The 144,179-nt window shown below is 41.4% G+C and overlaps 1 protein-coding gene across 1 annotated transcript; it reads left to right on the top strand.

The window, feature by feature from the left end:
* The first annotated feature begins 43,216 nt into the window (after nucleotides 1-43,216).
* LOC137347913 (zinc finger protein 652-like) lies at nucleotides 43,217-142,682 on the top strand. The gene is given in 8 exon segments (XM_068012962.1): nucleotides 43,217-43,353; nucleotides 80,936-81,139; nucleotides 87,308-87,395; nucleotides 87,398-88,536; nucleotides 121,805-121,952; nucleotides 128,760-128,875; nucleotides 131,236-131,380; nucleotides 141,562-142,682. Coding segments are annotated over 7 exon segments (2,274 nt in total). The 5' UTR covers nucleotides 43,217-43,353; nucleotides 80,936-80,983; the 3' UTR covers nucleotides 142,044-142,682.
* The last annotated feature ends 1,497 nt before the right edge of the window (nucleotides 142,683-144,179 follow it).

Below are 144,179 nucleotides of genomic sequence, written 5' to 3'. Positions count from 1 at the left end.
CCTTTGACCACCGGTCCATCAGGCAGTGGTCTGCACGGAATGTCCTCAAGGCCCTACGGGAAAAGGAGACGGTGGATCCTGTCGGATGGTTCCCCGAGCAGACCGTCAAAGTCATTTGGCGGAATGCCTCATCACCAGAACTTTCAAACAAGCACCAAGATGTAGCTTGGCTGGTGGTGAGAAGGGCCCTCCCCGTCAGATCCTTCATGCACACCCGAAGTCTCGCCCCCTCTGCACAATGCCCCCGCGGTGGCTGTGGTGGGGAAGAGACGGTCGCCCACCTCCTCCTGGAATGTGTCTTCGCAAAGCAGGTGTGGAAAGAGATGCAGTGGTTTTTGTCGAGGTTCATCCCAAGCAGCTCTGTAACACAGGAGTCTGTGCTCTACGGGCTGTTCCCAGGGACGCACACTGAGACAAACATCAACTGCTGCTGGAGGACTATCAATTTGGTGAAAGACGCCCTTTGGTCTGCCCGAAACCTGCTAATCTTCCAGCGCAAAGAGTTGTCCACGACCGAATGTTGCAGACTGGCACATTCCAAGATCCAGGACTACGTGCTGAGGGACGCACTAAAGCTTGGGGCAGCCGCAGCAAAGGCACAATGGGGAAATACCACAGCGTAAGGTCCCCCCACCAAGCTGAACTGAGGGGCTGGATCCATGGGAAACCCCTCGAACTGTATCGGGAAAATTTTGTGTGCTGTAAATGTAAAAATGTATATGGCATGACAATGAAATGGAAGAGTTGTGAGGCAACTCATGATTGTATCGAAGGAAACTGATCACCTTTGCACTGTTTGTATTTTTTGACTTGATGCTGTTTTAAACTGTTTGGGAATGTAATTTTTACAGATTTTTATGAATAAAGTATATTTTGGAAAAAAAAATAATAATTTCAGAACATGGGGAAAGACCACAGTGTAAGGTCCCCCCACCAAACTGAACTGAGGGGCTGGATCCATGGAAAACCCCTCGAACTGTATCGGGAAAATTTTCGTTTGCTGTAAAATGTATATGGCATGAAAAATGAAATGGAAGGGTTGTGAGGCAACTCACTCTGCATTGAAGGAAACTGACCTCCTTTGCACTGTTTGTAATTTTTGACTTGGTGCTGTTTTGTCATGTAATTTTTACAGATTTTTATGAATCAAGTATATTTTGGAAATTTAAAAAAAAATAATTTCAGAACATGGCTGGATTCAACCTAAATCAGAAATGCTACTTTGGATTTTACAACAGCAAAACACAATCTTCTTTAACTCCCCAAGTATATTTTTTAAAAAAGTTAAAACAAAGGAGCTAAATAACTGTCATTGAGGATGGGCTGAACAATAACACTGGGCTGAATTTTATGAGCCCTCTGGTGTGGGGGTCGTGGCAGGGGAACCCAGAAAAGTCTTCCAGGAGAGGCCTGCCACGACCCCCGATGCTGAGAAGGCCTCTCCGCATTTTACCAGTGGCGGCAAGGCCTTGGTGCGCCCCCACCAACAACCCCCCCCCACCCCCCCTCCCCCTCACCACCAGGTGGCGGGGCCTTCTTCTCCATACTGAAATCAATACAAATAAATTCAAATAAACTTACCTGGTCCTGACAGCCATCCCACACTGATATTCCAGACCCCGGCCGGAACTCCCGTGCCTTCAAATCTCCGTATGGACATCCGAGGCGTGACACAGGTGGGGAGGGAGGAGGAGTGAAATTCTCAGGGTGGGTGTGGGGTGGGAGAGTGGTTAAAACTGTTTCATTTGGCTGAGGGCATGGTGGGAAGGGGTTGAAGGGCAAAGATTACGAAGTCGGGACCAGCAAAAATCATGTTTTGTGGGGGAGGGGGATATAAATATATTGTTTGATCATTGGTGGGGTGGGAAGTGGTGGAGGAGGGCCTTTGATGTTTAATTAACTGTTTTTATTGAAATAAAAGGTGATGTTCCCTTTAAAATTTGAAATCATCTGTCAGGGCTTGAGCCCTTTAAAAATGGTGCCGCGCCTTTGTGGTGGCACCGGACACTGTTGACGGAGACGGAGCAGCCATCCCCCGATGACATCATCAAGAGTGGCCACTCCACCCCCTCCATTTGAATGAGCCCCTGCACAAAATATCACGGGGGCTCAATGACGGCTGCTCCGCGTGGGTAGGCCGACGAGATCAGAGCTCGCCGCCGCGATTTGTGGCTGGCTCATAAAATTCAGTCCACCATTACTACTATGTTAAAATCTCCTCCATGTTTTCAAATACCTCCAAGGCCGCCCCTCTCCCTATCTCCGTAACCTCTAGCCCTACAACTCTCCGAAATCTCTATGCTCTTCCAATTTTGGCCTCTTGAGCATCCCCAATTTTCAACACAACACCATTGGCGGCTGTGCTTTCAGCTGCCTAGGCCCTAAGCTTCTGGAAATCTCTCCCTAAACCTTGCAACCTTACTCTCTTCCTTTAAGATGCTCCTTAAAACTGGCTGCTTTGACCAAGCTCCCTGTCATAACGTCTGTTTATGTGGCTCGATGTCAAATTTTGTTTCTTAACACTCATGTGAAGTGCCTTGAGATGTCTTACTACATTAAAGGTGCTATATAAATGCAAGTTGTTGTTGTATTATAGTTAATTATTGACCTTAGGACCTGTTCAAATCTGTTGTCAAAAACTACAGATATTTCACATTAACTTATGAAATCTTGGGGAATTGCATCACCTTTTGTTTTTAGAGTTCCAGAAAGTCTCTTCAACTTCCTTTGGTGAACAAGAATTTCTGGTCTAAATATCCCTTTCTGAATTGGTTTTAAAACAGATGTATTAAAGCACAAACATGAAATCAAATCCTCATTTTTTTTATTTGGCTACTCTGAAAAATAACAGGAAGTGTTAAATGGGCCCAGAGCCGAAAAAGGATGGCAAAATGATCCTGGGAGCCTTGAAAATCCAAAGAAGATACCTTCAGATTTGAACAAACAGCTTTTCTCAGTTAGGTGCAACTCAAGCTTATTTTGAATTCTAAGTGCCAGTTAGATTATCTGCAATTATAGTTACCATTAAGTGTCTTTAACATCAATGACAGTTGTCATATTTTACATATGAGAATGAATACTCACCAGAAGACTAGATTTAACACACAGCTGCTGCATACAGCTAAGGCTACATCTATTACTGGCATGGTGTTACCTATTGCAGCTGCTACAGTTGGCAAGGAAAATGAGGTTTAACTGTCTAATCCATCTTATCTTAATGACTGCATTTGGAACACATGCAAATATGCAATGGTATAACAAACCTTGTTTCTAGCACAAACAGGTATTTTTCTTTTGCTTCTTGTGGTTTCATTTATTACTTCAGATTTGCAATTTAGAAAGTGGAGAGGTTGTGCTCCTATGACTGATCCATATTAGTTTGAGTAAGAGGCAAACGTATCTCAATAACGTACCATTTCAGTTTCAAACATTTCAGCCGATGGCATTATATAAAACATTGTTGCAGAATAAAATGCTGATTTCCTTGAAACTAGTTAGTAAAAAATGCTTTAAAAGGTTGCAACAACATTTGGTTTGTCGAATGGAAATACCTGCCATTTCACCTCCCACCTGAGTGTGTTATGATTGGTGATTACTGTTAAGTTCCAGAGTTCAGAATAGTTCTTTAATGGCACCAAACATGACTACCTGGATCATCCTATAATATTTACTACCAGTTGCAATAATTAGTGCTACTCCACATTTTCCATATAACATTCAATCAAGTTATAATGGAACACTGCACACCAATTCAGGTAATTGTTAAGTGGTGGAGGTGACTGAAAAAAGTAACAGCAGTGGATACATTCAAAAGCTACATACAGCATTTAGTCATAATTGAAGTTTGACTAAATAAGACTACTGAGACATTCAATGTTCTTGGTATGTCAGTGAGTTCAATAATGTCTCCTATGAATGTATGCTTTGGTCAGTGAAGCTTCACAGCAGTTGGGACGAGAAAGAATGGAAACTCTGTAAGAACATGATATCTTTTTCCTGAATATCTACAAACTACTGGCTTTTGACTTAGCAGCTGTATGTCTGTGTGATGTTTTATTTTACCAAAGATTTTAGCACTGATATTTGTTACATGCTTAATGACAAACTGGAATAACCCTCTCTGATTCTAATTGTACTAACTGTTCCTATGTACCCATCAATTTTATGTTATGGATTCATTTCAGAAGGAGTGGGTTACATCGGCATTGCCCATGCTGCAATATTCAGTTGGATCCAGCTCACAGATGCTGTCATCATATAGAGAGAAATGATTTGTATAATGCCTACAGGTCAAAGAGCAATAGTTGGATAGCTAGCCATATGTGCTCTGAACCAATTGTGGACTTTCCTTTGGTTCTGGGAGCAATGGACTATGCACATACAGGATTTGGAAGGATTTTCCAAATTCAAAGCCTGATGTCTGCTAGGGTAGCAGTGGGGACATTACACTGGCTCTCAGTGTCTTCAGGCAAAAAAAAAGGATAACCTAACTACGGGTCTACTTTTGATTGCTACCTCATGAACTCTGCTGTAAAATGTTCATGTGTTTACATCAGATAAAATCAGGATTGGGCTCAGCTGTTGTGCCCTCCACTATTTGCTCTCATAGCCTGAGCGAGTGCTGCACTGTCAGAGCTGCCATCTTTTGGATAAGGTGTTAAACAAAGGTCCCTCCTGCCCTTTCAGGTGGCCATAAAAGACCCCAGGGCACGATTCGAAGAACAGCAGGGGAGTTCTCCCTGGTTTCCGGTAAATATTTATCCTTCAACCACCATCACTAAAACAGATTAGCTAGTCATTATCACATTGCTGTGCGCAAATTGGCAGCCCCCTTTCCTACATTACAGCAGTGACACTTTAAAAAAGTATTTAATTGGCTGTAAAACACCTTGGGCCATCCTGAGGTGATGATAGGTGCCATATAAATACAAGTCCTTTCCTTTCCTTTTATGCTATTGCCTCACATGAAGAATGCCCACTATGTGCCAGAGGACTGCCAATAGCATAAGGTACTGTTATTTTACTGGACTAGTAATCCAGAAGCATGAGTTCAAATCCCACTATTGCAGATGGGACATTTAAATCCTGTTAATTACATAAATCTAGAATAAAAAACTAGTATGAGTAATGGTGACCATGAAACTACCAGATTGTCGTAAAAACCCTAAAGGATGGAAATCTTCTGTCCTTACCTGTTCTGGCCGACATGTAACTCCAGACCCACAGCAATGTGGTTGATTCTTAACTGCAGTCTGAAATGGCTTAGCAAACCATTAAGTTGTATTCAAGAAGGCAATTCACCAACCCCTTCTCAAAGCAATTGGGGATGGGCATTAAATGCAGGCCTTCCTGTGATGCCCACATCTTGTGAATAAATAAAAAATAATTCCCCAGTTTGAATCACTAAATTGAATTAAAGGGGAGAAAATTGGACAAGATTAAATTACTCATGCTGTGGAAGCATGCTTAATATACTACTGTATGAGCTTATGATTGACCACCTTACATTAAAACAGATATTTTTGATGCATTTATATCACAGATACCCATGAGTGAGTTACAAGCTGGAACCTAATCGAGGGATTTAAGTGGATTATATATAGAATCACAGAATCCCAGGAGTGAGTTACTCCAGTCTCCTCTCCTCCACTGTTTAAGTTCCACTGGCTCTAATAGTGGGTGCATTTTAGCCCTAGCTACAAGTTAATTGTTAGTTTAAATTACCACAGTCCATCTTTGGCACAGAGCTGATGAGCTGGCGTTTGAGGTTTGGACACTGCAATGCATCGGGAGGGAGAAAGTTACCTGGATACTTTGATTCAGGAGGCAGTCACACCCCTTAGGTTAAGTACTTCGGATCTGGTCCATGGTCAGAGACAGGTGGGCGTGAGTATGACTGAGGTAGGTATGGGGATCCAGAAGGTAGCATTGGAGGAACTTCAGCCCTTGCTTTTATCCACCAGGTATGGGTTCCTTGCAGCCTGTGTGGACAAGAGCAGGGACTGCAAAGAGGATGAGCAAACTGACCACATCACTGTGGTACAGAGGGCCATTCAAGTTGGGGGAGTGAAAAGGAACATAGCAGTGGTAAGGGACAGTATAATTAGGGGGATAGCTACTGTTCTCTGAGGCTGAAACATGAGTCTTGATGGTTATGTTGCCTGCCTGGTCTCAGGGTTAAGGACATTTCCTCGGGGCTGAAGAGTAGCTTGGGGTGGTAGGGGAAGGATTCAGTTGTTGTGGTCCATGCGGGTATCAACGACATAGATAGGACTAAGAAAGAAGTTCTGCTGAAGGAGTATGAGCAGCTAGGGTCTAAATTAAAAAGCAGAACCTCAAAGGTAATAATCTCTGGATTACTACCTGAACCACAAGAAATTTGGCATAGGGTAAATAAGATCAGAGAGTTGAATGTGTGGTTTTAAGATTGGTGTGAGAGAAATGATTTCAATTTCAATTTCCCCAGCACCAGTACTGGGGAAAGAGGGAGCTGTTCCATTGGGTCAGGCTTCGTTGAACTCTGCTGGGACCAGTGTCCTGGAGAATCGAATAACTAGGGCTGTAAATAGGGTTTCAAACTAAATAGTTGGGGAGAGGGTTCACGTGAGGGGAAATTCAGAAAGTTAAAGAGAAACAACAAGGCAATAGTACAGGGTAGCATTATGGGTAATGACAATCAGAGTGTACAAACATAAGAGTGCATCACCAAATAGGGTCACAGTAGGGAAAAATGGTAAAAAGACAAAATTAAAGGCTCTTTATCTGAATGCATGCAGCATTCGTAATAAGACAGATGATCTTATAGATTGGACAAATCAAATTGGCAAAGGTAGCCTTGAGGACGAGTTCATAGAGTATATTCAGGACAATTGTTTTAGAACAATACATTGTACAACCAACCAGAAAACAGGTTATTTTAGATTTGGTAATGTGTAAGAGACAGGATTAATTAATGATCTCATAGTAAAAGATCCTTTAGGAAAGAGTAATCATAGTATGATAGAATTTCACATTCAGTTTGAGGGTGAGAAACTTGGGTCTGAAACTAGTGCTTTAAACTAAAATAAAGGCAATTACAAAGGTATAAAGTGTTGGCTAAAATGGACTGGGAAAATAGATTGAACGGTAAGACGGTAGATAAGCAGCAGCAGACTTTTAAGGAGATAATTCATAATTCTCAACAAAGATATATTCCATTTGAGAAAAAGAGAATCTATGAGAAGGACGAACTGTGAATAACTAAGGAAATTAAGGATGGTATCAAATTGAACGAGAAGGGATATAACGTTGCAAAGATTAGTGGTAGGCCAGAAGATTGGGAAAATTTTAGAAATCAGCAAAGAATTACTAAAAAAAAAACAGAGACTTTGAACAAATATGCCTTCACTAAAAGACACTAAAAACATCCCAATATAGTAGAAAATCAAGCAGCAAACGGGAGGGAGGTACTTAAAATAATCACTATCACTAGAGAAAATGTACTAGGAAAACTAATGGGACTGAAGGCTGACAAGTCTTCTGGACCCAATAACCTGCATCCTAGAGTCTTAAAAGAAGTGGCTGCAGAGATAGTGGATGCTTTGGCTGTAATCTTCTAAAATTCCCTAGATTCTGGAAAGGTCCCACCAGATTGGAAAACTACAAATGTAATGACCCCATTCAAGAAAGGAGGGAGACAGAAAGCAGGAAACTATAGGCCAGTTATCCCAACATCTTCCATTGGGAAAATGCTGGAAACCATTATGAAGGAAGTATTATCAGGACATTTAGAAAATCATAAACAATCAGACAGAGTCAACACAGCTTTATGATAGGGAAATCATGTTTGACAAATTTATTAGAGTTCTTTGAGAATGTAATGAACAGGATGGATAAAGGGGAACCAGTAGATGTAGTGTATTTGGATTTCCAAAAGACATTCGATAAGGTGCCACATAAAACCTGGCTGAAGGGTGATGACACCTTCCCCCTAAATGAAACTCCCCACCTGGCTAGACCTTCTACCATTTGCCCTGCCCAGACCATCACAGTGGTGGTGTTATTCTTATCACAAATCACACCTTGGTCTGTCCCCCTACTCCTCTGGCACTTTCTCCTTCTTTGAGCATCTCACCTTGTTCCAACTTCTGCCTCTCATTTAAAATCCTCGCTCTCTACCGCCTACCCAAGTACCATGATTTCTCACTAAAATATCTTCACTGCTTTCCTCCCTCAGCCTTCATACCAAGCAACTTCTCAAACTCAATGATTTCAAGCTCCATTTCAATTCACCATGCTCTTCCTCCTGTGAGTTCACTACCCTTCTCTATTTCCTTAATCTCTCTCTCCACATAAAATCCTCAACCCACCCCCTTGATCTTGCCATCTCAAGTCACTTTGCTATTTTCATAGTGTTAATCACGGATAAGGCCACCTCTAATCACTTCCTTGTGTCATTCTCCACCCACATCCCCCTTCCCGATTCTAACCCTGCTTCCCTCCGTGACCGCCCTTGGAAGAAACTCTCCCAATTCACTTACAACTGCACTTTCAAAATCCCAATTGTCTAGACTTTTGCTCTCCATTTACCGCAGCATTTCTGTAGCCACCGATCTGCTCAACCATACCTGGTCCCCATTAAAACCACTAAAACAATCACACTCTCTCACCCAGGCTATTCCCCTGGGATGGCCCTCGTCTCTGGTTCCTTATGTCTAAAGGACACAGACTTGAACGGATATGGTGGACAATAGGTTTAGCCATTCACCACAGATCTGATTGAACCACATAAAGCACTATCTGGTCCTGCTTTATTTTTATTTGTTCATGGGATGTGTGCGTCACTGCCTAGGCCAGAATTTATTGTACATCCTGCTCTCATTTGCCAAAACAATTCAGTATTCCAGGAACATCCTGGAATGCAAAGATAACCCCCAGCTTCTTTTTTCCACTGCAAACAGTCTTCTTAAATCCCTCTCTCCAACTCCTACAGCCTCACCTCCAACAAGAAGTTCAAGGTTCTCCTGGACTTCGTTGTCAATAAGATTGAGACCATCCAATCAGCTGCCTCTGTCGCTTCTCTCCCTTCCCATAGTTCATCAAGCCAAATGTCCTCTAAAGTTCCTCCCTGCCCTAGCCCTGAATTCACACCTTTCTCTAGTTTTTCTCCGATCGCCCCTCATGCTCTCTCCAAGCTCATGTTGTCTTTGAGATTCACCTGGTGCTTCCTCACCCCTATTCCCACTAAACTGCTGACATCCCTCCCTGGCTTCCATGTTAGCTGATATTGTTAACAGGTCTCTCTCATGAGGTACTGCCCCCTCTCCATTAAATCTGTCCTCATCAGCTCTCTCCTCAAAAAAACCCTTGACACTTCCGTCCTTGCAAACGACCACCCCATCTCCAACCTCCCCTTCCTCTCCAAAGTTCTTGAACACTTTGTCACCTTACAAATAAATGCCCATCTTTCCCAGAACTCCATGTATGAATCTGTCCAATCAGGTTTCCACCCCTGCCAAAGTACCAAAACGGCTCTTATCAAAGCCACAAATGACGTCCTATGTGACTGTGAGAAAGGTAAACTATTGCTGCTCGTCCTTCTTGACCTGTCTTCAGCCTTTGACACAGTTGACCACACTATCCTCCTCCAGCACCTCTCCATTGTCATCTAGCTGGCTAGGACTGCACTCACCTGGTTCCAATATTATCTATTCAGTCATAGCCAGAGAATCACCTGTAATGACTTTTCTTCCCGCTCCCACTCCATTACCTCTGGTTGACCCCCAAGGATCTATCCTTGACCGCCTCCTATTTCTCATCTAGATGCTGCCCCTCAGCGACACTATCCAAAAACATAGTGTGAGTTTCCACATGTACAGTGACAACGCCCAACCCTACTTCACCACCGCCTCTCTTGACACCGCCTCTCTTGACCCCTCCATTATCTCTAAATTGTCAGACTGATTGTCCATACTCGAGGAGCAGAAATTTCCTCCAACTAAATAATAGGATGACAAAAGACATTGGCTTTGATCCCGGCCACAAACTCCGTTCCCTAGCCACTAACTCCATCCCTCTCCCTTGCAATGCTCTGAAGCTGAACCAAACTGTTCACAACCTCAGTCTCATATTTGACCCTGAGATGAACTTACGACCATATATCCTCACCATTACTAAGACTGCCTATTTCCACCTCCATAACAGCGTCCAACTTTGTTCATACCTTAGCTCATTTGCTGCTGAAATCCTCATTCATGCTTTTGTTATCTCTAGACATGACAATTCCAATGCCCTCCTGGCTGGCCTCCTACCTTCTACTCTCCATAAACTTGAAGTTATCAAAAACTCTGCTGTCCGTTGTTATGAACGCTGGAATTTGTAGTATGATTATGTTTTAAAAAACATGATCTTTAATGCAGTGAAAAAAGGATTCAGAGAAGACATGTGACCTCACACCAAGTCTGCCCAGAGACAAGCCAGGGGTCGTCATTACCAGAATACAAGGAACCCAGATCAAAAACCCTTTTGAAAGCAGAGTGCAAGATCGTAAAACCTGACAGACTCTCCCAGATCTCTCAGATCATAAACAGGGAGCCAGGGGATCTAAAAAATGTAAATTAGAGTTGCAATTGCTAACACCTGGAAACAAAGTGCTTTAGCTATGGCCAGAATTATGGACACCAAATATTGTAAAAGGAAAACAACTATTAACTTTTGATTCTAGATAAATTCAACAGGCGTTCCTAAGTCTGACAGGCTGTAAGGAAGAAAAGAAGGCACAAAGACTAGCAGCGGCAGCCTCAGAAGAGAGAGAGAGAAAACAACTGCTCTCACAACAATGATACAGTGAAAGGCTGCTAAGGTTTGAACCCAGTTCGAAGGCTTGAGATTTGCGGAGGAGAAAAGACCAATAGGGTCACCAGAGATTGCCTTATTAACAGAAGACCAGTCGAGTGTGCTTGGAAGAAGTGAGCGAAGAGGACATCGGCTTTGTTAAGGACTGGGAAATCCAACCCATTGCAACTGGGAGGAGTTTGGGACTTTTAACTGCAAGGATACCATTTTTCTGAGAATACTGTATAACATATAAATGTGGTGTGGGGTTTTCGAGTGTGTTAATAAGTTAATGGGAAATACCTTTCTCTGTAATTTAGTGCATTAGCTACCGACTAAGTACTGTTTAGTTAATGTTGATTTTTAGTTTAGTTGTCATAGTAAAAGTCTTAAAACGTGAAATCTTGTGTAATCCTTTAATTGGTTTGGAGAGTTCATATCTCTTGTTTTAAAGTTAATGGTCTCAACTGAGGTCGTAACACCCGTGTCCTAATTCGCACCAAGTCCTGATCATCCATCAACCCTGTGCTCGCTGACCTACATTGTCTCCAGGTTAAGCAACACCTTGATTTTAAAATTCTCATCCTCATTTTAAAATACCTCCATGGCTTCACGCCTCCCTATCTCTGTAATCTACTACAGCCCTACAGCCCTCTCAGTTTTCTGCGCTTCTCCAATTCTGGCCTCTTGAGCATCCCCGGTTTTAATCGCTCCACTATTGGTGGCCATGCCTTCAGTTGTCAAGACCCTAAGCTCTGGAATTCCCTCCCTAAAATCTCCGCCTCTCTATCTCTCTTTCCTCCTTTATACGCTCCTTAAACCTACCTCTTTGACTAAGCTTTATGTGGCTCTTTATGTAGCTCGATCTCAAATCTTATTTGATAACGTTCCTGTGAAGCACTTTGAGATGTCTTACTACATTAAAGGTGATACATTAATGCAAGTTGTTGTTGTTGGTACCAGTGTCAGCCCCAAATTCTGGCAGCAGAACTGTTATATAAACAAGGCATGTCCATTCTATTGAAGGTGCATCTCTGTAGGCAGCAAATGTAAGTGGCCACCACCAGTGATGGCTGTTGTTTTCTAAGATACTGGATGAGCTAACTCCTGGCCCATTTGGTACACGGGACATGGGAGAAGCTTCACACCCAGAAAATTAAGATTGCAATCATGAATTTTCACAGTCATGAACATGCACAGTGTGATCTTGTCTCTCCATTGCTTCATTGACAGTACTGGGCAGCAGTGTAAACTGCTCAGATTTTTCAGCACTAATAACCTCACAAAAAGCAATTCTGTAGACAAGAAATGACAGCATTCAGAAGAAAAGGTCTTCCAATTCTGCAGTAACAAAATCTAAGCTACATATAATACAGCATTTGAACCTAAAGACAAGTTCCTACAAGTCAATCAACAGCAAAAGGCATCTAAAACTTAGCTATGTTTAAGATAAACATATATGATCCAATTAGGGTATGCATAACCTATTGACCAGATCGGTCCACAGCACAATCTGCTCTATGAGTAATCAAGTGAGAGCTATGAGTGTTTTTGTGACTGGAGGCTGTTTCCAGTGGGGTTCTGAAGGGCTCAGCACAAGTCCATTAGTTTTTGTGGTATATATCAATGGTTTTGACTTGAATGTGGGGGTTATGATTAAGAAGTTTGCAGATGATACAAAAATTGGCCACCTGGTTGATAATGAAGAAGAAAGCTGTAGACTGCAGGAAAATATCAATAGACTAGTCGGGTGAGTGGATCAGTGGCAAATGGAGTTCAATCTGGAGAAGTGTGAGGTAATGCATTTGGTGAAGGCTACTAAGGCAAGGGAATACACAATAAATAGTTATATACTGAAAAGTGTAGAGCAACAGAGGGATCTTGCAGTGCATGTCCACAGATCTCTGAAGGTGGCTCCACAGGTAGATAAGGTGGTCAAGAAGGCATACGGGATACTTGCCTATATTAGCCGAGGCATAGAATAATGATCTGGGATGTTATGCTGGAACTGTATAAAACACTAGCTGGGCCACAGCTGGTGTACTGCGTGCAGTTCTGGTCACCATACTATAGGAAAGATGTGATTGCACTCGAGAGGGTAAAGAGGAGATTTACAAAGATGTTGCCTGACTGGAGAATTTTAGTTATGAAGAAAGATTGGATAGGATAGGGTTGTTTTCTTCGGAACAGAGCAGACTGAGGGGAGACCTAATTGAAGTGTGTAAAATTATGAAGGGTCTAGATAGAGTGGATAGGAAGGCCCTATTCCCCTTAGTTGAGGGGTCCATAAGCAGGGGGCATAGATTTAGAGTAAAAGGTAGGAGATTTAGAGGGGATTTGAGAAGAAATGTTTTCACGCAGAGGTTGATGGGGATCTAGAACTCTTTGCCTGAAAGGGTGGTAGAGGCAGAAACCCTCATAATATTTAAAAAGTACTTGGATGTGCACTGGAAGTGCTTAATCTACAAGGCTACAGAGAAAGAGCTGAAAAGTGGGATTAGGTTGGATGGCTACCCATCAGCTGGTGCGGACACAATGAGCCGAATTGCCTCCTGCCGTGTTGTAAATTTTAATGATTCTATGATCCTCTCATTTCATTTTGACAAGGTAGCACTGTATAATGTTCCATATGAATCAAAGACACACACTGTGATAGCATGGCTATTTAAAGATCCCATATTATTTTTCAAGGAACAGCAGGGAGTTCGTACCTCATTCAATACCTGTAAAAAGCAAATTAATTTTTCATCTCCTTGCTATTTGTTGTGTGCAAAATGGTTGTCCCATTTGCTTACATAACAGCAGTATTCAAAATTCTTTGGTACGTTTCTGAGATGTAATATATAATGGGCCATAATTTGCTGTAGCAGTGGCATTAGTATGACTTGCCCCTGCATGTTTAAGTTTTAAGTTTTTACGTAGTAGGTTGCTGAAAGTGTGAGCTGATAGCACTGCAGTGAGGGAAACCAGGCATCTGAGGCCTGAGTGAACGGGGCAACCAATCAGTTTCAAGACTGAGAAAGAAGAGTAAATTAGAGTGGGTGAGTTCCATGCTCAATCAGGCACAGAAAGAGAAAGAAAGGAAGATTGGATTAAGAGAAAGAGGGAAAAGGAGGAAAGAAAAAGGAAAAAATGTAAATTTAAAAATTTAAAATTTTACATTTTTAACTTCTCCAACAATTAAAACCTGAAAGAATGAGACTGCGCATTTGTAATAGTTAATTTTCAGTGCAAGAGAAGTTGACTGCCAGTAATTAACACTTACCACATTGTTAAAAGGATAATTAGGCTGAAACGGACGAGACTTATAACTCTCTGTCGTGAGTTTACTTTGAATCTACCACGCAACTAGAGCAAATTCACACCATCCAATGCATTTCAATTGTGAACCAAACAATAAGTTAACAGCAGAGTGGCCCATCTCAGACAGCAATAGCTGAATTTCAGTGTTTAAATGCGTATCCGTCCTCACCTGAAGCACTTATTTAACAATAATTGCCATTAGCCTCGCCATTATTTTGACAGCAAATTATGGGCCAATAATGCACTATAATTGTGCAAATTTTCCCTCTTTATTTTTGTTTCTCTTTCAATTTTGTAAATAAATAATACTGAATATCACCGAACACAAGTTACAAGCTCATTTCATCTGAGAACGTAACACATAATTAAATGAATGGTACAATGTTCATGCATGCAGAACTCTGTTGTCCTCAAATAACCTTGTTGAGGTTAACCCTGTTTTAAATATACTGTTTGAAAATGCAGGTACAAATATGTCAATACATTTATAAATCTGTAAGAATTACTACTTACAAAATACGTTTTACTCTTTTCAATTAACGTTTTACACTTTATTTCAGCCTCCTGTTAAATACATCAGCTCTAGTACTGCCTACTAGATGACCACAATACTGACATACACCCACATATAGTAACTCTATGTGGCGGTTACAGTCTCCAGATACTTTGCCTGAAAAATGTGGTCTCTTAATTTAGTTTCTTTTGTGGGTTTATCTTAAACAGATTGTAGTTACATCACTGCTGCGAATGCTGTGCTTTTACAAAATGGTTCCACAATTATCTTGTTTGCGTTTCCTCTAATACTTAGATGAAAGTAAAACTTAAACCGTGGAAAGAGTTGCACCAACTTGTTTATCACACTTCAATGATAAATGTGTTCTATAAGCTTTAAATGTCTCAGACATCAATTTACAGGAGGTGCTTTTTCTACTTTAAAAGGCATAGCTGTTCTAAAACTAACTCTGAAATTATTTATTCCTCACCTATACTAGGAAAGGTCTATTATCCAGGGGGAGAAAATCACTAGAGCTCTACCCCACTGAGCAGCTTGATTTAAAATGATTTCCCTTACATACTTTTTTTCCTCAGAATTTTTTCCTCCTCTTCTGAAGGCAGTGCCTTTTCTGGAACACAATCCCACATTGCCTTTCACAATTCTTTGCGTGTGAACCTATTGGCACTGTGACAACTTAATTGTTGGGGGCATTACAGCCCAGCCCAATCTAAATCTCTCCCAATATCCAAGCATTTGCATTTTCTATTAGAGCTCCCTGGATAGCAAGTAAGATAAGTGTAAATGAAGGATTGGCTGATTTTCTTTATCTTCCTTCGATTGGGGACTCTGAGCCAAATTGTAATGCCTCGCTGCTGCTCTAACTCACTGTATAAAAGGCTAGTTAGGCCACAGCTGGAGTACCGTGTACAGTTCTGGTCACCACACTATAGGAAGGATGATTGCACTGGAGAGGGTGCAGAGGAGATTCACCAGAATGTTGCCCGGGCTAGAGCATTTCAGCTATGAAGACAGACTGGATAGACTAGCGTTGTTTTCCTTAGAGCAGAGAAGGCTGAGGGGAGACCTGATTGAGATATACAAAATTATGAGGGGTATAGATAGGGTAAATGGGAAGAAACTTTTTCCTTTAGCGGAAGGGTCAATAACCAAGGGGCATAGATTTAAGGTAAGGGGCAAAAGGTTTAGAGGGGATTTGAGAAAAAAAAATTTCATCCAGAGGGTGGTTGGAATCTGGAACACACTGCCTGAAGGGGTGGTAGAGGCAGGAACCCTCACAACATTTAAGTATCTAGATGAGCACTTGAAACACCTTAGCATACAAGGCTATGGGCCAAGTGCTGGAAAATGGGATTAGAATAGATAGGTGCTTGATGGCCGGCACAGACACAATGGGCCAAAGGGTTTGTTTCTGTGCTGTGTTACTCTATGACTCTATGACTAGCACAGACCAAGACTTGAAATTCGGACCCAGTGCTGATTTGTATGACTCAATACCACATTACATTGCATGTTGATAAGGAGCTGGACAAACACCTGGTTAAGTATTGATGGACATTATAGGGACAAGTTTGGCATCCGTTATGCCCCATTAGTGCCCAACAGGATTGCAAAATTAGGTGATAGTTAGTTCCACCTCATCTTTCCCCCACACAAATTTCTGGCTGGACCTAGGGTGAAAAGCAAGTGGCAGCTACGTTTCAGTATTAGACAGGAGTGTCCATGACACCCAATCCATTTTCTGGCCAGTGGACAAATTGGACATAAAGTCCAAAGCATATCCAGGAAACCTGGCATAATGTTGGGAGAGTCAGACCTTCAGGCAGGCAGTCATTTAAAGGGCCATAAATTTAACAGGTACACGTTTTTTGACATTCATGGTCCTTCCTTTTATTTTATTTTCATTTCTTGCTGGCTCTTATATTTTCAATGACCTTTGTGCCCGCTATTCAAATTTATTTATTGCTGTTACAACCAGGTGAGGAGGGAATCTCAGGCTCCCTTCTTGCCCCTTCCTCTTATTTGACTGCAACAGGGATTATTCCTTTTAAACAGTGGTTACGCTTACCACCTTTGTGAGTGTTTTACCTTTTTCCTTTACTGTGATTGCAAAAGAACCAATCAGACAGGTTTTCTTGAGTTGAAACAAGAAAGAGGTAAGTTTATTATACTTAACACTCTCACCCCATTTAAAAATACAAAAATTACGTTACACATTCACGCATACATTCACATGAGAATCACTCACACACAAGGAGGGAAAATAGATTTGGTGGTTAGATTAAAGTACGGAATAAATGAAACTTAAATACAGTCTGTAAAGTGGGTGATCCAGTAGTCCTCGGCTGAAGCTGTATTCTTGAAGTTCTTGGTTGGTCCAATATATTTTGGCTGGCTTGCTTTGCTCAGGGTTTTTCTAAAGTCAGAATCTATAGTTGACTCTCTTCCCCTAGTTGCTGGCTGTAGCAGCCTGTAGGCTTGGAGGATCCCCCAGTCGTAAATGGTTTTCACTTGCTGTTTACTGGGGAGAGAGAGAAGTGAAGAGAGAGAGAGAGAGAGAGGAGCAGCAGCCTTCATTGCTGCTGTCCACTCGGTTACTGCCTGTCTACTTGGCTGTGTAACAAAACTTGTTTCTTCAGAGATGAACAGGCAGTCACATGGTTCTTCTCAATCCCCTTTGTTTCTAATGAGGTTTTTCTGGAATCTTCAGATGAAATTCAAGGTTCTACATGCACCAGGGTGTTCATTCATACTTGGAGGGAGTTGTCTCTTTCAAAGTCAATGGGTGGGGATGGCCTTGACTGTCATGCTAATGAAACCATTCGAGGTAATTCAATCACTTAGAATAAGCCATTGCCCCTTTTTGTGTCCAGTCCAATCTCCTGGTATTTCAGATGTAAATGGCAGTGGCCATCTTGGCTGCTAGTTTTTAAAAGTTACTTGCAGGGTTTTTTTCCATTAAAAGTCAAAGATAAGTTTCCAACTGATCAAATTATTATTTCCCATTTGGCATATAGGGTTTTTCCTGACATTGCCCTTGGCTCCCTTTATTGGCATGAATGTCTTTGACAGTTGGAATCCTTTGAACTAACATATTCAAAAGAGGATAAGGACCTATGGAGGGAGGCCAAAAAGCTCTGGTTTCCCAAGAGGAGCTCCATGCCCTCCTTTCAATACCTGCATGCCCATTTCTATAAAGGTGAAATTACCTCACCTTGTCAGAAGTAGCACTGATGGAGGCTTCTCTTCCCAAAGGAAGCTGCACCAGCACACCTTCAATGCCGTCACTATGATATGTGAATATCCAATGAACAATTCTACTGGTTCTTCAGTATCATTCCAATCACAAAATCCCATGCTTTACATGAAATAACGCATTGCAGGTTGATCAAGAGACAGCTTTGTCTGGCTGCAGTCACCAAGATGCCACTGGAATCTGGAGGCTATGGTGCACCTACATGGCAAATAATCAGGGGAATCTGTCTTCTCAGGGCCTAGATCAGAAGGGAGGCAGATACAGTGATATGCCATCTGCTGCAAGGATACGTGCAGCTCCCACGCAACGTGGGGCTGGCACTTGCAGGGACAGTACCTAAAATGTGACAACACTTCCTTGCAACTATTTTGCAATGCTGATCTATGGTGATAGCGATCTAATCCTCCTTGCAAGCACTTGCAGCAATACCTCGAATTCAGCAGTCATCAAACAAAGTCAAGAGAAGAATTACTCAATTACTTGTCACAGATGCATACCTGTCCCTATGATTCCTTTTCTTGTTATTTTTGCCTGATGCTTCTCAATGCCCAGCCTCTTCAGCTGCTGCTGGATTGAATTGCCTTTTAAGGCTTTGTGGATTTTGTTTTCCCATTGTCGTGCCACTCCCCTTTAACTGTCTCCAACCCTTTAATATTGACGAGCATGCAATCTTCCTATTTCACCATTAGTGTCCCTCTAGACCTGTTTGAATGTGCATCTGGTGTTGTGAATAATTATGCAAATGAATTCACACCAGGGAATTGAATGCTGTTTTCATTTCACCTTACAGGTGGTATTTACTTCAGTTCTTAACCATTTTAAACTGACTTAGACCTGGAAATGAAACTGAGCTCCTTTGGCCTGGATATTAACATGGGCAGGTTCCGTAAACTGGAATTTCAGTTGGATAAACCCGGATGTTTGGGTTTCACCCAACAGGGTGCATCTTTTCGGCCTGACAGTTTCTCTGCACAGATGCCAGCCTGATTGACAGGCTTGGGCTTTCAGTCAGACCGGGAGCACTCCAGAACAGGCTGCAGGAGCAGGTAGGTTCGATCCACCACCCCGGTGGGAGGGTCCGCTCTTGAAGAGGCGGGGGGGAGAATGAGGTGGGGTTGTCCAATCCTAGGGTGAGGGGTTCGATCCCAGGGAAGGGGTGGGGCTTCTGATTCTGGGGAGGGGTGGAGTCTGATCCCTGACCCTGCGGACCTTTGTATGGGAGGGGACCTGATGAAAGGGAGGTCGGGAGGCCTGGGGGAAGTATTCTTGCTTCTCCTGACTCATTAGCAGAAGCTGTGAAGGCACAACGTCTCCTCGAAGCTGTCCTCACCTCACTTCTTCAGTTGTCGGGTTTCCAAAGGCCTGGGAAAGCCGATCACCCAGTGCAAAACCTGCAAAGTAGATGAAATTAGAGGCTTCCAGTCTCATTAAAATATTTAAATTGCCAACCCACCTCCTGGGAGCAGGTTGGCTGCCCACCCCTTGTCCTGTCTTCATTAAATCCAGAAGTGGTCAGATTGCAGGTCAGAGTCGGGGTTCAGATTTTAAAAATTTTAACGTGACTGAGCCCAACCCACACTTTTTTGTGCTAAAATTCCTCCCTTTATCTCCAGACTTGCTAGAATCATGACTAGGTTGACATTCAGTTCAGTACTGAGGATTGCTTCATTCTCAGAGGTACTGTCCTTCAGATATTAAGGCCCCATCTGCCTGTTCAGGTGGTTGTTAAAGATCCCACGGATCTGTTTGAAGATGAGCAAGGAGATTTCCTAGTGTCCTGAACAACATTTCTTCCTCAACCAATGCTATCAAAAAAAATTAACTGATTGTTGATGTTTTTGCATATTCTCTGGAGAATAGCATTAACTCGTAGGATTCAGAGGCTGATTAACTGTCTATTACTGATAGTCTGACAGGCTATGATGTGAACACTCCTTCCGTGGCCATAAGCATCTTCATATCAGCCAATCAGGTGGTTTGTCCTGTATAGTGGGAGGGCTTTCTGAGCTCCCAAAACCCATAGAATGTGCAAAGTGGTGGGGCACTGGATATGAGTATCCTACTCGATGTCAAGCCAGAGTTCAGAGTCGGAACTCAGCTCTCCAGTCACCGGGCCTGTCTGCAGCAGGGTTTGAACCCTGAACCTTCTTACCCAGAGGCAGGAATACTACCACTAAGCCAAAAGCTCACTCCAATTAACTGGTAATTCGTCTCATTATGAGATCTTGCGGTGCAAAATTGGCTGCTGCTTTTGCCTACATAAGAACAAGGAGGAGAGAGATGTGGAGAGGCAGAGAGTTTTAGGGGAAATTCCAGAGCTTAGGGCCAAGACAGCTGAAGGCATGGCTGCTAAATGTGGAGCAGTTAACATTGGGGATGTGCAAGAGGCCAGAATTAGAGGAGCACAGATATCTCAGAAGGTTATAGGGATGGAAGGGGAACAAAAATAAGGAGGGGCAAGGTGATATAGGGATTTGAAAACAATGATGAGAATTTTTAAAATCAAAGTGTTGTCAGACCAGGAGCCAATGTACATCAGCGAACACAGGAGTGATGGGTGAAAACCATGGTGCGAGTAACAGCAGAGTTTGGATGAGCACAAGTTTACAAAGGGTGGAAGTTGGCAGGTCAATCAGGAGAGAATTGGAATAGTCAAGTCTAGAGGTAACAAAGGCATGGTTGAGGGATTCAGCAGCAGATGAACTGAGGCAGGGCAGGGTCAGGTGATAAAAGAGGAGCAGGTAATGCACAGTGACAGAGATCTATCATTCTTTCTCTCTCACTAAATGTTGTACCTTTTTGAAGCCCTCCATCTAATATTGTGGATTTGATTTAACAAATCTCATCATTTGTAGCAGGTGAATCAATGTTCCACTTATACTATGAGAGAAAATTGAATGGAATCAGTTCCATAACATCATGGTACAACTGATGTAGAATCAGTCCCATATATGCTGTTGCAGAAACGGAAGATTTTACATGAATGCAGTACTACAAAGTGTAACTTTATCATTCTAGCCGCAAGCCTTCCTAAAGTCTAGAGAAGGTCCATAGAGATCAGCAATGGTAAAGATGAAGAGGCTGAATCAGAATGGCTGGCAATGCAAGTGCCTGCATCAGCAGCCATTTATTTTTGTCATCAGTCCACAAAGAAACACTATATCCCAAGAGTTTTCAAGCTTCTGACAACACTGGCGCTGAGTCATTAATGCTACACAGTTGCCTATGACAGCAACCCTGGGCCATTAGATGGCATTAGACAATAAGCCTAATGCACTGGATACCAGCCAATGTTATCTTCCAGCTCCATGCACAGCTTAATATTCACTACATTTTCAATGAATTATTTTGTTTAGCAGTTTTGCAACTTTATTCTCTGTGTTCACAGTAACATTTCACTTTTCATATAACTATGGTTATGTTTTAAAAATCTAATCTGGTGAAAGGAAGATCTGGTGATGTTTGGTTTAAGCTGATCAGCACTTTCTGAATTGTGACAACTTTTTGGACATTTTACATTAACCCATTTGTGGGCTACATTTTTAAGAGCACTTTTTGGCACACAGAGCAAAAACTAAGAGCTGGCAATTGATTACAAGTGGGGACATGTATTTTTAAATCTAGTCAAAAAAGGGAAGATAGGAGCTGCAGTTTTGCAAATACAGCCTTCAGGAAAGATTCTGTCAATCAAATTAAACATACTTTTGAGTTATTAACAAACAGTTAATATAGCTCATGCCAATCTGTATTACACAATTAAACAGAAGTTCCATGCATTATAGAGGGATTTGGTGTAACTCAGTGAGGGATGTTAGTGTTGGAAAATGGAACCTGTCCCATTTCAGGTACCCAGAGCTGAATTTTCAATCACCTGTGGGAGTGAGTTCGGGTGCAGGTGGGCCCAGAAAATTGGATATTCAGAAGGCCTCACTGGTTCCCAACACCTCAGTAACACAATGAGCTGAGACACTCACTGCAGAATTCTCATTCTCTGACCTGCTCTTGTAGTCACTGTATTTATGTGGCTGATCCAGTTAAGTTTCTGGTAATTGGTGGACCCCAGGATATTGATGGTGGGCATTCAGCAATGGTAATGCCATTGAATGCCAAAGGGAGGTGGCTAGACTCTCTCTTGTTGGAGATGTTCATTGCCTGGCACTTGTGTGATGTGAATGTTACTTGCTACTTATCATCGCAGGCCTGAATGTTGTTCAAATCTTGCTGCGTGCAGGCACAGACTGTGCCATTATCTGATGAATTACAAATGGAACTGAATACAGTTCAATTACCAGCAAATGTCCTTATGTTGGAGAGAAAGTCATTGATGAAGCAATTGAAGATGGTTGGGCCTAGGACACTGTGCTGATGAAGTGCAGCAATGTCCGGGTCACTAATTTAGTGACTATCTTTTATTCATGGTCCCTAATTTCCCTTTATATATGCCAACTGTCAAATGGTTTGGGAGCCTAGTCAATATATTAGTTTTTGCTGACATGAATCAGAATCACTGAGTCTTTTTTTCCTCGATGCTACTCCTAGTGTCAGCTTGGCTCTGTTGGTAGGACTCGCATCTGTGAGTCAAATGGTTCTGAGGTCAAATTACACAACAGACTTGAAGGCATAATCTAAGCTGACAATTCACTGTAGTACTGAGGGAGAGCTGCACTGTAGGAGGTACTGTCTTTTGGACAAGATGTCAAATTAAAGGTCCTGCTCAAATGGTCGCAGAAGATCCCGTGGCAGTATCCGTGGAACAGGAATTTCTTTTAGTGCACTGGTCAACAGTCTTTCAAACCCCAGCATCAAAAGCACATTCATTTGCTTTTTATGGGACTTTATTGTGTGCAAATTGGTTGCCATATTTGCCTATGTAACAACTGCATTGCAAAATGGGCTGATTGGCCTCCTTCTGTGCTGTAACTATTCAAAATTCAAAAAAGAGTAATCTATTGGTTGCAAAATGCTTTGAGTTGTCCTGAGAATGTGAAAGCTACTATATAAATGCAAGTGCCTGCTTTATTTTCCTGTACTAATGGAACTGATTCCCACCGCTGTAAATAGTTGGACATAAAATTCTCATAGGAACGGGAGTTCATGCCTACAGTATGCAGCAGCTAGAAATATGCCCAATAGCAGCAGCACTCAGGAAGGAGTGGTGCTGGGATAGAGCAAAGAGGGTAATGGATGACAATAAAGAGGGAAGGGAAGGAGAAAAGGAAGATTAGAGGGAAGGATGAAAGTAGATGACAAGGAAGGGGAGAGAAAGGGGAATGAACAGAAGAGTAAGGTGAGGAATGAAGGAAAAAAGTCGGGGACAGAAGCTGAGAGAAGTACGTTAGGGTGGGGGAGAAAATAAAATGTTAGCATTAACTGAGAGGGAGGTAAGAATGCTATCTTGAACTGGAAAGGGAAGACAAGTGCCAACTTGAACAGAAGAATAAAGGGGCAGAAGAAGATTGCTAGCTTGGCGGTGGTGGGGTGGGGCAGGGGGTGAGGTGGGTATGGAATACATCGTACTACATGAATGGAGGTGGAAGAAGAGTACAGGTTGAAATGAGGGGAAGACAGGGAAGAGTGTCAGCAAGATCTGACAGGGTTGGAGGAGCGTTTGTCTTTATAAAAGGATGGGGTACAGTGTCTCTGTAAACTGGGTTCAGAGTTTGGTGTGGGATAGTGATTCCTGAGCTAACTTTTGCAAAAGTGATGATTGGGTTGGTCTGTTGAAAAATCAAGTGTCACTTTATTTTTTTTTCTGATTATAAATCTATCAATTTTAAGTATAAAAGTGCCTAGAATTAACCAGATTCTTTAATACAAAATTCAAAATGTTCCAGGGAAGCAGGACTCCAGACCCCTCCCACCTCTCCTCATAGAAATGTACCAAGAATTCTCTGCCTTCAACAATTATATTTACCCTTAAGGCTTTTATGTTAAGGTTTTTCCCTATATAAAAGATGAAGGAATGTTTTATATATCAACAGTTTATGTTACAAAGCCTACATAACTACTTGTTTCACATTAAAATCAGGGCTATTCGAGTTGCCACAGTTTGTTACCTTTTTCATATTTTGCTCTAAGTCCATCTGACATATCAGCACCCCATTCTCAATGATTTACAACGGCTTTCTGTCCCTCAACATATTAAATTCAATATTCTTATCCTGATCTATAAATCCCTCCTGGTTTTTCTCCACTCTATCTCTGCAATTTCCTTCAGCCCCACCTCTCCTCTCAAATGCTCTGTGCCCCTGCCTCTGGGCTTTTGTGCATTCCTGAACCCTACTATCACTGATGGTGGAGTCTTCAATGATCAGAGTCCCACTATGAGGAACTTCACCCCTGGATGTCTCCACCTTCAAAAGCCTCTTGCAAATCTATTTATTTCACCAAGCTTTCAGTCACCGCTTCTAGTCTCTTCCGCCTGAGCTTGATGTCCATTTTCCTTATGCCTATTTGTGAAGCACCATAGGAAAACATATTTGTGTTGAAGGTGCTGTTTAAATGCAAGTTGTTGATACCATTAACCAGAATCTGAACTGGAGCAGCCACATAAATACTGTAGCTACAAGAGCAGGTCAGAGACTGGGAATTCTGCAGTGAGTAACTCACCTCCTGACTCCCCAAAGCCTGTCCACCATCTACAAGGCGCAGGTCAGGACTGTGATGGAATACTCTCCACTTGCCTGGATGAGTGCAACTCCAACAACACTCAGGAGGCTCAACACCATTCAGGACAAAGCAGCCCGCTTGATCGGCAGCCCATCCATCACTTTAAACATCCACTCCCTCCATCACCGATGCACAGTGGCATATACCATATACAAGATGCACTGCAGCAACGCACCATGCCTTCTTCGACAGCACCTTCCAAACCCACAACCTCTTCCACCTAGAAGGACAAGGACAGCAGACGCATTGGAACAGAACCATCTGCAAGTTCCCTCCAAGTCACACACCATCCTGACTTGGAACTATATCGCCATTCCTTCACTGTTGCTGGATCAAAATCCTGGAACTCCCTTCCTAACAGCACTGTGGGTGTACCCGCACCAGATGGACTGCAGCGGTTCAAGAAAGCAGCTCACCCCAACCTTCTTAAGGGTAATGAGGAATGGGCAACAATTGCTGGCCTTGCCAGTGATGCCCACATCCCATGAAAGAATAAAAAAACAGTTTTGGGGGTGGGAGGGGGGGGGTGCTACATTAACTTTTTGGAAGCTGTTGTTCAGCTTTGTCACCTTTCTAGGTTGGCATGTATGACTCTGCCCCAACAATGTGCCTTAGCCCCAACTTCAGAAGAGCAACCCCTACTGCATAAGTGTAATTTTTTTCCATCTCCCACATCAGCCATCCTATGTCATTCTAAACGAGATTACCAATTTGCATGAAATTATGGACAGTTTTGTGCTGTAGGCCCATGCTTATTGGGAACTGTATAGCGTTTGCCCAAACTCATTTCACATAGGACTCTTAGAGTCAGCAGATCACCCGATCAGGATGGGCTTCAGTGAACCCAGATCCCAGAGGTGAAAGGCCAGTATTTCATCCACTGCACGACCCAATTCCCCTTAGTACTGTAAAATTGAATGTTATAAAGTAAATCCTTAGCCATGCCACTTCAGTATAGGTATTTTATAGACGAAGCGCCTTGGTATGTTTTGCTACATTAAAGGTACTATATAATGTAATGAAACATGATGGTGTACTTGGAGTTTCAGCGTAGTTCACGTGACAGCACGTTCACCATTAATCCAAAGGACTGTTGGTTCAAGCTTCAATTTTAGGACTTGAGAACATAAACTAGAGACTGCAATGCAATACTGACTGTTGCATTGTCAGACGTACTGGTACCAAGGCCTTGTTTGCCTAGCCAGATGAATGTTTAAAAAAAAGGGACAATTTGGAGTAGAGAATTCTCCTGGAATCCTGACCAATTTTCATCCTGTTAAAACAAATTAACTGCTCATTCATCTTATTGCCAGCTTGTAGGACATTGTTATGTGCAAAATGGCCACTGCACAAACTGGCTGCTGCCTGTATATCAATATTGGCTGTACTTCAAAAGTGATGTGTTGGATGCAAAATGCTTTGGGACATACTGATGATGCAATAAGGTTGGATAAAAATGAGTCTTTATTTCTTTCTTTAAATATAAATGAATATAAAGCCACTATAAGATCTAGAGCAATGTTTGATCTGCTGCACTTGTTTTACAAATATATATGCTGTTACCACACTTATGTTTGCTTTCTTAATATAATGAATCTGTTGTTTATTATTAATAATAATGCTTACAAATACATTTAGTGATTTAAAGTTGTATTGAAATATCTCAATCTTCTTTGATAATGTGAGTCACCTTGGTTTAACATCTCATCCAAAGGAATACGTGGAGGAATAGTAATTGTTTTGCTAATGTTTTGTTGTTCACAGTGGGAATGGGGCAGGCATGCAGTAAAAGTCGGCTCCATTCTGCCTACTGTCACCTTAACTGGCCTCTTCTTTTAGGCAGCAAAGTGCCTTCCTGACTCAGGCGGACACCTTGTTGCCTAATTAATATGGGCAAATTGAAGTCCAATTATGTCATTAGGGCCTCAATGGCATTCTAACTGCTGACTGAGTGAGGGATCCACCACAGCAATACTCTCAGTAGCACAGCTTGTCAGGGAACAAGGGGAGACCTTAAAAGATAAGTTTAAATCTTTGTGGGCCCAGGATGCTCCTTCCCAACGTAGATTTAATGGTCGTCCATAGAAGATGTGAGTCTTTTGACTTTGTCAGAGCAAAAAACTTTTACTCCAGCTCCCAGCCAATTTAAAATACTCATCTTTGGGTTTAAACACTTTCTTGACCTTACCCCTCCCTATCACTATAATCTACCACTCCCGCCACCCCGCAAGCCCAGCACACTCAATTCCTCTAACTCTGGTTTCTTATGCATATCCTTCGCCCCACCATTGGCAGTCATGCCTTCAGCCATCTAGGTCCCACGCTCTGGAATTCCCTCCCTAAATCCCTCTACCTCTCCACATCCATCTCCTTCTTTATGAGCCTCATTAAAAACTAGCTTTTTCACCAAACATTTGGTCACCTCTCGTAATATCTGCTTCTTTGGCATGACATTCATTTTTGTCTGAATAAACCTCTGTGAATAGCTTTGAGGTGTTTTTCCACATTAAAGATGCTGTATAAATGCAAGTTATTGATATTGTATAGAAAAGGAATATGTGCCTCATGAGAATCCAAGAAGGGGAACACAAATGTGTCTAGATTAAATGGATGTAGTTCCGTGGCACCTTACAATCAAGAGTGACTACCTGCCAGGTGCATGAAAATTTTTTCACTGAGTGGCACAGATCCACAGTGTCACCAAGTTGATCTAGCCCCTGGTGAAGGACAACACAAGGTGTGTAGACTGAAAAATTGTTTTAGCCTTCCACTGTTAATACTCTCAAGTAGGAATGCAGTCTATTGCCTGGGAATCCGGTTTCACAGACCTATTTGACGATGTAACTTGACTCTCTCTGATGACCCCCATATGAAAATATTAGATTATTGGGCTTTCAGATAGGGGATTGAATTTAAATCTGAGTCTGTACTGGTGTTCATATTTGTCAACCCCCAGTGGATAATTTGCAACTCACGGTCAGGTTGATGAAGGGAGGAAAAACAAGTTCACAGCACAGAAATTGGCTGTTTGTGTCTGTGCTGGTTCTTTGCTAGACAGGATTTGCTGTTGTGAGGAATATATATGGTGAGTCATGGCTTCATATATGATTGCAAGGTTAGGCTCAGGCAAATCCAACTACAATGATTTTTATAAGGCTAACAACCTTGTGATCCATAAGACATTCAAGACGCTGGTAGCTATAGTAGCGTGTCAGCAAATCTTGGATTTTATCCAAGATCTAACTCTAGATCCAAGATTTTAAGGGTAGTTGGGAGACACACTGAAGCCATTTCTCTCAAAACATGAGTGCGGCTGGCCTCCCATCTTCCATTCTCCATAAACTTGAGTTCATCCAAAACTCTACTGCCCATATCTTAGCTCTAACCAAGTCCAATTCATCCATCATCCCTGTGCTCGCTGAATACATTGGCTTCTAATATGGCAATGCCTCAATTATAAAGTTATCATCTTCATTTTCAAATCATTCCATGGCTTCATCCCGCCCTATCTCTGCAACCTACTCCAGTTCTACAACATGTCAAAATCTCTGCACCCCTCCAATTCTGGTCTCTCACACATCCCCAACTTTATTCTCTTCGCCATTGGTGGCCGTGCATTCAGCTGCCTAGGCCCTAAGCTCTACAATTCCCTCCATAAAGCTCTCCACCTCTCCACTTACATCCTAATTTAAAATGACGCTTTTTAAAACTTACCTTTTGACCAAGCATTTGGTATTCTGTCCTAATATCTCCTTCTGTGGTTCAGTGTCAAATTTTGTTTGATAACATTCCTGTGAAGTGCCTTGAGAAATTTTACTATGTTAAAAGTGCTATATAAATTCAAGTTGTTGTTGTCCAGACTCACATTCTATTCAATGTCTTAATCAATATGTTGAAGCAACAGTCTCAAAGTGTTATGTTTTTGATGAGCTCACCTTGGAACCTAGTGTGCTTTACTCAACATCTTGGAACAATGGCTAGCAATGGGAAATGGTAGTGGGTTCCCCCTGGTGTAGTAATTGTACAGCACAAAAGGGAAATTTTAAAGTTATCAATTGAAAGATACAAGTCATCCAGCCTGCAGAAACACCAGTGAGTTCACAAGTAACTACATTGTTTGCATTCTCCTGTTAATGACACCCAGGACTGAACCATGTTCATTGGGCTCTGTTTCTGCTGATGTAAGGAAAAATAATTGCATGGGGCTACAGGGAAAGAGCGGGGAAGTGGAACTAGCTGAATTGCTCTTGTGACGAGCCGGCACAGACATGATGCGCTGAACAGCTTCCTTCTGTGCTGTAACCATTATATGATTTATATATGATTGTAAGTGGCATAAATCCTAATTGTTGTTCTTCATCAGTAGCTGTGAGTGATGGTGGATGTAGTCTAAGTGGGTCCACAGTAGCCAGAGTTCTGTTAATAATTGACCAAACAGCCTATGTTATTAGTGCGATCTGGAAGAGCAAACCTGCCAATGGGGAGTTGGGATTCTTCTCTCTCATACCTGATATCTCTGCAAGCCCTTACCCTAACAGCTAGGTGGCGCCAATTTGAAAGGCATCAAGAAACTTATCAGTGCTCTGTGATGGTAATTTAACTTGTTAAATTTATTTTTATTTAGAGATACAGCACTGAAACAGGCCCTTCAGCCCACTGAGTCTGTGCCAACCAACAACCACCCATTTATACTAATCCTATATTAACGCCATATTCTCTACCACATCCCCACCATTCTCCTACCACCTACCTATACTAGGGGCAATTTATAATGGCCAATTTACCTATCAACCTGCAAGTCTTTGGCTATAGGAGGAAACCAGAGCACCTGGCAGAAACCCACACAGACACAGGGAGAACTTGCAAACTCTACACAGGCAGTACCCAGAACTGAACCCGGGTCACTAGAGCAATGAGGCTGTGGTGCTAACCACTGCGCCACTCTAGCAGTATCTTCTTTTTTCAACAATATACTTTATTTATAACATTTGTAAAAATACAGTTCAAATTTGACATTACATAAAGAGCAATACAGATCAGTTTCTTTCAATACAGTACATGAGGTGCCTCAGTACCCTTGCCATGACAGGTTATATTTATCATGTACATTTACATTTTGTGTCCAACATTCTCTGGTGCATACAGCACAAGGGGTTTTTCATGGGCTCCAGCCCCGCAATATACTATGGTGGGAGGGCCTTAGACAGTGGCCTTCCCTATTGAGCCTTTGCAGCGGCTGCTCCAAGCTTTAGTGTGTCCCTCAGCATATAGTTCTGACCTTGGAATGTGTCAGTTTGTAAACTTCGGTCGTCGACCAGCACGTTTCAGGCCAAGCAAAGAGCATCTTTCACCGAGTTGATGTCCCTCCTGCAGCTGTTGATGTTTATCTCAGTGTCCGTCCCTGGGAACAGCCCATAGAGCACTGAGTCCTGTGTTAAAGAGCTGCTCACGATGAACCTCAACAAAAACCATTACATCAGTATCTCTGCATGCACTTGAGTGTCTCAAAGTCATGGCTCTGACCAACCTGTGCCTTTGCTCTCTGGATTTATGTTAAGTCGTATCGCCTTAACAGGAGAGAGTGTACACTCTGCATCAAAGATATGTACAGATAAAGGAGGCCACTCAGCCCATTTATTTGAGGAAACATCCAATGCCCCTTATTATAGCATCTAGCTGCCTTTTGAATGACTTCAGGGGAGACAGTGGCATGTGGTATTGTCACTGAACTAGTAACCCAGTGATCCAGGATGCTTCTCTATGAACATGGGTTTGAATCCCACTACAACATAAAGTGAAGTTTGAATTCAATTAAGAAAATCTGGAATTAAAAGCTAGTTTAAAGATGGAACCATTGTTGTAAAAACCCATCTGGTTCACTAATCTTCCTTTAGGGAAGAAAATCTGCTGTCCTTAGCTGGTCTGGTCTACATGTAAGTCCAGACCCACAGCAATGTGGTTGACTCTTAAATGCCCTCTGAAATGGCCTAGCAAGCCACTCAGTTGTATTTAATAGCTACGAAGTCAATGAAGCCGGACAGACCACCCGGCATCGACTTCAGCACTGGAAATGACAATATCAAACCCAGCCCTGTGGACCCTGCAAAGTCCCCCTTACTTACATTTGGGGGCTTGTGCCAAAGTTGGGAGAGCTGTCCCACAGACAAGCAACAGCCTGACAATAGTCATACTCAGAATCAAACCTGACAATGTCCCAGATGCTGCCACCACCATGTCCTGACCCAGCAGAGGTGGCGGCACACTAGTAGACAGTCGGGAGGGAATTACCCTAGGAGTCCTCAACATCGATTCTGAACCCCACGAAGTGTCATGGCATCAGGTCAAACATGGGCAAGGAAACCTCCCGCTGATTACCACCTACTGCCCTCCCTCAGCTGATGAATCAGTAATCATTTGGAGGAAGCACTGAGAGTGACAAGGGTACAGAATATACTCTGGGTGGGGGATTTCAATGTCCATCACCGAGAATGGCTCGGTAGCACCACTGCTGGCCGAGGCCTAAAGGACATAGCTGCTAGACTGGGTATGTGGCAGGTGGTGAGGGAAAAACATACTTGTCCTCATCCCCACCAATCTGCTTGCCACATATGCATCTGTTCACGACAGTATTGGTAGGAGTGACCACCGCACAGTCCTTGTGGCGACCAAGTCCCACCTTCACATTGTGGATGTCCTCCACTGTGGTGTGTGGCACTACCACCATGCTAAATGGTATAGATTTCGAACAGATATAGCAATGCAAAACTGGGCATCCATAAGGTGTTTGGACCATCAGCAGCAGCAGAATTGTACTCAACCACAATCTGTAAGCTCATGGCCCAGCATATTCCCCACTCTACCGTTACCATCAAGCCAGGAGACCAATCCTGGTTCAATGAAGAATGCCGGAGGGCATTCCAGGAACTGTACCAGGCATACCTCAAAATGTCAACCTGGTGAAGCTACAACACAGGACTATTTGTGTGCCAAACTGCGTAATCAGCATGCGAAAGACAGAGCTAAGCGATCCCATAACCAACAGATCAGATCTAAGCTCTGCAGTCCTGCCACATCCAGCTGTGAATGGTAGTGGACAATTAAACAACTAACTGGAGAAGGTGGCTCCACAAATATCCCCATCCTCAATGATGGGGGAGCCCAGCACATCAGTGCAAAAGATAAGGTTGAAGCATTTGCAACAATCTTCAGCCAGAAGTGCCGCGTGGATGATCCATCCCGGCCTCCTCCTGAAGTCCCCAGCATCACAGATGCCAGATCTCAGCCAACTCAATTCACTCCGCATGATATCAAGAAACAACTAAAGGCACTGGATACTGCAAAAGCTATGGGCCCTGACAATATTCCAGCAATAGTACTTAAGACCTGTGCTCCTGAACTTGCTACGCCCCTAGCCAAACTGTTCCAATACAGCTACAACACTGACATCTACCCAGCAATGTGGAAAATTGCCCAGGTACGTCCTGTACACAAAAAGCAGGACAAGACCAACCCGGCCAATTAACGCCCCATCAGTCTACACCCAATCATCAGTAAAGTGATGGAAGGTGTCATCAACAGTGCTATCAAGCAGCACTTGCTTAGCAATAACCTGCCTCAGTTTGGGTTCTGCCAGGGCCACTCAGCTCCTGACCTCATTACAGCCTTGGTTCAAACATGGACAAAACAGCTGATCTCAAGAGGTGAGGTGAGAGTAACTGCCCTTGACATCAAGGCAGCATTTGACCGAGTATGGCATCAAGGAGCCCTAACAAAACTGAAGTCAATGGGAATCAGGGGGAAACTCTCTGCTGTTTGGAATCAAACCGAGCACAAAAGAAGATGGTTGTGGTTGTTGGAGGTCAATCATCTGAGCTCCAGGACATCACTGCAGGAGTTCCTCAGGGTAGTGTCCTAGGCCCAACCATCAGGGCCCAAACAGCTGCTTCATCAATGACCTTCCTTCAAACATAAGGTCAGAAGTGGGGATATTCGCTGATGATTGCACAATGTTCAGCACCATTCGCGACTCCTCAGATACTGAAGCAGTCCATGTAGAAGTGCAGCAAGAGCTGGACAATATCCAGGCTTGGGCTGATATGTGGCAAGTAACATTCGTGCCACACAAGTGCCAGGCAATGACCATCTCCAACAAGAGAGAATCTAATCATCTCCCCTTGACATTCAATGACATTACGATCGCTCAATCTCCCACTATCAACATCCTAGAGGTTACCATTGAACAGAAACTGAACTGCAGTAGCCATATAAATACTGTGGCTACAAAAGCAGGTCAGAGGCTAGGAATCCTGCGGCGAGTAACTCACCTCCTAATTCCTCAAAGCCTGTCCACCATCTACAAGGCACAAGTCAGGAGTGTGATGGAATACTGAAACAAAAACAAGAAATGCTGGAATCACTCAGCAGGTCTGGCAGCATCTGTGGAAAGAGAAGCAGAGTTAACGTTTCGGGTCAGTGACCCTTCTTCGGAACTCTAGTGTGATGGAATACTCCCCACTTGCCTGGATGGGTGCAGCTTCAACAACACTCAAAAAGCTCAACACCATCCAGGACAAAGCAGCCCGTTTGATCGGCACCCCATCCACAAACATTCACACACAGTGGCAGCAGTGTGTACCATCTACATGAAGCACTGCAGCAACGCACCAAGGCTCCTTAGACAGCACCTTCCAAACCTGCGACCTCTACCAACTAGAAGGACAAGGGCAGCAAATGCATGGGAACACCACCACCTGCAAGTTCCCCTTCAAGTCACACACAATCCTGACTTGGAACTATATTGCCGTTCCTTCACTGTCGCTGGGTCAAAATCCTGGAACTCCCTTCCGAACAGCACTTTGGGTGTACCTACCTCACATGGACTGCAGCGGTTCAAGAAGGCTGCTCATCACCACCTTCTCAAGGGCAATTAGGGATGGGCATTCAGTGCTGGCCTAGCCAGCGATGTCCACATCCCATGAATTAATAAAAAAAAAGATTTGTCTCCACTATCCTACCCAGAATATCATTCCAGGTATTCATCACTCTTTGCTAAAAGAAAGATTTCCTGACATCAGTCCTGAACTTGCCTTCTATCAGTTTGTACCTATGATTCCCATATCCTGCAGTCATGGATTGGTTTGGAATAATTAGATTTAACCTTCTCTATTCCACATAATTTCTTATGAACTTTTAAGTCAGAGAGATAAAGGACTGAAATTAAGTAGCGAGACTGGAGATGCTGGTGTTGTTCTCCTTACAGCAGAGAAGGTTAATTTTTTTTTTAGTTTTTAGAGATACAGCACTGAAACAGGCCCTTCGGCCCACTGAGTCTGTGCCGACCATCAACCACCCATTTATACTAATCCTACACTAATTCCATATTCCTACCACATCCCCACCTGTCCCTATATTTCCCTACCACCTACCTATACTAGGGGCAATTTATAATGGCCAATTTACCTATCAACCTGCAAGTCTTTGGCATGTAGGAGGAAACTGGAGCACCCAGAGGAAGCCCACACAGACACAGGGAGAACTTGCAAACTCCACACAGGCAGTACCAAGAATTGAACCCAGGTCGCTGGAGCTGTGAGGCTGTGGTGCTAACCACTGCGCCACTGTGCTGCCCTTACGCCAGAGGAGATTTGACAGAGATGTTCAAAGTCATGAATGGTTTTGATAGAATAAATAAAGAGAAACTGTTTGCAGTGGTGGAAGGATGAGTGACCAGAGGACACAGATTTAAGATGATTGGCAAAATCCAGACATGACATGAGAAAACATTTTTTTTTACACAGCAAGTTTTTGTGATCTGGTATGCACAGGTTAAAAGGGTGGTGGAAGCAGATTCAGTAGTAACGTTCAAAAGAGAGTTGGATAAATTCGTGAAAGGGAAAAAAAATTACAGGGCTATGGGAAACAACAAGAGAATGGGATTAATTGGATAGCTCTACCAAAGAGCTGACACAGGCATGAGGGCCCAAATGACCTTCTTCTGTGCTGTATCGTTGTATGATTTTATGATTCTAAGATAACCCCTCATTCCTCCCTTTCAAAATTGGAGTGCAAGTTTTTCTATTCTTCTTTCATAATGCAATCATTTCACACTAGAAAGCAGCCATTTCAGCATCATGTCCAGGCCTGGTGGCTCTCTTGTGTCTCAGCGATCAGAACCGAATGCAGTATTCAAGGTGCAGCCTGATCAGAGCACAATATAATGACAGGCTGACTGCCTCACACTTTCGCTCTACTGATTTGCCAATACAGCTCAGTTTGCTGTGTGCTTTATTGATTTATGTGTTCCAATGACTGATTGAGTCGAGTATGGCTCCTAGGTCTTTTACAGTCTTTCCCCTACCTAAATGGATGACATTCATCGAGCATTTCCATCACTTATTCTTCCATCAGAATTTGATACTCTACCTATATGAAATTCTTAATAGCTTAGTTTACAGAATCTTAAGCCTGATGATGTATTTCCACAGCACCCAACTGATCAAAATAAAATTGTTATACAAGAAGGTTTATACTCGCTACCAGAGCAGCTATTAGGTATAAGCACTACCGCACTGCTTGTTGCTATTTGATTGATGAAGTTTGTGCACTGGCTATTGTACACCTTTGATAGAGAGGTCTGTTTGGTTTGATTTTGTTCAGGTGGTGTTTGTATATGTTTGTTTTGAAGATTAGGTTGTTTTTGTAAGTTGTCTTTGCAGTTTTTTCCCCCCGGTTTTGTTGACATTCCAGAATGCTTAAGGGCAATCAGGGCAAGAAAGTTGCCACGGTTACAGCTATGAGCTTGCTAATGGTGAGAGTGAGCACAGAGCTGTTTTCTTTTTTTCTTTAATTTGTTGGTGGCTTCCAAGAAAATAGTTTTGGTTGAGTTTTTAGATCTGTTGAATAAATTCCATGTTCCACAGTGGCACGCTCAGACATGCTTTGTAAACTGAGCTGCAGTAGACTGGCTATCACACAATTGTGAGTCAAATCATTGACATCAGGCTCTCTTGACAACTTCTATATTTGCTTACACTATACATATATTTCACATCATATGTATTGCATTTGGAATTTAATTTGGAATGTAATTTTTACAGATTTTTATGAATAAAGTATATTTTAGAAATAAAAAAAGCATAAGGAATACTTTCCTTTATTAGCCAAAGTACAGAATATAAAAGCAAGACTGGTTATGCTGGAGCTGTATAAATCATTGGTTCGGCCACAACTTGAGTACTGTGTGCAGTTCTTGTCACCTCATTACAGAAAGGATGTAATTGCACTAGAGATGGGACAGAGGAGATTTACGAATGTAGCTATGAGGAATGATTGGATAGGCTGGGGTTGTTCTCCTTGGAACAGAGAAGGCTCAGGGGAAATCTGATTGAAATGTATAAAATTTTGAGGGGCCTGGATAGAGTGGAGGTGAAGGGCCTAATTACCTTAGCAGAGAGTTCAGTGACTAGGGGGCATAGATTTAAAGATTAGAGGGGAGATGAGGAATAGTTTTTTCACCCAGAGGATGGTGGGGGTCTGGAACTTACTGCCTGAAAGAAGTTGAGGCAGAAACCCTCAACTCATTCAAAAGAAGTCTGGATATGCACCTCAAGTGTCGTAATCTGCAGGGCTACTGACCAAATGCTGGAAGGTAGGATTAGAATGGGTGGAATGTTTTTTGGCTGGCACAGACATGATGGGCTAAGTGGCCTCTTTCTGTGCTGTAAACTTTCTATGATTCTATATTAGCATCATATAATATTTACTCATAATCAGGGGTTATCATTAGACAAACCTGCAGTGGGACATCATTATATCAATTACATAGTCAGCTTTTCATTGGCTGTTAGAAACCACTATCAACAATAAGTAACATCTGGCTCAATAATGAATAAAGCTTCCACAAACTTACACTATGTATTATTATATAATAAAAGGCTATCATCTGAAGTGAAGTTACATAGTTACTTACAGCACCAAAACAGGCTATTCGGCCCAATAGCCTATGCAGAGTTTATGCTCCACACAAGGCTCCTCCCATCTTACTTCATCTCACCCTAGCAACATACCCTTCTGTCCCTTTTTCTCTCATGTACTTACTTATCTAGCTTCCCCTTAAAAGCATCAATACTATTTGCCTCAACTACTCCATGAGGTAGCGAACACTATTTTTTAACTGTTCTCTCAGTAAAGAGGTTAATCCTGAATTCCTTACTGGATTTATTATCATAGAGTCATTACAGCATAGAAGTAGGCCATTCAGCCCATTGAGTCCATGCCGGTTTCTGTAGAGCAATCCAATCAGTCCCATTCTCCCGCTCTATCCCCGAAGCCCAGCAAGTTTATTTCCCTCAAGTGCCCATCTAATTTCCTTTTGAAATCATTCATCGTCTCAACTTACACCACCCTCATAGGCAGCAGGTTCCAGGTTATTACCACTAGTTGTGTAAAACAAAGTTCTTCCTCACATCCTCTCCGCATCTCTTGCCCAAAACCTTCAATCTGTGTCTCCTAATCCTTGTACCATCAGCTAATAGAAACAGCTTTTCTTTGTTTACCGTATGTAAACCTGTCATAATCTTGTATGCCTCTATCAAATACCCACAATCTCCATTGCTCCAAAAAGAACAACTTCTCCAACCTAACCTTGTTCCAGGGATGAGGGATTTTAGCTACATTTTGGTAAATCTCCACTGGATGCTTTCAAGAACCCTCACATCTTCCTAAAGAGTGGTGACCAGAACAGAATACAATACTCTAGAGATGGCCTAACCAGGATTTTATAAAAGTTCAACATAATTTCCCTGCTTTTGTATTCCTCTATTTATGAAGCCCAAGATCCCTTTTTGCTTTCCTAACTCAATATGTCATGCCACCTAGAAAGATCAATGCACATGAAACGTCAGTTCCCTGTATCCCTGCACACTCTTTAGAATTGTACCATTAAGTTTATATTGCCTCTCCATATCCCTTCTGCCAAAATGTATCACCTCACACTTCTCTTCCATCTGCCATTTGTCTGCCCATTTTGCCAGCCTGTTTGGTTTATTTGGTATCATTGGCAAATTTTTAAATTTTACTCTGTATTCCATTATCCAAATAATTTATATATATCAAAAAAGCATTGGACCCAGTGCTGAACCTTGGGGAACACCACTGTCTACCATCCTCTAATCTGAAAAACAACCATTTACCATGACATGCTGATTTCTGTCCATAAGCCAATTTTTTTATCCAAGCTGACACTGACCCTCCTATTCCATGAGCCTCAATTTTGTTAACCAGACTTTTATCGGGCACTTTGTCAATGCTTTCTTAAAATCCATATAGACAACATCCACTGCTTTGCCTTCTTCAACCTTCTCTGTTACTTCATCAAAAAATTCAATTAGATTAGTCAAGCATAATCTGTCTTTTACAAATCCATTCTGGCTCTCCTTAATTAACTCAAACCTCTCCAAGAGCCTGTTGATTTCCCCCTGATTATTGTTTCTAAAACCTTACCCATCACTTTTCTATTTGTAGTATATATAAATGATTTGGAGGAAAATGTAGTTGGTCTGATTAGTAAGTTTGCGGACGACACAAAGGTTGGTGGAGTTGCGGATAGTGATGAGGATTGTCAGAGGATACAGCAGGATATAGATCGGTTGGAGACTTGGGTGGAGAAATAGCAGATGGAGTTTAATCCGGACAAATGTGAGGTAATGCAGTTTGGAAGATCTAATACAGGTGGGAAGTATACAGTAAATGGCAGAACCCTTAGGAGTATTGGCAGGCAGAGAGATCTGGGCATACAGGTCCACAGGTCACTGAAAGTGGCAACGCAGGTGGATAAGGTAGTCGAGAAGGCATACGGCATGCTTGCCTTCATCGGTCGGGGCATAGAGTATAAAAATTGGCAAGTCATGCTGCAGCTGTACAGAACTTTAGTTAGGCCACACTTAGAATATTGCGTGCAATTCTGGTCGCCACACTACCAGAAGGACGTGGAGGCTTTGGAGAGGGTACAGAAGAGGTTTACCAGGATGTTGCCTGGTCTGGAGGGCATTAGCTATGAGGAGAGGTTGGATAAACTCGGATTGTTTTCACTGGAACGACAGAGGCGGAGGGGCGACATGATAGAGATTTACAAAGTTATCAGTGGCATGGATAGAGTGGATAGTCAGAAGCTTATTCCCAGGGTGGAATAGTCAGTTACTAGGGGATATAGGTTTAAGGTGCGAGGGGCAAAGTTTAGAGGGGATGTGCGAGGGGAGGCAAGTTCTTTACACAAAGGGTGGTGAGTGCCTGGAACTTGCTGCCGGGGGAGGTGGTGGAAGCAGGTACGATAGCCACGTTTAAGAGGCATCTTGACAAATACATGAATAGGATGTGAATAGAGGGATACGGACCCCAAGAGTGCAGAATGTTTTAGTTTAGACAGGCATCAAGATCGGCGTTGGCTTGGAGGGCCGAATGGCCTGTTCCTGTGCTGTACTGTTCTTTGTTCTTAATGTTAAACTGACCGGCCTGCAGTTACTAAAAATGCCCTTACGCCCTTTCTTCAATCCCCCGGCACCTCCCCCATATCTAGGGAAGATTGGAAGATAACGGCAAGCCCTTCCACTATCTCCACCCCCACTTCCTTTAGCATCCTGGGATGCAAGCCATCCAGTCCAGGAGACTTATCCACTCTAAGCATAGCCCGCCTTTCCAGTACATCCTGCCTATCAATGTTCACCCCATCCATTATCTCTACTATCTCTGCTTCTATCAATATTTTGTTAGCATCCTCTTACTTAGTAAACACCAATACAAAGCACTCATTAAGTATTCTAGCCTTGTCCTGCACCTGTAAGTATATATCACCCTCTTTGTCCCTAATAGGACCAACCCTGCCTCTTACTACCCGCTGAAGAAGGGTCATTGAACTGAAACGTTAACTCTGCTTCTCTCTCCACAGATGCTGCCAGACCTGCTGAGTATTTCCAGCATTTCTTGTTTTTATTTCAGATTTCCAGCATCCACAGTATTTTGCTTTTATCTTACTACCCGCTAAGTATTTATATGATAGTTATCAACTATCTTACATATATGGCCCCTAGGTTTGAACTCCCAGCACAAGTAAAAATATCTTCTCTACGTCTAACCTATTGAGTCCCTTCATAATTTTAAAGGGAGGGGGAAGACCCTATCACCGACCTTCCCTTTTGTTCTTCTTTCCCCCTCCCCCCTTTCACTTATTCAAAACCTGTTATATTTCTATCTTTTTAACAGTTCTGATGAAAGATCATAGACCTGAAATGTTAACTCTTTTTCTCTCCATAAATGCTGTCGGACCTGCTGAGTATTTCCAGCATTTTTGGTTTTTGTTTCAGATTTACAGCATCCACAGTATTTTGCTTTGTATTACTTTGATAGCAACACTGTCCCCTGTGACCTTTACCAGCGAGAAAAACAAGAGTACCAATATTACAGGAATGGCATCGGGTCTGAGTCACACTTGTTTCAACTTGAGCAAATACTGCTTCACCATCACTGGGTCAGTATCCTAGAATTCCATGCCTAGTACCATTAAGGGAGCATCATGACCACAAGGACTGCAGCAGTTCTGATGGCTCACTACCTAATAAGGGCAAGGAGTAATGGATAATTAATGCAGCCTTGCCTGCAGCGCTACAGTCCTCCAAGAACTCTGCATTCCTCGAACTCCGGCCTCTTGTACATTCCCCACTTCCTTCACCCCACCATTGGTGGCTGTGCCTTCAGTTGTTTGGCCTTAAGCTCTGCAATTCCTTCTCTAAATCTCTCCACCTCTCTGCCCTTGTTTAACACGTTCCTTAAAACCTACCTCTTTGACCAAATCTTTGTTTCCTTCTTTGGATCGGTGCCAATTTTTGTCTGATTGATGCTCCTGTGAACTGCCTTGGGACACTTACAATGTTAAAGGTGCTATGTCAACATAACTTGTTGTTGCAGCATCCCCATCCCCTGAACAAATAAATAAAAAGTTGCTGAACTGAACTTCAAATGACTTCAGTAAATTAAATGTACCTTTCAAATAATTACACTGAGAATACCTTAGTTTTATTCTTAAGGCTCCATATACTGTATGGTTTATTATAGTTCAATATGAAAAAATATTGACATTCAATTTATGGTATGCAAGAGAACTGTAAGAATTCTGTAACCCTGACTCAGATCAAATGCCCTCAGAGTATCTCTCCTACCTGTTAACAAAAATCCTGATAAATAACAGGACCACCAACTGCACCTTAGTAATATATAACTCACTAGAATCTTTCAGCATCTAGCTGGAATCACTGACTTTAATAGAAATACCTCATGCCACTATCAACAAGTAGCACAGTTTATTGATCCATTAAGATCTGACATATTGAGTTGCATCAAAGATAATGCACAGAAACAGGCCATTCACCCCAACTGGTCTTCTCCCATGCTATTTAATCTAACCCAATCAGTGTATAATTCTATAATAAAAACAGAAAATGCTGGAAATACTCAGAAGGTCTAGTAGCATTTATGGAGAGAGAAACAGAGTTAATGTTTCGGGTCGATGCCCTTTCATCAGTTCTGGTCCAGAGGTTGTCAACCTGAAATGTTAATGCTATTTAATGTACTGGTGAGGCCGCACCTGGAGTACTGTGTGCAGTTTTGGTCTCCTTACTTGAGAAAGGATATACTGGCACTGGAGAGGGTGCAGAGGAGGTTCACTAGGTTGATTCTGGAGTTGAGGGGGTTGGCTTATGAGGAGAGACTGAGTAGATTGGGATTATATTCATTGGAGTTCAGAAGAATGAGGGGGGATCTTATAGAAACATATAAAATCATGAAGGGAATAGATAAGATACAAGTAGAGAGGATGTTTCCACTGGCAGGTGAAGCTAGGACAAGAGGGCATAGTCTCCAGATTAGAGGGAGCAGATTTAGGACTGAATTAAGAAGGAACTTCTTCACCCAGAGGGTTGTTAGTCTATGGAATTCCTTGCCCAGTGAAGTAGTTGACGCTTCTTCAGTAAACGTCTTTAAAGCTAATTTAGATATCTTTTTGAACAATAAAGGAATTAAGGGATACGGTGGGAGCACGGGTAAGTGGATCTGAGTCCACGAAAAGATCTTATTGAATGCCGGACAGCCTACTCCTGCTCCTAGTTCTTATGATCTTATGATCTTATTTCTCTCTCCACAGAGGCTGCCCGACCTGCTGAGTATTACCAACATTTTCTGTATTTATTTCCGGATTCCAGCATCTGCAGTATTTTGCTTTTTTAAAATCAGTATATCCTTCTATTCCTTTCTCCCTCATGTGCTTGTCTAGATTCCCCTTAAAGACATCTACGCTATTTGCCTCAACTATTCCTTGCAGTTGTGTGTTCCACATTCATACTGCTCTTTGGGTAAAGAAGCTTCACCTGAATTCCCTATTGTATTCATTAGTGACTATCTTATATTTATGTCCTTTAGTTTTGGACTGCCCCAGAAGAGGAAACCTTATCTTTACTTCTATCCTATCAAACCCTTTCATTATCTGAAGGACCTCTATCAGGTCACCATTAAGCCTACTCTTATCAAAAGGAAAGAGCCCCAACCTGTTCACTTTTCTTGCTAAGTGTATCCTCTCAGTTCTGGTATCATCCTTGTGAATCTTTTTGCACCTTCACCAATGTTTGTATATCCTTTTTATAATATGGAGACCAGAACTGTGCACAGTACTCCAAATTTGGAGATATCTATATCTAGATTTTTTTGTGTGTACTGTGTAATAAGCAAAGATAAATTTAGTTAAAGCGAAGTCTGTATATAAAGCACAGCAATCCATAATCCTTTTTTTTTGCAGTCATTGCTAACTAAAGACAACTATTTTCATATTCCCAGTTTTTCCAAATTTTATCACTATTAAGTCAGGCAATTCAAAAAATCAACAGTAGCTAGAAAAATATTATTTTCCTAATGCAGTTAATGCACAACTTGGGCCAGCATGAAGCAAGTTAACAATAATGTTTTTAAGATGCTTTTGTGCTGGGTATCATTAGGACAAGAAAATGGAGTTCAGTGCTTTCATCAATATTAGGGTTCATACAACATTCTTATACTATTAGATCTCTCATAACATTGCTTATAGTGTCAGACGTAGGGGGGTATGAATTTCTCTCTAGGAAAGTACCTGATCTCAGGAAAGGCGTTGATGGGGTTCATAGGTGCAGCAGGGGGTTTGAGGGAGAAGAGAGAAAAAAAAGCAGATCAGGGAAGGCAATCTGAGAGAAAAGACACCCTATGCTGTTTTATATCTCCTCAGGGTAGGTTTTAGGACAATATTGACAGATATTTGGGAATAGTCTCAACGATAGACCTAAAAGGGGGAGAAAATAATTTAAAGTGAGAAAATAGCATTACAAAATCATAAAATGTTCCAGCCTATATTTTACTGCAAAATCCTGTTAAATAGATACAATTTTCTACAGAAAAAGTAATTCAACAAGAATAGGTGGTAGCTGTTGAAATGTTGCTTTTGCCATGCATCAGTTTGGTAGATGGTGATAATATCTACACGTATAGGTGTCTGAGGCCACAGAACCCATGGAAACCCCGTTTCACTACCGCCCATCCTCATGAGTAGTATAAATATAGCTTACTCATAATTCAGGGTAACCATGATTACGAGGTTAGCGCACATATGAGGAATCAATATATGAAAACCATTATCACATACCCTGTTGCAGCTTTGTTTCCTACTGTTAAACAGAATCTTTAAATGAGGATCCGCTCACTGAGTTTTTCAGCGGTGTGATCTTCAGAAGAGGTAAAATTTTGATTTTGTAACTTATCATAGTTTTTATTTGGGGGGTGGGGGGTGGGGGGGGGGGGGGGGGGGGGTGGAATACGTAAAGTTCTGTATAATGCAGTAGACCCAAGAGTGAACGTTGCCAACAGAATGATATCCAGATTTATTGGTGAGGCTTGCAAAAAATGATGTACAGAAAATAGAAACAAATCTAATGCCATTAATTGTGAAGCGAGGTTTCCTGGAATGCATTTTTTTTAAACTTCCGCCGCTTTGTTCAAATGCATATGTTCTGCTAATGTTTCTTAGATTTTTAAATGTCAAATTTGTTTTTAACCCAAAATTTTAAATTCAAGGTGTATATGCTGCAGTGCAACTTACCAACTTCTCCTGTGGGATATTTATTTCCACCCACTTCAGCTTGTAACAAACGTGCAAGAAACGGTTCCTAAATGACAAAGTAGACAGATTTAAAAAAAAACCTACCGTTATCACGGCAGTGCTTTGTTTACAGTTATTACTGTTCGAAGTTCTGAACCAGTATTTTGCTAAAAATGGTTTTACATTGTTGGTTTGAACAAACACATTTTTAGCTCAGATTTTAGATGAATCTCGGTTCACCCTTTTGCAAGTATGTGATGCAGTAAAATTGCAAGTTGTACTGTTTGATGGTGAACAGTGTTATTTTTAAAGTAAAGCAAGCAACTTTCGAAATGGATAAGAGCTTCAGTTAGTGCCGAAGTGCTTGGCTTTAAAGGGAAACTGCACACGGATAGAACTGGTAAATGTAAAGAGCTAACTGTCTCTTTAGGTAAAGCGAAACGTTCAAATTGAACAAAACTGGGATAGTTGCCAGATAACTGTGGGAAAGGTTTGGTTTAAAAGTATATTACGTTACTAAGAGTTCAAATCGAGACCAGTAATCTCAGTGATTGTACGTTTCTTTTGTCGACTGTGACAAATTACTGTTAAGTACTTGCAGTGCTGAGCCGAGTTTAAAAATACAGTATGAGCACACTTGGACTGCAGTTTCTGTAAAAATCGGAGGGCGTGTTTGCGTGAATTTTGAATCTAACTGGACTTGGTGCAAATACGTAACAAGAGTACAGCTCGGACAGCAGAGCCACTGTCAAATTGTGGCTGCCACGGAAAACTGCACACAAGGTGTTCGGAGGAAGCGAGAATACGCGCTGACTGCAGCCATTTAAAACATACATGTATAACTTTGCAATGGGGTATATCGCTTCCAGTTTTGAGTTGATAATATGGTCTGTTATATTGAATGGACTGGGAAGCTATGGAACTGAGAACTTAGCTGCCAATGAAACACATTTATTTTGCATTGCAGAAGAGGAGGTGTGAGTGTAAGTGTTGAGCAGAGGTGAGGAGTGTGAGTCTAAGTGTTGAGCAGAGATGGTGTATGAGTCCAAGTGTTGAGCAGAGATGAGAAGAGTGAGTCTAAGTGTTGAGCAGAGATGAAGTTTGTGAGTCTAAGTGTTGAGCAGAGATGAGGAGTGTGAGTCCAAGTGTTGAGCAGAGATGAGAAGTGTGAGTCTAAGTGTTGAGCAGAGATGGTGTGTGAGTCTAAGTGTTGAGCAGAGATGAAGTGTGTGTCTAAGCGTTGAGCAAAGATGAGAAGTGTGAGTCTAAGTGTTGAGCAGAGATGAAGTGTGTGAGTCTAAGTGTTGAGCAGAGATGAAGTACATGAGTCTAAGTGTTGAGCAGAGATGAGAAGTGTGAGTCCAAGTGTTGAGCAGAGATGAAGTGTGTGAGTCTAAGTGTTGAGCAGAGATGAGGAGTGTTAGTCCAAGTGTTGAGCAGTGATGAGAAGTGTGAGTCTAAGTGTTGAGCAGAGATGAAGTGTGTGAGTCTAAGTGTTGAGCAGAGATGAGGAGCGTGAGTCTAAGTGTTGAGCAGAGATGAGAAGTGTTAGTCCAAGTGTTGAGCAGTGATGAGAAGTGTTAGTCCAAGTGTTGAGCAGTGATGAGAAGTGTGAGTCTAAGTGTTGAGCAGAGATGGTGTGTGAGTCTAAGTGTTGAGCAGAGATGAAGTGTGTGAGTCTAAGTGTTGAGCAGAGATGAGGAGTGTGAGTCCAAGTGTTGAGCAGTGATGAGAAGTGTGAGTCTAAGTGTTGAGCAGTGATGGTGTGTGAGTCTAAGTGTTGAGCAGAGATGAGAAGTGTGAGTCTAAGTGTTGAGCAGAGATGAAGTGCATGGGTCTAAGTGTTGAGCAGAGATGAGAAGTGTGAGTCTAAGTGTTGAGCAGAGATGAAGTGTGTGAGTCTAAGTGTTGAGCAGAGATGAGGAGCGTGAGTCTAAGTGTTGAGCAGAGATGAGAAGTGTTAGTCCAAGTGTTGAGCAGTGATGAGAAGTGTTAGTCCAAGTGTTGAGCAGTGATGAGAAGTGTGAGTCTAAGTGTTGAGCAGAGATGGTGTGTGAGTCTAAGTGTTGAGCAGAGATGAAGTGTGTGAGTCTAAGTGTTGAGCAGAGATGAGAAGTGTGAGTCTAAGTGTTGAGCAGAGATGGTGTGTGAGTCTAAGTGTTGAGCAGAGATGAAGTGTGTGAGTCTAAGTGTTGAGCAGAGATGAGAAGTGTGAGTCTAAGTGTTGAGCAGAGATGAAATGTGTGAGTCTAAGTGTTGAACAGAGATGAGATGTGTGAGTCTAAGTGCTGAGCAGTAATGAGGTGTGTGAGTCTAAGTGTTGAGCAGAGATGAGATGTGTGAGTCTAAGTGTTGAGCAGAGATGAGAAGTGTGAGTCTAAGTGTTGAGCAGAGATGAGAAGTGTGAGTCTAAGTGTTGAGCAGAGATGAGATGTGTGAGTCTAAGTATTGAGCAGTGATGAGAAGTGTGAGTCTAAGTGTTGAGCAGAGATGAAATGTGTGAGTCTAAGTGTTGAGCAGAGATGAGATGTGTGAGTCTAAGTGTTGAGCAGAGATGAGATGTGTGAGTCTAAGTGTTGAGCAGTGATGAGAAGTGTGAGTCTAAGTGTTGAGCAGAGATGAGAAGTGTGAGTCTAAGTGTTGAGCAGAGATGAGATGTGTGAGTCTAAGTGTTGAGCAGAGATGAGATGTGTGAGTCTAAGTGTTGAGCAGTGATGAGGTGTGTGAGTCTAAGTGTTGAGCAGAGATGAGAAGTGTGAGTCTAAGTGTTGAGCAGTGATGAGAAGTGTGAGTCTAAGTGTTGAGCAGAGATGAGGAGTGTGAGTCTAAGTGTTGAGCAGTGATGAGAAGTGTGAGTCTGTGTTGAGCAGTGATGAGGAGTGTGAGTCTGAGTGTTGAGCAGTGATGAGGAGCGTGAGTCTAAGTGTTGAGCAGAGATGAGGAGTGTGAGTCTAAGTGTTGAGCAGAGATGAGGAGTGTGAGTCTGTGTTGAGCAGTGCTGAGGAGTGTGAGTCTGTGTTGAGCAGTGATGAGGAGTGTGAGTCTGTGTTGAGCAGTGATGAGAAGTGTGAGTCTAAGTGTTGAGCAGTGATGAGGAGTGTGAGTCTAAGTGTTGAGCAGAGATGAGGAGTGTGAGTCTAAGTGTTGAGCAGAGATGAGGAGTGTGAGTCTAAGTGTTGAGCAGAGATGAGGAGTGTGAGTCAAAGTGTTGAGCAGAGATGAGGAGTGTGAGTCTAAGTGTTGAGCAGAGATGAGGAGTGTGAGTCTGTGTTGAGCAGTGATGAGGAGTGTGAGTCTGTGTTGAGCAGTGATGAGGAGTGTGACTCTGTGTTGAGTAGTGATGAGGAGTGTGAGTCTGTGTTGAGCAGTGATGAGAAGTGTGAGTCTAAGTGTTGAGCAGAGATGAGGAGTGTGAGTCTGTGTTGAGCAGTGATGAGGAGTGTGAGTCTTTGTTGAGCAGTGATGAGAAGTGTGAGTCTCAGTGTTGAGCAGAGATGAGGAGTGTGAGTCTCAGTGTTGAGCAGTGATGAGGAGTGTGAGTCTGTGTTGAGCAGTGATGAGAAGTGTGAGTCTAAGTGTTCAGCGCTGTGCTGCCAGACCTGCAGCCGAATGAGTGACAACTTGACAGCTCTGAGGCGCACAACGGCGCATGGGCAAAGCGGCGATCTCTTTAAATCGGAGAAATGCGAGTCCTTTGGTTATGGCGCGTTGTAATTCACAGAGCCGAATATCTCTAAGCTCAACGGTACGCGTGTCGCAACACATTTCAAACATAAGGAGGTGCGTGAGGGGGTTGGGGGAGGCGGGAGGATTTAAAAACAAACCGATTCGGAGAGGAGGCAACAGCCAGCCGGAGGCCGACGCGAGTTGCGCGTGCGTACTGTGGTCACAGTATTGTGCAAAGGTGTGCGGGGAGAGGCTGTGCGCATGCGCACGGCGGCCTCCGCCGCAGTGTCCTAAAGTGGAGCTCATTATTTGGCAGCGGTCCCAGTATTCCCCCTCCCCTCCCCCACACTCCACCGGCACCGACACAGAGAGAGAGAGAGAGAGACTGGGACTGGCCACGTCGGCCCGGCCTCAGCCAGTCAGCAGGGACAGGAGGGAGTGGAGGAGGGGAGGGAAAGGATTGGATTATTCTGGAAGGAAAGTGTTAAAATTGTGGGCCTCTTGCTTACGTTCACTCCTCCCCCTTTTGATAGTGTACATTCAGTTTATTATGATTAACAACAGCAAATTTATTATTATTATTGCGGTGAGAGAAACAAAGTGACGCGAGTGGCTGAGGAAGTCTGCGGCTGCTGCCGGCGGGTGAGTAGCGAGTGACCGACCTCCTTTCCCCCGCTGACAGTTTGTCGCTGAGCTTGGCGGTTCGGAGCGGCCGCCGGGCGGCGCCATGACAGCTCCCCTCAGCCGCAGGCAGACACCCCCAGAGCGGGGCAGGGGGGGGGGAACACCCCCGGGGGTGTGGGGGAAACACCCCCAGAGCGGGGCAGGGGGTGTGTGGGGGAAACACGCTCAGAGCGGTGCGGTGTGGGGGGGGGGGCATGAGGGAGATGCCACCAGAGCATAGCCAGGGGGGTGCGGGGGGAGGCACCCGCAGGGCAGGGGGTGACACCCCCCCCCCCAGAGCGGGCAGGGTGGTGGGGGGACACCCCTTAGAGCTGGGCAGAGGGGAGGGGGGGGGGGAAGTAGAGACACCCCCAGAGCTGGAGGTGGGGAGGGAGGAGACACCTCCAGGGTTAGGTGGGTGGGGGTGCGGCAGAAGACACCTCCAGAACTAGAGGTGGGGTGGGGGTGGAAGACACTCCCAGAACTGGTGGGGTGGGGGTGGGAGGGAAGATACTGCCGACACAGGACTGGTAAGGGGCGGCTGGTGGGGGGGTAGGTAGATACCCCGAGAGTGGGTCAGGGAGAGGGGGCGACACCCCCCCCAAGAGCGGCCCAGAGCGACCGCCAGAGTTGGTGAGGAGTGTGACCCCCAGGGCGGGGGCCAGAGTGATACCCCCAGAGGGGCCAGGGAGAGAGGGGTACAGACAACCCCAGGCCGGGGGAGGGGTGGGGTGGGGAAGACACCCCGGCGGGTTGGGGGGGGGGGGTGCGGTGGGAAAGATATCAAACGCTGGCACCGATCGGCAGTCTCATTCTCCTACATTCCTCAACTCCAAACCATTTTTTCCATCTACAGCAGATTCGACACTTCCTTTGGCACCCGCTGACATTTGATAATTGGGCATCAAAATACCTCGTCATAATCACAGCTGCCACCTATGGAGGGATTAAATTCTTCAGGGACTTAATAATAAATATGAGCGCCATAAATAAATCTTTCATCTGTCCTGCCTCCATAGTGATTCAGCTCCACTTCAGTTGTGGCAGTTGTTTCATGAGGGGAATCGAGGCTTGGTGAATTATTTCTTGTCTTTTTAACAAATATTTTATTTTGAACGGATGTCAAAAGCCTTGTGGGCTTTCCAAGTCTGGATTTGCAATGTGTGCTGGGCAATGGCATTTTAGTTTCATTCATAGTTAACGCCCCTGTACGCAAGCCGAATGTCTGTTAACCCTCTGAGTATTGCAGTACTGTTTTTTGCAGCCTCTTTCCCCTCGCCCCCCAAGTTTGTAAAATGCATCTCCTATTCTACCTTCTTAATTTTTTTTCTGTAAGTCTGTTTAGATGGCGAATTAAGTTTGAGAGCTAGATTACGTGTGTGCCAATTCTGAAAGCTGCATGCACGAAGCAGGTTAAAGGAATGCAAGTGGGTGGATTCTTGTGGTCCTGCTACAGCTGTCAATTTACATTTCTCATTACATGTGCTGTGGTTGAAATGTTGTTTTATTTGAATGATAATGCAGAATAAATTGGGAGAATGCATGTCTGAATTCTAAAATATATTTGAACTCATGGTTTGACATGTTAAACAAATCCATTGTTTCATAATTATGGGACTAATGTAGGATTAGTAGAAATGGGTCGTTGATGGTCAGCACAGACTCGGTGGGCCGAAGGGCCTGTTTCAGTGCTGTATGGCCCTATGACTCTATAATGGAAGGACTTCAAGATTGATACTGACAGATTGTTGTGGTCATTTGTCGCTTCAGATCATGGTAAACACAATCGTGGAAATATACTGTTCCCGATCTGATCATTCGTCTTAAATTGATTGGCACTACAACTCGGGCGGGTGTTTCTAAATATTATTCCCTCTTGTTATTGCTTTTGCTATTGCAGTTGCTTATAAAACAGACCTATATTGACTATGTGCTGTAGTTGTGGAAGGAAGTAATGCACTTGTACACGAGGTTCAGAAACAGCATAATGTCCATCCTACTTATGATTAGCTAAGTGCATTACAAGAGCGGCCGTCGCTAGAGTTGACCATGCATCATTAACATCAGGCCTTCCTACAAGACTGTTCTTAGTGCATTCCTGTACCTTTTGAATTAAACAACAAGCAGGAATAATGTTTCCGTACGGTGTTGGATACTGTACAAGTTTTAGTAATCTAGTCAATTTCATCTTCATGCTTGGAAAGTAGTTTGTGTTGACTGGATAAGGAAGAAAGAATGCACTTGTTATTAACCAAACTATTGATGTTGGTACATTTAACCAGAAATGTTAATTGGTGAAAAGGCAGGTGAAAGGTTTGAGCCACTTGTTAAGAAAAAGTTTAATCTTTTGAATCTGCTTTGCATTTAGTAGGTTATTTTAGTTTGCAATAGTCAAGCAAATAACGTGATCACTGGAAATTATGCCTCCTGTGTAATTCTGACTAAATCCATGGCAGCCACAAAAATATTTGAACAGTAATCCAAGTGAAAATGTTAGCAATCTTTATTGTTGGTATATGTTTAAAACAAAACGCTATAAATTGTTCTTGATTTTACTAGCAATAGCTTAGCAGCCAATATTTCTAGCTTTACTTATTTTAATGAAAGTGTTAATGTATTAATGCACTACATTTAGCACTACTGAGTTTTTATTCTAAAAATGGATTAACACACCAGCTAAAAGTCAGTTTAAAAACTATATTTGTAAAACAAAGTAATAAACTTACTGCAAGCTTCTTAGAATTAAAAAAAAAATTCAATTTTATTACTGGCATTGAGACTTGAATCAGAGATCAGTTCTCTAGTTAAAAGAAAAGGCCGCAACCTTAAAACCTATCTCAGAACTGCTTTGGTGCTGTGGGTTTCTGCAAAATTTGTATTCCTAGCAAGTAGCCTAGTTTCCCGTGGCTCTGCGTTAGCGCTCTGGTCGGTTTGAATTTGACTGCTCTACTGTTTACTATGGAGACACTCTTTGTTTGTAATTGATGTTACTGGAGCCACTGAGCAGAGGGAGACCTGCTCATAATAAAATTGACTTCTCAAAATAAAAAAAATCCCTTTTTGTTTAAATTGGGAGGGGAAGAGGTGGTAGAGGGAAAAGAACATTTCTCCCCTGAACCCCGTCCCTAACTACTTTTCTTTCCGCTTCGATAATGAACTGGCGAAGCATTCTGCAGCTGCGAAGCACAATCAAAAAGTGAGTAGTTGACTTTTTAAATCAGCCCTGGGGTTAATGAGCTTTTCAAATGAAAAGGTTTGGAAATATCAGCATAGAAGTGAATAGTGCAGACAAGCTGGTTTTGCCTGGTGATTCAAGCAAACATCCAAAATTGGCAATGATTTTAGTTTGAAAAGCCAGCAGTTTCTTGTACTAGCTTATTTGTCGTGCATTAGGCTAATCTACCGCATCCTATTGTGACACCATCACCGCATTACTGCTTGATTTATTATTAAAATGTTAATAGAAATTAATATATAATTTTTCAAACTCATTGTTCTGTGAAATGAGACTCCAAATAGTAACAAATCTACAGCTTAAGATTGTACATTGGTCATGAAATATGCAAAGTTAGAGTCTTTGCAGGAGTCATAATCATGCATTCTTCGTAATTATCAATTAAATTTCATTATGAAACGACGTATTACACAAACTGAAGTTTGGAAAAAAGTGACAGTGCAGAGCTGAGTTGGACCAAATAGACTGGGAGAAAAGGTCCTGCACTCTCATCACTCCTGTTCTTGCTAGCTGTTGGTCCTCCAATAACTCAATTTAAAATGTTCATATATTTAAATCATGTTTCAATACCTAATGTACTTTCCCTTGCTTATCACTGTAACCTTCTCCAATTCTAGAACTATTCCGAACTCTCCATTCCTTAGATTTATGGCCTCTCTTGCATCCCCTTCTCCCTTTGTCAGCTGCTTTCAGCCATCTAGCTCTCATGCTTTGGAATTTCCTTTCCAAACCCCTCTGCCTCACCACCCCTCCTCATTAAAGCCCTACATGAAACCCACCTCTTTGTCCAAGTTTTTATTAGCAGGGTTATCAACTCTTCCTTTGATTTGGTCGCCATTTTTGTCTGCGGACACCTGAAGCACCCCAGGATGTTCTTCTAAGTTTAAAAGTGCTTTATAAGTACAAGTTGTTATCAATAAAGTATGTAGAGCATATAGTGTTATATAGATTATCCTCAACACTAAACTCGTTTGATGTACCTGCTGCTTAGGAGTATTAATGTTTAAATAAGGAATTTACTCAGCGAATTTGCTACTATTTCTGCTGTAAGTGATAGATTTAAATATAACCTGACTGGAACCTTTTCATTTTTCTTCAACATGTTTTTTTTAGCCTATTTTATCAGTTAAATTGCTACAGTTCAACTGACTTGCAGTAACACAGAGTCACAGTAACTGATAAAAATTGAGTTCTGCAATGACTGCTCTATGAAAATAACGCCAGTGCAAATTCTGTTGACGTGATTGAAAATTATCACTCAAGTAGAAAAGGTGATCTTAGTTCACTGATTACATTCATTTTCCTTTGGGGTTACAATAGCTTCAGCAACATCTATGTTGTTTCTTCGTTATGTCATAAAGCTTAACACCAGTAAAATACTTTTTTTGACGGTTTTATGTGTGATGAGATTTTTTTGCAATACAAACAGTACTTAAATTAATACTCTTTGTACTTGACCTACCCGAACCCCTTTAGAACTAAAAGTAAGAGGATGGTCTTATCTGTGGAACATAACATCTACTGGTTTTCGCTCTTCGCTGATGGGCCCAGCAGCAATATTATACCTTTCTGTACCTGATGCTGTTTGTGTTGTTGCAGTAGCAACAGCAGACCAGTATAGTTCTTGACCCCTCTATTCCAGCACTCGGGTATTTAAATGGCATTTGTTCCTCTCAACCAATTCTGCCTCCTGCTGTTAATTTTTAAGTTTGTAAGAGTCATGACCTGGTTGTTGCTGATTTTAAAATCAGACAGCAGGCCTTGTATAAGGAGATAAGATTTAAAGTCAGCAGTGAGAGGCCTGGGGTGAGGGTGGAAGGAGAGTCACTATTTAAATATCACAGCGTTGGAGAGACATTGCGTTACAGTCAATTGTTAATCTGTTTGTCCAGTAATAAGATACTTAAATGGCAACTGTTTCTGATGGCTGACTTGAATCCAGGCTTCCATTGCTGATTTTTAAAATTGGGCATAGCCCAGTAGGATAGATAAACCAACAACTTGCTTTATCTGGCACCTTTTAATGCAAAATGTCTTAGCATTTCTCACAGGTGTAAGAAACAAAATGGATGACAACTCAAAGAAGGTGGGAAGACTAATAGTTTGGTCAAAACTACACTCCTCACCACTTACACTGACCCCACTTATCCCATACAGCCACCTGTATCAGGAGAGGATATGGAGAGGTAGATGGTTCAAGGAAAGAATTTCAGAGCGTGAAGCCTCGATGGTAGGCGTGATGGCTGCTGATGTTGGAGTGAAGGAAATGTGTATGCATAAAAGGCTGGGGTCAGAAGCATGGGGAGCTCGGGTGGAGTTGCAGCACCAAAAAGGTTATGGATTAAAAAAAGAGGATGAGACTATGGAGGGATTTAAACAAGAATGAGAATTTTAAATTAGAGGCGTAAGAGGACCCAGGAGCCAATTTGTTCAGCAAATACAGGGATAATGGGTGAGCAAAGGCTGGTCTGGGATAGGATGGGCAGTAGAACTTTGGATGAACTAAAATTTATAAAGGATGGAGGAAGGGAAGCTGGTCAGAAGAAAATCGGAATCATCAAACCTGGGTGTAACTAAAGCATGGATGTGTGTTTCACCAGCAATGGGCTGAAGTAAGGGCAGAGGCAGCGATATTACAAAGGCGAAAGTAGGCTTATCTTCAAGATTTGGAAGATATGAGGCTGGAAGCTCAGCTTGGGTTTGAATATGATGGTGAGGTTGCAAACAGTCTGGCTCAGAGTGGGACAGGGACTGAAGAAGGGAATCTGGCTAATGCAAGGGTACCGAGCTAAAGTTGAAGTTGATGGCTTTGGCTTACCTCGTACTACTCCAGAGGAAATTACTACTCATCTGAGACTGAATGTTGGACAAGCCGTGTGACACTACTGAGGGAGGTGGTGGAGAGGTGCAGTTGGGCGTCATCTGTGTACATGTGGAAGCTGACTCTATGTTTGTGGGTGATGCTGACAAGGGGAAGCAAGTAGATGAGGAAGAGGAGGGGACCAAGCATGGACTTTAGGGTATTCCATAACACTGTGCAGAGGTGGGAAGAGACATCACTGGGCTAAATTCAGATAGGCAAGAGAGACCCCAAGCAAGAGCAATCCCACTGCACTGGACAGTGGAAGTGAATGGCAAGGTTGACTGTCGAAGCCTGGAGAGATAATGAAGCTGGATAATACACCAGAATAACAGATAATGTAATTCATGCCTTTGTTTAGGGTAGGTTTTGAGACATGGAAACGTTCAAATAGATTTACGGGAGAATTGGGCATGAATTGTGGAGGTGGCATTATATTTAAGTGAACTTGACAGGAATCTGGACTGAAATTAAGAGGGAGAGTTGTAATTTTAAATATTGCAGCACTGGAAAAGCAATGCACTAGCCAATTGGAATATGCCCGTTGAAAAGAAAAGTATATAAATGGGTGCTGACCATCATGAAGATGAGAATTTTGATTCATCGAAGCTTTGTAATGTTGACCTATGTTTATACAAAAACCATGAGTCTATTTTTATACGTTATTTAATATGCAGATTACCTGAGATTTTACCTAATGAGGAATGCAACGTACAAGTTATGAAATCATACCAGAGAAATATTTATAGTATTCACACAATTAGATGTTTCGAATTAACATTTAGCTGCTAGTCAATTTCTGTTGCCAAAAAATTGCGATTAGAATTGCTCAAAGTTCCTGTTCGAACTTGTTTTCAAAAACAATTGAGTAGCTACAATGCACACATTTTGCCTGCTGAAATTAGCAATATGTTAAATGGGCAGTTGAAATCTGTTCAGGTTATGGATAGAGGTTACAGAAATTTTGTAAATTGTGATATCCTTGAAAGCAGAAGCATACATTATAACAATTTAGTTGAGAGAGTGTCTTGAACATAGATAAACATCTCAAGGTAATTCAGATGTGTAATCAGCCAAATTGGCACTGAATCAAAGAAGGAGCTATGAGGAGGAGTGACCAAATCAAATAGGCAGGTTTTAAGGAGAAGAGGTTTAAGGATGGAATTCTAGAGTTTGGACCGTTGAAGGCACGGCTATCGATGACAGGGTGAAAGAAATGGGGAATAAAAACAAAGTGCTGGAAATACTCAGCAGGTCTGGCAGCATCTGTGGAGAGAGAAGCAGAGTTAATGTTTTAGGTCTGGTTCTGATGAAAGGTTACAGACCTGAAACGTTAACTCTGTTTCTCTCTCCACAGATGCTGCCAGACCTGCTGAGTATTTCCAGCACTTTGTTTTTATTTCAAATTTCCAGCATCTGCAGTATTTTGTTTTTACGAAAGAAATGGTGAATGTACAAGAAATCAGAGTTGGAGGAATGCAGATTTCTTGGAGCGTTGTAGGGCTGGAGGAGGTTAGTGATCGGAAGAGGTGAGGTTAAGAAGTGATAATACAAATTTAATAAGAATTTTAGATTGGAGGCTTTGTGGACTGGCAGCCAATGTAGGTTAGTGTGCACAGTGGGTGATGGGTGAGTGGGTCTTGGTGTGTTTTAGCATATGAGCAACAGAGCTTTGGATGAACTGACATTTATGGAGATTGAAAGTTCAGAGGCTGGCCACGGAGCATTGAAATAGGCAAGTCTGGAGGTAACAGTGGTATGGATGAGGATTTCAGCAGCAAATGGGCTGAGGCAGGGAAAGACTGGCCAGATAGGAAGGCTTTGGTAAAAGGCAAGATGTTGCCATCCGTGAACCAAATTGATGTCCAAGCCATGATATCAATGCAGTTGTCCATTGCAAAGTCATGGAAGAGGATAACCTTGTTGGTGTGCGATTGGAAATTTTGGAGGGAAATGCGATTGTTGATCTGCAACAGAGCCCAGGGAGGGGGTGGCGGTTGGTGGGCAACGGTGTATGGGGTGAGCGGAACAGGAAGCATGGTGCTGAGATTAACCCCCAACAACGGAGGGGTCACCGAGAGTGAGATGGGATATTTGGAGAATGTTGAGGGGCACAGAGGGTAGTTGTGGGACTCAAGCCTAGGTTGGTGGCAGGTGAGTAGGAAAGCGGAGGAATTGTGAAGGGTTGAGGTAGGAATTGTGGGGGAGAAGTGCTTGAGAGAAAAAAAACTAACATAAATTTAGTCCACTGAATAAAGAGGCATTGCTGGATCTGGTTCTCGGGAATGAGGTGGGATAAGTGGATCAAGTGTCAGTGGTCAAGCATTTAGGGGACAGTGATCAGAATATCATAAGGTTTAGGTTAGCTATGGAAAAGGGCAAAAAGCAATCCAGAGTAAAATTAATTAATTGGGGGAGGGCCAATTTTAGTGGGGTGGGAACAGATCTGACCCAAGTAAATTGGAATCAAAGATCGGCAGGCGAAACTATAATTGAACAGGGGAGGCGGTGGCGTAGTGGTAATGTCACTGGACTAGTAACCCAGAGACCCAGGCTAATGCTCTGGGGACATGGGTTCAAATCCCACCACTGCAGATGATGAAATGTGAATTCAATTAATAAATCTGGAATGAAAAAGCTGGTCTAATGATGACCATGAAACCTTTGTCGATTGTTGTAAAAACCCATCTGGTTTACTAATGTCCTTTTAGGGAAGGAAATCTGCCGTCCTTACCTGGTCTGGTCTACATGTAACTCCAGACCCACATCAATGTGGTTGACTCTTAAATGCCCACTGAAATGGCCTATCAAGCCACTCAGTTCAAGCGCAATTGGGGATGGACAATAAATCCTGGCCTAGCCAGTAACACCATACCCCCATGAATGAATTTTTAAAAAATGGTTGCCTTTAAAGACGAGATGGTTCAGATACAGTCAAGGTACATTGCCATAAGGGAGAATGGTATGACAATCAAAGCCAGAGCTCCCTGCATGATGAAAGAGATAGAGAGTAAGACGAAGCAGAAATAAATGTGTATGACAGCTATCAAGTTGATTCTATATTCCAGCCTGGTTCTCACTTGTATAAGGTTTGGAGGGGAAATGAAAAAGAAAATAAAAGCAAAGAGAGTATGAGAAGAGATTGGCAGCCAACATAAAAGGGAATATCAAGGTCTGTAGGCATATAAACAGTAAAATGGTGGTAAAAGGAGGGGTAGGGTCGATTAGGCACTTATTAGGATTTACGCATGGAGGCAGATGGCATGGCTGAGGTACTAAATAAGTACTTTGCATCTGCCTTTACCAAGGAAGAAGATGCTACCAAAGTCATAGTGAAAGATGAGGTAGTCGAGACACTGGATGGGCTAAAAATCGATAGAGGCGGTATTAGAAAGGCTGGCTGTACTTAAAGTTGATAAGTCACCAGGACTGGATGAGATGCATCTGAGGATATTGAAGGAAGTAAGTGTGAAAATGGCGGAGGCACTGGTATCTTACAATGCTCCTTAGGTACAAGGGTGGTACCAGAGGACTGGACAATTGCAAATGTACACCCTTGTTCAAAAAAGGATCGTAGTCATTTATGGCATAGAAAGAGGCTATTCATCCCACCAAGTCCATGCCAGCTCTCCACGGAGCAATCCAGTCAGTCCCACTTCCCCACTCGATCCCAGTAGCTCTGCAAGTTTCTTTCTTTCAAGTACACGTCCAATTTCCCTTTGAAATCATTGTCTCCGCTTCCATCACCCTTATGGGTTGCAAGTTCCAGGTCCTTACCACTCAGTGCGCAAAAAATGTTCTTCCTCATATTCCCCCTGCATCTCTTGCGCACAACCTTCGTTGTACGATCAGTTAATGGGAACAGTTTTTCCCTGTCTATCTTCTCTAAATAATCATGTCCACCTCTATAAAATCTCCCCTCAATCTCCTTTGCTCCATGGAGACCAACCCCAGCTAATCTTGTAACCAAAAACCCCCATCCCTGGAACCATTCTGGTAAATCTCCTCTGCACCCTGTCAAGGACCCTCACATCCTTCCTAAAGTGTGGTGACCAGAACTGGATACAGTACTCTAGTTACGGCCTAACCAGAGCTTTATAAAGGTTCAGCATAACTTGCCTGCTTTTATACTCTATGCTTCTATTTATGTAGCCCAAAATCCCATATGCTTTGCTAACCACTCTCTCAATATGTCCTGCCAAGATTGATGCACATGCATCCTCAGGTCCCTCTGTTCCTGCGCGCTCTTTAGAACTGTGCCATTAAGTCTATATTGCCTCACTGTATTCCTTCTGCCAAAATGCATCACCTCACACTTCTCTGTATTAAATTGCATCTGCCATTTGTTTGAACATTCTGCTCACCTATCTGTGTCCTGTTGTAGGTGGTTCATATCATCCTCACTTTGCCATTCCTCCAAGTTTGGTATCATCTGCAAATTTTGAAATTCGACTCTCTCTTCCAATATCCATCCTCCAGTCTGAAAAACAACCATTTATCAGGACTCACTTTTTTTGTTAAGCCAATTTTTTAATCGCTGACCCTCCTTTTCCATGAGCCTCACTTTTGTTAACCAGCCTTTTATGTGGTATTTTATCAAATGCTTTCTTAAAATCCATATAGACAACATCTACCACATTCCCTTTATCAACCTTCTCTGTTACTTCATTAAAAATTCAATTAGATTAGTCAGGCATGATCTGCTTTTTTCAAATCCGTACTGACTCACCTTAGTTAACTCAAACTTCTCCAAGTGCCTGTTTTTTTTTTTCCCCCTGATTTTTGTTTCTAAAACCTTACCCACCACTGATGTTAAACTAAGTGGTCTATAGTTGCTAGGACTGTCCTTACACCCTTTCTTGCCACTCTTGGCACACCCCCTGTATCTAGGGAAGATTGGAGGATTATAGCCAGCCCTTCCACTATGTCCACCCCACTTCCTTGTAACCTGGAATGCAAGCCATCCGGTCCAAATGAATTATCTACCCTAAGCATAGCTAGCCTTTCGAGTACCTCCTCCCTCTCAATTTTTAACCTATCCATTGCCTCTGTTCTCTCCGCTTCTTCTGATATTTTGTCAGATTCCTCTTCCTTAGTAAACACTGATACAAAGTACTCATTAAATATTCTAGTCATGCCCTGCACGTCTAAGCATATATCACCCTCTTTGTCCCTAATAGGACGCACCTTGCCTCTTACTATCCGCTTACTATTTACGTGTCGGTAGAAGATTTCCCTTTTATATTGCTGCCATTCTATTCTCATATTCTCTCTTTGCCAGTCTTATTTTACTCTTCACCTCCCCTCTCTGTATTTGGCTGGATTCTCACTTGAAGAATTCACCTGACATGAATCATACTTTTTTTTTAATGTTTCATCATCTCTATCTCCCTCGTCATCCAAGGGGCCCTGATTTTGGATCCCCTACCTTTCGTCCTTGTTTGGATGCACCCAGCCGGTGCCTGAAGCATCTCTTCCTTAAAGATAACCTCTTGGGTGTAAGGATAAACCCAGCAACCACAGACCAGTCAGTTTAACCTTGGTGGCAGGAAAGCTTCTAGCAACAATAATCCGGGACAAAATTAACAGTCATTTGGATAAATGTAGGTTAATTAAGGAAAGGCAGCATGGATTTGTTAGGGGCAAATTATGTCTTAACTAATTTGGTTGAGGTTTTTGATGAGGTAACAGAGTTGATGTGTACATGGACTTCCAAAAGGCATTTTATAAAAATGCCACATAACAGGCTAGTCAACAAACTTAAAGCCCACAGAATAAAATGGACGGTGGCAGCATGGATACGCAGTTGGCTGAGTGACAGGAAACAGTAGCGGTGAATGGTTGTTTTTCGAACCGGAGGAAGGTGGGGTTCCCCGGGGTCAGTATTATGACCACTGGTTTTCTTGATATATATTAATGAGCTAGACTTGAGAGTGCAGAACACAATTTCAAAATTTGCAGATGACGCAAAACTTGGAAGTATTGTGAACTGAGAGGATAGTGATAGACTTCAAGAGGACATAGGTTGGTGGAATGAAATTTAATGCAGAGAATTATGAATTGATACATTTTGGTAGGAGGAATGAGGAAAGGCAATATAAAATAAAGGATACAATTCTAAAAGTGGGTGCAAGAGCAGAGGGACCTCGGGTTTTTGTGTAAATATCGTTGAAGGTGGCAGGACAAGTTGAGAAAGTGTTAATAAGGCATATGGGATCCTGAGCTGAATGAAGAGACATAGAGTACAAAAGCAAGCAAGTTATGGTGAACTTTTATAAATCACTGGTTGGGCCTCAACTGGAGAATTGTGTCCAATTCTGGGCACCACAGTTTGGACAGGATGTGAAGGCATTGGAGAGGGTGCAGAAAAGATTTACAAGAATGGTTACGGGGTGAGAGACTTCAGTAACGAGGATAGAGTGCTGAAGCTGGGTCTGTTTTCTTTAGAGAAGAGAAGGTTGAGAGGAGATTTGATAGAGGTGTTCAAAATCATGAGGGTTCTGGACAGAATAGATTGTGTCAAACTGTTCCCATTGGCAGAAGGGTCAAGAACCAGAGGGCACTGATTTTAAGGTAATTGGCAAAAGAAGCAACGGTGACGGAAAATCTATTTTACGCAGTGAGTGGTTAGTATCTGGAATGTACTGCCTTAGGGTGGAGGCAGATTCAATCATAGCTTTCGAAAGGGAATTGGATAACTATCTGAAGAGAAATAGTTTGCAGGGCTTTGGGAAAAAGACAGGGAAGTGGGCCTAGCTGAGTTGCTCTTACAGAGAGCCGGCACAGACGTGATGGGCCAAATGGCTGCTTTCTGTTTTGTAAACATTCTATGATCCTATGAACTGAGTTACAGGAAGGAGAAGAGACAGGAGAGAAACATCCAAGAGGGGGAGAAAAAAGAGGTTAATTTAGTGGGCTTGGATCTGGAGCAGCAGACAAAATACACACACAAATGCATACACAGAATTCAAGTTACATAGGCAAGGCAAAGATTAGGAGAGCTATGTCCTCATTATAAGCAAAGGATAGGGAGGTGAGAATATGAAAGAGTTCAAAGTTAAAGTCAGAGGTCTAGTGGTGGGATGAAGTTGACTTAGAGACACAAGCTTGGAGCATAGATGAACCAGTGCCCAGGTTTGGAGACGGATGTTAAAGGCAAGGAGGCACGTGCATCAGTGGGCAGACTGCTGGAAATTGTCCAATGGGAAATGGAGAGGTGAGTGTGATCAGTGATTAGTAATGCACACAAAGTGATCCAGAAGTCCAGCAGACGAGGGAGAAGCAGCTGGAGTGAAACCCAAGGGCAGAGAGCAGTAAAGCCCAAGAAGTAGAGAACCATAATTAGTACATCCACAAGATCAGTGCAGATTAGGAAGCTGTAGGGAGGTGCAGAACACAAGATTTGGAGCAGCAATGGGAGCTTGAGAGAAGGGTGATTGAGGAGTTTTAAAATATGACTGGAGTCACCAGTTATTGGAAGCAAGTGGAAAGAGGAAAAGCAAAGGTCATTTGGAGCAGAATCCAGAGCAGGGTGGGAACCAGCAGAAGCAGGTCAGAGCTAGATCAGCATAGAGTGAAAATGTCCCACCAGAGGAGCAGAAAACTAAGGACACAGAGGCAGGCTGAGTACTTGAATAGAGCCAGTCCATAAGACTCTGTAGAAAGCAGCAACAATGTCGGAGGTCACTAAGATCCAGAGCAAGCAGAGAAATGGATTTCAGCCCAGGAGAAAGTGGATTTCTGTCAAGGACCCACAACGTACCAAAGTAAAGCAGAGAAACCAGCAGCACATTGAAGTACCAGTCAAGCTCAGATGTTATCAGTAGCAGGTGGAGAGATGTGCTGTAGGCTAGAAAAGGTTACCTTAAAAGTTGAAACTACTGAGAAGCAGAGCAGAATCATGGCATCTGAGCCTTGGTATAGTCCAGCAGAGTACACCAAGGAATCCAGAAGTCTGGGAAGTCAAATTTGAGCCAAGATTCAGTTGTTGAATTGTGGCCAAATGAGAACTTTGACTGCTTTTCAACATTTGATAAAGCAGTCACCTGTAGAATTATAGATCATTAGCATAAATTCCTTTCTCGCTCCATCCCACACCACAGTACAGTAACCAATAACTCACCAGTCTTTGTATTTCGCTTTTCCCACAATATTCTGAGCCTAGTAATGCACTACTGTAATTGTGGGATTGGACCTCCTAATTATGCATTTTCTGCTTATACATAGTTGAAGCAGGTCCAAAAAATAAACAAGTGCAATTTTACATGTATTACATAAACTGAAAATGTTTCTCTTGTTTAGTAGTTCCTGCAGTTAATTTGTATAAGCAGGTTACATACCATGAACCAACCCTTTAAGACATTTTATAACTGTTTAAGTTTTCGTAGGTTAAATGCATGTGAGATCAGACTAAATGAGAATACCACAAATATGTTCCTGGGAAGAAATGTTATTTGGTGTGTGTAATAAATAACTTTTACTATAAGGTACTCATTTTACTATTCATTCATGATTTTTACTTGGATTGTTATGTCAAAATGGGAGTGTTTTATGAGCTCATCTCCAGTTGAAAATGTAATTCTTTTGAGCAATTGTACAAGGGCAGTGGGGCTTCTTAAAAGCATGCTCACATCTTTTAGCTGCAACTGGGGTTTTCTGTATAGGTTCAGAAATGTATGCTTTCCTGTCAGGATGAGACACAAAATTTCACATATGTCAACCTAGCAGCTCTTTCTGTGTGATTGAGACTTAAATATTTCCAACTGTATAAACAGCATTAAAGCAAGATCTCACCTGTTCACACAACAGCTGAGCATTTGTATAGTATGTAATGTTTTCTGCCTTGCATTGAGATGGCTTTTCACCAGCATGTTAATTTTATTTGTTTTGTATTTTGTCCTGTATGCTGAGTACTATTTCTTAGTGAGAATAGTGCTATTTTGGGCTAGATGTATTTAAAGTAAAATGATTAATTAAGCTCTTTTATTGCAAGGCCATGTTACAAATAAAACCGTTATCTACCACAGACAAAACATTATACCTCATTATTCAGAAATATACTCTTCCTGTCACCTGACTTATAACTGTAATCTGGCATCAAAATTGTATACGGCCACCCTCTTCCTGTCATGTGATGCAGAGATATGGCAAAACTATGTAGCCACAATGCTATTAAGGGAAAATTGGAAGGTAGAAACTCCTACAGAGCAGGAAAGAATAGAACTAGTATAAAGAATAAGGCTGAATTTATATCTAAATGGTATTTGGGAAAAATTGATAACTTGGTCACTGTTTGCTATAGTGATAAATTACCTAAATCTATTGGACAGAGTGTAACTTTGTAACAAACTCTAAACATCTTTTCAGAGTAAATGATGTTGATGGACAAGAAGGTAGAGAACTACTGTATGTTTATGGCCATGTAACTGGCTTACCTGTCACATTGCCTAGTGTGAAGGATAACTTATCTCGTCCCTTTTTATTTTAAATGCACCAGTCAATGCTACTTTCATTAAGAAATGTCAGCACTGAGTGTACACTGTAAATGTGCAGACTGGATAGTGTTAGGACTAGGTGAGAGAGAGGTCTAGCGGTTCCCTCTCAGCCTTTGCCTGGTTTGACCATAACAGGGTTAAATTTTAAAACACCATGTTTTTAGCTCCCCCTCAGTAAATCCTCGTTCACTGCTCTCCAATAAGGTAAAGAAGGCAACCCGACAGGTTTTCTTAAACCTTTCTTGTTTAAATCTATTAACCTTAAAACTCTAATTTGGCTAAAACTACTATGAATATGCGACGCAGACGCAGATAGAGACAGAAAAAGTAGAAAGAATAAAGGGGAAAAGTTTGAAGCAATAGTTGGCGTTTATTTACTGTCCTTTGAGTTCAATGTAGAGTCTTCGATTTCAGATAAATCTTGCTGTTTTGTTGGGGCCCAGTGGATGCTTTCAAACTTATTTAGATGTAGGGGTCTTCTCTCTTGAGGTTTAAGTGTCTTCACTTTAAGTGGATCTGGAAATTCATGAGGGGGAGAGAGAGCCAGGCAGGAGAGAGGCTTTTTCTTCAAGTTCAGTTGCAGTCTGATCCAAACTTTTCTGTGAGCAGTTCAAAACCAAACCTGGGCCAGTAGGTTAGTCATGTGACTAATTGTTTTTTTTAAACAAACTCCACTGTGTTTTTGTGGATTCCTTTTTTCTTAGTAGATACCTGCAGTGAGAGGGGGGGCAGGGGAGAAATGGAATGCTGGCTTGTTCCACATTCAATGTCTGGTGATCAAAATCCATTTGGATTAATTGGATCAGGGAGCCGTTCTATTGTCTCTCCAGGCAACTGTCTTAGTATACAAATCTTTCCAGCCACTGCTGATCTCTCTAAACAATTCATCTCTTCAGTCCAGCAACAGTTTAAAATTAATGTTTCAAATGACATAATTAATATGCCTCAATCTTGGCAGGTCTGGTTTTCATGACGCCTCCACACCCAGCGGAATGAAATGCGATTTTAGAATAGCATTTAATTAAAGGCACTAGAGAGAAGAGTAGGTACAGGAAAACACACACACATCTCATTCATTCAGAAATCCTGAAAATTGTTACCGCCGGTCTTTTCTTGGTAGCAGTGTTGCTTTAAACTGTCCTTTTTGGCATCCCAATAAACGTGATTTTTGGGAAGTTTTTTTTTCAATTTGCACATTTCCATGACTGCCTAGGGTGTCTTTGCTCCTGCTGAGGTCTGCAGGGGGAGGGTTTGATTTAATTAGCCCTAGGTTGGAGTTCTGCTGATGGGTGTGGCAGTGGGTGGATCCACTCTGAACTCTCAATGCTTTGATGAGTCATGCAAGGCTTTTCACCGTTAAGGGATGGTTGGTTCCCTTTTCTCCTGACTGTGGGGCTGGATTTTTTACTTTTCTTCTCTTTGTCCTCTGGGACACTCCTGATTCCAGGTATTTGTCCAGGTTCCACTGCACTCACCTGTGGAACTTTGACTAGTTGAGGCATCACCCTCACGGTTTCTCTGCCCTCTTGTCTTTCTTTGTCTCTGCAGATTACTGTAAATGCTGTTAGAAACTCTGGTGGAGTGCTTCTGGTGTCTGCATTTACATAGGAGGATGTGGGGTCTACCTTTTCAAACATTTCAGAATTGTCTGACCAGACAGTAAGGGTTTCCATTTGGGAATCCTCTAGGATCTCCTTTAACCTGTCCTCTTTGTCCCTTTTTCCCCTTTCCTCTCTAACTTTTTGCCAGCCTTATGCCTGCCTTTCGCCTTTTATTCTCTGCAGGGGTCCCTTACAGTTCATCAGCCCTCTGCTGGAAGGTCCTCCAAACACTGATACAGGACTTAAGAGTGCAGATTTCACTGTAGGTTGGGGTTTCCCCTCAAACTGGCACATGTGGCAACTCCTATAGTACTCCAACACACATTTGTGGAGCTTTGGCCAGTCAACCTATTCGTATACCAACATGTACAGCCATTGTAATCTCATGAGCCATTCTTAATATTTCTCTTCGGTACCACTGTCCACTCCTTGCTCTCAGGTCTGCGAGGAGAACGTCATTTCCTCATCAGTACCTCATTCTTTAAATAGTAGCAGTCAGGGACTCCCTCTGCTTCACTTTCAGACTGGGCAGCCTGTGCTAACTCTCTCAGTACTGGGTCTGCTTGCTGAGCCTCCACTAGGGAAGATTCATTTAATTCATTTCCTGGGTCTTCTAACATTCCAAAGAAGGTCTCAGACAGACAGACTTCATGGTCACCTGCCTGCAGTGCCAATTCAGTCTCCTCTGGAGGAGCTGGTTTGATCATGGTCCCATTCACAACACATTCAGGGAAACTGCAGGGGACCGTCTCCTGCCACTGCCCTGTCTCTCTGAACTGTGTTATCTCTTTCTCTGCTGGGGAAGCGATCACCTTCGCCCCCGCCAGATCATTACTTAGGAGCAAGTCAACCCCGTCCATAGGCAAACTAGGGACAATCCCTATGGTCACCTGTCCCGAAACTAAGTCACACTCCAAGTGCACCCGACATAAAGGTACAGGTGTACACTGCCCTCCAAATACCATTCACCGCCGTTCTGGTATTTACTGCACTCTCTGGGGGAAAGGTCAGGCCTTTTCCCAAAAAAGGGATCTCGTGGTCCCGGTGTCCCTGAGGATTACTGTGGGTTTGCTTGCCTCACTCGAGGGGTATGGGGGTACTCTTCCTTCACACACAAAATCCTGATAACCTCAGGAGTCCTATTAAATTTTCCTGCACTTGCAGCAGTAGGCTTCCTGGGTCATACTATTACTGCAGTTAAAGCCACAGCTTGTTCAGCTGTGCTTTTCATCAGAGTCCTTTCTCCTTCACTGAGCAGGTGTACGCTGATTAACCCTACAGGTTTTCCATTTAGTTTCCTGCCGTCAGCTCTTAGATGCCCTGCTTTATTACAATGGAAGCACACAGGTCTCCGGGTCTCACTCCTACTTACAGCACTATCTTTTTTGGCTGTGTCTCCTTTTCAGGTTTGTAGGAGTGACTAGGAAAGGTTTTCGCCCTGGGGGACCGACTTATAAATGAGAGCAAACTCATCAGTCAGAACTGCAGCTTTCCGGGCTCTATGAACTTTCCATTCTTCTACGTGTGTCTTTGTGTAGAGTGGGAGAGAGTTTTTAAATTCCTCTAGCAAAATTACTTCCCTGAGATTTTCATACCAGGGCTGCATTTTAAGAGCCCTCGGCCACTTGTCAAAAGCCAGCTGCTTACTTCTCTGAAACTCCAAGTAAGTTTGATCAGCTTGCTTCTTAAGGGTTTTAAACATTTGGCGATAGGCTTCTGGTACTAACTCCAATGCCCCGAGGATGGCATTTTTTGTCAGTTCATAATTTGATGAACTCTCATCTGGCAACAGGGAATAAACCTCATGGGCTTTTCCTGTTAGCATGCTTTGTAGCAAGAGAGTCCAAGCCTCAGCTGGCCACTTTAGCTGCCTTGCAAGTTTTTCAAAAGATACAAAAAGTGCTTCCACGTCTCCCTCATTAAATTTTGGAATCAATTGGGAAAACTTTAACAAATTCTGTACCCAGCCCTGAATTACGATCCTCCATATTGGCCATGCTTTCGCTGGGGTTAATCTGTCGCTCCCTAGTTAACTCGAGCCACCTCAGCATTCTCTCTCCGCATTCCTTCTGGAAGGTGCTCTCTCTCCTCTTTTTCTTCACGTTCCTTCTGAAAGGTTCTTTCACACTCTCTCCACTCTCTTTCTTTCTCCTGTCTCTCTCTCTCTCTCTTCCCTATCTTCTAATTCAAGTTTTCTCTGATCCAGTTGTAGCTTTGCTAGCACTACCCTGTCGGAGTCCATTTCTAACCCTCTTTCTGCTTCTTCAGATCTGAGGGAAAAATGGTTGGCCACTAGTTTTAGGAGTTCAGACATCCTAGCCTTGGCATGGACAGTGATCCCACACTGCTCTTCCATTTTCTTCAACTCTTCCATAGACAGTGCTTTTAACTTATCCCAAGTTACTTCACCCTAGCTTGAGGAGCTACTGGCTTCAGTCGCAGACATGTTAGTATGCTAACACACACAACAAGAAGAAAACCTGTATTGAAACCTTTTCTCTTTGATTGGGATCAATTTGGCTTCCCACTTCCAATTTCTTGTTTGTCTGTGGGTCCAATCCAGACACGAGCCCCCAAATTTCTGTTAACAACCAGGTGAGAAAGGGGTCTAGGGGTTCCCTCTCAGCCTTTGCCTGGTTTAACCATGGCAAGGTTTAATTTTAGAAACACTGTTTTTAGCTCCCCCTTGGTGAATCCTTGTTCACTGCGCTCCAATTGTAAGTTAAAGAGATCAACCTGACAGGTTTTCTTAGATTTAGACAAGAAAAGTATAAGTTTATTAACCTTAAAACTCTAATTCGGTTAAAACTACTATGAATACACAACACGGCCACGCTAGCATGCATACGCTATAAACACACACGCAGATAGAGACAGAAAAGTGGAAAGAATAAAGGGGAAAAGTTTGAAGCACTAGCTGGAGTTTATTTACTGTCCTTTTGAGTTCAATGTAGAGTATTTGATTACAGGTAAATCTTGCCGTTTTGTTGGGGCCCAATGGACGCTTTCAAACTTGTTTAGATGTGGGAGTCTTCTCTCTTAAGGTTTAAGTGTCTTCAGTGGATCTGGAAATTCATGAGAGAGAGGGAGAGAGCGCCAGGCAGGAGAGAGGCTCTTTCTTCAAGTTCAATTGCAGTCTGACCCAAACTGTTCTATGAGCAGTTCAAAACCAAACCTGGGCCAGCAGGTTAGTGATATGACTAGTTGTTTTTTAAACAAACTCTCCTGTGTTTTTGTGGATTTCTTTCATCTTGGTTGAGGCCCGCAGTGGTTAGGGGGGGCAGGTGGGGGGAGAAATGGAATGCTGGTTTGTTCCACATTGTGTCTGGTGATCAAAATCCATTTGGGTTAATTGGATCAGCGAGCTGTTCTATTGTGTCTCCATGCAATTGTCTTAGAATGCAAATTTTTCCAGCCATTGCTGATCTCTTTAAACAATTCATCTCTTCAGTCTAGCAACAGTTTAAAATTAATGTTTCATATGACAAAATTAATATGCCTCAATCTTGGCAGGTGTGGTCTTCATGACAATATAGATGGACATAATTAGGCTTTCTAAATAAGTGGTGGAGAAACTTGGGTTGAAAATGATGGGTTAGTGGATAGTAGGGTTACTGGGTGAGGTGCAGGGTGAATAAGTGGGTGTTCGATTTAACAGCTGAATTTCAATGAGGTCAGCATTCTCTGGTAATGCTATTACTGTTCGCATTATGATAAAATTTCTGTGTATACTGCTATCTGTGGCCAGCAGAAATGTTGTTTCTTGTCTAGTTGAGCTTCTTAATAGTGAGGTATTAAAGTCTGTTTCAAATTTCCTATCCCCAAATATGTGAAATGGTGGTAACTCAATGAGAACTTAAAAGTTCAAAATAACAAGGAAATACAAAATTTAACTGCAGTATAATTGGCAGTAGAAATATATACGGAAATGTAAATGAAGGCTATTGAGGAGGAAGAAATAGCAAAGCACAATTTTAATATCAGATAGCACAAATGAATATTATGCAACTGACTACTTAGCAAGAAATTAACAATAGCTTCTATGGTTCTGTGTTCTCTCTAGTGGTAATGGAGAAATCTGGTAGGACATTTCTTTGAAAACAGTTACCCACCGATTATTAAAAAGTGATTACAGATTCATCAGTGCTCAGCTCATAGAACTATATAAATTTCTAATAAAGGTTTTCAGTATTTTTTGCCCCTACATTTCTGTCTGAATAGTACTGATGACACAACCCTCAGCGTGGGCAACGCGTAAGCTCCTTTTCATCCTCTGGTCATTTCAGTCATTTGATGGTTGTAAGTCTCAGAATGCTACTAGAGAGCAGTGGAGTCAAACTGATACCTCAAAGCCCTGACCAAGGTACCACAGACTTGCCTAGGCTTGTTTCTTTTTGTTTTTGGGTTCAGTATTTGTAGAAAAACTGCATTAGAAGCTACATTGATGAGGTTTTAAGATGTGCATTTTCTTGGTAGGCTTATTTAAAGCCAGTACTGAAACCCACTTGAATTCTGTGATTTTAAAACCATGAAATTTAATACCATCTGTCGTCAGAGGTAGCATTTGGCTTCCAAAAATGGGTCAACTTTTATTTGCCACCCATCCAAAATTGGATGAAGCCAAGGCACAGATGCAAGTTTCTATTTGAGATCTTAAAGATATGCATTTGAAATATTTTCATTTGCTTTCATAATATTTTTAATTAGGTTGCTGCTACAGTCAATGAAATCGTTACTCTTTACACGATGAGCGGTAAAGTACTGCCTATTTGTATCATTCAAGCATTCTTTAACCAATGAAATTATTACAGTTTCAGTCACATTGAATCTATCTTGGTTAACTATTAAAATTAATTTATGTGATGAATAATGTCACAGAAACATGCATACAGTATCACTAAAACAGTTTTGAAGAATGACTGCTAAATTGTGTAAAATTATCCTAGTAATTCCTGTTTGTATCTTGGTACGAACAGAGCAAATGTTTTTGATCACGCATTTACAATATTAGACATTCTTTAAAGCATATTACTAAAAAGACAATTGCTGTTAACTGTCATCCAAAATTTAATTGCGTGCAACTATACTGTGTGATAGTATTCTAGATAACACTCAAAGATATTTGCTAGCACAAAACAGTGCATTGCTGCAGAGACATGAGCCAAGGATAAATGAAAATTTACCCAGTGCCTTTCAAAACCAGTGTATTGCTGTAAACTTAATTTGCTACCTTCTAAAATGTTTTTGTTGGCTTTTATTTGGCAGCACTTATTTGAAGCCATGGTTAGTAGAATATTAATATTGGAATTTTTCCCTGACTCTCACTGAAGATGTATAAATGTTTCTGCTGTAACTTGTGGAATATACTCTGATATTTGAAGAATGTTATGTAATTTACAAAATCAGTTGTCCTTAACAATGTCAAAGTTCTAAGTAAAGTTGGCTGAATTCACTTCTACTTATCAGAAATTGCTTACTTGTTAGTGGTATAATAATTTTATATTAAAATCACATTTTAGAAATCCAATGCTTTTATATTTTTTAACTCATAAAAGAAACTTGTTACATTCAGCAAAGCATTGGTGAGAAAACAATGACTTTTATTCAGAAGTTCCTTTTCACACATTCCAGATTCACACATTTACAGCATTTTGCTTTTCTGCTGTATATTCTAATTTGGCATTTATTATCTTCACAGGTAGCAATAGAAGCTTATATGGAAAAACCCCTTTATGTGCAGAGAATAATTTGAAAATGGTTGGAGTACCTGTTGTAGCTACAACGTAATTTGATACTATACTTTATCTTCAATATGTAACTTCACATGGTTGGAATGCAGATCAGAGAATTGTGTGTGGGGTTATTTCTATATCTAAAATGTTTGGAACAATGCTGTCTATTGGAGGCTTGTACCTTTTATGCTGGAGACCTGTATCTGTGAAGTCTAAACTTGATGCTTGTGGAGGTTCCAGATCCATAATTCTTGGCTGAGAGGACTTAACAGGATTTCAAGTTACAGCTCACAGCATGCATCTATTTGGCCATTCATAGAGCATACCAAGTCATGCGGTTTGTAATCTCTGCCCCTTTTGATCAATGGAAAATTACCAGCAGCACACAATCTTAGGGAAGCCACTGTAGAAGCAATTAAGGTAGCTTGAATTTGTTTGGGGCTTTAGGGTAAGCTAAAGGATGATGCAAGTTCAAGACGAGGGTGGGGTGTGGAGGACCCTGGGTTACAACTTGGAATGCTTGCCTACTCAACCATCATGGCCAGTTCCAGTGAAGAATAGAGACATCTCATGGCCTGACTGACTACAAGAGTCATAATGAGCAAATTTAATAGAATGAAGCTTTAAGCAGCAAGGTATCACAACGTGCTCCTGAGGAACAGTGTAGCTGACTCGACCCCTTTTGCCAAAATGCTAGATTTTTGGCACATGTTCAGACAAACCACATTTACATCTTCTCAAATTCAATCAAATACAGAAAGGCAGAGACGATGAATGATTTCAAAAGGAAATTGGATGGGTACTTGAGGGAAATAAACTTACAGGGCTATGGGTATAGAACTGGGAAATGGGACTAATTGGATAGTTGTACAGGGAGTCACCATGGATTTGATGGGCCGAATGGCCTCTTTCTGTGCCATTATGACTGACCGTCCTAATATGCCATTCTTTGGCTCGGTGTTAAATTTTGTCTGATTATGCATTTGTACATTAAAGGCATTATATCTGGAAAGCTTACCTGAGAATCATTTCACAGTCAGATTTAGCTTCTGCGCCTTCATGTCCTTTAAGTGTTGGGCCAGCCATCACAATATAGCTGAGTTTGATTTCAAATGGTAGCCTATTCCACAGGATAGGAAGTGAGGCTGAATTTTAAGTCTGTGTTTATAAAGAAAGCAAGAGGAAGCTTTATTATTTTATGTGATATTTTACACAGTTTGTTGTTCATCTGTCTTAAAACCACCTGTTAATTCAAAGATGAGTCTGGGAAGAGTACACCTTGTCTGGTTTTGAAGAGAGGAAAATAAAGATGCCATATTACACATTCCAGTGGCCTGTGCACATTGTAAAAGATTTCTGTTACCATTTTTGCTATCGTTGACATAGATATTGGGCAAAGGGAATGAGAGACCAATTATAGAAATGGCGAGTGATACTGAACCCAAGGATGTATTGTGAATGAAAGATCTCAAGTACGATATTATTGAACTTAATATCAGACTAATTGTGTTTTCAAAACTGAACATTGTGGAGGTTGGAAACAAATATTAACACGTTATGTAGAAGGAAACTTGAATTTTGGAAAGGTGGTAATAAATGCTTAGTTATATATAGTTATAAAACTATGCTTAGTTTTGCGGGCAGCACAGTGGCGCAGTGGTTAGCACCGCAGTCTCACAGCTCCAGCGACCCAGGTTCAATTCTGGGTACTGCCTGTGTGGAGTTTGCAAGTTCTCCCTGTGTCTGTGTGGGTTTTCGCCGGGTACTCCGGTTTCCTCCCACCACCAAAAGACTTGCAGGTTGATAGGTCAATTGGCCATTGTAAATTGCCCCTAGTATAGGTAGGTGGTAGGAGAATATAGGGACAGGTGGGGATGTGGTCGGAATATAGGATTAGTATAAATGGGTGGTTGATGGTCAGCACAGACTCGGTGGGCCGAAGGGCCTGTTTCAGTGCTGTATCTCTAAATAAAAATAAATAAATATACAGGGAAGGAATGTTAAAGGGAATAAAACATTTGGAAATGTTTGCTCAGTGGTGAAAGGTGTATCTGTTTTAGTAAGAATGCAACAAATTAAAAGTTTATCTCTGGGAACACAAGTAGTATTTTTGCTCTCATACTGTCCCCTTTTTATGACCTCATGTTTCTTTTTATCTGCTCAGTTATGCATTGAATGGCATTTTTTTAGATTAGAAGAATTTGATCTCAAGCGGTATTGGCAAAGAGTGGGCACTTTTCCTTTGGATATTAGCTGAGCGTTACAATGCACTTCGTAAATCAATATCGATCAGATATTTTGTTGTGAATATAGCACAGCTCGTCAGGTTTAGGTTTGAGAACTGAGTCGTGACTCCTAATTGACATTCAGGAAGGAAAACTATGGCATTTTGGAATAAAGTAACCAGGGCCCACAATCTGCTTTCTAGTCTAGTGCTGGCTAAAATATCCTGAGTTTACAGTTAACCAATAATAGAAGTTAGATACATTTGATTTAGGAAGTGAACTGTGCTTTGAGATTGACAGTAGGAGTCTTATGTTGAACTTTGTTTTGCAGTGATCTTACGGCAGATATCAATTATCTGTCTGTGATCAGACACCACTCTAGATCTTAATTTTTAAATCACAGCTAATGTTAAGTTGTTCCTTTGCTATACCAAAATATTTGGCTAGTAGCCACAGGAGCTGAAAGTTTGATTTTGGCTGTGTGTCATGTAATACATGGATCAAAAATGGCGAGAAATGGCTTTCTAACATTGTCATATTTTATCTGGAAGCATTTGATTCTTTATACTTACATGGAATTATTTTACAAAAACAAAACATTTTTGTACGCAGTGTTGTGAGGAGGGGTCACAAAGTTCCCTTCTTGTCCTTCCTGTTATTTGATCGCAACAGGGTTTATTCCTTTTTTTAAACAGTGGATGTGCTTACCACTTCAGGAGTGTTTTACCTTTGTTGTGATCGTAAAAAAACGGATCGGACAGACTTTCTTCAGTTTAAACAAGAAAGAGGTGAGTTTATTATACTTAAAAAATCTAAATTCAAATAAAATTACGCTACACTTTCACGCACGCATACACATACACACACACACACAAGAATCTCACACATAAGTAGATTACAGAGTTCTAAGGAATAGATTTATGTTGGATTAGAGTCCAGAACAAATATAGATAATAATCAGTCTGTGTTGTCTAGTGACTTTAATAGTCTTCTAGTTGAATTCGTGGTCCTTGGTGACAGTGGAGCAGAGGGCTTCCTTCTCGGTGTCATCGTCTTGGATCTAGCAGCTGGCAGTTAGGCTTCGCATGCCCCACCAGGCCTTCTGGAGAGAGAGAGAGCGCTCCTCTGGCATTCTGCTCAGAATGCATCACTGGCTTGTCCGCTTGTCCAAGGGAAACTTTCAGAGATGGCCAGACGGTCACATGACTGTCTCAGTGTATTCTCCGGCACCTTCCATTGAGATTCAAGTTTAGGAGGTTCCATCTCTCGAGCCTCATGGTGCCAATGTACTCCCTTCAATGTTAATATCCCAGGGTGTTGAATGTCTTGCCAATTAAAGCAATCTCAGGTAGTTCAATTAGAAGGGGAAGCCATTGTTTTGGGGACAGGCTAATCAGACGTATGTCTCCACTTTAATGCCTTAGAATGTGCAAGGTTTTCAAATGCAAATGGTGGCAGCCATTGATAGCTGTGGCAAAGTCTGTAATATTCCAGTTTTCCTTTTTGTTAAGTTTGTGAATTTCCAACCGATGAATTAAAAACTCCTCATTTGCCTAGAATGTTTTCTTGACATCACCGCACCACACAGAATGAAATGTGATGATAGGAACATTTCATTACAAGGTTGTTAAAAAAAAAAACTCATGCATTCATTCTCCAAGACTCACTTCTCAAATTCATATGTTAATCTTAGAATTGCTGCAGCTGGCATTGTCTGCAACAGTTATTGTTTAATTTTTTGGAGTTTTGTCATCACCCTTCCTTTGGATGAGGTACCATTTGAGAAATTGCATTTCTTTTGGGTTATGTGTTGTTAAATGGGGTTAAGGTTTCTCTAGCATCAATTTGTAATACTTTGGGAATGTACATCTTAATAAATATGGGGTTGTTGGTGAAGCTTGGTATGCAAATTTCCATTACTGCTTGTGGCCAGTCCTCCTGTATGTATAAGCTTTAGCCCTTCAAGTGCTGTTTCTGGCTTTAACCATTCAGGTTCCAGCAACTTGATAATTTTTCTCTGTGTTCTGCCAGTGGGTAATAAATTGTTTTTTTAGCCCCTGTGAGGTGTCTGAGATTTCCTCCAGGCCTATGTTCTTGCTGAGTTCTGAATTGAAATTTTTGGCTTGATTATCTTTGGATTTGGGACCTGATCATTGGGTTCTTCAGGGGTAGCTCGACTCTGACCTCCCTTTTAGGTTTCTGATGAGTTACGCAAATACTGTTTAGGGCAGTTTTCTTTTTCTTTTCCCTTTACTGTGGGGAGGGTATTTTCTCTCATTTTCCCCATGTCCTCTGAGACATTGCTGCTTGCAGCTGTCTGCCCAGCTTTCACTGCACTCTCCTGTAGCACTTCAACTAGATGAGGCATCTCCCTCACTTTTGGCTTGCTGTTTTGGGAACTTTCCTCGTCCCTGCAGATCTCTGTAAATGCTGTGAGCAGCTTTTTTAAGGTGTTGCTTTGTTCTGCATTTAAGTAGGAGAGTGTGAGATCCAATTTTTCTAACATTTCAGGGTTGGCTAACCGGACAGTAGGAAGTTCAATTTGGGAATCCTCCAGGCCTTTCTCTAATTCGTCCTCACTGTCCCTTTTGTCCCCTTCCTTCCTAATTGTCTGCCAGACCTGTGCTTGTCTGTCCCCTTGCCAGCTTTTATACTGTTTTAACATGTTAATGTGGCACAGTCTTTGTTTTTTTCCTTCAATCTGGGGTGTCAATTAAATAATTTACCTGACTAATCCTTTATGCCCGTCGGTATGGGCCACTGAACTGGGCTTTCACGGGTGCACCCTGAATTGGGAGTAGTACTAGCACATGGTCTCCAGGCCAAAATATTCTAGCCGTGGCATGTTTATCTGCCTGCCTTTTCATAGCTGTCTGGGAGTTTTTTTAAGTGCTCCTGAGCCACTGCACAGGCTTTCGTGAGCTGCTCCCAGAATATGGAAATGCAATCTAACTTAGAAGACTCATGCCTGTGTCCCAAAAACCTCTCCTTGATTAGTTTAAGAGGACCTCTCACCTTGTGTCCATATACTAATTCAAAGGGACTAAAGCCGGTGGACTCATCGGGTGAGGCCCCGGTGGCAAACTGGAAGATTCCAGCCCTTTGTCCCAGTCATGGGGGTACTCACAACAGTATGCCCTGATCATTGTCTTTCAAGTCTGGTGGTACCATTCCAAAGCCCCTTGTGACTGTGGGTGGTAGGCTGAGGACTTGTTAGGCCAGATTACCCATGAATAAGGGCGGCGCAGTGGTTAGCACTGCAGCCTCACAGCTCCAGCAACCCGGGTTCAGTTCTGGGTACTGCCTGTGTGGAGTTTGCAAGTTCTCCCTGTGACCGCGTGAGTTTCTGCCGGATGCTCTGGTTTCCTCCCACAGCCAAAGACTTGCAGGTTGATAGGTAGATTAGCCATTGTAAATTGCCCCTAGTGTAGGTAGGTGGTAGGAGAATTGAGGGAAGGTGGAGATGTGGTAGGGAATTTGGGATTAATGTAGGATTAGTATAAATGGGTGGTTGATGGTTGGCACAGACTCGGTGGGCCTGTTTCAGTGCTGTATCTCTCTGACTTTTTGAAAGATTCCAGGCATGAAATTTGTGCCCTGATCCGATTGGATCTCAGCAGGCAGCCCATATCTGATAAAGAATTGGGTTAGCCCCTCCACCATTACCTTGGCAGAGATAGTTCTTAGGGGAATGGCCTCTGGGAATCGGGTAGCGATATCCATAATGGTGAGAAGATACCAGTAGTCACCTTTTGATTTCGGCAGGGGTCCCACACAATCCACCAGCATTCTGCTGAAAGTTTCACCAAAAGCTGGTATGGGAATTAGGGTTGCAGTTTTATTGCAGGCTGAGGCTTCCTCACAACCTGGCACATGTGGTAAATTTTACAGAACTCCACCACATCCTTGAGGTTTTGGCCAGTCAAAATGCTGTCTTATGCGGGCTTGGGTTTTTCTTACACCGACATGTCCACTTATTGGAGGTTCTTACGGTACCTCGGCGGCACTGAGGTCTGTGAGGAGGTCTCCACTTCCTCATCACTTTATTCTTTAATTAGTGGAACTCTGGGACTCGCTCTGCTTCACATTCGGTTTGGGCAGTCTGTGCTAATTTTTTTAATACTGGGTTGGCTTGCTGAGCATCGACCAAGGAAGCTCTGTTTAACACATCCTTTGGGTCCTCTAACTTCCCAAAGAACATTTCAGATAACCAGACAGTAGAGTCATCTGTCTGCAGTGCCAGTTCAGCCTCTTCCGATGGAGCTTGTTTGACCATGGACCGTATCACCACACAGTCAGGGAAAATCCCATGGACCTCTCCTGCAACTTCTCTGTCTCCCTGACACTCTCAAACTACTGTGGAAGCTACCACCTTTTCCCCTGCCAGATAACTACCCAGGAGCAGGTCGCCCCTGTCCAAAGGTAGACGTGGAACAATCCCCCTGGTTACCGGTCCTGAAACAAGGTGCAATCGGTATAAAGATACGTGCTTAGACCGCCCTCCGATACCATTCACCAACACCCTAGCATTCAGTGCATTCTCTGGGAGAAAGGTCATGCCTTTTCCCAGCAGAAGGGATTGGGTGGCCCCTGTATCCTAAGTATGACTATGTGCTTGCTCGCCTTATTCGAGGGGTATGGGGTCACTTTTCCTTGGGATATAAAATTCTGGTAACTTTCAGGGATTTTGTTGCAATTTTTCCCGCGCTGGGTCTGACTGCCACAATTAAAGCCACAGCCTGCTGTGCTGTGCTTTCATCAGGGCCCCACTCGCTGCACTGGTCTGGTGTACCCTGATTAATCCAACAGGTTTTCCCCATAACTTCCAGCACTCAGCTTGAAGGTGACCTGCCTTAATTCAATAGAAACATACAGGTTATCGAGTCATACAGGCATTTACTTTTGGCATCACTCCTGCTCTCAGCACTGTCCCTTTTGGCCTGAAGAGGACCCCCTATGTGTCCAGCTTTCGCTTCTCACCATGGCTGGTGAGGCTCCTATCTCCTTCCCACCTTTTATCCTTTTCAGGTTTGTGGGGGTGACTTGGGGTATGGGCTTAGTACAAGCATAAATTCATCAGCCAGGATTGTGGCCTGCCTCGCTCTTGGAACTTTTTGTTCCTCTATGTGGGTATTCATGGGAAGGGGGAGCGAGTTTTTGAACTCGAGAAGGATCACCTCTCTGAGGTTTTCATATGTGGGCTGTATCTTGTGTGCCCCTGATCAAAAGCAAGCTGCTTAACTCTTTCAAACTCGAGTTAAGTTTTTTTCAGACTGCTTTTGAAGGGTTCCGAATTTTTGGCAGTAGGCCTCCGGTCCAAGCTCATATGCGCCCAGGATAGCATTTTTAGTCATTTCATAGTCTAATGAACACTCTTCTGGCAACAGTAAATAAATTTCATGGGCGTTTCCTGTTAGTTTGCTTTGCAATAACAGAGTCCAGCTGTCTGCCGGCAGCTTCATCTGTCTTGCAAGCTTTTCAAAAGTGACAAAAAATGCTTCCACATCCTCCTCATTGAACTTTGGAATCAACTGGGAGAACTTTAAGAGCTCAGCATTCGGTCCTGAGCTAGGGGTAGCTCCCTCACGACCCGTGCCTTCACTGGGTGTATTGAGTCTTCCCCTAGTTAATTTAAGCTGCCTTAACTCCCTTTGGAAAGCTCTTTTTCCCTTTCTTCACACTGTCGCTGCTCTTTCTCTGTCTCTGGAATTCTAATTCTAGTCTCCTCTGTTCTAATTGCATCTTAGCTAACATTACCCTGTCTGTTTCTGATTCTAAGCCTGTCTCCTGTTCTTCAGTTTCAAGTGCAAAACGGCTGGCCATAAGCTTTAGGATTTCGAGTTTCCTAGCCTTTGGACGGATAGTAGTCCCTAACTGCCCAGCTACATTCCTCAACTGTTCAATAGATAGGGCAGTTAACCTGTCCCAAGTTACTTGACTCTGGCTTAGGAAGGTACTGGCCTCGAATGTGGACATGTTAGTACTCTAGCAGTGAAAACCACAAGAAAACCTGTATTGAAGTATTTAAAATTTTGATAGGGGATCAATTTGGTTTCCCACTTCCAATTTCTTGTTTGTTGTTGGGTTACGACCATGGTCTCGAGCCCCCAAATTTCTTTTCCGATCAAGTGAGGAGGGGTCACAAGGCTCCCCTCTTGTCCTTCCGTTTATTTGACTGCAACAGGATTTTTTCCTTTTTAAACAGCGGATGTGCTTACCACTTCAGGAGTGTTTTACCTTTTACCTTTATGGTGATTGTAAAAGAACCAATTGGACAGGTTTTCTTGAGTTTAAGCAAAAAAGAGGTGGGTTTATTATACTTAAAAATCTAAACCCAATCTAAATAAAAATAATAAAATTACGCTACACTTTCACGCGCACACACAAATGAGAATCTCACACACCAATAGATTAGAGTTCTGAGGAATAGATTTCTGTTGGGTTAGAGTCCAGAACAAATAAAAATAATACACAGTCTGTGTTATCTGGTGACTTTAGTGGTCTTCCGGTTGAATTCGTGGTCCTGAAGTTCTGCGTTGGTAGTTGACCTTGGTGACATTTGAGCAAAAGGCTTCCTTTTTGGTGTCTTTGTCTTGGATATAGCAACTGACAGCTCAGCTTCACACGTCCCACCAGGCCTTCTAGAGAGAGAGAGAGAGAGAGAGAGACAGCCCTCTGGCTTCTGCCCAGAATGAGTCACTGGCATGCCAAGGGAAACTCCCAGCTTTCACGGAGATGGCCAGACTGTCACATGACTGTCTCAGTGTATTCTCCGGTACCTTCTAATGAGATTCAAGTTTAGGAGTTTCCATCTTTCAAGCCTCATGGTGCCAATGTACTCCCTTCAATGTTAATATCCTAGGATGGCTTTGAATGTCTTGCTAATGAAAGCAATCTCAGGTAGTTCAATCAGAATGGCTAGCCATTGTTTTGAGGACAGGGTAATCAGACATGTGTCTCCACTTTTTATGCCTTGGAATGTGCAAGGTTTTAAAATGCAAATGGTGGCGGCCATTGATAGCTGTGGCAAAGTCTTTGTAAAAAGTCTGTAATCCAGTTTTCCTTTTTTTTTCTGAGTTTAGTGTGAGCTTCCAACCGATGAATTAAAAATTCCTCATTTTGCATAGCATGTTTTCTTGACACCAGTTTTGCTCTAATTTGATGCTGGACACTAAATGCCAATGGATTAAAAATTCAAGTGAATGATTTTCGTTTCTAATTGAAAACTGAAGACCTGCTGATGGTAATTACTAAATTGAGAGTTATCTACATACAATCGTAATAACCGCTGTGTGGGGAGACAGCCCTATCCTCTGCATTCAAAAGGAGATTGTATGAGACTAGAAGCTGGACCTTGACAAAAGCAGAGGCCTGTTGCTTTTGGATATGGAGTCGAGGGTTGGGGGGAGTGGGTGCTGGTGGCAGGTGGTAGTGGGCAATGACCAAGTAATGATAGTGACTTGTAAGACAAAATATAGTGATGAGTCGATTATGTACCATATGGCAACATTAACTATCCTCAGTGTAATTGAATGGATTGCACTTGGGGAAAATATTACGTGGAAAGTCAAACCTAATGGTGGAAATGTGTAAGGAAAGATTTAAAAATGCTAGTGATAATGGACAGTTGGCTGTGGGTACAGCAGGATGATTATTTCATATTGGGATAATTTTCAACTTTTCTGTCTATGTGGTATCCTGGTGGAGTGAATCTCTAACCTGTTGTTGAAACAAATCTGGCAGGTTTCATAAAGGTTGGATGATCTGCTGCACCAGGACGCAAGCCAGGCAATGAAGCTAAAAAATGATCCCATGGTGTTGGCAATGAATTGGGTTGTGATGACTGATTGCAAAGCAAGAATTGACACACTTTTATTGATCGAACTAAGGGACGTCACTGCAAAACATCTGAATGCTTTGGATGACGATTGCCAGCATCAAAATCAGGTAGTACAACATCTTGCATTTATATAGCACCTTTTAATGTGGTGAAGCATCCCAAGGAACTGCACAGGCGTGTTATCAAACAAAATTTAACACCAAGCCACACAAGGAGATATTAGGACTGGTGACCAAACACTTCTTCAAAGAGCAAGGTTTTAAGGAGCGTCTTAAAGGGGAGAGATAACCAGAGAGGTTTAGGGAGGGAATTGCAGAGCTTAGGTCAAGGCAGGTGAAGGCATGGCCGCCAATGGTGGGGCGCAGGAAATAGCGGATGTGCAAGAGACCAGAATTGGAGGAGCACATAGATCTCTGAGGGTTGTAGAGCTGGAGAAGGTTACAAAGATGGGGAGCAGCGAGGCCATGGAGGGATTTGAAAACCGAGATAAATATTTGGTTGGTAACAGGATTAAAGCTTATAAATGATAATTGCAGATTAAAGTACCCTGCAGAACATATTCCCTGAGCTGTTATGGCCAAGGAAAGAATGCATGTGCATGATTAGATATATATTGCTTAGTTTTATCTGTAGTGTAATTTTGCATGTATATATTTGGATAAGTGTGAAGTGAAAGTTTAATTTCGCATTTATTTTGTGTCGGGCACTTGGGTAGATTTCTGCATTCTGGAGCATAAACTCATCTGAGACCGATTTTACCTTGGGTCCCTATGGCAGCACAAATTCCGAAATGTGGAACTTCTATTGCTCCAGGAAAATGCCTCCATCCTGATTGATTGTCGTTTGCTGGTCTCTTAGTGGTGGTGTTTTCACCGCTTCTTGTTTGCCTGTGGGAAAGGAAATAGCTGTAGTGCCAGGTTTAGTGCAGCATAGCCAGTAGCCTTAGCAGCAGACTGAAATTTTTTTTAAAATAACAATGTAATTTTCCTGTCTTGCCTAATGCTGTTGAACACTGCTATTGATTGCACTCGCCAAGGCACTCCTTTAAAGTCTGAATTCCATCTTCTATTGTTTTTGCAAACAGGACACCAGATACATACTGATATTCCCATTAAAGAACCTTAGAACTTGCTTTTCCCTCAAGACGTCCCAAAGTGTTTTACATCAAATGAAGTACGTTTGATGTGTAATCACTGTTGTAATATAGGATACATGGCAACCAAATTGCACATTGTATGCTCCAACAAACAGCACTGTGATGGTGATCAGATAATCTGTTTGTGATGAAAACATAAAATAATGGAAATACTCAGCAGGTCAGGCAGCATCTATGGAGAAAGAAACAGAGTTAACCTTTTAGGTCGATGACCTTTCACCAGTACTGGCAAAAGCTGGAAATGTAATAGGTTTTAAGCAAGTGAAAGGGGGGGGGGGGGGTGGGGAAGGTGGGAAAAAGAACAAAAGGGAAGGTCTGTGTTAGAGTGTAAAACAGGAGAGATTAAATGACAAAAGGGTTGATGGCGCAAGGCTAAAAGGAGTGGTAATGGGACAAGTAAAGAAACAAAAGATGTTCTAGAGGAGGTGTGAATGGCAGAATGAAGAACAGTTGCCATCCAATAGCAAAAAAAAGAGAAAAACGAGAATAAAACTGAAACCAGCCAAGCAAAAGGAAACAAAATGGGGGTAAAGGTTACAGCCTGATATTGTTGAATTCATTGGTGAGTCCTGAAGGCTATAAAGTGCCAAATCGAAAGATGTGCTGTTTATCTGAGCTTATGTTGTTGATTCTAGTTAGCCCATGACTGAACTACAGTCACAACCAATGATCAATTTACTCCTTATAACTGGATATGGCCTTTTCATTCAGATATTTGTCAAGTTCCCTTCTAAAGAACTGTAGTGACTTCATACTCACCAATGATTGATTTGTTTCTGGCATCAACCTAACTTTGTCAATGGATTTATGGTCTCTGATCATACCATTCCTAAGCATTTCAAAGGTACGACTAATTATTCAACTCCAAACTGTAATACCTATCTTGATAAAAGTACATTCATTCCTGGGGAACTGAATTATGCTAATTACAGGTAATATATATGTAATCACAATTAGACTAAATTTTTCCCAATATTTTTGTAAGTAACCATTGTACAAGTTGACTTCATATTATCCCCAGTGTCTTCACCTTAATTTTAATGTGTTTTGCTTTAAAAGTGTTTGCAATTGGTGCAGCTAGATAACTGCCTTCATTTAGTGATGAGTTCCTACTGAAAATAGTTCCACAGTATTTTCCTGAAAAGTCTTGGTGCTGTTCAGATTGCCATCACAATCACAAATGTTATGCACCTTGGAATTTCTATCATTTTCTTTTCTTTTTAAGCTTGAATATGTTGCATTGTACTTGTACACCTATTTCCTCTCTAAGAGTATTGTTATTCAACTACCTTAACCAACTCTTAATAAGCTGAAGGTGGAACTGTTTATTTTGCTGTTATCCATCATCTGAGAGCAGCCAAAACTAATATCTTCCCTCTGCAAAACCTGTGTTGGGACTTGATTTCTCCCATAAAGGGGATTGGGAAGATAACCTCCTCCAAATGAATAATTAGGACTAAATGTTTTGACTAAAAATTGCCTTTTTGAAATGTATATTTTTGGAAATGAAATATGTTTCACTTTGTGCTAAAAGTAAGGGCTAAAATATAGTATCAGGAATCATATTACCATACAAGGTATTGAATTTTGTTCTGATTCACTAATGCATCCCTTGGTAATACTGTAAAATGACACTTCAGGTCCTATCCTGTGGCATTTAGTGCCAAATAATGTATTTTTATGAAATAAGAACCTGGAAAACCTAGTCAACAGCTTGTATTTGTATACTGCCTTTTATGTATTACATAAGACATCCCAAAGCATTTTACAAAGAAATAATAAAAGGGACAGATGCTAAGCCATGGGCATAAGGTTAAGAGAGGGGTCTTGAGGCCAGATTGAAAAGGTTTTTAATTCTGTTTTTTTTATTTCATTCTTGGGATGTGGGCATCATTGGCAAGGCTGCAATATATTCCTAGCAACATTACCCTTTTTTTTAAGTGCATGAGTGATCTGTTTAAGTGAGCGGCCCCCTTTAAATTTTTTTTGCGCAGCCATGTTCATTGACTTAAAGTGGCCGACTTGTGCGCCGGGACTTTGTATTGCTACAAAGTCGCACAGTTTACAGGGAATGTTTGTCCCTAGTTGCTCTGAGAGACGGGTTTTGGCTACCACCTTGAACCTCTGCAGTCTTTGTAGCAATTTATGGTAGCCAAGTGGCTTGATAGTCCATTTGAAGAAGACAGTTAAAAGTCAAATAAACACTAGATTCACATATAGGCCAGACTGAGTAAAAATAGCAGGTTTCCTAAATGATATTCTTGAACTAGTTAGATTTTTTTACAACAGTCGAATAGCTGTTTTTTTTTTTTAATGAATTCAAATCTCAAACTGCCATGTTGGGAATTAAATTCATTGACCTCTGGTCTAGTAACATAACCACTACACTACCAAATTAAATAAGCTGTAAAAGATTTAAAGTAAGTGGACTATCACAGCACATTGTAGCTTTGCGAAGGCGAGTGAAAGTATGAAGTTTGTTTGTGCCTGTATGTGTATTTGTCAGCGTGTCTGATTTTGCTAAGTTGCTGATCTCAATCATGCTGTTGTGTGGAATGCTTCTTCATGGGCGATATCCTCCAGATAGAGTGACAGGTGTTGATAGTAACCTATCATATATTTCATCGGTACTTCAAAATGCTGTGCTCCATGAGCATAATTTTGTATTCTTTGTAAAGTACTAGTTATTTAAAGTAATAAAGTTAAAACTTCGACCAAGCTCTCTTATTCAGTGCAGCATATTTTTTCATGTCAACATAGTTTGTTGAATTACAATTGCCTAGAATTTACTCTTAGCAGTGAAGCAATGGCACTCGCCATTGATCTTTCACAGTTGCCCACAGGCTTTTCATGGTCTTGTCAGCAGAGGTTTCTTCTAATCCGACATTGTATCCTCTAAAGAGGATCTGTGGCATCTGTGAACAGGGCAAGCAACAGCGAGGCTCTTCAGCTAATCAAGTTGAGGAATTTTCACTGAGACATGCAGAGTATAAACCAAGGAGAGAGACATCATGTACAGAAAGGTAAATAAAGTGTGGGAAGTACATATGGAGTCAAGGGAGAGAGATAAGAGAGTCAGAAAAGGTAAAAAAAAATTAAAACAACCTTCAATTTTCTTCTGAGGAAATGAGACTCCATACTTGTAAAATTAATTTTTTCCGGGCCAGAGTGTGTGTTCAGTGATAATCACTTATCCTGTCGTTTTAAAAACTCACTTATTCCTGAATGTACCAGCCCTAACTTTTTCAACCATTTTTAGTGCAGAACTAATGGGAAAGTACAGTAAGCTTACACTGTTGCAGCTATTTCACTGCCAAGTCTATCGGTGAGGACTGCAAATAGTGCACCCTGTGGAGGAGCCAGGGTATCTCTGACCACAATTCCTGGATTTCCACATTTAACTGTGCATATGTATACTACAGAAGTTGCCATCAGATTTCCTCCATTATAATAGTGAGTGCTGATAGCCTCACCATGATTCTCATCTGGGCTATTAAGAGAGATTTTCAAAATGGTCATTGACTCCAGTTAAGTGGCAACTGACATGGCATATTGTATACCATGGCACCCTTTTGTAACAGTCCCATAAGGGAAAGTGTATATTTGTTAGCTGATTTAAGCAGAAATTAACTTTTTTTTTTGATGGACTTTTATGTGAGCCACTTGTGAAGATAGTCTTGCCTCACATGACACTGTCATATTTATCAAGTTGCTTTGGCCTCTTCATTTGTGAAATAAATTCTGTACTCCATTTTATGTTCTCTTTTCCATAACTGATTCATAAAATGTACAAGTAGTTCACTGTAGAGAATTCGTATCTCTTTCAGAAAATATTTCCACATTCTTTTAAATAAGAAAATAAAACTACATTTGGGGGAGTGGGACATTGTATCTGACCTTTGGTTTGGACCTCACTCAAAGAAGAAATTGGAGGGAGATCCTTTGGGTTAATTAATAAGTGGCATTTTGGACACCTGGCAATATGTCTTTCAGCTTCTTTCCCACTGGAGGTACCTGACTTGTTGACACCTGATTAAGGGATTTCACAATCACAAAAATATTCTGCAATTCAATGCATTTTTCTACTTACAACAAAAACTGCAGTTTTGAAAGCATTAGAAATGTATTTTTTTATGTACAATATATATTCTAAACTCTACTTCCCATATCTACATTAAGATTTTCAATTGTGGTTAAGGATGTCAAAAATGCTAAGTTTTATTTATATATAGGAACAGGTGTAGGCCATTCGGCCCCTCGAACCTGTTCCCCATTCAATTATATCATGGCTGATCTGTATCTTATCTCCATCTATTCATAGTTTTAACCCTAAAAACGCTAACACAAATTCTCCTCATTTTGTATAACGTATGCATATGTCAGAATTTTAACTTTTTGTCACAACTTGACCTTCATCTTGGTATATTTTTATATGATTACTAATGTTAATGAAAGATGTCAGTGTTAGAATAATTTTCCCCCACATTTGTTTACTTGCACCAAGTTTTTTGCTCACGCAAAATATACCTGATAATTCTTGCAATTTTTGAAATGCGTTGATTTAATAATCTGTTGAATGCTAGAGGAAAATTCTGTGTGTAATGCAGTCAACCGGCTACACAGTCAATGCGAGATCCATGAGCTTAATAATAGCTATTGGGATCTAAACTCCAGGTTTTAGTGGTGCAAGATGGATATGCTTCTTTAATATTCTCAAGATTTGTTAATGCATTTTTAATTTATCCAATGAATTTCTATTCACTTGATTTATTACTGTGTTGGATTAATTGTTAATCAGTGTTAAGTTGGAAAACTCACATAGAATGTCTATGGAATCGTACCCATTGTTCTAAGAATAGTATATCTTGTAGCAAATTATTCTAAATAAATTAATAAAACTGAATTACCGGATAAGTTTGGTAATTTTGATAATGGAAACAAGCTGAAGATTCAGGGCTATACATGTTTAAAAGAGGTATGCTGTACTTTTAATTATTTATTTGCTTGTACATTGTACTATTTGTGTTGCTTTTATGTTTTCTCAGTTATTGTCAAACTTCCAAATGTACTAAGCTTAGTGATTTTCAGGTAATGAGATCTTTGTTTCTTCTTCTTACAGCTAAAGATTGAAAAGATTTCCATCTACCCTTTGGTGGAGTACCCTCTACAGGAGAATGTCTGTTTCCATTGTACATGTTTGATGAACAAACAGAGCAGTGCATGTTTGAACCTCACCTCTGTGATGACAACATTGTTGTGATAAAACGGAAGCAGTTGTTTGTTGCTAACAAAATAGCACTGACTGCTTTTAGCTGGTTCTTTTTATTACTCTTCGCACAGACCAAGTGGTTGCAGCAATTTGAACTCATTACTGAGATCCTAACATCGCAAAGTTTCAATCAGATCCTATGCTTTATTTATACATCAAGACTTAATGTGATTGAATATGATGTACAGGAGCTGGTAAATATAGTCAGGGTCCTTCAGATGAGCCATCTTGCCAATTCTTGCAAGAATCTGATTGACAGCTGTGCTTTACATGTTTCTGGGATGGCCCAGGAGGGAAAGCAATGCTCTCAGATCTCACCTCCATTTTATTGTAATGCTGACAAAGAGCTTGATTTATCCAACAAGATTTACCCAAGAGAAGGGAATAAGCCCTATTTGGTGAAAGTAGAGGATACAATGGCGAAACGACACTTGAAAACAAGAGACCCAAAATATTATGAAGAAAATAAGCAAGTTGAAGATGTTCGTGGAATGGAAGGAGATGCAGAAGACTCTGATGACTCAGATAACCAACGATCCTATAACCGAGAACAAATCATAGTTGAGGTAAATCTTAATAACCAGACTTTACATGTTTCAAAAGGGACAGAAGGTATGTCTTCACAGTCCGAGAAAACTGCCATGGTTGACTCCAGTGATGGGGAAATTGAAGAAGGGGACGATGATGATGATGATGATGACATTGATACTGAAAATGATGGACAGGACGAAGAAGAAATAGAAGATGACATCAAACACAGAAAATGCAAGGAAACCAGCAGAATGGGGACAGCAGAAGCAACTCCTTCAAGGGACAGTGTAAAGATTAATATGTCTAAGCAGAAAAAGAGAAAAAGTAAAAACTCTAAAACTCCAACCCAGAAAGAAAAGCAGATTGAAGAAAAACAGAATCTCACCTGCGAGAAATGTCCCAGAGTTTTCAATAATCGCTGGTATCTTGAAAAACACATGAATGTCACCCACAGTCGAATGCAGATCTGTGATAAGTGTGGGAAAAAATTTGTGCTAGAAAGTGAACTCGTCCTCCATCAACAAACTGAATGTGAAAAGAATATTCAGGTAGGCTACTGCTTTTTATTGTATTAGTAATTGGTAAAGCACATTTCCCTTTTTCAAAATTAATTATGAAATGGCTTTTCTGGTAGAATTTTGAAACAAGTCGGAATTTCTTTCGGGTTCTGTTTGCCTTCGAAGAAGTGTGCTCATCTTTTTGTCATTTCAAGCCTGCAGGATTTTCCCTGCCAGGCAGCAGGTGTAAGCAGCCTGCTCCCGAGCCATCTATGCGGTGGTGTTAGTTGAGCACTGAAAGGTGTGCAAAATGTTCAGTAGTGGTGTAATGATCGATTGTTTTCTCTTCACCTCTGCCAAATGCAGGGGGATGATACACAGCTGCCATCATCCAGTTAGGTGGATGAGGTGGAGATCTCAGTGGACTGGAGACTACAACCTGCATCAATTCCTCTGTTACACCATGTTAAGTGTATTCAACATCCCCTACTTCCTGATCTAAGGGATCGCAAAACATAGTTGTTGGTCCTGAAGCATAAACTTGTTTTTTGTGTGCTTGCTTTATATTCATTCTAATAAATATTCTGTTTAGAAGGTAGGCAAATTCCTTATACTAATTTTTCAAAAAGAAAAATGAGGGGTGGCAGGAGAAAAACATAATGCGTATATTTATCATAAATTTTAAATGGCTTAAAACCCTTTATATGCATTGGCTATCTGGATTTTTGTAACAAGTTGTACATATGCTGATTTTCTGAATAAAATAATTTTTCTAAGTTTATTTCCTGTACAATAGACGTTATTTTTAAATTATTGAATATGCAACTTTTCAAGATACGCTTTGATGCCCATCTAGGTTGTAAAATCAGTTCATTGATTTTAGATCCTTTTTGATTTTATTTAGCCTTTTTGGTAACTTTGATAGAGAATCTATTTTTGAGGAAAAGAAGTGAATGCAGATTTTTTAAGGATGGTTAGAAGTATAGACTAAAACCATTTTTACAAGAAAAGATTAACAATGTTGGGGGAGCTAAATACACAAAGCAGCTTCATTATTTAAATTTATGGAATAAATCTGGATACTGATTGATTTTTATACAAATAATTGGTTTTTGATTTTTAACAGTTAAATAAGTCAATATTTAAGTGGTAAATGAAAGACTATGCATATATTTTAATTATTTTTGGTACTGAGTAAGGATAACTGAGAATAACTGTCTTATCCTTTGAACTAAGGCTGGATTACTGCTGAGAGTTTTGTGCAAAATAACCATTATTGGAATGGAATTCACCCAGCAAGCTTTCCACAAAAAATCTGATTATTTGGGCAACTAATATGCCTAAATGTAATTTTGCAACTGTTAAGTTCTAATATTGACTTTTAAAAAAAAAAGACCAATTCATCATTTGGCATGCTTTCATAGTGGGGTCAACATGTTAACTTGACAATCAGAAAGAGGATTACTCCTTGTAAAGTTTAACCAGGGAACGGAATAGAAATTCTCTTTATATCTGGACATGTCTGGAAGATTCCAAGTTCATGTCCCTGTCTATGTTTAATCTCAGTCAGATGGCAGCACAGGCTCTACAGTTGGCTTCAGTAACTCAGAGCTAGGTAGGAGAAAAATCCAGAATTGGATACATGGGGCACTGGGTGAGTGCAGGAGTGGGCTTAGCTGTGAGGCCGCTGGAGTGAAATTATCTGTTAGCACTTGCTGTCAGCGCTCATACGTGAATAACTTATGCATGGTGTCAGAGGGCAACAGATACTCATTGAGGGTGGGGGGGGGGGGGGTCTGAAAATTTTTGGATGGCCTTGAGACTAGTTAAATATAGTGCAGATCACAAAAAGTAAATTTCAAAAATAATGCAGATTGGAATTTCAGACTAGGAAAAATTTGAGTTAATCAGAGCCAGTCAGCATGGATTTCTAAAAGACAGGTAGTGCTGGATGAAGCTGGTAAAAAAAAAATTCAAAGAAATTAAGGTGATAAAGGGAATTTAATTGAGGTGATTTATATATGAAGGCATTGTCACACTTGTGCAATACGAACTTATGAAACATAATTATGAACTTATGAAGTAAACCCAAAATGGACACTTTCCTGTAAAACAAAATGGAGGGGAGTCAGGTGACCTGTTCTTACCTTCCAATACACATGGAATTGCAAGAAACCCAAGCTAATTTTCATTTCTGGACAAGGCTTGGTGAAGTCATTAAATGCAAATGACCTTTCTGGACGTAACTTTGAGAAGTTATTAAAGTGCAAATGACCCTTGTGGTGAGGGCTGCATATTTACAACTAATTAAAAACAATTGGGTTCACAAGACTGCTGCAGACTTTTTGACTCCGAACTTAAAATTGAGAGAATGGGTCTGAAAAGCTCTATTTTATCAAGATGGTATTTGGATGAGTGATACCCGGACTCCATTGTCTGCCAATGGCCTAACCATCAGAAACTAGTTATGAGGACAATGGAAAGCGATGCTGTGGTCACATGACAGAAACTGGGTTTCCAATAAGGGTTTTAGTAAGGTATACTCTGAGCAGGCAGCCAGTAACATCTAAGCAAGCGAAGAGAAAGGACACTGCCTGAGAGACCACCAGCTTTAAGCCACATGTAGGTAGAGGCTGGAGTTGGACTTTGAACTGTCCACCTGAGGAACTATTACCAGGGTTTCGCCATTGAATCTTGACTGGAATATGACAAGTGAAGTCTGCTACTTCGAACACAATACAATAGCGAATCTGTCCTCCTAAACCTTCAGAACTTTTCTTCAGTGGACAAAAAAGAATTATAGGTCTGTATTGTTTCAGGTCTTCACCCCGGGGAAAAGCAAGTGTAATGGAGAACTCTTGAAATCATAAAACCTAAGCGCATGCTACTTTTATTATCACAATCTTTCCTTACGTGTGTGTATCTCTATGACTGTGAGAGTGTGTGTAGTTGCATATATTCGGGTGTTGAACAATAAACATTTTCTTTTAAAACTTACAAGAAAACTTGTCACTTGTCTGTTCCCGACAAAGTATGCGTGGATTATAACACTTTTTTAAAACATGCTGTCTTATGTCAGTCGAGAGGTGAAAAAGGGGGAGCCATTCCTATCATCTCTCACCTGTCGTCGTCCAGGATCTGAAACATTAGATTAAACGAGTGAATTGGAAACGGGCAGTACATCGATCACTAAAACTGTTTTTTAAACAAAAATTAGGTTTTCTCATTTTTACTGTGCTGAACACTTAAGACATGGCCACGTTTGATGCCAAAGTGTTGGTAGAACTGGTAGAGTTATCTTGGGGTTCATTAAATCCATTAATTATTGAGGAACTAAGAGCTGTAGCTAACCAGGTGAGAGTAAGGCTGAAAGCAAGAAAGCCCGCGATCCTCAAAACTCTAGCTAATCATTTTGATATTGACCCAGAAACAAGAAACAGGCATGGAACCTGAGACTGACAAAGTTGCATGAGCTAGAATTCAAATGGAAAGAGAAATTACCTTGTGAAAAATGGAATTAGACTTTCAAAGGGAAAAAGAACAAAGAGAAATGCAAAGGGAAAGAGAAGCAAGGCAGTTTGAGCTAACTAGGGAAAGACTGAAATTGCATTGTGTGGGTGGCACTAGCAATTCAAATACTCATCCTGATTCAGAGCAAAGCTTTGATTTCCTGAAACACTCCTGGGCGTGCGCCAAAATTTGAGGATGAAGTCGAATCATGCTTTATCTCTTTTGAGAAAATTGCTCCTAGGTTAAAGTGGCCAAAAGAGCCTTGGACCCTCCTTTTACAAGGTGAATTAGTGGGAATAGCCCATGAAGCTTGCTCCATGCTATCAGAGGAAAGCTCTTTAGGTTATGAGCAAACCAAAACTGCTATTTTAAACCCGATGAGCTAGTCCTGAGTCACACAGACAAAGATTCAGGAATTCTCAGAAAAGGCCTGCCCAAACCTTCATGGAATTTGAGTCAGTTAAACACATGGCTTTTGATCTCTGGATGAGATCTTTAAAGCAAGAACCCTCATATGAGAATTTACGAGGTGATTCTATTAGAGGAATTCAAAATTGGTATCCTGATTAATATCAAGTCCCATATTGAGGAACAAAGGGACTGAAAGGTGAGGGACACTGCTGTAATGGCAGACAATTATGAACTCACGCACAGACCCTTTAATCAGGTAGAACCCTTCCCTAATAATCCCCAGAGGTTCAGGAAGTAGGAGTGCTAGGTGATGGGGTGGCAGTGAAAGGGAGATTAGATGTGACAACAAGGGGGCCCTCCACCAGTCAGCAAGGAGGGTGCAGAGGGAAGGAATGATTCCCGAAGACCCGTGTGTTCCCACTGAAGTAAAACCGGGCACGTGAAAACTGACTGCTGGAAATTGAAGGGGAAACCAGTGGGTTTTATTCGCAAGGCTAGTCTAGGAGACGGTGCTCTAACAGGTGGCACGGCGGATAAGTCCATGCCTGTAACCACGGGGAATGACCTTCTCGCAATACCAACATGGGTACGGTAGAAATAGACACAATCCCCGAGGGTTACCAGGGTTTTGTCTTGAAGGGAAAGGTGTCCCTGTACCCCTCTAATGAGGTGAGCAAGTCAGTTGTCCTTCTCAAGGATACAGAGCCCACCCAATCCTTAATGCTGGCTAAAGGCTTGACCTTCCCACCAGAGAGGTCGGTAAATGCAAAGGTTCTGATAAAAGGCACTGAAGGCAGGTACATGTCCGTACTCATGTATTAGGTCCACTTACAGTGCAGCCTAGTCTCTGGATTGGTTACGGTAGCAATTGTCCCTGTCTGCCTGTGGCTGGAGTAGATTTGCTGTTGGGTAATGATTTAGCTGGGGTAGAGTCATAGCCTCCCCGGAGCTCTTAGACAAGCCAAATGAGGACAGGGAGACAGAACAGTTACAGGAGGAAGTCCCTGGTATATTCCCTGACTGTGTAGTGACCAGGTCCATGGCTAAGCGAGCTTCACTAGAGAGAGCTGAGCCAGTAATTCAGACAATTACCGTCCCATCAGACGACTCTCAATCTGCAGCGAAGTGATGGAAGGTGTCATCCAAAGTGCTATCGAGCAGCACTTACCTTAACCTGCTTATCGATGCTCAATTTGGGTTCTGCCAGGGCCACTCACCTCCAAACCTCATTGCAGCCTTGATCCAAACAAGGGCAAAAGAGATGAATTCCAGAGGTGAGGTGATGGTGACTGATCTTAACATCAAGACAGCATTTGACTAAGTGTTGCATCAAGGAACTGTAGTGAAATTGAAGTCAATGAAGAAGGAAAACTCTTCATTGGCTAGAGTCATACCTACCACAGAGGAAGATGGTTGAAGTTATTGAAGGCCAATCATATCAGCCCCATGTCGTAATTGCAGGAGTTCCTCAGGGCAGTGTCCTAGTCCCAACCATCTTTAGCTGCTTCATTAATAATCTTCCCTTCATCATAAGGTCAGAAGTGTGGATCTTTGGCTGATGATTGCAGTGTTTAGTTCCATCCACAGCTCCTCATAATACAGCAGTCCATATCCCTCTTGCAGCAAGACGTGGACAACATTCAGACTTGGGCTGATAGCAACAAGTACCACTTGCCCCACACAAGTGCTAGCCAATGACTATCTCCAACAAGGGAGAATCTAACCACCAAACCTCAACATTCAACAACATTACCATCTCTGAATCCCCCACCGTTGACACCCTGGGAGGTCACCATTGACCAGAAACTTTTATGTGAACCAGTTACATAAATGCTGTGGCTTAAAGCCTGGCTTGGGTATAAAATTGGAACCCGACCCGATCACAGCCAACCCGACCCAGGCCTGAATCCTTCAATTTTTTTTCATGCCCAACACATGTTATTAGTACAGAAAAAAAATTGCGTCAAAAGGTAGATTAAAAGAAAACAATACAAAACGAAACCCGACCACAGCCAACCCAGACCCGACCCAACCCGACCCGAGCCCGAGCGCTGGACACAGCATATAGACCTGACCCGACCTGAACCTGACACATGTAGTCGGGTTTGATCGGGTTCGGGTCGGGTAGCTAGGCTTTACTGTGACTACAAGAGCAGATCAGAGGCTGGGTATTCTGTGGTTAGTAACTTGCCTTCTGACTCCCCAATGCCTCTTCACCATCCACAACCCACATGTCAGGAGTGTGATGGGGTAGTCTCCACTTGCCTGGATGAGTGCAGCTCCAACAACAGTCAAGAAGCTTAATACCATCCAGGACAAAGCAGCACCCTTGATTGGCACCTCATCTACCATCTTTAAACATTCACTCACTCCACCACCGGCACACTGCACTTGCAGTGTGTAGTATCTACAGGACGCATTACAGCAAATTGCCACACCTCCTTCAACAGCACCTTCCAAACCCGCAAACTCTACTGCCTAGAAGAACAAGGGCAGAAAGCGCATGGGAACACCATCAATTGCAATTTACCCTCCAAGTCTCTCAGCATCCTGACCTGGAAATATATTGCTATTCCTTCATCGCTGGGTCAAAATCCTGGAACTTGCTACCTAACAACTGTATTGGTGTACCTGCACCACACGGACTGCAGCGGTTCAAGAATGTGGCTCACCACCACCTTCTGAAGGGCATTTATGGATGGGCAATAAATGCTGGCCTTGCAGACGTTGCCCACATCTCATAAACAAATTTTTAAAAAAAATCATTGGCCTGCTTTCTGCCCTAGATGTGACTCCTGTTCCACACCAATATGGTTGATTCTGAACTACTGTCTGAAGTGGCCTAGCAAGCCACTTGATTATATCAAACCACGACAAAGAATGACATTCTTGAACCTGTCCTATATGTGCCTTCATTCCCACACCACTGTAGTTGACTCTCAACTGCTGTCTGAAATAGCCTAGTAAGCCACTTAGTTGTATCAAACAGCTAGAAAGGAACTTCTGTGCAGCTTCCTGACATGGCATTATAATGCTAAGGGAGAAATCGGTGACCAAATCCCTCTTTCTTTTTGTTAATTTAATGCCCATGTTGTATTCCGCACCCTTATTGTGTGCATCCAAATGCATAACTACGCACATGTCTATGTTAAAGGCTATTTTCCAACTTGGGTTGCTTCTCCAATCTATCTAAAAGTCAGATGGAATATAATGTGGAAAAATGTGAGGTTATCCACTTTGGTAGGAGGAAAAGACGTGCAGAGTATTTCTTAAATGACAAGAGAATAGAAAGTGTAGATGTACAAAGGGACCTGGGCGTCCTTGTCAATAGATTACTGAAAGCTACCATGTAGGTGCAGAAAGCAATCGAGGGCAAATGGTATGCTCACCTTTATTGCAAGAGGATTTGACTACAGGAGTAGTGAAGTCTTGCTTCAATTGTATAGAACCTTGGTTAGACCACACCTGGAATAGTGTGTGCAGTTTTGGTCCCCTTACCTTAAGAAGGATATTATTGCCACAGAAGTGCAATGAAGGTTCACCAGACTTGTTCCCAGGATGGCGGGACTGTCCTATGAAGAGAGATTGGGGAATCTGGGCTGTTTTCTCTAGAGTTTCAAAGAATGAGAGGTGATCTCATTGAAACCTACAAAATACTTAAAGGGATAGACAGGGTTGATGCAGGTAAGATGTTTCCCCTGGTTGGGGAGTCCAGAATCAGGGGATGCAATTTCAAAATAAGGGGAAGCCACTTAGGACAGAGATGAGGAGAAATTTCTTTACTCAGAGGGTTGTGAATCTTTGGAATTGTCTACCCAAGAGAGCTGTGGAAGCTCAGTCATTGAATATATTTAAAGTAGAGATTGAGAAATTTCTACATGCCAATGACATAAAGGGATATTGGGATAGTGTGCAAAAAAAGGCTTTAAAGTGGATGATCAGCCATGATTGTAACGAATGGTGGAGCAGGCTCGATGGGCTGAATGGCCTACGCCTGCTCCTATGTTCCTGTGATTGTAAGTTGTAGTAAGGTTATTACTCAGCTGCATAATTTGATGTCATTGGCAAATCTAATTATTCTGCTGCTGATGGCCTCCTCCAGATCATAAATCATTTTTATCATAATATTGATTAAGCACAGAATTTGATTAGGTGGCATTTCATATGGAGAAGGACACAAGTGCAGAATGTCTCAATTCTGTGCTATAACATGTTGATTTCTGTAATTCATGGAAAAAAACAGATGTTTGGTCTTTTGGAACTGCAAAAGAACCGATAGTCTGGGGCTCCATTTCTGGAGGCTAGTGTGAGACAAGTCACAGCTTCTGCTCACCTTGACCAAACAACTGCCTCATGGTGGGGTTAGAGTGGGGAGGGGGGAGAGAAGTTAGTTCCAAAAATAATCCATTTGCAGTGTGCTACCTGAAACTAGGAAAAGTCCATCGACTGTAGAACAGCTCTTTCTGCTGCTAGCACTTTAATTTTTGTATCTAATTTTCTTTTTATCTGACTGCCCAGATAGAGATATACTAATTCTGTGGTAGTTTCTATAGATGTGTTGCATTTTTTGCCCTCTAGTGGATATTGAGGGGAATAATTTGGGGATTTTCATTGGAATATATATTCAAAGTTTTAAAAACAGACACCGCTGGAAATATATAATATGCTAAACCTTTCTAAAACAGTGATTAGGCCTCAGATTATTGTGTTCAATTTTGAGCATCATGCTTTAGGAAGGATATCAAGGCCTTGGAGAGGGTGCAGAACAGATTTACTAGAATGATGCCAAGGATGAGTGACTTCAGTTACGTGGAGAGAATGGAGAAGCTGGGACTATTCTCCTTTTATAAAAGAGGTTAAGAGGAAATTTGATAGAGATGTTCAAAATTTACAAATGGTTTTGATAGATTAAATAAGGCAAAACTGTTTCCAGTGGAAGGATTGATAACCAGAGGACACAGATTGAAAGCGATTGGCAAAAGAACCATAGGCCACATGAGGAAATATTGTTTTCCACACAGTACGTTAATATGATTTGGATGCACTGCCCAAAAAGATAGTGGAAGCAGATTCAATAGTGACATTCAAAAAAGAATTGGATAAATATTTGAAGGGAAAAGAGCTATGGAGAAAGAGTAGGGGAGTGGAATTAATTGGATGATTGGCTGAGTGGCTTCTGTGCTGTATTATTCTATGATTACCAATAACTGTATAAAGAGAGGAAAGAAATATTAATGTTTTAGATGTAAATATTTCACTAGAACTCACAGTTTTGCCTAACCAGTTACTTAATGTTAGATAGCCTTCCATTCAGTAACAATGCACTTTATTTTTAATTTGACAAATGTAAGAATGGGGCTAGAATCTAAATGTTTTGAGAGCACAGCTTAGTTACAAGAAATTCATAATGCCTTTGTGGTACATGAAACTTATATCTTTTACATAACAATAGTGATGACTACAGCTGCAAAAGTAACCCATTGGTTGTGAAGTACCCTGGGATGTCTAGAGGACAGGTTCTTTTCATCCTAAACAACTGATTTCAGCTTTCATACAGTCTGCCCTGAACTGTGAGGAAGCGATATATTTATGTATTCAATTATATTCTACCTAGTGGAGCAATCAGAAGTTTAGATTTCATGTTTTTGTTTTATTCCGGAGACAAACATAGCACTTAAAGAAATCTCTCTGATCCCTAAAGCAGTCAGCAAAAGAAGTCGAGCATTGTTTAATCTTTGATCAGTTTGTTTTATAGGTTCCAACGATGCTAACAGGACAGGAGCTTGCAGGGGTAGATTCCACATCTGTTGTGACTGTTGTCATTTTACAATTTTATTTCTGCCTGATAGACTTTCTTGTTGAGGGAAGGTCTGGATAGAGCAACTATCAGGAAATCACATTTAAAAAATGTAATACATATAGTAACTTAAGTTTCTCAAACTTTTCAAAGCACTTCATGCATTGGATGGATTACTTTGAAGTCCAGTGTCTATTCTGTAAGCAAATAAACAGGAGCATTTTTGTGAAATGAAATGAATGGCGTCTTAAAGTGTTTTTGATAGTGTTGATTAATGGAGGAATGCTGGCCAGGCCACAGGTAGAACTCTCTGCTGTATTTTGAATAGTCCCATGTTTTTTTTTTAGCACCTGCCTGACCATCGGAACAGGCAGGCGAGACCTTGGTTTAACTGTTCACTCAATGGATGGCACCTCCAACAATGCAACCCTTCCTCACTAACGCACTGTACTCTCTGTCTAGAATATGAAATAAAGACTTACTTTATATAGTGCCTTTCACAACCTCAGGATGTCCCAAAGTGCTTTATAGTTAATTAATTAGTTTTGAAATGTAGTCACTGTTCACAGAATCACAGAATTGTTACAGTGCAGAAGGAGGCCATTCGGCCCATCGTGTTTGCAATGGCTCTCCGAATGAGCAATTTACCTCCTGCCACTCCCCCCATGTAGGGAACATAGCCAATTTATGCACAGCAAGCTCCCACAAAGAGCAATGAAATGAATAACCAGATAATTAGTTTTATCAGGACAGCTGCTACAGTGTCTTGAGGAGGGGGGCAGAAATCCACTCCTTAAGGCTTCTATTTGTATTAATTCCAGCTGAAAATAAGGGTCTTGAAGAGTATGCCCGCTAATAGCCCCCTCTCCCAAATAATGGCAATGGCAAGATTCCCATTATTGTCTCTGAGTATACCATCACCCCTCTGAGGTCAAGAACTTTTGAGGCAAGAGGCTGAGAAATCAACTCTTTCCCCATTCACATTCATTTATTTAAATGCGGCAGTGTAGCAGCATTTCCCACTGGGAAAGGAGGACAATTCTGTATTCTCAGTGTATAGCTGGAGGAAATTATACTCATTAAAGACTGGATTTCAGACTAATAATCTGATAACACAAGAGCTGTGGAGATGTCGAAAGAAATGGTGGTAGATTAAGCTGGTGTCAAGTAGCACGTGTGTGGAAACTGATACAATTATGTCACCAAGGAGCAACATGTAGAAAATAGCTTAAGCTCACCTTAAATATTGCTTCAAGTCAAATACCAGATACAGTAAGATCTCAACAAAGACTGTTGATATAAAGCTTTTGTGGAAAATGATTGTCTGCTGCATGTTCTAGTTTTTAACCATCTTGCTTAATAACAGTATGTACAATAATAAAACTGTTGGCGAGCATGTATCAAAATAATTCAGGCTGATAACTGATGTGTTTCTAATAAGGGGCACTTTTCTACAAAGCATCTGAACTTGTTTGATTTTAATCTCTGATGTTGCAAGAACTGTGTGAAATTACTACCTGCTGTAAAGAAACAGATTGTGTACAGAAGGGAAAGGAAAGTGTAGAGAGAGTAATTATTGATTGATATGAGACTTCAATAGTGAGTTTAAAAAAAAGTCTTGCCAGATTTTTCTTGGTAATTTGTTTTATATCAGAGGTAGGTCCGACGCTGGTTATTCTGGGGCAGGTGCCTGGGAACATCACTCCCAAGTTCATTCCAAATCCCACACCATCCTGATATAGACATATATTTGGACCCAGCAACAATGAAGGAACTCCCTGCCTAACAATTGTTGGGGTACCTTCACAATACGGACTGAAGCGAATCATGAAGGCCCACCACCACCTTCTCGAGGGCAACTACAGGTGGCCAATAAATACAGGCCTTCCCAATATCGCGCAGATCTCGAGAATGAATAACAAAAATAAAAGATACATTTTTTTATCATTGTTTATTTCCTGGATTCATAAAACCTTCAATTATGAGATCGTATCCTTTCTACATTTTTTTTAGCATTGCGTTGCTTGGTGTAGCCTATAGGCCATCAACTAGTGGGAAAGATGTAGAGGAACAAATTTGCTAAGAAATTACAGAGAAGTGCAAGTATTATAGAGTAGTTATAATGGGGGGACTTTAATTATCCAAATATAAACTGGGATCGTAGTAGTGTAAAGGGCAGAGAGGGGCAAGAGTTTCCAGAGAGTATTCAGAAAATTTTCTACAGCAGTGTGTTTCCAGTCCAAAGAGAATGGAGGCACTGCTAGACCTGGTTCTTGGGAATGAGGTGGGCCAGGCGGATCAAGTGTCAGTAGGAGAACAGTTACGGGACAGTGATCATTGTAACATAAGATTTAGATTGGCAACTTTAATTAACTGGGGCAAAACAAACTTCAATGGGGTAAGAATGGATCTGGGCCAGATAAGTTGAAATCAAAGGTTGTCAGGGAAAACGGTAGCTGAACAATGGGCTACCTTCAAAGAAGAGATAGTTTGGGCACAGTCAAAGTATATTCCCACCAAAGGTAAAGGTAGATCTCCCTGGATGACGAAAGAGAGAGATTAAGATAAAGAAGAAGAAATGTGCTTATGACTGATGTCTGTTAGATAATACAATAGAGAATCAAGTTGAATATATAAGGTTCAGAGGGAAGTGAAAAAGCAAATAACAGAAGCAAAGAAAGAGTATGAAAAGAGACTGGCAGCTAACATAAAAGGGAATCCCAAATTCTTCTATAGGCATAGAAATGGTAAAAATGTGTTAAAAGGAGGAGTGGGGCTGATTTATGCTTAGAGGCAGGGGGCGTAGCTGCGTACCACCTCTTTCACCGTGAACTGGGTAGCATCTTTTTCCTTGGTAATTCAGAGGATTTAAAATTGAAGAGGAGGTATTCGATAGGCAGTCTGTACTTAAAGTTGATAAGGCAGTAGGACCGGATGAGATACATCCAAGGATGCTGAGGGAAGTAAGAGTGGAAATTGCAGAGGCACTGGCCATGATTTTACAGTCCTCCTTAGATTCAGGGGTGGTGCTAGAGGAGTGGAGAATTACAACTGTTACACCCTTGTTCAAAAAAGGGTGTAAAGATAAGCCCAGCAACTACAGGCTAGTCAGTTTAATTTCACTGGTAGGAAAACTTCCAGAAACAATAGTTCGGGACAAAATTAATAGTTGCATGGACAAATGCAGGATGATTAAAGAAAGCCAGCACAGATTTGTCAAGGAAAAATCGTGTTTAACTAATTTTCTGGAGTTTTTTTTGAAGAGGTAACAAAGAGGGTTGTTGAGGGTAATAATGTTGATGTAGTGTACATGGACTTCCAAAAGGCATTTGATACAATGCCACACAACAGACTTGTGAACAAAATTATAGCTCATGGAATAAAATGGACAGGAGCAACATGGATATGAAATTGGCTGAGTGACAGGAAACAGAGAGCAGTGGTTAATGGATGTTTTTCGAACTAGAGGAAGATTTGTAGTGGAGTTCCCCAGGGGTTGGTGTTGGGACCCTTGCTCTTACTTGATATATATTAATGACCTAGACCTTGGTGTACAGAGCACAATTTCAGAGTTTTCGGATGACAAACTTGGAAGTATTGTGAACTGTGAAGAGGATAGTGTAGAACTTCAAAAGGATATAGACAAGTTGGTAGAATGGGCGGAGAAGTAGCAGATGAAGTTCAATGCAGAGTAGGGTGAAGTGATTCATTTTGGTAGGAAGAACATGGAGAGACAATATAAAATAAAGAATACAATTCTAACGGGGGTGCAGGAGCAGAGGGACCTGGGTGTATATGTGCATAAGTCATTGAAGGTGGCAGGACAGGTTAAGAGAGTGGTTAATAAAGCATACAATATCCTGGGCTTTATTAATAGGGGCATGGAGTACAAGAGCAAGGAAGTTATGTTAAACTTGTATAAAACACTAGTTTGGCCTTAACTGGAGTATTGCGACCAGTTCTGGGCGTCGCACTTTAGGAAGGATGTCAAGGCATTGGAGAGATTTCAGTAAAGATTCACGAGAATGGTTCCCAAGATGAGGAACTTTATTTACGAAGATAGATTGGAGAAGTTGGGACTGTTTTCCTTGGATAAGAGAAGGCTGAGAGGAGATTTGATAGAGGTATTCAAAACCATGAGGGATCTGGACAGAGTAGATAGGGAAAAACTGTTCAGACTCGTGAAAGGATCAAGAACAAGAGGGCACAGATTTAAGGTAATTGGCAAAAGAAGCAAAAGCGAAATGAGGAAAAAAAATTTTCACGCAGAGAGTGGTTAGGAATTGGAATGCACTGCCTGAGAGTGTGGTGGAGGCAAGTTCAATCGAGGCATTCAAAAGGGAATTAGTTATCTGAAAAGGAAGAATGTGCAGGGTTACGGGGAGAATGAAGGGGAATCGCACTATGAGTTGCTCATTCCGAGAGCCAGTGCAGATGCGATGGGCTGAGTGGCCTCCTGTGCTATAATAATTGAAATTCTGTCTCTCTAGGTCATGCAACTGTTGCATTTGAAAGAGGAACAGAATGCTTGCTCCCTGCTTTCATCAATACCACTGTAACCTGTCTGCCAAGAGGTGTGAAGTCCACAGTATAGGCTTGTGGTTACTCTACTGACAGTACTCCTGCCCCACAATTTTCCCTCCGCCCCCCCCCCCCCCACCCCCTTCACATTGCCTTACTCTAGCATTCCTAATATATCTGAATGAAAAAGGGTCAGATTAATCAGGAACTAGGAGACAAATCTGAATGTTTCACCTTGGTGCTGGCAGCTATTTTGAATCTTAGAATCATACAAACATCCAGCATTGAAGGTGGCCATTTAGCCCATCATGCCTGTGCCAACTCTCAAAGAGCAATCATGCTTAGTTCTTCATGTTGCCAAACATCAGGGGCCAAAAGTTCATTTGCCCTGTTTTTTGGGCCCGGGGGTCGTGATTTGTGTGCTGCCTGTGCCACTTCCGTTGGTGGTGGGCAGCAGACAAACTTGGGGTTATCCTACTTCATTTACCTGATTGTAGCATGGAGCCGGGTGGGTTCCTCACTGCTGACTTACTCTGCGCTGCTGCTAGCTGCCTCTGCGCTGAGGGGGCTGAGAACACGTGAAGCAGCCAGCATTCTGTTCTGAAAGACTGGCTGTCCCTCTTAAAGGGAAGCTTCACTGAATAATATTGCTTGAACATAAAATATGAAAAATGGAACACCAGGACAAAGAGAGTTCTAGGATGTCTGATGCGGTGCTGGAGGCTTCAGTGGTAGAGGTGAGTAGGAAGGGAGATGCCTCAGTCCCATGGGTCGGGCAGGGGGGGTGGTTTGCTGGTGGTTGCCAGGAGGCCCTTGAGGACCACCCTCAGAAGGGAGGGGGAGTAGGTGGCCAGGAGGTGTAGTCTGGATCTGAGGCCCTGGCGGCTGTGCCGCAAGTTGTCGAATGGCCTCACGTGAGTGATCAAGTTCAGTGAATGCATCTTCACAGGACATCTCCTACCCAACACGCCACCAACCTCTCGTGCTGCTCAATACACCACACCCCCATCATTCGCCCAGCAGCACTCCCCATCACTCAGGACTCATGCTTAGCATCCAGGTACTCCACTTCACCCTCGTACACCTATCAATGCTAGCCTTGTATCCATCTCGCCCTGCTTCCAGCTATTCAGCTGTGGCATACACATCACCCAAACACAGTACTATATAATCACTGATGTTCTGATCCCTCTAGTAGGGCAATGTGGCACAAAATAGAAAGGAACAGAGCATGTTAATTAGGAACATGGGAAGATAGGAACAGGAGTAGGCCATTCAGCCCCTCGAGCCTGTCCCGCCATTCAATGAGATCATGGCTGATCCGCAGCCTAACTCCATATACCTGCCTTTGGCCCATATCCCTTAATATCTTTGCTTAACAAAAATCTATCTATCTCAGTTTTAAAATTGACAACTGTTGTAGCTTCAGCTGCTGTTTGTGGGAGAGAGTTCCAAACCTCTACCACCCTTTGTGTGAAGAAATGCTTCCTAACATCTCTCCTGAACGGTCTGGTCCTAATTTTTAGACTATGCCCCCTAGTTTTAGAATCTTCAACCAGTGGAAATAGTTTATCTTTATCTAGCCTGTCTTTTCCTGTTAGTATCCTGAAGACTTTGATCAGATCACCCCTTAACGTTCTAAATTCTAGTAAAATCAGGCCTAATTTGTGTAATCTCTCCTTGTAACTTAACCCCTGCAGTCCAGGTATCATTCTTGTAAACCTACGTTGCACTCCCTCCAAGGTCAGTACATCCTTCCAAAGGTGTGGTTCCCAGAACTGCTCACAGTACTCCAAGTGGGGTCTAACTAGGGTTTTGTACAACTGCAGCATAACCTCTGTGTCTTCATACTCCAATCCTCTGGATATAAAGGCTAGCATTCCATTAGCCTTTTTGATTATTTTCTGCACTTGCTCATGGCATTTTAAAGATCTATGCACCTGAACCCCCAAGTCTCTTTGGACATCCACTGTACTTAACCTCTTCCCATTTAGAAAGTACGCTGTTCAATCCTTTTTTTAGTCCAAAAATGGATAATCTCTCACTTGCCCGCATTGAAATCCATCTGCCACAGTTTTGCCCACTCATCTAGTCTGCCAATATTTCTTTGCAATTTTATGCTATCATTTAGACTGTCTACAATGCCGCCTAACTTTGTATCATCAGCAAATTTGGATATATGACTTACTATGCCATCATCCAAGTCGTTAATGAATAATGTGAATAATTGAGGCCCCAACACAGATCCCTGCGGGACACCACTAGTCATATCCTGCCAATCAGAGAACTTGCCCATTATCCCCACTCTCTGTCGCCTACCACTCAACCAACTTCCTAACCATGTCAATAATTTGCCCTCAACTCCATGGGCTTCTACTTTAGTTAACAGTCTCTTATGTGGGACTTTATCAAATGCCTTCTGGAAGTCCATATAAATAATATCCATAGACATTCCCCTGTCCACTACCTTAGTCACCTCTTCAAAAAATTCAATGAGATTGGTCAGGCATGATCTTCCCGTCATGATTCCATGCTGGCTGTCCCTGATTAACTGAAATTTTTCTAGGTGTTCAGTCACCCTACTTGCCCACCACAGATGTCAGGCTAACTGGTCTGTAATTTCCTTGGTTCCCCCTTTCACCCTTCTTAAAAAGTGGAGTGATGTACAACTTTCCAATCCAGAGGGGACACTTCTGAATCCAGGGAACTCTGAAAGACTATAGTTAGGGCACCTACAATGTGCTCGCCTATTTCCTTTAACACCCTCGGATGGAAACCGTCAGGTCCTTGGGATTTCTCACTCTTTAGTTCCATTAATTTCCTTGTTACTGATGTTTTACTTACGTTAATTGTATTAAGTCCCTGTCCCCCCTTGGGACTTCCGGCAAGTTATCCTCCTTTTCAACTGTAAATGCTGAGGCAAAGTAATTGTTCAACATGTCTGCCATGTCCCCATTATCAATGATAATATCTCAATTTTCAGCTTTTAGTGGGCCTACATTGTTCTTGACCACCTGCTTTCCCTTTATGTAACAATAAAATTTCTTCTTATTGATTTTGATGTTCCTTGCAAGTTTCCTTTCATAATCTCTTTTAGTAGCTCTTATAAGCTGCTTTGTGACCCTTTGCTGGTCTTTGTATCGATCCCATTCGACCGGATCTGTGCTGCGTTTTGCATTTTTGTAAGCCCTTTCTTTTTGTTTTATGCTATCCCTAATTTAGTTGTCCATGGCTGTTTTTTCTGTGAAGTGGAGCTTTTTCCTCTCGGGTATATGCTCACTCTGTATTTCGTTAAATGTTTCTTTAAATATTCTCCATTGTTCTTCAGTCGTTTGACCCATTAACAGATCTACCCAGTTTACCGTGGACAGTCTCTGTCTCATCCCAGTAAAGTCAGCCTTACCCAAGTCTAAAATTCTAGTAGCTGATTCGTGCTTTTCACTTTCAAACGCTACCTTGAATTCGATCATATTGTGAACATTTATCAAATAGTGATCACGTACAGTTAGGCTACTAATTAAATTTGGCTCATTACTCATAACTAAATCTAATATTGCCTGTCCCCTTGTTACATCTAGGACATATTGCTGTCGGAAACTATCCCAGACACATTCCAGAAATTCACTACCTTCTGACAGGTGCTAGTCTGCCTCTCCCAATCTATGTGTAAGTTAAAATCCCCCATTAATACTACTCTGCCTTTGTTACGCACTTGCCTAATTTGTGCATTTATACAATCTAACACCTCAGAACTGCTACCGGGGGTCTATACACAACACCCATTACAGTTTTAGATCCTTTTCTGTTCCTCAATTCCACCCATAAGGTCTCCACTGGATGCTTTCCCCTCATTATATCCTCCCTCACCAATGCGATGAAATTATTTCTAATCAGTAAGGCTACTCCACCCCCTCTGCCATTTTCTCTGTCCCTCCTGTAAACTTTATAACCAGGTATATTTAGTTCCCAGTCCCGACCATCCTGTAGCCACGTCTCCGCAATGGCCATCCCATCATAATCTTCCATTTGAATTTGCGCCTGCAGCTCATCTAGTTTATTCCTTACACTCCGTGCATTTGTATATCGAACTCTTATTTGGGCTATACCCCCTAACCTGTCCCTCAGCACTGATGCTTTATTCGCCTGTTTATTATTTCTCTCTTCTGCTTTAACCAGTGTACTTCTTGCAGTTTGGTAACAATCAGCCTCACCACTAACCTGCACTCCTACCTTCTCCTTTAACTTCCTGTTTTTCCATGCAATTGAACCCTCCCCCCCACTATTTTGTTTAAAGCCCTATCTACAGCCCTAGTTATGCAAATCGCCAGGATTCTGGTCCCAGCATGATTCAGGTGGAGCCCGTCCCATCGGAACAGCTCCCTCCTTCCCCAGTATTGGTGCCAATGTCCCATGAATTCAAACCCATTTCTCCCACACCAATCTTTGAGCCCCACATTTACCTCTTTAATCTTATTGACCCTTTGCCAATTTGCTTGTGGCTCAGGTAGTAATCCGGAGATTATTACCTTTTTGGTTCTGCTTTTTAATTTAGCCCCTAGCTGCTCATATTCCCTCAGCACAACATCTAACCTCGTTCTACCTATATCGTTGGTACCTAAATGGACCACGACAACTGGATCTTTCCCCTCCCACCCCAAGTTCCTCTGCAGCCCAGATGAGGTATCCCGAACCCTGGTACCAGGTAGGCAACAGAACCTTCGGGACTTTCTATCCTGGCCCCTAACTATACTATCCCTAATTACGACATTTCTCTTTTCTCCCCCCACTTGAATGGCTCCCTGCACCAGGGTGCTGTGGTCAGTTTGCTCATCCTCCCTACAGTCCCTGCTCTCATCCACACAGGGAGCAAGAATCTCGAACCTGTTGGACAGGGACAATGGCTGAGGCTCCTGCAGCACTACCACCTGGATTCCTCTACCTGCCTCACTCATAGTCACACCCTCCTGTCCCTGACCACTGGCAGAATTCAAGGTAGTTAATCTAAGGGGTGTGACTGCCTCCTGAAACACAGCTTCCAGGGAGCTCTCCCCCTCCCTGATGTGTCACAGTGCCCGAAGTTCAGACTCCAGCTCATCAACTCTGAGCCGGGGTTCCTCGAGCAGCCAACACTTGCTGCAGATGTGTTCACCAGGAACCACAATGGGGTTCACCAGCTCCCAATCATACAGGTACAACACATCACCTGGCCCTGCATCTCTATTTTATATAATTAGATTTTAATATTTAAATTTCCAACTGGTCTTTAGTTTTTTTTAAACCACTTTAGTCTTTAGTTTATATACTTATAAATCAATCAAGTCTTACTCTCTGTTGATTCAGTTAAATTAAATTGAAAAAAACTTACCTGAATGCTGACCACAGCTGCTTTCTGTTTCCCTGCTCTCACTGTTCAATATGACGTCACTCTGATGTCACTTTTAGATTTCACCCCCTCCCCCCCCCCCCCCCCCCGGTTCCTCAGGCTCCGCTCCTCACTGCCTCTCTCCCACACAAACCTCCGGCCCTGCTGCTCCTCGGGCTCAGCTCCTCTCTGCCTCTCTGTTGTCTATCAATTGTGTTTAATTAGATGTAGGTGGAGAGCATTAATTGTGGTCTGTCTTGAGCACATAAAAAGAGGCATTTACTGAAACTGTGCTGGTTGAGTTAGGTATCTGTTTCACTCTAAATAAATAGAAGACTGAGTAAAGATTGGTTCCAGTAACATCCTTCACCAACTGGCTTTCTGGAATGTGACATAATAGCAGAGGATGGTTGCCTCAAGATGAAGGTTGGAAACTAAGAAAAATAACTTCTGCCAGAAGACTACAATTCTAGTAGCTATTACGAGAAATGGCAAAAAGTAAGTGTAAATTGTTGGAGTATGATTACCCTCCAATGTTCGCAGAGTCTAAAACATATGACCAGTGGAAGAATGAAGTGGATATTTGGACACTGGTTAGGTCTCTACCAAAGAGGATGCAAGCTATGGCCTTGGCATTGTTGTTTCATACCGTAAATAAAGTCAGAAATAAAGTATTTTGTGAGCTGGATGCCAGTCAGTTGCATACGGATGAAGATTTGGATCCTCTATTAGAATTCTTGGATGAAATTTACAAGGAAGATGATGTATTAAATGCCTATGAGGCACGGTCAGACTTTGAGATTTCAGAAAACAGATGGCTATTCAGTGGAGAAGTATATCATGGACTTTAACAGACTGTATACAAGATTTGAGGAAATTAAATTCAGAGATCCCTGGTTCAGTGCTAGCATTTAAATTGCTGATTTATTCTAAGGTGTCACATATGGACAGGCTCCTGGTTCTAACTGAGGTTCTATAACTAGTAGATGCATTGGTTGTCATCTTTCAAAATTCTATAGACTCTGTAAAGGTTCCTGCAGATTGGAAGGTGGCAATTGTAACCCCATTATTTAAGAAAGGAGGGAGAGAAAACAGGGAACCACAGACTTGTCAGTCTAACATCAGTTGTAAGGAAAATGCTAGAATCTATCATAAAGGATGTAATAACAGGACACTTAGAAAATAATGGTAGGATTGGGCAAAGTCAACATGGATTAATGAAATGGAAATCATGTTTAACAAACCTGTTGAAGTTTTTTGAGGATGTAACTAGCAGAATAGATAAGGGGAAATTGGTGGATGTGGTATATTTAGATTTTCAGAAAGCTTTTGATAAGGTCCCAAACAGAAGGTTAGTAAACACAATTAGAACAGATGGGATTGGGAGTAATATGCTGGCATGGATTGACAACTGGTTCGCGGACAGAAAACAGAGTAGGAATAAATGGGTCATTTTCAGGTTGGCAGGCTGTGGCTAGTGGGGTACCGCAAGGATCAGTGCTTGGGCCCCAGCTAGTCACAATCTATGTCAGTGATTTGGATGTGGGGATTAAATGAAATATTTCCATTTTGCAGATGAGACAAAACTAGGTGGAAGTGGAAGTTATGAGGAGGTTGCAAAGCTGCTTCAAGGGTATTTGGAGAGGCTAAGCGAGTGGGCAAAAATTTGGCAGATGGAATACAATGTGGAGAAATGTGAGATTATCCACTTCGGTAGAGAAAACAAATACAGAGTATTTCTTAAATGGTGAGAAGCTGAGAAGTGTTGAACTTCAAAGGGACTTGGGTGTCCTTGTTCATGAGTCACTGAAAGCTAAGATGTAGGTACAGCAAGCAATTAACGCAAATGGTATGCTGGCCTTCATTACAAGAGGATTTGAGTACAGGAGTAAAGATGTCTTACTACAATTATATAGAGCCTTGGTGAGAGAGCACCTGGAGTATTGTGTACAGTTTTGGTCTTACCTAAGGAAAGATATACTTGCCAAAGAGGGAGTGCAATGCAGGTTTATGAAACTAATTCCTTGAATGGAGGGATTGTTCTATGAGGAAAGATTAAATAGCCTGGGCCTCTATTGTCTGGGATTTAGAAGAATGAGAGGTGATCTTATTCAAACATACAAAATTCTTATAGGGCTTAACAGATTAGATGCAAAAAGGATGTTTCCCCCAGCTGGAGAGTCTAGAACCAAGCGGACACAGTCTCAGAATAAGGGGCAGGCCATTTAGGACTGAGATAAGGAGGAATTTCTTCACTCGAGGTGGGGAATCTTTGGAATTCACTGCCCGAGAGGGCTTTGGAGACTCAGTCGTTGAGTATGTTCAGGACTGAAATCAATAGATTTCTATATATTAAAAATATTAAAGGATACACGGATAGTGCAGGAAAATAGCGTTGAAGTAGAAGATCAGCCATGATCTCATTGTATGGCGGAGCAGGCTCGAAGGGCTGAATGGCCTACTCCTGCACCTATTTCTTATGTTCTTATATTCAGTTCTTGGAGAGAGACTCCTGTTGAATCAAATGTCTGTTACCTTGAAAAATTCCTGGGGAAAATATTTTCCTGTCACCTTGGTGGAACAAATGGGACATTCTGCAGTGACACAAAATATAGAAGAGTCAATGATTGCCGGATTTCGAAATGGTCCAGATACTGAACGCAGGCGTCAGTACAGTGGAAGAGTTACAGGCGGGCGGAATGAAGATGAATGTGCCTTGAGCAGATCTGGATATTACAGCAGGAGACAGAATTGAAACAGTATCAACAGGCGAATAAATCCCAGGAATGCCCAAGGAACAGTTCATTGGTGCTTCAGATGCGACTCAAAGTATCATTAAGCAATGAGCTGTCCAAATTGGAGAGACTGGGTCCTCAAAATGGCACATGACACACAATTCTGAGGCAGAAGATGAAGATAATAATGAATTGAACGAATTATCCTAGTCATAAGGAGTTTTAGTCCTGTGATGTGTTAGTTGTGGATTCATTCAGCTGTGCTGTGCTAGATGGCGCTTGCACTTCGACAGTATGTGGAACCAATTGGTTAAAATGTTACCTTGATTCAGTAGTGAAGACTGAAGTATGGTTAAGGAGTATAAAAGTATTACTTGCTTTAGGTTTGGTGATGACAACACATTGAGGCCACTGAAGAGAGTTGTAATTCAATGTAAAATAGCTGAAGTTAAGCCACTTATCAGTACTAATGTGGTCCTGAGTGAGATACCTTTTGCTGTTGAGTAAACCTTCTATGAAGAAGGCACAAATAAAATTTGACATGGAGCATGTTAAGGCAATTGTTTTTGGAAACTCAGTGGATTTGCAGTTTACCCATTCAGGACATTATTGTATCCCCTTACTAAAACGTGATGCTTCTCATCAGAGTGTTAGACAAGTATTACTGGCACCAGGTGATAATCAGAGAGGAAAAAAAGAAAATTGTCTTAAAGTTACACAGATAATTTGTTCACCTTTTTTGCTATAGATTAAAAACCCTGCTAAAGGATGCAGGTGTGATTGATGAAGAGAATACAAGGCTAATAGAAGAGAGTAGTGAGAAGTGTGTGTGAAATCTTAAGAAAATATCGTGGATGGTGCCTTGTCCTTTTGTAAGCCTTCCATTGGCATGTGGCTTTAACAGGGTAGTTGCCATGGATTTAAAGGTATGGGACAAAGACAGAAATGTTTTCATTCTACATTTTATAGACCTGGCTACCATATTTAGTCTTTCTACCATAATACATAGCAAGGACACAAGGGTGATTATAGACAAAGTCATAAAGAAATGGATAGGAGCTGGATTTAGAACACCAGCCAAGTTTCTGACTGATAATGGAGGGTAAGTTCTTAATGACAATTTTAGAGACGTATGAAAACATGAACGTTATGGTCATAAATGCTGCAGCTGAAACTCCTTTCAGCAATGCACTCTGTGAAAGGACTCATGTGGTGAGCGATGAAATGCTGCATAAAATCTTAGCTGATCAACCAAACTGCAAGTTCACAACTGCCCTGACATGGTCGATTCATGCAAAAAATTCCCTCCAGTTGGTTGGAGGGTATAGTCCCTATTAATTGGTCTATGAATGAAATCACCAATTGCCTTCTATGTTCTGATAGTCTGCCTGCTCTAGAAGCTGCTACAATTAGTTTCATTATTTTTTTTGGCATATTTGGATGCTTTACTTGCAGGGAAATGGGCTTTCATCAAGGCTGAGGTCTCAGAGAAAATTCAGAGAGCACTGAGGCATATAAGACCATCTGGGACAGAACTTAATTTAAGAGATTTAGTGTATTATAAAAGAGAGGGTCATCGGTAATGGAAAGGCACTGGTAAGGAAATATGTCATGATTGTAAGACACTAGTTATCAAGCATGGCAAGCAAACTGGGTTCATTTCTCACGATTAATCAGGATTAGTTACAAAATCTGAGGGCCGATGGAGGGAAGCAAGACACCTTGTATCTCAAATGTTCATCTGTTTTCTGATGAAGATCCTGAGGAACAGGAAAGGTGGGTGGAGGGATGCAACAATTATGCGACATGCAGGAAAAGCTCCTGGCAAGTTTAAATGTTAGTTGAATGTTTGGGATGATGACCAAGAAGCGAGGTCCATGGACTGGCAGAATGGGGTGAAAAGAGTGGAGAGTAAGAAAGCACAGTGCAAATTGTAATAGTGACTCTTGTGTCAGTAAATGACTATATACCAGAGAAGGAGCCTCCGATAGTGTGAGAGGGAAATTTTACAGTAGTAGTCCCAAAAGATATCAAAGTGCAAGTCGAGACCATAGCTTCAGTAGATTACACAATGAAATGAGGGCTACGGAACAGTCTCGGAACAGAACTAGAAGTAGAAGTCCTCATGAAGTTTTGGTGGCGGCCAATAAGCTTGAAGATAAACTAGTGAGAGGCAAAACAAAAGGAATTAGATAGTGGGATAGAGTTTGGAGTTTATTCTGATGTACCAGATAAGGGACAGCCAGTCTTATCTCATAGATGGATTTGTACTGAAAATGTCCTTGCAAATAGGACATATAAGACTAAAGCGAGGCGAGTTGCTAGGGATTTTAAAGAGTAACTGGGTTATACAGATATTAAAGTGAACTCTCCATAGCTGGAAAAGTAAACTTGAAAATCATTTTAGCTCTTTTGACCACATATTCATGTGAGTTTAGATCAATCAACATAAAAGCTGCATTTCTCCAGGGTGATATTTTTCAGAGAGGAGTGTTTCTAAAACTGCCCAAAGAGATAGCAAATGCAGGAGGGAATCTATGGAAACTGAACAAATGCATCTGACTGATGCTTCCAGGCTGTTTTCAGGATATTTTTTGGTGGCATCTGTTTTGCTGAAACTGGGTTGTGTTCAACTGAAAGCAAATCCCGCAATGTTTTATTGGTATCGTAAAAGAAAACTTTGGCATCTTCATGATACATGTTGGTGATTTCTTACGGGGTGCTACTGCGGAATCTGAGAAATGCATTATTTGAGTGCATCTGGTTTCATATTTCTGATGGGTGAAAATGGGAATGTTGTCCTTAAGCATGGGAAGTCAAAAAAATAAAAAGGGTTGTTAGAAGTACTTTAGCTGCTGAGATACTGGCTGTTATGAAGGCAGTAAATATGAGGTTTTATCTGTCAGATATTTTGTGAGATTGTATATAAGAGGTGTACGGAAGATAGTATACTGATTGAATGTTTTGTAGCTAGTCGTTCCTTGTGGGATAATATACACTGCAAAAAGCGTGCGTGAGAAAAAGTTACAGATTGATCTTGCTGGCTTGCAAAGAAATGCTGAAGAGTTTGGAAATCTCAAAAATTAAATGGTTGGATGCACGTTATCAACTGTCTGATTGTTTTACACAAAGAAATTGTTAGGGGCCCTAGAGGAGGGGTGTCTAGCAATATAATGCTTGGTACAGAATATAGAAGTTTTTTTTGATTTGTGTTGAAATGTTTGTGCATATTAACTCGAGTTTTATTTAAAGAGAAAGAAGGGAATCTTTTAATTGTATATTAATTGTCTTCGATTAGATGCAGGTAGAGGGCATTAACTGGGGTCTTGCTTGAGCACATATGAAGAGACACAGACTGAAACTGTGTGGTGGTTGAGTTAGGAAGTATATGCTAGTAATGTTTCACTGTAAATTTAAAAAAGACAGAGTAAAGGTTGTCTTTCTGGAATATAACTGAGCAGAACTGGCAGAGGACACGAACACCTATTTCTCCTGAGCTCTGAGGAGGAGATGGCTCTCAGCATCGACGGAGATGCATTTCTCACCCTGGTCTTTTCCATTGGGACTGAAAAATTCCACTTGCCAATTAACTGGGAACATGTTACTTGCCAGAATTTATGTTATGAAAAAGCAACTTTCCAGCTTCCTAATAATCTTTCTTGTTTTTCTTCCTTATCTCCCTTAATGATTTTCATTATATTCAGGCTGCATTTGAACCTTTGTCCCTTGTTACAACTTTTCCCTATCCTGAAAACCAGTTCATTATCTGTGCAAAAAGTTAAATTCACTTTTTATGATTAATTTCTTCTGGCTAAATTCAAACATGTTTTGGAAGAGAAAAAGTAAATCTTTGCAAGTTTGGAAACAGTTGTATTGCTCAACAGATGGGTTTAGTACCCATTTTGCAGCAATTTCTTGTCTTCCATCCCATAGAAGTGACAACATCACAGCAGAGCTAGTATGATATATTCAACATTAATAAGGTCATTAACAACACTTCACACTTTTAGACTGTAGAGTCAGCAATGTATACCTAATGGCCTTAGTGGATATAAAACCAAAATATAGTTGCAAGTAAACAAATATGCAAAACCAGAAAGTTGTTACTGCAACTGAAAGCCTATTCCCAGTCATGGCTGTGCACACTGCTTTTGAAGTTAGGTAAAACCTTTTCAGAAACTGTTTCTCTGTGACTGAACTGAGGAAGACTGTATTATATTACTTATAACTTTGTTCTTTATTCTGCATACTGTGCTTCAAGAAACTTGTGTCTAGTTAACCAACTCAGGTCATTATTATAGCTGTAGAGCTTTTCTCTGTGTCACCTGGCAAGATCACCTCCTATTCCTAATCATAAGCCCATCCCTCCAGTGCTATACTCCTGCAGCCCTTGCCACCACTTCCATGTTCCCAATGCTGAGATCCCGCCCCCATTATTCTGACACGCGACGATCCATCCTTACTCTGACCATCAAAATCAGCCCCAAATAATCCTACACCTTCACCCTTCTGCTCTCGCACCTTGCTATGTTACTAAATCATTCAATTTCGCCCTGTTCAAAACTTCCTCACACCGATAACTAGGAATAATTTCCCTGTCTTCCTCTTGATGCTGATGTAAAATTCATACATATCTGAACAAACATAATTAAAGGCCATTGATTTATGATCTTTGAAAATTTGCAGTGTCATATAATTTGAACGTAAATGTACCATTAACACACCCATAAACTGAGAATAATTGAAAATTCATGTTCATGACAATCACCATAAATCAGTGTCCCTCATAGATTTACCCTACATAGCACAAAACAGCATATTCTCCAGCTCATAATGAGCAATGCCATTCTGAGATTGTGAATATGAGAATATTTTTTTTACAGATTTTTGTTTTAAATCCACGTGCTAAAATATCTTTTGCACCACCTATTGATGCTTTTCTTCTAGGTTTTTATAATGACGAGTCAAGCGCCAGTAGATACTTTAACAGTACTTTAAATTGCTCAATCCTAACACTTGCTGTGTTTTAATTTGTTCATGCATAAGTTTTAATGGCCTAAATACAATGTAGCAACATCAGTTCAGCACACCTAGATTTGAACCCATTCCAACCTAAAAGAATGAAAGCCTCTCTGCTTTCTGTCTCCTGACTATAAAGATACTCGACATGAAATGAGCTTGGATGATCTAAAAACCAGTTCTCATAGTGCAGGCAAACAGCATAAAATTGACCACTTGGCTCGAATTTGAAATTTTACAAGCACACAGCGTAAGGATGGAGAGCTGAGAAATGTTAATATTTCAGCAAGATACCACATATGAGATGAAAAACCAGGTCATCTATTTTTGTTGGTAATGATTTGAGGAAGTAACATTGACCAGAACACCAGGAGAATACCCTGCTGTTCTTCAAATAGTGCCAGAGGCTCTCTAATGATCAGAGAACAGATAGACAAAGTGCTCAACAATGCAGCGTTCTTGCCTCATTGATGGAACAACACCTTCCAACAATGCAGTGTTCTCTCAGTACTCCACTGAATTATCAGACTCGATTATGTGCTCACAGAATTATGAGCACAGAAAAAAGTAAATACATCTTTCTAAAATAGTTTTCATTTTGAATAAATGCATAATTTTCAAGGGAAATTTTAATTTTTTTTATTTGTTCATGGGATATCGGTGTCGCTGGCTAGGCCAGCATTTATTGCCCCTAATTGTCCTTGAGAAGTCGGTGGTGAGCTGCCTTCTTGAACTGCTGCGGTCCTTGGGATGTAGGTACACCCACAGTGCTCTTAGGAAGTTCTAGGATTTTGACCCAGCAACAGTGAAGGAATGGCGATATAGTTCCAAGTCAGGATGGTGTGTGGCTTGGAGGAGAACTTGCAGGTGGTAGTGTTCCCATGAATCTGCTGCCCTTGTCCTTCTAGGAGATTGAGGTCGCAGGTTTGGAAGGTGCTGTCAAAGGAGCCTTGGTGAGTTGCTGCAGTGCATCTTGTAGATGCACAGCTGCCACTGTGCATCAGTGGTGAAGGGAGTGAATGTTGAAGGTGGTGGATGGGTTGCCAGCCAAGCGGGCTGCTTTGTCCTGGATGGTGTTGAGCTTCTTGAGTGTTGTTTGAACTGCACCCATCCAGGAAAGTGGGGAAGCAGTGGCGTAGTGGTAATGTCACTGGACTAGTAATCCAGAGGCCTAGGCTAATGCTCTGGGCATGAGTTTGAATCCCACCACAGCAGATAGTGAAATTTGAATTCAATTACTAAATCTGGAATTAAAAGCTAGTCTAATGGTGACCATGAAACCATTGTTGATTTTTTGTAGAAATCCATCTGGTTCACTAATGTCCTTTATGGAAGGAAATCTGCTGTCCTTACCTGGTCTGGCCTACTTGTGATTCCAGACCCGCAGCAATGTGGTTGACTCTTAAATGCCCGCTGAAATTGCCTAGCAAGCCACTCCGTTAAATCAAACCACTACCAGCAACAAAAACAAGAAATGCTGGAATCACTCAGCAGGTCTGGCAGCATCTGTGGGAAGAGAAGCAGAGTTAACGCTTCGGGTCAGTGACCCTTCTTCGGAACTGACAAATATTAGAAAAGTCACAGATTATAAACAAGTGAGGTGGGGGTGGGGCAAGCGATAACAAAGGAGAAGGTGCAGATTGGACCAGGCCACATAGCTGACCAAAAGGTCACGGAGAAAAGGCAAACAATATGTTAATGGTGTGTTGAAAGACAAAGCATTAGTACAGATTAGGTGTGAATACACTGAATATTGAACAGCAGCAAGTGCAAACCTGAAGAAAAACAACCTGAAAAAAACAGTGGGTAAGCAAACTCAACAAACTAAGATGAAATGAAATAAATGCAAAAAAAGATTGTAAAAAATGTAAAAAGAAATGTTAAAAAAAAAAAGGAAGAAAAAATAACTAAAAATGAAAGTAAAATGAGGGGCTGTCATGCTCTGAAATTATTGAACTCAATGTTCAGTCCGGCAGGCTGTAGTGTGCCTAATCGGTAGATGAGATGCTGTTCCTTGAGCTTGCGTTGATGTTCGCTGGAACACTGCAGCAATCCCAGGACAGAGATGTGAGCATGAGAGCAGGGGGGAGTGTTGAAATGGCAAGCAACCGGAAGCTCAGGGTCCTGCTTGCAGACTGAGCGGAGATGTTCCGCAAAGCGGTCACCCAGTCTGCGCTTGGTCTCCCCAATGTAGAGGAGACCACACTGTGAGCAGCGAATACAGTATACTACATTGAAAGAAGTACAAGTAAATCGCTGCTTCACCTGAAAGGAGTGTTTGGGGCCTGGGATAGTGAGGAGAGAGGAGGTAAATGGGCAGGTATTACACCTCCTGCGATTGCAGGGGAAGGTGCCCTGGGGCGGGGACGAGGTGTTGGGGATAATGGAGGAGTGGACCAGGGTGTCGCGGAGGGAACGATCCCTTCGGAATGCTGACCGGGGAAGGGAGGGGAAGATGCGACTGGTAGTGGCATCACGCTGGAGATGGCGAAAATGGCGGAGGATGATCCTTTGGATATGGAGGCTGGTGGGATGAAAAGTCAGGACAAGGGGAGCCCTGTCACGGTTCTGGGAGGGAGGGGAAGGGGTGAGGGTAGAGGTGCGGGGAATGGGTCGGACACGGTTGAGGGCCCTGTCAACCACAGTGGGGGGAAATCCTTGGTTGAGGAAAAAGGAGGTCATATCAGAAGCACCGTCATGGAAGGTAGCATCATCAGAGCAGATGCGTCGGAGACGGAGAAACTGGGAGAATGGATTGGAGTCCTTACAGGAGGTAGGGTGTGAAGAAGTGTAGTCGAGGTAGCTGTGGGAGTCAGTGGGCTTATAATGGATATTGGTAGACAACCTATCCCCAGAGATGGAGACAGAGAAGTCGAGGAAGGGAAGGGAAGTGTCAGAGATGGACCATGTAAAGGTGAGAGAAGGGTGGAAATTGGAAGCAAAGTTGATAAAGTTTTCTAGTTCGGGGCGGGAGCAGGAAACGGCACCGATACAGTCATCAATGTACCGGAAAAAGAGTTGGGGGAGGGGGCCTGAGTAGGACTGGAACAAAGAATGCTCGACATATCCCACAAAAAGGCAGACATAACTAGGACCCATGCGGGTACCCATAGCGACACCTTTTACTTGAAGGAAGTGCATGGAGTTGAAGGAGAAGTTGTTCAATGTGAGAACAAGTTCAGCCAGGCGGAGGAGGGTGGTGGTGGATGGGGACTGGTTGGGCCTCTGTTCCAGGAAGAAGCGGAGAGCCCTCAAACCATCCTGGTGGGGGATGGAGGTGTAGAGCGATTGGACGTTCATAGTGAAGAGGAGGCGGTTGGGACCAGAAAACTGGAAATTGTCAAAATGACGTAGGGCGTCAGAAGAGTCCCGGATGTAGGTGGGAAGCGACTGGACCAGCGGAGAAAAGATAGAGTCTAGATAGGAGGAAATGAGTTCAGTGGGGCAGGAGCAGGCTGACACAATGGGTCTGCCGGGACAGTCCCGTTTGTGGATTTTGGGAAGGAGGTAGAAGCGGGCTGTCCGGGGTTGTGGGACTATGAGGTTGGAAGCCGTAGAGGGAAGATCTCCAGAGGAGATGAGGTCAGTGACAGTCCTTTGGACTACCAGCATCCTGACTATTTTGTTGCAAATTATTAACTCTAACTTGCACTGCAGAATGGAATATCGCAGAATGGAATATCACAATATGAAAAGAAATTTAATCTTCGATGGCAAGTGTTATATCAATTGACACACAAAAAAGGAATATGGAACCTGATTGTTAAAGTGCTTGACATGCTGTAAATTGTCTTGTGTTTGCAGTTTCTTCAAATGTGAAAACTATATTAATTTCCAGTTTGACTAAAATATACTGTTGAGTATATTTTTAAACTGTTGAACGGATCTTTGAAACTTGTGTGCTTCAATTTTTCACATTGGTGCAATTTTAAAAAGGTGGCATAATACTTTGCCATAATTTTGCAGTACCTCTGCAGTTACTGCATATTTCCTGTAGATGGCACAAGAATCCAACTGATTAAATTGCAGACTTAAATTTGAAATACCTCCCCCAATGCATGCGGTTTCACACATTTGAGCTTAGCTGTGTTGACAACTTCAATATTCTCATGCAAGAAAATTATACTTTATAAAATGCTTGTATGTCTTTTCTGAATAATGCAAAATATGTTGTAAATATTAGTTTCCACGAGTAAAGGGAGTGTACATGCTGTGGTCAGAAGATAGTAAGCGTGCACTCACATTGAATGGTGGAATGTGCTGTTTATCCATGTTGTTCATGGTAAGCTTTTGGTACTTGCTGTCCCTGTTTCAGTTGTCCAATGGCTGACTAGTGACTATCCTCCTGGCAGGGTCGAATGGCTCCAAGATGACACGCCTGATGTTGGAAGTTCCGAACCAAGTCAATCCTGCACGGAAAACTTGGTAAATTGATATCTGAGCCAGACTAGTCCACAGAACTCCACGTTACTGCTTGGCTGACAAAAATGGAACCTGTTGCTGAAGGCTGGGGTCCATTTGGCTCCAAATAACTCTTTCCTAATTAGTAGGGTGACCAAAGCTGGGCAAGCAGCAGCAAACTTACCTGTGATGGTGCAGTTTTAGCTGGTTAATCTCCAGCAGTATCTTTGGCCATACTTGGGGATCCTAAAAATCTTGGCAACCTATTAGAGCTATGTAAGTGGGAAGAAGTTGTTCAATGCATATTGACCAAATGGAAACCCTACAGGTGGGTATCAACTACTCAGTAGCTTGGTTTAGAAACTGAAATATAGCATTGGGTTTCCATGTGTCTTGAGACCCAATGATCAAAACAGATATCAAATATGATTTGTATAAACAGTGAATTCGGGTTTACACAGAACTCAAAGCATGTGACATAAGTTTATCTGGATCTAGTACCTATCTTAATTGAGCCATGGAAATATATTCTTTATTGTATAACTCAATCATTGGGTCATATTACCCACAGTGAAAATTAAGGCTCACTTCAGAACATCGGACCAGGAGTAGATCATTCAGCCCCTCAAGCCTGTTCTGCCATTCAATTAGATCATGGTTGATCTGTAGCTCATTTCCATTTACCCGTCGTCCACAGCTTTTTAGAGAAGAGATCACCCTTCAACCTTCTAAAGTGAAGGAGGTATACCAGCCAAGGTAATGCAACTTGACTTCATAAATTATCCTTTTGCTCTAGTACCATTCTGGTGAATCTGTACTATTTCCCTTCCAAGGTCACATATATCCTTCATGAGAGGCAGTGCTTAAAACTAAACTTTAGATGGGATTTGGCCAATGCTCTGTACAACTGATGCATAACTTCCCCTTTGTATTCCGATCCCCTTGAGATGAAGGCCAACTTTTCATTTGCTTTTATAAATTAATTACTGTACCTGTGCACTAGCTTTTAGTGATTGTGTACCTAGACAAATCCAATTTGCTTCTTAACAGTTCCTAGTCTCTCATCATTGAAGAAATATTCTGATTTATCTTTTCTGGATCCAAAGTGGATGACCTCACACTTCCTTAGGACATTATTCCACTGTATGTCCAGAATGATATTTGGTTGTATATTAAATATGTCAGTGGCAAAGATTAATCAGTTTGTACTATTGAGTTCTGGATTTTAAATGAGCTGTCTGAGAGTGGTAATGTCTCTGCCTGTACTATTGGCTAAATTATAGGGAAACATCAAAAGCATTTCTTGCTCTGGGTCTGTTATTAAGAGTGTGCATAGCGGTCATCACAGCCTATCATCCCTGTTTCACTGAAAATATATTTGAGGAGAAACTAAGGAATGTCAGTGATCGGTGGGTTGAAGTGACAGGGATGCCAATGCCTGTGGAATTACACCCAAGAGGAAAAGAGAAATAACATTCAGTGCAGTATATTCCACAGTCTTTCAGCTAGCCAGATACACCCTATAGTAAGTCGAATTCCTAAAATGTTCATGTTTTCCCCCAGTGTGTATCCTGTGGAAAATGTTTCAAGAAGCTGTGGTCTCTGCATGAGCACATCAAAGTTGTTCATGGCTTTGCTGAAAAGAAATTCTCCTGTGAGATTTGTGAGAAGAAGTTCTACACAATGGCTCATGTTCGAAAACACATGGTCGGTGAGTTGCAAATATGACTATATTACCTTTTGATTGAGGAAAAGTAAGATGCTTCCTAATATGCCTAAATCAAGAAAGGATAAGAAACTTTTGATGTTTTGATCATAAAGAAGTAATTTAGGAACAAAAATACAAGTTCCAGTACATGGGGAACGCGGTGTATTATCATGGTCAGTCATATGTAACAACTATTCAAGATCATGATTGCAGATGAAAACGCTCATTTGATCCATATTAGTCCATCCATCCAGACTATATGATGACTACCTGGAACAAAAGGAAGCCCAACTATCTCCCCTTTTTTTTTCAAAGGCCCCTCCATTGCTGAATCCACCACGGTCAACATCTTGGGGGTCACTGTTGACCAGAAGCATAACTATAATTGGACATATTAACACCCGCTACAAGAGCAAGGCAAAGGCTGGGTTCTCTGCAGCGAGTAGCTCACCTGGTGACCCCTCAAAGTCTATCCATTATTTATAAGGCTCGAGTCAGGAGTGAGATGGAATGCTCACCATTCGCCTGGGTGTGTGGAATCCCACCAACACTCAAGAAGCTTGATGCAGTCCAGGACACAGCAGGACTCAGTAACCAGGCCCTCTATCTCTATGTCCAATGCATCGTGCCTGTAATACATATAATCTACAGGATGCACTGCAGCAACTCACCAGAATCACAGTTAGGTTATGGCACAGAAGGAGGTCATTCAGCCGGTCGTGTCATTGCCGGCTCTCTGCAAGAGCAACTTGGTTAGTCCCACTCCCCTGCCCTTTCCCCTGCAAATGTTTTCTCTTCAGGTTGCTTGAATGGTATCTCTTTCCCATGCAATCTCGCTAAATCGAACAAGAGCAGCAGTGTTGTAGGAACACAAACAACTTCAAGTTCCACACCGTCCAGACTTGAAAATGTATTTCCATTTCTTCATAGTTGATGGGTCAATGTCCTGGAATTCCCCACCTCGCACTGTTTTATGAGAGCTGTATTATCACAAGGACTGCAACAGTTTAAGGAGAAGCGCAACTAAGAATCGGAAATAAATGCAAACTTGTCATTGTCTGAAAATATTTTTTTTAAACGTTGTGCTCCCATTACTGCATCTAGTTTCTTAAATGTATCCAGGGTTTTCCTATCCACCACTCTGTACAAAGGTCCATTGCACACACTGCATGAAGGAAAACTGCTTTATCAATGCCTAAGTTAGCTTTTATTCATTTGAACCTTTGTACACCCACAATTTAATTTGAAGTATTATTCCAGTTTTACCTTTTGCATACCATTTACTATTCCATGTACCTCTCCCTTGTGTGTCAATGACCAGAACTGGATACAGTACTTAGGGTGTAATCTGACCATACAGTTTGATCATGACTGCTTTGGCTATGTAGTTCAATATTCTTTTGACTTTATTAACTACCACTTTGGATTGGTGGGACATGTTTAGCTTAGCGTAAAGTAAGACTCCTAAGTCTCTTTCCATTATCATTCTTATCTGTTTCAACACCACTTATTGAGTACAAGTTGCTTATTTATCCATCTTATGTGCAATATTTTGCATTTATCCATATTAAATTTCATCATCTGCCCAAATACTTATTTTGTCCATCTCAATCTAATTTTTGAGCTGCTTCCTCTGATTTTCTGCCCTTACCACAATTTGGTATCGTTTGCTTTGAGTTTTGGTAACTAGGTCATTTATGCAACTGAGAAACAGCACTATTCCCAACACCAAGTCTGGGGCATTCTGCTCAAACCCAACATGTTGCTTTCTACCTTTGAACTAGTTTCTAATCTATTCCCAGGATCTCCACTGTTTTTAGCTTGGCCTAAAGCCTTTCTTGAGGGACTTGGTTAAAAGCATTTGGAAGCCTAGGTACACTGTTATAAGGCTTTCCGCAGTCTACTTGGGATGTTACTTCCTCAGATAAGCATGATCTGTTTTGCAATAGTGTTGCTGTACTAAGTGAGAGCCTAAGACTCAGGAATGCTTTTTATTCACAAATGTTGTTCTGTGTCTGTCACACTGACTTTTTTCACTTATTCAGTGAATCTTTTAATTCAACGTTTGAGGATTTAAGGCCTAGAAATTATGGATGAATGTTCATATTGAAATTTTATATGAATGTGTTAAGTGTTCGTATCAAGTTCAAGGCCCAAATATTTGTGTAATGACTTTTATTATCCTTTCTATTGGTTTAGTTATAGCATTTAATCTGATGTACATAATCTGATCAGCTGCCAAAATATAAAGGTAATTTTAATTATTTAACTAAATTTGCATCACTCTGCATTCTTCATTTTGCATCCTTTGCACCCCATAGAAATATAACCTAGCTGGAGGTGAAAACAAATTGCGACATTGCAGATAGGTGGTGCCACATGTGATTTCCTACTCATGCAGTGTAGGACTTCCATGAACCTGCACCATTGTGTTAGCTCGTTTTTCCCCAGCTGTTTGTTGTGAACATCAGTGACCAATCTATGCTCCATAGCAGTGTTTTCCATTTTTCTTGTGTGGAAAATTCCTGCAGATTTTGAGTCTTTTTCAAAATCATAGCAAAGCACACAGTGCCATGCAATTTGTGACCCAATGCCCGCCAATAATGATGGTGTAAGTTGAAATGGAACTTGCATAATGCCAGTGAAGAAGGTATCCAAAGTGCAATATTTCTACTTAGCTTTCAAAACTTCAGATAGCAAATTCATGAACACTTCAATTGTGCATTATCAGAGTCTGTGATCTGAACTTTAAGGTGCTGAATTGTAAGCAACTGGGGATTTGCAAAGGGACATATTGCCATATACCTGGACACTCCTGTCTGAGGCACTGAGTCTTAATCTAAGCCACAGAAATACATTGCAGGAGAATATAACCTACTTGTGCTCAAAAAACCCTTCAAACACTCTTGAACATCCATTACAAGCTTTACCTCTCATTCGTAATTGTTCAAGGCACGATTCTGACTGATTCCACCTGCCCCCCACCCCCCTCACCCACTTCCCAATACTGCCTTGTCTTTCACTGCTGCCATCTCTTGGGTCTATTCCCACATACTCTTCATTATGTCTCCTGAGAACTCCTAACAGACTTGGATTTAAAAATCATTCCCATAGATGGCCAAACAGAAAGCAAAAGGAAGCAGACAATAAACAAAATCAGTGAATTAGTGTTAAAGGGACTAAGGAACAAATTAGAATTTTGCACAGCACAGAATGTCCCTCAGTTGACTGTAATCATAGAATCATAGGCTGAATGGCCTCCTTCAGTGCTGTATTATTCTATCAAGTCTGCATCAGTTGTTTAGAAGAACAGTCCAGTTAGTCCTGTTTCCCTGCATTTTTCTCCTTTTAAGTATTTATCTAATTCCCTTTTGAAGGCTACTATTGAATCTGTATCCAACACCCTCTCAGGCAGTGCATATTCTAATCCTGACCACACGTTGCATAAAAGCTCAAAACAGTCGAGGCATTTGGCACCATAGGATGTTTTTTGTATCATAGACGATGAGGATAAGATTATAATTTAGTTCATTTTATTTTTGAGCAACTTTTAGTTGTAATGGGCCATCTGTGATAATGTTTTGTTAGTGTTGCCCTCTTCCTGAATGGGCCTTGGAGCAATGCTGTTTAGATGGCACTAGTGCCACCCTATTTCTAAATAGTCTATTTTGAAGTAGTCCTGTACGCTCAGTCTATTTTCAGGATAGATGTCCATAACTCAGGCCTTTTGTTATGTCGCCTCTGGTTCTTTTGTTAATTGTCTTAAAGCTGTGCGCCCTGGTTATCCACCTTTCAGCCATTGGAAACGGTTTCTTTTTTACTCTGATACTGTATCTTTTTCGGTACTGGCCCACATCACCTATCGCCTGCATCAAAATAAATTAAGTGCTGCCCTAGGTTGCATCTACAAAAGGCTATAAGTGTTATATAAAACACAATAATCCATTCAAAATCATTCACATCATCGCTGCAAAATTGACAAAATTCTACGCAAATCTGAGGCAAATTACATTGTTTTCCTCCAAGAACATAACTGTAAATCTGGTGAGACAGGGAACTTTCAGCTGGAATATCCAGGGAAATCAATAATCCAAAGCACTTAGTGCCTCCATGACACTGCCTACACCTTCAGGCAATGCTCCCTCAGGTGTTCAGAAAACAAAGCATATAAATATCTATCTGTGGAGCATTGGGAGTCTTCCAAACCATTACCAAGCAACGTATTTTGAAATAAGCCTCAGTCTTCCGTGATGGAGAATAGGTATTGTATGGTGTGGTGCTTATTCACACCATTTTCATTGCAACCTCCTGGCATCTGTAGAGGAGGCATTCAGGAAACTGGGGCAATTCTGACACCCTTCTATAGATAATCTAGTGGGGAACCAGTGACTGACGTAATTCCTTGAAAAATAGCGTTGATAACTTGGCTGAATCAGGAAGAATCAAATGACTGTAATGGGGCAGACAGGACTACTCCCACAACCAGCCGAGATCTAGTGCCTGCTTTATGACATCCCATCTACCCTTGGGTGGTTTGGAGCAAAACCTCTTTGAAATTAAGGAGGTGCAAGAAGGACTGATGTTAAATTGTCACAGGGTGCATTGTTAGATGAAAGTTTCAGATACATTGAGGCATTTTACTTGAATATCACTCAAAGCTTCAATGTACTGTTTCCTGTGGTTTTTAGCTCGGGATTAGAATCCTTCCTGCTGATCTTGCATAAATTAGCAGTTTTATAGTTTCCTCATGTCCACGCTGATCTTAGAGCAATTATTTTGCTTGGCTGAGTGATAGAGAACATCATCCAGAACCCCACTAGGATACCCCCAACATATGCACTTGCCTTGATCTCAGCTCAATGGTTATTAAAACAAAAATACAAAATAAGGACAGTTCTGAAGAAAGGTTATTGACCTGAAACGTTAACACTGTTTCTCTCTCCACAGATGCTGCCTAAACTGCTGAGTATTTCCAGCATTTTCTGTTTTTGTTTGAGTTCCAGCATCTGTATTATTTTGAATACACGATAAGTGTTCTGTACTCTGATCTGAGGGCAAGAATCGAGATTTGGGATGTTATTTAGTATGCTGTATCCTTACAGGGCAAGGTTCTGCATTTTATTTCCATTGAACTAAGGTCAAAACTATAGATGTTGGGGATAACCCAATGGGCATGTAGCTAATATGCTTCTCTAAATCACTCAGCCAAATATAACAATGTATTTAATGCCCCTTTCAAGAATAAGTGGTTTAGTAATATGCTAGGACTGTCACTGCTGTGGAATCTATTTGCATTGTGAATGGGTTGCCTAGCACAATTAGCAACACAAAAACAACTGCAATTTGTGCATTGACAGTTGTTTGAATTTTGTAATCAAACCTTTTATCCATTTAGGCCAATGATATGAAAACATAATACAAATGTAATATGCAAAAAAGATGTAAAATAGTAGCAAATCACTTTTGTGACCAGCACTACTGCCTGTTAGGAAGGAACAGCCAACTACTGTCCCTTGAGCTGGTTCTTTGCACCTCTGATAGCAGCTGCACTGCCTGATTTACTTGTCAGGATTGCTGTAAGTATGTAGAGGGCATAAGCTTGATTTGAACTCATAGCACCAATTTTGTAACTTGAAAATTCCTTTAGATCCAGGTCCAGAAAAGGACTCCAGTTTTTGAGCATTTGACACGACAATTTGACCGTCAGAGAATCCAAAAATCCTTATATTCTTCCTACTCCTAGTCTAAGAGCTACTGAGTGATCCAATTGTCACTGCTCCATCATCTGAGCCAGAGCAGAATATTCTCTTAGACCTGTTCCACTCTTTAACTGGGCTCTTGGTATACTTCTTCAAGGGAAACACTCAGTCAAGGGAAGGCAGAATATTGTATGCAGATTGATATCCTTCATTAGAATTAGAACATTACAGCGCAGTACAGGCCCTTCGGCCCTCGATGTTGCGCCGACCTGTGAAACCATCTGACCTACACTATTCCATTTTCATCCATATGTCTATCCAATGACCACTTAAATGCCCTTAAAGTTGGCGAGTCTACTACTGTTGCAGGCAGGGCATTCCACGCCCCTACTACTCTCTCAGTAAAGAAACTACCTCTAACATCTGTCCTATATCTATCACCCCTCAACTTAAAGCTATGTCCCCTCGTGTTTGCCATCACCATCCGAGGAAAAAGACTCTCACTATCCACCCTATCTAACCCTCTGATTATCTTATATGTCTCTATTAAGTCACCTCTCCTCCTCCTTCTCTCCAACGACAACAACCTCAAAGAGGTTCAAAATAATACATTAGAGAATTTCAGGTTCTCTCATCTTCCAGGTTCTCAGTATCTTTTAAAATATATAATTCCAAATAAAATCTTCTCCAAATGTACTGACTTGATAACATTTGTGGTTATTAGGAACTCAGCAAGCATAAAACACAGGTTCTGTGTTCTGCCTGTAGTAAGGTACGGCTGAGATATGAACACCTGCACTCAATACAGTAAAAATTATTCACCATACTAAGTGTAGGTGTTACATAATTTCAGTCACAACTACAATCATGATAATGTATTGTCGCCTAGAGCTTTAGTGTTGATTAAAAGAACTATGGCAGCAAAAGTTTAATCTATGTTTGATTTTAGAAGAACTCATGGATTTGATTCCTCTGTTTGCATTGTGGAATTATGAAATTACTGTGATTTTTATTTTGCATAGCCAAGTACTGTGCACTACTTTAAAGATGATACAAAAGTGAATTGCATTTTCCATAGTGCTCTGTAGCATTTGGGCATTTGTTGTTTCAGCACATACGAAGGACATGCCATTCACCTGTGAAACATGTGGGAAGTCTTTCAAGCGCAGTATGTCATTGAAGGTCCATTCTCTTCAACATTCGGGAGAGAAACCTTTCAAATGTGAGGTAGGTTAATATTGTAACACTTTTTTTATTTATAACTGATATGTTATGAATTGATACCTATTCGTGTTTATTTACTCCTATTATGTGTTTTTGACCAGTCTAAAAGTAAAATTAGAACTGGTTCTGGACATGCATTCTAAAGTCTTTGTTCTCTTATGGATATATATTTATTTTCAAAACTATAAATCTGTTTGCTGAATGAAACAGATTTATGGCCTGTTACAGAATCAGTTGCTGTTGCACTTTCATAAGTTTTGTGCTCTTCTTGATATATGACTAAATTAAATTTTAATTTAATTTTGTAACCAAGATAACTTATGTTCAATAATAACAACTGGACCTTAAATGTATACATATAACATGTTCTTTTCATAAGGGAAGACCCTCATTTCTAACTTCCCAGAGAGTTGCAACTAAAATCAGAAATTCATAGTATGACTATCACAGGTACACTGATATGTATCACACAGCACATGCTAAGGGACCACTGTAGAAATTAAAGTTAGGAGCTTCATGATTTATTTAAAGGCAAAAAAAAACTTCACAATGTATTTAGACATTTTACTAATTTATGCTTTATTATTGTTTAAAAAGTGATCAAGATCATGTTCAATAATCCATAGGAAACTGTGTGGATCACTGATTATAGTGTATTACCTGCAAAGGCACAGGATGCTGCAGCAAAGCTAAATTAAAAGGGCTATACTCAACCCTAACTAAAATAGTTATTCTGACAGGATATTCTGTGTTGTGACTAGTTTTTAGTCATTCCTGATCAGGTTGTAGTGCAAGTGTATAAAACAATCTAGAAGAATTAAAGAAGCTGTGTATATATTGGCATTATGAACAGGATGCGAGAAATTGATCCAGGAATGCAACTAGATAGTGTGCTTAACGTCACTGGGATAAATTTTTCTAGTAAGGCCTGTGCAGTATTACAGCTGAAATGTACAGTAATATGGGAAATTACTTGGGTTGTCTGAGCATCTTGAACTGCTTCTCTCCTGCAATACCAGCTCATTACTGGATTGTTGACCTGTTGCTGTTCTTTACTTGGACTCGGTGTTAAGTAACCATGAGCTAATTGTGGGAGTACTTTCTTTACTTAATCAACCAAAAAAAATTAAGGTTAATGTGCTAATGACAAACTATCTGCTCGTTAAAGATGCAAGAATGGATAACTGAAGCAAGTGTTTGTCTTTAAAATTATTAAAAGCTTGTTAATGTTCATGAAGCTGAGAAAAAGCTCCTTAAAAATGATTTGAGTAATTGTTTACATTGTAGACTGATTACACAGAAAGATATTATTTTGGAAGGGGACATTAAACTCAAATTATGATTTATCATTGTTATGACCAGGTGAGGAAGGGGTCGAGGGCTCCCCTCTCAGCCTTTTTCTGGTTTGGCCGTAACAGGATTTAACTTTTAAAACAGTGTTTTTAGCTTCCCCTCAGTGAGTCCTTGCTCACTGCTCTCTAATTGTACTTGCTTAAATCTGAGAAACCCTGTCTGGTTGATTTCTTTACAAGGAAGGTGTAAGTTTATTGACCTTAAAACTCTGACTCAGTGAAAACTACTAAAAATACGCGACGCGACCATGCTAGCATGCATACCCGATAAGACACATGCAAATAGAGACAGGAAGAGAAAAAATTAAAGGAAAGGTTTGCAGTAATAGATGGAGTTCAGTTACTGGTTTTGGGTTGGATGTAAAGTCTTTGATTGAAGTTCAGTCTTGCAGTTCTAGTTGGGGCCCAGTGCACACTTTCAAACTAATTTTGCTGGTCTTCTGTATTGAGGCTTAAGTTACTTCTGTGGATCCCTGGAACTTTGTGTGAGAGAAAGAGAGAGGGAGTGCTCTCTTCTTGAAGTTCAATTGCTGTCTCTCCCAAAAACTGCCCTGTGATCACAATTCAGTTAGCCCCAGGTTGGCCAGCAGGTTAGTCATGTGACCAGCTCCTTGTTTGGAACAGCCTCGTCTGCAAGGTTTGTGGATTCCTCCAAGCTTACCACCACTCTGGGGGGAGGGGTGGGGGTGGAATGCTGGCTCTTACACTTTCAATGACTCTTAATGTATCTTGATCATCACTATTGACAAAGCCCATCTGGCGAATTGAATCAGGGTGTACTCCCATTGTCTCTCTGAGCAACTGTCTCTCAGAATGCAAATGTGCAGCCATGTTTTCAGCCACTGTTCTGTGGTCTTTTTAAAACAAGTTATGTTCAATGTCCTGTAACAGTTCAAATTAATGTTCTGTATGATAAAATTAATGTGTGTCCATTTGGCAAGTGTGATTTCCGTCACAAGTTATACAATGCAAAATATTTGAATGTTAAAGTAGATTAATCCTTCATTTCAGAACTGTGATGAACGATTTCAGTACAAGTACCAACTTCGCTCACATATGAGTATTCATATTGGTCATAAGCAGTTCATGTGCCAGTGGTGTGGCAAGGACTTCAACATGAAACAGTATTTTGATGAGCATATGAAAACTCACACTGGTAAGACAATAGTTTTGTGACTAGATTTTTTGTATTTCTAACTAAAATTTATATTTCATTGTGCATTTTGTTGAGACCGAGGCGGGAGTAATGCGCTGTCAATTCTGTCCATTACTCCACAGGTCATAGCATGTTATTAAAGTTTTCCCACCTACCTGAAATTAGCCAAATTAAACACTTTATTAACCTCCCCAGAATAAAGCAGAGCAAACCAGGTATCTTTAAACAACAAATTAACTATTTATTAATAAACTATATCTTAAACAATATTGAAATAAATCTATGTCTAAAGACCTTATAAGTTCTTATTTATCTCAACCTTCATGCACACACGAATACATTCAAAAACCAAAGGTTAACTGGTTTCAATAAAATTATAACTGTTTCTTATGAATAAACAAGTAACTGGGTTGTAAGTCATTGTGGGTTACATTCCCGTTTCGGTGAGGTGTCCCAGAGCCGAACAGTAAGATGCCACTTGAAGTTTCCAGGTGAATTCGACGAATAGTCTTTAATGGATAGGCATTCAAAACACTTCGATTGCAGCAGGCATCACACTATTCTTTCAACAAGGAGAATAGCAACAGGTCAATTTGGGTTTTTTAATTTGCAGTCTATCAGTAGAAACTTTACTGGGAGTTCTAGAATTCTCAGAAGCACAAAAAGGCAATGGAAGTCACTCCTGAGGCAAAGACTTCTTAGAGATTGAAAATAAAAAGGAATTTGCTACTTCCAACAATACAAAGATTTCCTTTCTGGGGGTTTTTCCCCTCCTTAGGCAATACACAGCCTGTAGATCAATGTAGATTTTTCTGCAAAGCGAGAGACAGCCTTCCTTCAGTAAGCACACTTCGCTGATTTAAAAAAAATTTATTATTCATTCCTGGGGTGTGGGCATCGCAGACTCGGTCAGCATTTATTGCCCATCCCAAATTGCCATTGAGAAGGTGGTGGTGAGCTGCCTTCTTGAACAGCTGCAGTCCATGTGGGTACGTACACCCACAGTGCAGTTGGGAAGGGAGCTCCAGGATTTTGACCCAGTGATCATAGTTCCAAGTCAGGATGGTGTGTAGCTTGGAGGGGAACTTGCAGTTGATGGTGTTCCCATGCATATGCTGCCCTTGTACTTCTAGGTGGTAGAGGCCGTGGGTTTGGAAGGTGCTGTCTAAGGAGCATTGGTGTGTTGCTGCAGTGCATCTTGTAGATGGTACACACTGCTGCCACTGTGCGTCGGTGTTGGAGGGAGTGAATGTTTGTAGATGGGGTGCCAATCAAGCGGGCTGCTTTGTCCTGCTTGGTGTCGAGCTTCTGGAGCGTTGTTGGAACTGCACTCATTCTGGCAAGTGGAGAGTATTCCATCACACTCCTGACTTGTGCCTGGTAGATGATGGGGACAGGCATTGGGGAGTCAGGAGATGAGCTACTCACCGCAGAATTCCTAGCCTCTGACCTGGTCTTGTAGCCATGGTATTTGTATGGCTACTCCAGTTCAGTTTCTGGTCAATGGTAACCCCCAGGATGTTGTTATTGGGGGATTTGGCAATCGTACTGCCATCGAATGTCAAGGGGAGATGGTTAGATTCTCTCGTTGGAGATGGTCATTGCCTGGCACTTGTGTGGCGCGAATGTTACTTGCCACTTATCAGCCCAAGCCTGGTTACTGTCCAGGTCTTGTTGCATTTCTACCCAGACTGCTTAAGTATCTGAGGAGTCGCAAATGATGCTGAACATTGTGCAATCGTCAACGAACATCCCCACTTCTGACCTTCTGATTGAAGGAAGGTCATTGATGCAGCAGCTGAAGTTGGTTGGGCCTAGGATACTACTCTGAGGAACTCCTGCAGTGATGTCCTGGAGCTCAGATGATTGACCTCCAACAACCACAACCATCTTCCTTTGTGCTAGGTATGACTCCAGCCAGCGGTCCTTGATGCCATACTCGGTCAAATGCTGCCTTGATGTCAAGGGCAGTCACTCTCACCTCACCTCTTGAGTTCAGCTCTTTTGTCCATGTTTGAGCCAAGGCTGTAATGAGATCTGGAGCTAAGTGGCCCTAGCGGAACCCCAACTGAGCATCACTGAGCAGGTTAGTGCTAAACAAGTGCCGCATGATAGCACTGTCGACGACACCTTCCATCACCAGATCTCCAGATCAAACTGGTTCAGGCCAGTCTTTACACACAGTTAACTAATACAATACAGCAGGTGGCTTCTTTCTCCTGCTATTGCCTAGGAAACAGACTTGCTGCTGGCACACACTGTTCCTAGAGAGAGAGAACAACTCTCAGTCCTAAAGGTACACTGCCCCCCTAGTTTGTAAACAGAGAAAAAAAATTACACTTTCATGACACTTCCAGCTTGGTGAAATGAAACGTCATTCTTGAACGCGTTTTATTACAATGCAAAGCAGAAACTGAAAAAAAAACATTCAACATATTTTCACATTCATGCCCCCATTGACTCTGCTGATAAGTAACAGAATTTTTCTTTGTACCATCACCATTCATATAACTTAACAAGGTTAAATTTGTGACAAAGCACCGGCGATAACATTGATTTTCCCCAAAATATGTACAATCTTCAAATGATAAGGGTGTAACAATAAACTCATCTAAATATTCTAGTATTTTGGTTTTTTAATTTTTCCACAAACATTAATGGGTTATTGTCAGTGTACATTAGTGCTTTTTTATAGTCTTGGCAGACATATACTTTGAAATGTTTGAGAGCCAGCAAAAGTCCTAATGTTTTCCCACAGTGGAATACTTTTTTTGGTAGCAATTTAGTTTTCTTGAAAAGTACCCTGCTAGTTTTTCTATGCCCAATTCGTCATCCTGCAATAGGACTGCACCAACCCCCAGGTCATTAGCATCAATCGCTATCTTAAAGGGTTTAACAAAATTTGGAGTAACCGACACTGCTTCATTAGTTAAGATTGCCTTTAACTTTTCAAAAGCTGCCTGGCATTCATCTGACCATATACTTTGTTTTTTTTTGTAGCAAATCAGTTAATGGAGCAGCTACAGCACTAAAATTCCGTATCAACTTCCTGTAAAAACCTAATTATTTCACATTTAGATTTAGGGATAGGGAACTCCATTAAAGCTTGTACTTTTGCCGTTTTTGGCAATACTTGTCCTTACCCTACTGTGTGTCTGAGGCAAGTTACTTTTGCTTTTCTGAATTCGCATTTTGCCAGATTTACTACCAAGTCCACTGCTTGCAGTGTTTTAAATAGTTTTTAGCTGGTTTAAGTGTTCTTGCCAAGTGTTACTGTATGTTAGTATATCATCGAGATACACTACACAGTCGGGAACACTGGCTACCACGTGATTCATTAATCTTTAAAAAGTGGCTGGGGCATTTTTTAGCCATCTGGTGGCATCACCCAGTACTGATAAAGACCGTCTGGTGCGACGAAAGCTGATATTTCTTTGCCTCACGGAGTCAAAGGGACTTGTCAGTATCCCTTTAACAAGTCGATCTTGGTAAGAAACCTCGCACTGCCCATTCTGTCAATACAATCTTCTAAACAAGGAATTGGGTGGGAGTCTGCCTTTGTTACTGCATTGACTTTTCTGTAGTCTATGCAAAGTCAGGTTGACCCGTCAGGTTTAGGCACTAGAATTGATGGTGATCTCCAACTGCTTTGAATAGGTTCAATTAAGTTAAGTTGTTTTCCAGCATGTATTGGATTTCTGCTTTTACTTGGGCCTGTTTGTCCGGACTTGAGAGGGACGGATTCCCCTATATCCACATCATGCATGGCTAAGGTTGTACATCCTGGTTTATCCCTACACACTTTTTTAAATGTTGTGAAAAGCCTGGTTATGTCATCACGTGGTTTTGCATCTAAGTACAAAAGCATGTTGTCCGATTTTCCTAGCCATTCTGTATTCGCTAACCAGATAGTTGGAGGCTCAATCTGAGAATTGTCTAGGCCTCCTTCTGTCTCATCCTCACTATTCTTTTCCTTCTCAACAGTCCCCATTACCTGACATACCTGTATTGGCTTATCCTCCTCCGTGCGATATTATTGCTTTAACATATTGATGTGACACAAGCGATTCTTCTTCCGGTGATCAGGGGTTTCAATTAGGAAATCTACCTTACCCACTCTTTTGATCACTTTATATGGGTCACTGAACCGTGCTTTTAATAGTTCACCCTCTAATGGTAACAACACCAATACTCCATCCTCTGGTTGAAAATTGTGGGTCTTTGTATTCTTGTGTGCCCGTTTTTTCATATTGGCTTGGGATGCTTTAAGGTGTTGACTTATACGTGATTTAGTCTTCCGAATCCCACTATGTCTGCAAAAGGAATGTCCTGTGCTAATCTTAATTCCTGGCGATATTTAGGTGGTACCACTATCTGTTCAGTAACTGTCCAGTCGTCTTCCGCAGGTCTATGAGGCGATCTCCACTTCCTCCTCAAAACCCCGTTTTCCATGTAATAGCCTTCTGGAACTCCTTTCACCTCAGCTTCTGTCAGAGCCATCTGTGCTATCCTGTATAACTCTGGATCAGCTTGCTGTGCTGCAATTATAGAAGATCTGTTAAACATCTCATTTGGATTATCTAAATCCCCAAACAAGGTTTCAGATACTCGGCTATCTGTTTGTCGTGCCAATCTTACCTCTGACAATGAAACCTGTTTAGCCATTGCTCAGGTCTACACACGCAGGAAATATTCCTGGAACTTGTTCCCGTAATTGTTTTGTTTCTTTAACTTCACTTGATTTCTCTGTAATTACAGAAATTGATACTTTTGATCCAGCCAAATCAGTTCCTAGTAGATCAATTCCATCAACTTGCAAACTGTGGACAACTCCTACAGTTACCATCCCAGATATTAGGTCACACTCTAAATGTACTTTATATAAAGGTACTGGTGTATACTCCCCGCCAATTTCATTAACTAAAACCTTAACGTTCAGGGCGCTCTCTGGTGGAAACGTTATACCTTTTCCCAGCAAGAGTGTTTGGGTTGCTCCTGTATCCTGAGTACAATGGTAGGTTTTCCTGCCTCACTTAAAGGATATGGAGTTACTTTTCCCGTTGACAAGAATTCATCATAACGTTCGGGTATCTTATTCTTAACCTCTACACTCACTTTAGATTTGTATCTGGTTTTACAGCCGCTGTTAAAGCTACAGCCTGGTCTTTTCTCTGCATTATCTTTGTGTACCCCAACAAGCCTCATGGGTTTACCTCGCAATTTCCAGTATTCTGAACGATGACCCATCTTGTGGCAATGATAACACTTCGGCTTGCGGACCTCGCTTCTACCCTCAGCACCTCCCTTTCTGGTCTGAGGATGTGATCCAAGGGCATTCCCAGCTGTTCCTTATTGTCCCCAACTACTTGCCTTCCTTTCACTCTCCCACTTTCTATCCTTCTTGGGTTTATGGGGGTAATGGACAAAAGCTTTTGGCTTATTCACAAGCTCAAAATCATCAATTTCCGCTGCTTGCCTAGCTTTCAAAGCTTTCAAGTTATCTGCATGAGTTCTCACTACTGAAGGAATTGAATTTTTAGACTCTTCCAAGAGAATCAATTCTCTAAGTTTTCATATGTGGTTTCCATCTTAAATGCCCGTATCCAACAGTCAAAATTCATTTGCTTCACCCTCTCAAATTCTACATACGTCTGCCCAGCCAATCTCCATAAGTTCTGAAACTTCTGACTGTAAGCTTCAGGGATTAACTCATAAATAGGGAGAATAGCCTTTTTTGCCATCTCATAATCTGCAGAAGCCTCTTCAGGAAGTATGGCATAAACTTCATGAGCTCTGCCTATTAACCTGCTTTGCATAAGCAGTGTCCAGCTTTCCTTTGGCCATTTCATTTGTTTGGCTATTTTCTCAAAAGATATGAAAAATGCTTCTGCGTCCCTTTCCTCAAACTTAGGAAGAGCTTGTATGAATTTAAACAGCTTTTTGCTGGGTCCTGGGCTAAATTTAGATTCTTCCTGACCAGAACTTTCCCTGGATTCAAGAGTACCCCTTTGTCTTAGTTCCAACCCTTTTAACCTAAATTCCCTCTCCTCTTTCACTTTCTCTCTCAAGTTCAAGTTTTCTGATTGCTGTTTCTTTTTCTTGTTTAAGTTTTCTTTATTTTTTATCAGCCTCAGGTTTTTTTCATTTCTAACTGAATTCCAGCCAGTTCCACTGCATCACTCTCAGACTTACTATCTTCTTCCTCTTCTTCCACCTCTTCCAATTCCAGATGTTAGGTTATTATGTCAATTTTCACTGCTTTTTTGGCACCTGATTTCAACACTAACCCCAATTTTGCTGCCAGATCTTTTAGTTTATTATTTAAAGTTGTCAAGTCACTGAGGGACACATTCTCCTTTCCCAGAAACTCTGCTGCAACTGCAAATGCCATTTCGATTGTGCAGCCTTTACCCATATATACAAGAAACCTGGTTCCTTTTATTTTTTCTTTCAAGTTATTACTCCCCTTCTACTTGACGTAATTGGCGTTGGATTTGGATTGGATCCCGGACAATCGAGCCCCCAATTAATATGTTCTGACTGAGGCGGGAGTAATGCACTGTCAATTCGATCCATTGCTCCACATCTCATAGCATATTATTAAAGTTTTCCCACCTACTGGAAATTAGCCAAATTAAACACTTTCTTAAACCCCACCCCCAAGAATAAAACAGGCCAAACCAGGTATCTTTAAACAACAACAAATTAACTATTTATTACTTAACTTAATCTTAAACAATATTGAAATAAATCTGTGTCTAAAGACCTTATAACTTATTTATCCTAACCTTCATGCAGACACACATATATTCAAAAACCAATGGTTAACCAGTTTCAATAAAATTAGAGCTGTCTCTTAGGAATAAATAAATAACTGGGTTGTAAATCTTTGTCGGTTTCATTCCCAGTTCAGTGAGGTGTCCCAGAGCCGAACAGTCAGATGCCACTCAAAGTCTCCAGGCAAATTCGACTAGCAGTCTTTAATGGATAGGCATTCAAAGCACTTTGGTTGCAGCAGGCGTCACAAAGTTCTTTCAAAAAGGAGTATAGCAACAGGTCGATTTGGATTTTTAAATTGGCAGACTATCAGTAGAAACTTTACTGAGAATTCCAGAACTCCCAGAAACACAAAAAGGCAATGGAAAGTCACTCCTGTGGCAAAGACTCCTTAGAGGTTGGAAGTAAAAAGGAATTTATTACCTCCAACAATACAAAGTTTTCCTTTCTGGGGTTTTTCTCCCTCCTTAGGCAATACACAGCCTGTAGATCAATGTAGATTTTTCTGCTAAGAGAGAAAGATCCTTCCTTCAGTGAGCATACTTCACTGGTCTCCAGATCAAACTGGTTCTAGCCAGTCATTACACACAGTTAACTAACACAATACAGCAGGTGGCTTCTCTCTCCTGCTGTTGCCTAGGAAACAGGCTTGCTGCTGGCACGCACTGTTCCCAGAGAGTGAACAACTCTCAGTCTTAAAGGCACACTGCCCCCTTAGTTTATAAACAGAGAGAAAAAAAACTACATTTCCATGACAGTTTACTGAAATTTGCAACAGACAACAAAAGCACTAAGTGAGCTTTTTATAGGGGAGCCAGTTTCTCCCAACCATAACCACTTTGGCAAGATGACACCTGATTACTATCATGAAGTGGAGTGTAATTTTGTTTCTATTTTATATATTCTGGCTAATGTCATTTCGTACTGTAGATGTGCTCTAACGTTATCAAGAACTAAGGCTTGTGAAATAAAAATATAAGGTGCTGGAAATAGTCAGCAGGACTTCTGAAGAGGAGTCATATCCGACTCGAAATGCCAACTCTCTTTCTCTCTCCATAAGTGCTACCAGACCTGCTGAGTATTTCCAGCACTTTCTATTTTTATTTCAGATTTCCAGCATCTGCAGTATTTTGCTTTTAGCTTGTGAAATAACATTTGGTTTAATTGTGAGTTAAAATTCTATACAGTTATACACAAAATACTGATGCAGTGTGACCAAAAATGCAAGAAAAAAAAATTCCTTTTTGAGTGATGAAATTTAAACCCAGTGCTATAGCTGTATTTTCTACTTAAGGAGTTATGCTTTCTTTGGGACAAGAAAATCTGTTTGTACAAACTGAATTTTATTTTAAATTACTCTAAGGCCACGAGACACAGGAAAACAATATCAGAAAATTAGTGCGTTGTCGGAGAAAATAAATTGATGCAGAATAGTTCACATCTTGTATTTTCCACTTTGACAGCCTGCAAACTATTTTTGTTTCAAATTGGGCAGCCTCTGATAAACAGATTTTGTGTAAATTGCTTAAGGAGAGCACTAGAACATATTGCATGGACCAGTTAATTTCACCTCGCGATGCATCAAGGATAATTGTGGTTTCCTGGAGCTTGCTTGATTTGCCTCATGGGATTTCAGAGGAATTTCTCAAAGATTTTCCTGAAGTTAGCCATAGTTTTTTTTTGACTCCTCCAGGAGCTAGCATCAGTATCAGGTGGGGAGGGTAGTGCATGCTTTTGCATGATTTAGTGGAATGCGCGAGCATCCAATGGGCCGGATGGTCTATCCTCACCCTTTTTCTATCTACAAATGCTATAGAACAGAACAAAAGAATTGAGTGGAAAAGTTGATTTCCTTAGTTATACCCTGCCTAAATTAAAAGTAGCATCCCTTCTGTGTGAACACATGCTTTTCACTTCAGTGAATGTCAGCCAGTTTCTCTCCGAAGTGTGATTTACTTATTTTGATTTTCAGCAACCCTTCAGGTAACAAATAATATATGTACAATGCAGAGACGAATGACTTTGACTAAAGTAGTACTGTTTAATTCACAACTATTTATACACTGGGCATAAATTCTTACCATCTTCACATACTGATAACTCTTTACAATTTGAATACTGAATTTTTTTAGTCATTATGTGGATCCCTTGAGAAAACTGTCATACCCCTGAAAAGCTTGCTTGCTTTTTTGTTGGTTTTAATTGTTTGAGAAATCAATATGCACCAAATTCATTGACTAGGCAGAAATAATTAAATTCAACGCCATAACTCTTGATTTATCCATGATATCAAAATCTTGCCCTAACAAATGCAGTACATTCCTGCACAGAATACATGTGCATAACTGTATTTTTTTTAAATGCATGTACAGACAAAATATATCCTTTATGGATAAAAGTCTGCTTCTGTGGGCAAATTCAAGTTACAATAAGACCAAAGAGGCAATTACATTCCATTGGGAGAAAACAAAGACATTTTGTAACAACCAGAGATGTGGGCAGAATCAAATTCAGACCCCAGTGTAACGTGAATTACTTTGAGAATCCATTTTAATCGTATTGAAAAGTCAATTAAAATAAAACCTTGCTCCTGTAGAGATGGAAAAATGTCATCAGAAACATATACACTGCTACTAGTCTGTATTTGACTTTCATAGTAAATGAAAGGAAAGTAACTGTTTATGACCAGGGTTTCAATAGCAAAGTAGCAAGCGGGGAATGAAAACAAACATGGTATCATAGTGACCCATGGTTTCCAGTCTCTGTTAATCTAATGACAAGTATTTGCCTATTTTTTCTGATATAATGAAGATCCAGTCCTTTACAAAGTATGTGCTAGTTTTATTGCAGCTTATATTTGCAGGTGAATCTCTCTAAGGAGGGGGAAGAGTAGTCAGCACTAGTTCTTGGTGATGCAATACTAAACAAACATCGAGCAGTGCCTTGCACAATAGCCATTGTGATTAGCTTTTCAACTTGAGATATACCAAAATGCTGAAATCTTCAAAACCATATCCTATAGAATCTTTAAGTCTTGAATATAACCTACAAAGAGTAGAGGAAACTAAATTTTGAATTCAAGACAACACTGTAGGCCCCACAAAATGTTAATTCAGATGTTCTATCCAGGTGGGTAAATATCACATGCTTATCTGTAGCAATATGTATTCTGCTGGGACACTTGTTTATATTAAGAGGATTCTGTTAGTTCTGCTGATGTTTCACTGTTATAATGAGCTATTGTAATCCTCTTTAAATTCTGATATCCATTCAAGTGCATGTCGCCTTGTTACTATTTGGAAAACAGTACACTGTACAGATTTTAAAAGATGAAGTTTTAATAAGTAAAAGTTAATTGTAAATTATTTGTGTTTATTTGTGTAACAAACTCTATATCTTTTCAGGGGAAAAGCCATTTATCTGTGAAATCTGTGGCAAAAGTTTCACAAGCCGACCAAACATGAAGCGCCATCGCAGAACCCACACTGGGGAGAAACCATACCCCTGCGATGTTTGTGGTCAACGATTCCGGTTCTCCAACATGTTGAAAGCCCACAAAGAGAAGTGCTTCCGGGTCACCAGCCCTGTCAACTTCCCACCCACTACTACCACTGCCTCTGTTGCCACCACACCCACTTCCCCACCTCCACCAGTTACCATAAGCTCTCTCAGCTCATTTCCTCCTCGACCAATGCCACACCCACTTTCTCATTTACATCTTCATCCCCATCATCATACGCTTTCAATTCCAGCTGCTACGCACCTTCCACCACCACCAGCCCTTTTCAATGCTGAAGCAGTGAACCATAGATGCCAAAATGAGAGCACTTTCCTGCACCATATTTCTGAAAAAACTAATGCAGCAGATGGAAGCCACCATCACTGAGACTTCAATATTTTTATTTTCCTTTAAGCTGTGCCGAATGTTTGGCGATACTCCTATTAACTGTGCACTAAGCAGCAAAACAAAGACTGAGCAATCATGGTGAACTACAAATATTATTTTACTAAACTTCAATGTACTTATTGCAGTTGTAGAACTAGCAAATCAATTTTTAACTAATAATTCATTGTGTAAGACAACCAAGCTGTCTGTGAACAGTGAACTAAGGTTTTATCATTTTTAATGAATTCAGATGTATCCAGTTTTGTCATTTCATATCTGTTGATAAGATATGCTTTTTTATCTTGTACTATTCCTTTTGCATTAAGAAAGAATGCTTATTTCTATTGTATTGATTAAATATTCTGGGGAAATTTGATCTAAATTAAATAATTTCATTCTCTTATGAGACATAAAAGCATTACATATTATCACTGTACTGCAAGGATTTTTCTGAAGCTAGTAGTTAAGACTAGATCATGTTCTAGCCTAATCTGCCCATATGAAGCATTATGGAGAAGTCCTGTTAATACAAATGTCTTTCATTTTACTAAAAGTTTTTAACTGTGTAGAATATTTAGAAATAATTTTAAGATATAAATGTATGTCATTAAACGTTGTAATAACTATATTTTTGTTCTTGTAGCTGTTATATACATAAAATTCCGTTTTACAAATATTGAGCACATTTATTCCAGAAGGTGTCGGTGGGAAAGATGGTAGATTTTGCAAGTAAGCTGCAATTTTAGAAATAGGCTCTACTGCACATGACCTGTGGCACCTATCTGTGCATTCTTGGCATCCTCTGTGATTCACGAATAGAGTTTCATGCAAAACAACTTGTAAGGAAGATATTTTCATGAGGCAATTGAATGTCACTGATATCAAGGCAGAGCTACTTCCATCTCATGTTATATACACACCTTGTTTCCAACACAAGAACCCAAATTTGTTCTTCTCTGATTTAAAGAAATAATGCATTAGTTTTAGTATTTTTCATTTAACTTCCATTGAGAAAATGCAGACAAGGTTACCAGTTTTAAACATTGAATGAAATATATTAACTTCTTAATTTTGGACAGCTGTGATTTCCCAATAGTAGAGGTAGATGTAATATCTGTGACAATTGTGTGAGCTGCTTCAAACCGAACACAGGCAACAGCACTGATTAAACAACAAAATGTTAGTATTTCTAGTTTTTACCTACCAATACCTGCTCCAACACTTCCGAATCAAACTAATTCTTCCTTCCCGCATTACAGACTATTTCATCCTGCTAACGAAATGGCAGTAACCCCTATCAATTAATTACACTCTTCCCCTCAACTCCCCTTAAATATGTACATTAATTGTTATTCTCCTTAAATTCAGTCTTTATGTGGATTTCCATGCTTGCAGTGAATGATTACTTCCACTCTTGAGTTTCTCTGTTCTTTCAAGTGTTCTGGATATACTGCCATCCAAGTGCTACAGCACTGGTTATAGCTGAGGCACCCGCCTGCATACTTGAATCATCAATTTCTGGGCTAGATACTTGACGACAATGTCACATTTGGTTCAGCCAGAATATCGTGGACTTCTCCCAGAATAGGTAAATCTCGCTGTTTCCCATGTCATTCTAAGCCTCTTCTTGTTTTGAAATATTCCACTGGGTGTAGCACGTATTTGTTAAAGCACGTTTGTTTAAATGTTTGCACAGATCTTTCTTCAGGCTCACTTGGAGCTAGGGAGGAGAGTGACAAAAATATATTTAATTCTACTGTTATTCTAAGGTAGGACATTCAGTGACAATGGACTGTGAGAGATAGCTTCCTTTGGTATTTCATAGGAAGTAAATAAATCATGAAGAATTTTTGGATATGAGATAAACACCCAATCATTTTGGCTGTCCATTAGTACAACTCATTGATTCTTCTCCAAAAAATCTATTTGAATGTTTTTCCAAACTCTAATGGATCACTTCAAGGGATACAAAGGTGGTAGGTTCCTTAAAGCCATGTAGACCTCTCAATTTAACATTATTTTCCTCCATAACCTTATCAAGACCATGCCACTAGAGAAACTTTAGACCATTCCTTCATTTGGTCCATATCAGAATGTACTTCATGAAAGTTCCCCAGTAATTTGGCTCTGTATACA

This window comes from Heterodontus francisci, chromosome 33 (assembly GCF_036365525.1).
Source record: "Heterodontus francisci isolate sHetFra1 chromosome 33, sHetFra1.hap1, whole genome shotgun sequence".
Classification (NCBI taxonomy): domain Eukaryota; kingdom Metazoa; phylum Chordata; class Chondrichthyes; order Heterodontiformes; family Heterodontidae; genus Heterodontus; species Heterodontus francisci.
Note: the sequence above shows the minus strand (reverse complement) of the source record. Positions and strands in the feature narration are given on the sequence as shown.